This window comes from Nicotiana tabacum, chromosome 24 (assembly GCF_000715075.1).
Source record: "Nicotiana tabacum cultivar K326 chromosome 24, ASM71507v2, whole genome shotgun sequence".
NCBI lineage: Eukaryota > Viridiplantae > Streptophyta > Magnoliopsida > Solanales > Solanaceae > Nicotiana > Nicotiana tabacum.
Genome location: NC_134103.1, coordinates 50334531 through 50478709, shown reverse-complemented (window position 1 = coordinate 50478709; position 144179 = coordinate 50334531). Strand labels below are relative to the sequence as shown.

At 38.9% G+C, this 144179-nt stretch overlaps 3 protein-coding genes across 10 annotated transcripts; 2 read left to right on the top strand and 1 right to left on the bottom strand.

Moving 5' to 3' along the window:
- The first annotated feature begins 1674 nt into the window (after positions 1-1674).
- On the top strand, positions 1675-3724 carry LOC107823586 (uncharacterized). Its single transcript, XM_075247470.1, has 4 exons — positions 1675-1803; positions 1852-2103; positions 2308-2957; positions 3094-3724. The coding sequence occupies exons 1-4, from the start codon at positions 1675-1677 to the stop codon at positions 3722-3724; spliced, it is 1662 nt and encodes a 553-aa protein (XP_075103571.1).
- A 26260-nt stretch (positions 3725-29984) lies between these two features.
- LOC107817836 (sugar transporter ERD6-like 8) lies at positions 29985-130175 on the top strand. Of its 7 annotated transcripts, XM_075247279.1 has the most exons (18): positions 29992-30332; positions 30470-30532; positions 53777-53866; positions 54714-54773; positions 87301-87366; positions 87529-87594; positions 89696-89771; positions 89855-89919; positions 119476-119568; positions 119673-119753; positions 120141-120225; positions 120322-120365; positions 120711-120773; positions 120944-121003; positions 121096-121149; positions 121570-121629; positions 121768-121882; positions 129744-130175. In XM_075247279.1, the coding sequence occupies exons 1-18, from the start codon at positions 30177-30179 to the stop codon at positions 129857-129859; spliced, it is 1413 nt and encodes a 470-aa protein (XP_075103380.1). In that variant the 5' UTR covers positions 29992-30176; the 3' UTR covers positions 129860-130175. The 7 variants fall into 7 exon arrangements, with proteins under 7 accessions (XP_075103383.1, XP_075103381.1, XP_075103382.1 ...); XM_075247280.1 differs by lacking the exon at positions 87301-87366 and having other exon boundaries at positions 29986-30332; XM_075247281.1 differs by lacking the exon at positions 121768-121882 and having other exon boundaries at positions 29986-30332.
- A 3452-nt stretch (positions 130176-133627) lies between these two features.
- Positions 133628-136211, bottom strand: LOC107817837 (uncharacterized). Of its 2 annotated transcripts, XM_016643727.2 has the most exons (4): positions 135717-136211; positions 135024-135075; positions 134721-134936; positions 133628-134365 (listed from the first exon to the last, which is right to left on the bottom strand). In XM_016643727.2, the coding sequence occupies exons 1-3, from the start codon at positions 135863-135865 to the stop codon at positions 134733-134735; spliced, it is 405 nt and encodes a 134-aa protein (XP_016499213.1). In that variant the 5' UTR covers positions 135866-136211; the 3' UTR covers positions 133628-134365; positions 134721-134732. The 2 variants fall into 2 exon arrangements, with proteins under 2 accessions (XP_016499213.1, XP_016499212.1); XM_016643726.2 differs by having other exon boundaries at positions 133628-134936.
- Positions 136212-144179: the final 7968 nt, after the last annotated feature.

Here is a 144179-nt window from a genome sequence, read left to right as displayed (position 1 = left end):
TGAGTTGGTATTGTAGACCATGATTAGGTTTTTGTCTAATTAATGAAAATATGTATTATCTTCATTCGTGGATGAGTTTGAGTAGAAGAAAATCTAACAGGTTTGCTCGGTCGGGTTCACTCGGTTGAGCGCCGGTCACGCTCATCGGTTTTGGGGCGTGACACGTTTAATCAAAAGAGGAATATTAACTTCATGTGAAATCTGATTCTCGGTTGAATTCGTGAGAATCATTCGTGTTATAGAGTGAATTAACTCAAGAATTGGATTCCGAGTCAGTTATCTTTCACATATCTAGTCAAATGCCCTTATCCCTCTCATTGATATCTCTTTGTTGCTCATCTGCTGTCTTTTGTGATCACTTGTTATTTGCTTAATTTTTAGTAGTTCACCGTAGTAACAGTTATCAAATCAAGTGTTAATTTTCTTGGAGAGTAATCAATTGGAGATTATTCGAACACTGTTTAAATTCAATCCCTGTGGAGACGATAATAAATCTATACTATCTTTGACTAGCAAGCAATAATTTTATGTTATGTTTTGCGCTCGTCAAATTTTGGCACCGTTGCTGGGGATTGGAAATCAATAGTGTTTGAAATAGTTTTTGAGGCTAATTCAGGAATTAGGTTTTAGTTTTTTTTTTCTTATCTTTTCTTTTCTTTTTCCTTTTCCATTTTATTTTCTTTGTTAGTTAACTTCTTTTCAAGATTTGTTTTATAGTACCTAACAAGTTGGAGAAGATACTGTAGATTTTGAACCCTAAATGCTGTGAAGATGGAGTACAACCAGCCTAAGAAAACAATTAATGAGTTAGAAGCTGAACATTATCAGCGGTCTGCTATGTGTTTTAAACGCGGTGGATTTCGTCGATGGATTTCGTCGACTGGCTTCTTGAGGGATTTGAAGTCGAACGAGAAAAAGTCAAATTTTGGCGCCGTTGTCGGGGATTGGTAATTAGTAGTGTTTCAAAATATTTTTGGCACTAATTCATGAACTAAATTTTACTTTAGTGTATTCACGTTTCTCACTTGTATGCAGGATACAGATTTGATTTCTCTGGTGTGTGACTCGATCCTCTTCAAAGGAAGTGATACCCTACAAACCAGAGTTGGAGAAACACCTGCGACAACTGAGAAAAGAAAGAGACTTAACAGAAAAATTCTTCGGTCAAACTTTGACTCAAGATACCATGGCAAACGAAGAGAATGGTGGAGTAGACTTAGCAGCAAGAGACGCAGCACAACTAGAAGCTGCACAGAGAATTGCTGATGAGACCGTCAACGATGATGGGGGTCGAAGATTCAATCTAAACCGACCCTTGATTGAAGACCAGTTCGAGAATGCAGTACCTAGGCCTAGAAGATCATTGGGTGACTATGCTAGGCCAGTCTATAATCAAGGACTATCAAGTGTCAGACCTCCACCCATAACAGCAAACAACTTCGAATTGAAGCAAGGCTTGCTTCAAACTATGCAAAACAACTGCATTTTTAGAGGGAAGGTGAACGAAGATCCTAATACTTACTTGATGGATTTTGAAGAAATCATGAACACCTTCCAATACAATGGAGTATCAAAGGATGCAGTCTACTTAAGGGCATTCCCTTTTTATTGAAAGATGATGTGAAGCAATGGCTTCATAGCTTACCCACATGTTCGATCAGGACATGGGAATATATGACCAAGAAATTTCTTGACAAGTACTTCTTAGCAGCAAAAACAAGGAAGTTTAGAAGGGAAATCCACAATTTCTGTCAGAATGAGATAGAAACGATTTTCAAAGCTTGGGAGAGATTCAAGGAGCTAGTCAAAAAGTGTTAGCGTAATGGAATTGATTTGTGGATGCAACTCTAGGATTTCTGGGATGGGCTGACATCGTCTTCACGACGAACTCTGAATACTGCATGTGGAGGACCACTAATGAAGAAATTGCCAGAGGAGGTTGTCTTAATCCTTGATGAATTATCTGAGGATGCTAATCAGTGGCCGGCTAAAAGTAATGACAGGAGAAAATCAGTTGAGGTTCACCAGGTAGACTCTAACACATCCATGCAAGCCCAGCTAGACAATATGGCCAAGGAGATAAGAAAGCTGACATTGGCCAAGGTATAGAGTGAACCACAAGCATCATGTGACTTTTGTGGATTGGGACACCCTACACATGAGTGTCAAGCATCAACTGAGGAAGTCAACGCAGTGGGGAACTTTAATAGAGGAAACTACAAAGGCGTGAACAACTATAATGCTATGGGTCAAAGACATCCAAGTTTTTCGTGGTGTTTACCTAGTGGGAGTCTGAACTCATGGTAGCAAAATAATCCTAGACCCCAATGTCAAGGACCACCAGGTTTTCAGAACCAGCAGAGGCAGCAATACCAGCAACAACAGCCAAATCAGTCTTGTATGGAAGATCTCATGAAGGCATTCATCAACAAAACAGATGAAAAATTCGAGACTCGGAGCACGACTATTCAAAATTTAGAAAGACAAATGGGACAAATTGCAAATCTTTTATCTGATAGGGCTCCTGGGACTCTTCCCTATGACACTAAAAAGAACCCAAAGGAAACAATCAAAGATGTATCTTTGAGAAGAGGCAAAACATTGGTTGACCCAGTGGTGAAAGCTAGAACCAAGGTGGTGAACAAGAAGACTGAGACACCAGCAAAGAAAAAGAGTAAAGAGCAAAAAGACCAGAGTAGTGGGGTACAAAAAGAGATTGAAGAAAGTAGACATATGCCAGCTCTACCATTCCCTCAAAAGATGAAGCGAGAGAAACTTGACAAATGTTTTGGGCGATTCTTGGAGATGCTCAAGCAACTTTATGTGAACATTCCCTTCATGGAGGTACTCACTCAGATGCCTGCTTATGCAAAGTTCTTGAAGGAAATCCTGTCTAGCAAGAGAAAATTAGAGGAAAAAATAGTGGTCAAGCTAAATGCCCACTGCAGTACCATATTGTAAAATAAAATTCCCCAAAAGTGTGGGGACCCAGGAAGCTTCACCATACCATGCTCGTTGGGGAGTGAAAAATTCGACAAGGCCCTCTGTGATACTGGTGCGTCTATCAAATCTAATACATTTGTCTGTATTTAGGAAACTGGAAGGTGAGATCGAAGTGATCAAATCAATACCAATGTCCCTACAACTGGCTGACCAAACCACTATTCTACCTGAGGGAATCATTGAGGATATTCTAGTGCGGGTGAACAAGTTTGTGTTCCCCGTAGACTTTATTGTGGTGGATATGGAGGTGAATAAGGAGGTGCCTCTAATTCTAGGGAGTCCATTCTTATGTACAGGTAGAGCTATCCTTGATATCTATGAAGGTCTACTTATGCTCAGAGTGGGCAACAAAAAAGTGGTGTTCCAGATGAAGATGATGATGAAATACCCCACTGATGAGGTATCCACCTACTCATGCTTCAAGCTGGATGTTGTTGGAGAATTGGCTGAAAAATACAAGTTTGACAAGCTTGTGGGGGATACTCTAGAGAGGTGTATTACTCAGTCTAGCACAATGGAGGATGAAGATCCTAAAATAAAGAAAGAGGTTGAAGCTCTTGAAACTGAGGATCAAGTGGTTGATGAGGAGGAACTAAAAGAGGAGGCCTCTAAGCCTAACGTGGAATTGAAAGTCCTCCCCACTCACTTAAAATATACTTTTCTTGAAACTAATAATTTTTCTGTGATTATTTCTGCTGACTTGACAGGTACACAAGAGTGAAAGCTGGTGGAGCTGCTGAAGAAGAACAAGAAGGCCATTAGCTGGAGTATAGCGGATATTCAAGGAATCAGTACGGCCATTTGCATGCCCAAAATTCCGTTGGAAGAAAATATCAAGCCAATGGTGCAGCCCCAACGCAAGCTGAACAAAACTTTGGAGGGGGTAGTGCACAAGGAGATCATCAAATTACTAGATGCGGGAGTGATTTTTCCCATCTCTGATTGCCAGTGGATTAGTCCAGTATAAGTTGTACCTAAGAAGGGGGGCATGGCAGTGGTGAAAAATGAAGATAATGAATTGATCCCCACAAGAACAGTCATTGGGTGGAGAATGTCCATTGATTATAGAAGGCTAAATGATGTAACAATGAAGGACCGCTTCCCACTCCCCTTTATTGATCAAATGCTCGAGAAAGTGGCTGAACATGGATGCTACTGCTTCTTGTATGGGTACTCAGGCTACAATCAGATACCCATTGCCCCAGAAGATGTTGATAAGACCACATTCACTTGCTCGTCAGGTATTTTTGCTTATAAGAGAATGTTGTTTGGATTGTGTAATGCACCAGCCACTTTTCAGAGGTGCATGATGTCTATATTCTCTAATTTAAATGGGAAGTGTCTACAAGTATTCACGGATGATTTCACCCTCTTTGGTGATAACTTTGAGGACTGCTTGAAGAATTTGGAGCTCGTGCTTGAACCTTGTGAAGCCACGCACTTGGTTCTTAATTGGGAGAAGTGTCACTTCATGGTGAAAGAGGGAATTGTCTTGGGCCACAAAGTAACTGCACATGGAATTGAAGTTGACAGAGCCAAGGTGGATGTACATTCTAGGCTCCCTCCACCAACTTCTGTGAAGAGCATGAGGAGTTTCTTGGGACATGCTGGGTTCTATAGGAGGTTCATCAAAAACTTTTCCACCATTACCAAACCATTGACTGCATTGCTGCACTGTAAATGCTCCTATTATGGTGACACCTGATTGGAGCCAACCATTTGAGATAATGTGTGATGCCAGTGATGTAGCTGTGGGGGCAGTTCTGGGGCAAAGAAAAGATAAAATATGTAGACCCATTTACTATGCAAGCAGGATGTTGAATGATGCTCAAGTCAACTATGCCACTACTGAGAAAGAGTTCTTTGTTGTGGTCTTTTCTTTTGACAAGTTAAGATCATACCTGGTGGGGAGCAAAGTGATTGTACACACGGATCACTCAGCCTTGAAATATCTGTTGAGTAAGAAGGAGTCCAAGCCGCGTCTAATGCGGTAGGTGTTGTTGCTCCAAGAGTTTGACTTGGAATTTAAAGATAGGAAGGGCACAAAAAATCAAGTCACCGGTCATCTATCTCGACTTGAGAGACCTCCGGTTGAAACAATTGATGTAAGGGAAGAGTTCCCTCATGAGCAGATTTTCTCCATTGTTGCGGTCTCTGAAAGGCCGCCTTGGTATGTTGATATAGCAAACGTTTTTGGCTAGTGGATGGTTGCCTCGTGACCTCTCTTGTGATCAAAGAAAGAAGCTTCAAGGTGAGGTAAAAGGTTATTTTTGGAATGACCTTTTCTTGTTTAAACTGTGTGCAGAAGGTGCGATTCAAATGTGTGTGCTTGAAGGAGAGTTGGAAAGCATTCTTTCTCACTGCCATGATGGAGCAGCTGGAGGACACTATGGTGGAAATCACACTGCAGCAAAGGTCATGGAAGCCGATTTCTATTGGCTTACTTTGTACAAAGACGCACGGGCATATGTTGCTGCATGTGACAAGTGTCAAAGGGCAGGTATTATTAGCAAGCGGGATGAAATGCCTCTCAACTCCATTCTGATATGTGAAATCTTTGATATTTGGGGCATTGATTTCATGGGACCGTTCCCATCATCTTATTCATATGAGTATATCCTAGTAGCCGTTGACTATGTCTCTAAATGGGTCAAAGTAATCTCTACTAGGACCAATGATGCTCGGGTCGTGTGTGCGTTCTTACGGTAGAACATTTTTACCTGCTTTAGGACACCTCGAGTGATTATCAGTGACAATAGGTCGTACTTTATGAACAAGAAGTTCGCTGCATTATTGTCTAAGTATGGGGTCACATACAAAACAGGAACCTCGTACCATGCCCAAACTAGTGGGCAAGTTGAAGTGTCTAACCGTGAACTTAAATGAATACTTGAAAAGACAGTTAGTGCTTCTCGTAAGGATTGGTCTGTAAAATTGGATGAAGCTCTATGGGCGTACAGAACTACATTCAAAACAACCATAGGAAAATTAAGATGCTTAATCTTGATCTAAGTCTTGCAGGTGAACACAGGTTGGCGCAGATGAACAAATTAGAGGAGTTTAGACTGGATACGTATGAAAATGCACAAATCTTTAAGGAGAAGATAAAAAGATGGAATGATTGTCTGATTAAGCCAAAGGAGTTTGATGAAGGGGACAGAGTCTTACTATACAATACTAGACTTAGGTTGTTCCCCGAAAAATTCAAATCAAGATGGACAAACCCGTATGTGGTGAAACACGTCTCACCTTATGGAGTCATTGAAATACAGGATGAAGAACGGAATGAAAGTTTTAAGGTGAATGGGCACATGTTGAAACAATACCTTGTTGGAGAATTTGACAAGCATTCCTCCAGCATTGTGATCAAATGAGCCTAAGTGACAGAATCAAGCTAACGACTATAACTCAGAACTACTTCTAATCCTCTCTATTAGATAATGGTAGTTTAGGATTATTAGAGTTCTGGAGTTTTGATAATTGTTTGAACATGTATGAGCATGAATCAAACACAAAATGAGTACAAAATAGAGTCAGGGTGCAACCCGTATGCTAAAAAGTGAAAACAAATCGGGACTCTGAGAAAAGTGGCCTACTGCGCCGCATGAGGCGCTGCTTGGGCGCCGCGCTAGGCCAAATAGGCAAAATCTATCAGAAAATGACTCTTTGGAAAACCCCACTACTGCACCGCACCCAGCGACGCGGCAGTGCAAAAATCGCGGCTGGTATTTGATTAAAATAAATCTGAAAAGCTAAAACAACAGACCCGTTTTCCCTTCCCCTTCTCCCATATATCTCACTCTCTCTATCAAACCTTTCCTCTCTAACTCACCCCCAAATCTCCCATTTTTCTTCTTGCTTCAAATTTCTTCCACTCCAACTCTTCGCCTTCACCCCTCATCAAGGTAAGTTCTTCTTTTCCTTATTTAGTATTTAATTGTAGATTTTAGTTAACTTTACTTTAAGTTTTCTAACCCTATGTATTTTTTTTTGCTAATCTTTTGGCTATTTTTCTTCTATTTAGGCCAAAATTCTTGCATAAACTTGTGGGGTTTTCATTGTTCTTATGATTATAAGTGATTTTTGGTATGTTTTGATGGTGTTGGAATTGATTTGTGTTGAAGTTTGGTGGGGGTGCCCAAGTGGCCTGAAATTAGTGAAGTTTGTGTAAAATTTGTGCACTTGGTGCTATTGTGAAGATGTGGTGATGTTGTGGTTGTGGTGAGTGATATTTTTGATGTGGTTGTATGATGATTCTAACCCACTTTGAATTGAAATAAGAAGGTGAAAGATATGTCCACAATGTGTTTGTTGAAATGCCTTAGTGATATAAAATTGTGTAGTGTTGCTAATTTTGAAAGGAAGTGCTTTGTGGGATGTGATGCTAGATGATAAGTGTGGGGTGGGAGGTCATGTTCGTATGTTGTGTAACTTTAATTTGAAAGCCCCGAGTGCTAATTAGTTGACCATCACATACCAATGTGTTGCTAGGTGCTAAATGGGGTGCCTGATTCATGCTAAGTACTTGTGTAGTGTTGTATTATATCTCTTAATTTTGTTAGTAGTGGATTAGACTAACTTCTTATGCTTCTTTTCTTAATTACTAGTTTAGCTTCTTAATTTTGTATTTTACACTAGTGTAGTCCGTAGTTATGTTGTTGTAATGTTATGTTGGTAGTAGGGTGGGTTATTGATTACTTGTGGTGTGCTTTCAATGGTAGTGTGGGGTGGTTACCCCGTTTGGTATTGTTTTTTGTTTTAAGTGTTGTCGCTAATGTTGTTCATCTTGTGCAGGTACAATGTGTTGCCATCCTAACAAACGTTCTAACACAGCTACCGCAGAGGTTGCCTCTAGTAGCCGTCGAGGAGGTAAGCAGGCACCTCCCCCCACCCCAATGGAGGAGGAAGAGGAGCACATTGATCTTGATGTGGATGTAGTACCATGATACAAGTATGGCATTCGGATTGTGCCAACTCATGCTAGGATGTGGTACCGGACTTTTGTTCTGGCAGTGAGTCCCGACCCGGAAGTTGGCATTGATGATGGTAAGCTAGCCAGGAAATACTTGGGGATTTATAACAATATCAATGGGGTTTGAAAACTTGTTCTGTACTGGTGAGTCGGTGAACGTGAACATGGTTAAGGAATTTTATACTAACTGGCAACCTGAGGCCAGTTTAGATGCAGTGTATGAAGCGGAGGTGTGAGGCAAGATGATTCCATTTTCTTCCTGGGTAATAAATCAGATCATGGGACTCATAGAGCATTCACATAAGTTGTTCTTGAGGTTGCCGCGTCGGCCCCCCTATCTTGATATTAGATTCCAGCTGTGTGGCACAGGGTCACATAAGTTGTGTGGACGCGAGATACTAATGAGTTTGACAAGGACATGAAGAAGTGCCATTTCCAGCATCCCGATAGAGTCATTCTCCGTTTGATTAATGCAAAGATCATGCTTACCCAGAATGACACTGATGTATCCCGGTTAAAGGTGTGTCTCATTTATGCTATTTTGATTCGGATGAAGTTTGATCTGGGTAAAATTATGCTTGAGCACATATCTCGAGTACGACCACTTGGGACCAGCCACCTATATTTCTCGAGTATGATCACTCAGCTTCTGAGGACCCACCATGTGGAGGAGGAGTTCCATTATGATCGGGAGATTCCGATTTTGCGGCCTCTTAAGCCTTTTGATGTCACAGTTGTGACAGACCCTCCCTCCCCCTCCCCCCCTTTTGTTGTTGGTCCTATGGATTAGAGATTACTTCGTGTCAAGGAGACATTGCAGCTACTATTTGCTGATATGCGCCTTCGCGCTGCTCGGGGGGAGACTGATTTGACAAGGCTGTAGGAGGACTATCCCCTCTCCGTGGTCACACATCAGTGGTTGGGCTTAGCCGCTGGAGTACAGATGCCACCACATGAGGACGCAAACTCTATTCCCTCTGATGATGAAGAGTACCTGCGCACCTTTGAGGGTGTTGATGAGGAGTAGGCCACGAGCCTCAGGGAGTTATCTTTTCACTCTTGTTTTACTGTTTTGCATTGGGGACAATGCAATTTCTTAAGTGTGGGTGCTTCTATTTGATTGTATTTGTACTTGTTTTCAATTTGCCAGTTGGTTTTGTTTGATTTGTTTCTTGCTTTCTTAGACAATATGGTTTGTAATTATAACTATGATTTCTATCGGCCTGTAATAGTTAGTAATTAATTGTTTAGTTCGACTCGTCCCGACGATGGATTTCGTCGACTGGCTTCTTGAGGGATTTGAAGTCGAACGAGAAAAATACAAAAAGAAATTAAACAATTTTGAAAATCAAAAAATATGTCTTTTGTTTTATTTTATTTTATTTTTATTTTACTTTCTGAGGTAGTGTAGTAATTCTCCCTTGGTTTTTCTTTGTTTTACGGTTCTTTTTCAAGGGTTTTACTTGAACCGAGTGTAGTTAATTTTTTGTTTTATAGGAATAAAGAATCTTGAGTCATAGTGCTAATTTGAAGCAATGTCCCTTGACTTCATATGCCTTGAGAGTGGTGAGTGACTTAGTTATGACACCTAGGCTCAGTTCTTGACTCTTAGATAAGTGCCTTAAATTGCTTGATTGTAACTCTGCTTAATTGCTTGACTAGAGAGTCGGGAAAGATCCGATCCTAAGTGAGTTATGTGCCAATGTGTGAGTGAGGTTTTGTTGATATTCTGTGCATTTTAGTGATGTCTAGAACTTGCCCCGTGTGTTTGCAAAGCGAAATAGTAGTCTTGTTCATTCTAGGAAGTGATATAGGCATTTCTTTGTTGAGCCAATTATATGTCTGTGACCCGCCTAATTGTTGTGCATCTTAGTTAGTCCTTTTGAGCCTGTAATCCTTTTTCTTTGGCAACCACACTACAAGCCTGACCCCTTTGTTTGAATTGACTATCTGTTTGAACCGTTGACCTCTCTTGAGCACTTGAACTTGGTATGAGCTTGTAAAGGCTAGGTGGAGCTTTGGTTGGATGTTTGAGTGGAACTATAGAAAAGGAGAAAGGTGCACTGTTGGAAAAAATAATATGAGAGCCACTTGTAGGGAATTGAAAAAAAAAAGAGAAAATCAGAAGCTAGAAAAAGAAAAAAAATGTTGGTGTTTGTATATATTATAAAGTAAATTATTCCTTGCTAGTGGTAAATCTTGTTGTGTCTGGACTTAAGGAAATTGGGAGCTCGGTGTTAATATGATGTGAAGGTTGGGGTTTGGTTCAACATAAGTGTGGGGTTTAATTTGTGTAATTGTAAGTATTAAAGTGCTCAACAAGGTGTAGCGAATATATCCATATGTACCATACCCGTCCCGCAGCCTACATTACAACCAAATAAAGTCCTACTTGATCCTTGACTGAATGAGCTCAATTAGTAGAGTATTACACTACGGGCAAGCTTATGGTACATTCTCTGTGGCACGTAAATTTTATTTCTGAGAGTGAGTAAATTCTGTCTATCTTAAGTTCCTATTTGTTCTTGAATTTTATTGTGTGTAGAACTACTCTCTATTGTTTGGGAGGGCACATGACTTGTGAAGGTAAGGTAAAGTCTTTGACCCCTGTGTTAGAGTAAGTAAACAGGTTGTGAAAAATGCGTGGTGCTTTTGAGTTGGGTCTTGAGGTTAGGATGTGATGATAGGGTGCTTAGTCGATTTTAAATATTCTTGGCATGATGTTTTAGGGGTGTTGTTTAATGAAAAGGTTGTCCCTAGGTGAAGTGCAGTTTAATTGCTCAAGGACGAGCAATGGTCTAAGTGTGGGGTGTTGATGGTAGGTTAGAAACCCATGTTTTAGCCATAGTATTGCACTCTAATTATTGCATTTTACGTGTGTTTGAGCTTAAATGATAGTGAATTATACTTATTACGTGTATTATGCCTTGTAATAAATGATTCTAAACTATTTAGGTAATTTGGAGCGAAATCGAACAAGTTGGAGCTTTGAAGTTTGAGTAGGAGCCCAAGAAATTAAGCCGGGATAACGTTTGGGGGTCAAGGACCAAGTCCGAATATCAAAAAGTGAACAAACGAATTTACTCTGAGAAAAATCCACAATCGCGCCGCAAGGAAAGTGCAAGCTCTCTGGATTTCCTCACTTGCACGCCTCATGGGGCGGGGCGGCGTGCGGCGCGGCTATGCAAAATCGTTAGAGTGATTTCCAAATTTGGCTAGGAAAAGGTAGTTTCATCCGGGCTTATTTCTACACAGTATAAATACACAAAAAAACAAGATTTTGAAGGGACTTTTGACCTACGGGAGATTGGAGAACTAACTAGGGCAAGAAGACTCAAGAATTCATCAACATTACGACCTGCAATCGGTGCAATATGGAAGTTTGTATCGAATCATTAGATTGATGTTTTCTTTGTTCTTAAACTTATTTGAGATGTATTACTCAATTGTTATGTAGTAATTTCCATTAGGGTGTTGACATATACGATGTTTCGATAACTTGATTAGGGATTTGATTCTTGATAATTGTTAGAATTAATTGATGGAGCTTTAATTTGTATTGTGAGTTATTTACTGTTTTGCTTAATCGAAAGAGGAGTTCGATATTGAATTTCTTCACATCTTATGCTCTAGTTTAAATTCGTGATTCAAATAGGTAATCAAAAGAGCCTCTTGAATTGTTAATCGGACTAGAAAATAGGGAAATATTCATGAGAAGTTACACTTTAGATCATAACCATCATTTGATTGTTGAAATTGTTTACCGTGCTTCAATTGGATTAATTACTCAATTAACGTTTAATCAAAAGAGGAACATTAAATTCAAGTGCAATCTAATTCTCGGTTGAATTCGTGAGAATCAATCGTATTATAGAGTGAATTCACTCAAGAATTGGATCCCGAGTCAGTTATCTTTCACCTATCTAGTCAAATGCCCTTATCCCTCTCATTGATATTTCTTTATTGCTCATTTGTTGTCTTTTGCGATCACTTGTTATTTGCTTAATTTTTAGTAGTTCATCGTAGTAACAGTTATCAAATCAAGTTTTAATTTTCCTGGATAGTAATTAACTAGAGATTATTTGAACACTGTTTAAATCCAATCCCTGTGAAAACGATAATAAATCTATACTATCTTTGACTAGCGAGCAATAATTATGTGTTGTATTTTGCACTAGTCAATGAGCATCTATGCAAATACATAGTCAGATACACTGTCTAAGAAGGTAGAACTAAATAAGTACAACTGAGGGATAGGGGAGTAGAGTCAAGGTCTGCGGACGCCAAGGCAGCTACCTCGATGATCTCCGAACAGCTGAAAATTCTGAGATCAAAAACCGCTGTGCCCAGAACACCTGGATCTGCACACGAAGTGCAGGGTGTAGCGTAAGTACAACCAATTCAATAAGTAACAAGTCTAACCTTTGGACTGAAAACAGTGAGAAGTCTGAACAATACGGTCCAAATACATAATTAAACAGTGCAGAAATTTACAAAACATATGACAGTATTATCTCAGAGAAACTCATAATTTGCAGGTACCAGTATAAGAATGTAGACATGCTTCCAGGTTTAGCAATTGAACTCAGAACAGATAAAATATGTCAAGTCTGAATGATATGAGGAATATGACATCTCTATATCTACAAGCCAATGAAAGCCATCTCTATATGTGATGCAATATAATGAAAGCCTCACGTACTCACACTCTCGGAGTACTCAACCTAATTGTCTCAATTCTCACTCATCACACTCAATCACTTAACACTGTATAGGGCAGATCCAGCCCAGGGAAGATCCAGCCTGAATCAAATATCATGAATCAATAGCAATTGCGCTCACCGTGGGTGTGCAAACTCCGGAGGGGCAGATCTAGCCCTAGCACTATAATAAGCCAATCATGGCATGAATCAACAAAGCATGTTGCGGCGTGCAGCCCAATCCCATAAATATGACTCACAAATAGGCCCTCGGCCTCACTCAGTCATCAATCTCTCCAGTCTCTCGGGCTCGCAACACTCATGCTAAGCAGCCCGAATCAATGATATGTGATGTGACAATGTATGATAACAAAGACTGTGATATGATATGCAATGATGAATGTGACTGAGTACATAACTGCAATTAAGAAAATAACGCAACAGCAAAGAACGACCACAGTGTGTCCCAATAGTACCAGCACATAGCCTAAACATGATTTCTAGTATAAATCATAGCTCAAGTGCTCTAACACATAAAGTACAATAATAATATTCAGATAAGATAGCTACACAGTTCCGTGGAATCGACTAAATTACAATTTCTACGTTGCACGCCCACACGCCTCGTCACCTCAACAACAACCACATAGCACAAAATTTCAGGGATTCATACCCTCAAAGCCAAGTTTAAAAGTGTTACTTACCTCAAACTATGCAAATCTCTACTCCATCAAGCCCTTGCCTCATGAATCGGTCTCTGAATGCCTCGAATCTAGCCACAAACAATTCGATACGATCAACTCAAACTATAGGAATCAATTCCATATGAAAATGCTAAGTTCTTAATCAAAAGTCAACTCCAAAGTCAACCCTCGAGCTCGCGTCTCAAAATCCAATAAAAGTTACGAAATCCGAAAGCTCATTCAACCACGAGTCTAACCATATAAAATTTATCAAATTCCGACACCAAATCATCACTCAAATCCCCAAATTAAACTCTCCAATCCCTAGCCTAAAACTCCCAAAATTCCACCCAACAGAACAAACAAAATAAGTGGAAAATTCAATGGGGAAACAATATTATTGAATAAAATTATCACAAGTGACTTACCTCAAGAAACCCCTCGAAATCCTCTCACAAATCGCCTTAGTATGAGTTTGCAAAGTCCAAAATGATTAAAATCATGAAACCCTGGAATTTTAAACACTGCTCAGGCATTTCCGCACCTGCAGAGCCTGGGCTCACACCTGCGCTCCCACTTTTGCGGAGAAAAACTCGCATCTGTGAAACTCACTTAACAGCCGACCATGCGTACCTCCCCTCGCTTCTACGACCCAACGCTGCCTGCCCAAGTGACTTTACTCCCTTTTGCGACCCCAAGTGACTTTACTCCTTTTTGCAGCTGCGCAAGCTTTGCCACTTCTGTGGGTGCGATGTCACCAGATCTGCAGCACCTCAACATAACACTTAAGCCAAATTCGATCCGTTAACCATCCGAAACCAACCTAAGCTCTCAGGACCTCAACCAAATATACCAAAAAGTCCTAAAATATCTTACAAACTTAGTCGAGGCCTCAAATCACATCAAACAACATCAAAAACACAAATCGCACCTCAATTCAAGCCTTACAAAAACTAAGAAATTCCAACTTCTACAATCGATGCCGAAACCTATCAAATAACACCCGAGTGACCTCAAATTTTGCACACAAGTCATAAATGACACAATGGACCTACTCCAACACCCGTAACAAAAATCCGAGCTCGATAACCACAAATTCAACTCTCGGTCAAACTTCTCAATTTCCAAAACTTCTAATTTTTTAACTTTTGTCATTTCAAGCCTAAATCAACTACGGACCTCCAAATTCTATTTCGGATTCATTTACACATAAGTCAATATCTGGCCAACCTTTTTAACTTAAGCTTCCAACCTTGAGACTAAGTATCTCAACTTATTCCAGAATATCTCCAGAACCGAACCAACTATCCCGACAAGTCACATAACGATAATTAAGTATAAAATAAGCAGTAAATGAGAAAATGCAGCTAAAACACTCAAAATGACGAGCCGGGTCATTACAATATTAGACTTCGGAGGGGCGAATCCTACCCAAGTGCTAATCATAATCACTTAGCCTAAGTGGTGGGGCCTGGTGCCTTCGTAGCCTCAAACCAGTATGGCTTAGCCCAATATAAGGCCTAGCATACACGTACCCTCAATATCAATATAACTGTTGCAGTGTACAACCCGATCCAAACCTTCTACTCACAGCCTAGAGTAGGTCACTACTATGTTTTACTCTCCCAACGTTCCAGCTATTCTACCAATTAGGGTAGTTTAGCTTATTATTGTATTTCGACCAAAGGTTAGGCCTTCTATGTTTATAGAGGAGTAGAAGAGGATGGATTGGTTCCAGATGTTAGATCCTTCATGTTTTGATGGTGATTCCACAACTGATGCTTAGAACTTCTTAGACAAATTCCATGAGATTCTATGCAATTTTGGTTTGGTGAAGTATAATGGAGTTGAATTTATTACTTTTTGGTTGAGAGGTACAACGAAGAGGTAGTGGCAGACTTATGAGCAAGGTAGGTCAGCAAGGTCACTTCCTCTCACTTGGACTTAGTTTTGGACTCTCTTCTTGGAGAAGTTCATTCTCTTCACTATGAGAGATGAGTTGCATAGCCAGTTTGAGGACCTGAAGTTGGATGGTATGACAGTTACGCAATATGAGATGAGGTCATAGAACTTTCTCATTATGTAGCTTTCCTTATTCCCACTGAGACAAAGAAGGTGGGGAGGTTCATTGAAGGGTTTCATTTTATAATTAAACTCAGTATGGCAAGAGAGACAAGGATAGAGACTATTTTGAGTCAGGCACTGGAGATAGCATAGATAATTGAGCACATCCATGATCAGGGGAGAGAGGTGATTAAGGATAAGAGGCCTCATAATTTTAATGACCCGGTCAGTCATTTTGAGAATTTATATTTTGTTTGGCTATTTATAATCTTGAATAGCTCCATATGATGTATTATAACTTGTATAAATTATCAGTCTTGGTTTTCAAGTAATTCAAGATTGATTTGGAAGAATGATTTTCAACTAGGAAGCTTTAAGTTGGAAGAGTTGACTAAGTTTGAATTTTGTTTATTTGACCTCGGATCAGAGTTTTGATGATTCTGTTAGGTATGGATGGTGATTTTGGACTTGGTCACATGTCCGAATTTGTATTTGGATATTTCTAGAAGGTTTTGGCACTATTTGGCGAAAGTTGGCAATTTGAAGATTTAGGAATGTTCATAAGTTTGACGGGGAGTTGACCTTGATGATATCGGGTTTGGATTGTGCTTTCAAAAATTGAAATAGGTTACTTATGTCATTTGGTACTTATGTGCAAAATTTGAAGTCATTCAATGTTGATTTGATATGGTTCGGCACGAGTTTTGGAAGTTGAAAGTTCATTAAGTTCGATTTGAGATGTGATTCGTAATTTTGGTGTTGTTATGTGTGATTTAAGGTCTCGCGTAAGTACGTGTTATGTTATGGAACTTATTGGTATGTTCGGACGGGGTCCCGAGAGGCTCGGGCGAGTTTCGTACATGGTTCGGATCATTTTAGATGGTTGTTGTATTGCTGATTTCTCACACCCCAAACCTGGGGAGGCGTGGCTGGCACCCGGTACCGTGCTGGCCCGAGCGAACCACTATGTAACTCAGGATCGTTCGACCAAAACTAGAACATACATAGGTCGAGTTAGCTGAACTCATTCATTTTGTAACTATCTTGGGCCCACATGGCCACAATTTATAATATACAACTGTAAGTAGGAAAACATTGTATCAATGAACCATCTTTTTTAAAACATGAATACATATGGATCGTCAAAACCTCTGACATACTGTACAAAATAAACCTCTGTCTATAAAGCCTCTAAAATTATTTGACATCAAATGGGACAAGGTACTGGCCTACCCATAAATCTGTAACAAAACTCTGACACGATGACTTATAGACTCGGCTGCACTCCGAATGAAGTGGAGTCTTACTGATCCTTCGCTGAATGCTAACCTCGTCTACTATGAGGGCTCATCCAATTGATTATCTATACCTGCAGGCATGAATGTAGTGTCCCCAACAAAAGGGCGTCAGTACGAATAATGTACTGAGTATGTAAGGTAGAACTGAAACATAACAATAAGTCAACATTAATTAAAGACATATAAGAATCAACCTGAATCTCTGAAGTACCACCATATATGCATACTTATACTTATATATATAATACTTCTCTTTGAATCTATTATCCATATCGTATGATGCATGACTGCCCAACTGATCAGTGATAACTGCCCGACCGGCCATAGCGCGGTGGTAAATGCATGACTGCCCGACCGGCCGTAGCTCGGTGGTAAATATGTAACTGCCCAACCGGTTGTAGCTCGGTGGTAAATGCATGACTGCCCGACCGACCGTAGCTCGGTGGTAAATGAATATGCATGTCTGCCCAACCGGTGGTAAATAATGATACATAACTACCCAACCGGTGGTAACTGCCCGACCGGCCGTAGCACGGTGGTAAATGAATATGCATGAAGATGCGTGTATCACTATATTATAAACATTAATATCTTTATCAAATATCTCAATAGAGATTTAGGAATATGCTGAGACATTCTTGAATATCACTTTATAGGAATGAATAACATAGATATCCTTAACTACTAAGAGTACAACCACTTATGGAATAGCATTACATTTACGTATCGTTACTTGGATCATGCCAAAAGAAAGAAGGATTAGTTTTAATATACTTGGAGTAGGAAAAATTCGTATAATATTCTTGAGACAAAATCTACACAGGCAAAGAGCGATCAGTTGGTCTTGCACATATTGTAGTTTCCGTGGTGCTTAATCAATTAGAGTATGAAGCCAGGTCCAAATCCCAGCAATATAAGCAACGGCAACTTGAGCATTCATCATTAGATATATGAATCTTCGTTCCTTGTTTTTCCTTTTTGTATATAATCTTTGCCAATAGATGAATTGGATATCTTTTGAAGATAAGTAGAGATGATTACGATAATGTCATTTCTTTACGTGTAATTGTCTTAGAATTGTTGTCCAAGTGCCCACTAATTAGTTTGTCTAAGGCAAGCAAGAATCATTTAAGTGTTACTCTTATTTACTGCCACGTGGGGGGATTTTATCTTATCCTATAACCAATTAATTAATTAGGTAATATCCCGCTACCCGATAATTAACCAATTACCCACATAATTAAGAATTATCTCAAACTACTTAAAATACTACTTACTTTTAACATACTTTATATAACTTACTATAATGGTCATGTGGTACCATATAAAATAAATACATACACTATTATTTCATTAAAATATCCATGTAAAAATACATATATTTTCTCAACTTATAATTATCCTAGTCTCTTATAAAGAGTAAAAAGTCTCGTACGCTTAATTCTTAAAATGGTAGAAAGATAACCTTCTTTTCTTGTGAGAAAATTATTTCTATATTTATAATAAATAAAATCTCATAAACTTTCTTATATTATGTGTATAATTTAAAGCATATTCGAAAGTCGTAATTTCAATAACTATATAAAATCATATTTTTTCAAACCTTTTTTTTTTTACAAAAAATGTTCCACTCAAAATACCATATCCAGTATATATAACGGTATACACGTTGTTAAACTTATGGGGTCTTATAATAACATAGTCACAAATCCTCTATAATCTCATGAATAGTCTCAATCGCTTCAAGCATATATGGAATACTACGACTTATCCTAATATTAAAGTACGGGATGTAACATGATTACTGGTGTATCTGCAGAGCATCGCGATCGCGGAGCCAAACTCGCGATTGTGTAGGGGAATTCTGGAGCTGAGTAATTTTCTTCTTCGCGTTCATGTCACCAGGAACGCGTTCGCATAGGATTTTGTTGGTTATTGTTCGCGTTCGCATATGAGGCATCGTGCTCACATAGAGCTGAGTTGAGAGCTGGGAGCTGGTGATTTCTCTTTTGCGTTCGCATGGTATTGTCTGCGTTCGCGGAGAGTTGTCATATGTGGGCATCGCGTTCACATGAGTAGGCTCGCAAATGCGTAGAGTATTTCAAGGCAGAGTGATTTTTCTTATTCGCGATCGCGATGGTATTTCCGCAATCGCGATTCATATATCTGTCCAGTGATTATCTGTACCCTATTTTCGAAGGTTTCAGACATTTTAGCATATTTTGATCTTTGGAGCTCGGATTGGGGTGATTTTAGAGGTAATTTTAACCACATGGAATGGGGTAAGTATTTTCTACTCGGTTTTGATTATATTTTGTGATTCCATCTTCGTTTTTGGTATTTAATTGATGATTTCAAAAGAGAAATTGGGGATTTTTGTCTAAACTTTTCTAAAGTGAATTTTTGAGTTTTGAACATCGATTCAGAGTCAGATTTGAGTGAAATTAGTTTGGTTGGACTTGTAATTGAATGGGTTGTCGGATTTTATGAATTTTTTCGGGTCCGAGGTGTGGACCCGGTTTTGACTTTGAGTAAATGTGTAAAGACTTGAGCTTTTTTATTTGGAATTATTTTCTTAGGCATTATTTGATATTTTTGAGTTGCTTTAGGCTAGTTTCGAGCTGTTCGGAGGTTGATACGCGCGGGATGACATTTTTAGAGTATTGTTTGGCTTGTTCAGTATCGGATTTGGCTTGTTCGAGGTAAGTAACATATTTAAACTTAGATTTGAGGGTATTTAACCTTGGGAACTATGTTATATGAGATGTATTGGGGTGACGCACATGCTAAATGATGGGCGTGCATCGAGGTAATAATGATTCAAGTTGACAATTAGACCATGACCGGATTTGTTTTGCAACTATATCTTGTTAGATTCATGTTCTCCCTACTTGTTTGATTATCTGAGTTGTGACACATGTTAGAAGACATGTTTAGGCTATGTGGCTATTTGGTTGAGACCTAATGAGACTATTTCTGTTGCTTTGAGTTATCCAATTTAACTGCAATTATACACTTAGTCATTATTCATAATTTGTATATCATATTGCAGTCTCTATTCATCATTCATTGTTACATCGCATGTTATCATTTAGTTTCCATATGTGGAGTTGTTGGGCTGAGTGGTACGAGATTTTGAGCCCTTCATACTTGAGAGATTGATGACTGGGGTGGGCCTAAGAGCCTTGTTGTGAGTGTTATTGTGGATCGGGCTGCAAGCCGCAGCAGGCTATACTGGCTTTATTATTATCTATTATTATTATGGTTTGAGTTGCACGTCGCAACAGGCCTTATTAGCTTTTCTACTATTGTGGATCGGGTTGCACGCTGCAGCAAGCTTTATAAGCTTTATATTAGTGCTTGGGCAGGATCCGCCCCTCCGGAGTCTGACATACCAGTTTTATATATATATATATATATATATATATATATATATATATATATATATATATATATATATATATACATACATACGTGCTTTGGTGAGGGGCTTATGAGCTAGGCACTCGTATAGTGCTGAGGATTGTGTATGATGTAGTGGGCATTTGAGACAGAAAGCTTGAGAATTTTTTAGGGTGAGCGTACCTAGGAATATCACCGTGAAATCATTCACTTGACATACATACTTGTCATGTAGGCATAAAGATGTATTTTTCTTATGATATACGGTGTTATGACATTCATGATTTGATATGTACATTTGACATGTAGGCATTGAGATGTATATTCCCCATGCTAGACGGTATGTGATAATTGATGACTTGAGATGCATATTGATATATAAGCATAGAGATGTACTTTCCTCATGTTATCTGATAATGAAATATCTTATCTGTTGTTGAAAGTTTGGGAATAATCACAGTTTTCTGATATACCCTCATATTTTGGTGATTTCGGTGAATGATTTGGGTTTTACTGTTATACATGAAAAGCATGTCTATTTTTTCATAATTGTGAACGAGCTGAGCATAATATCTTTTGAGTTATTACTTGTACTTCTTTCGTTATATTGTTACGAGTTGTTCTTGGCTATTGGTGTTGGACTCTGACCATTCTCCGAGCTCATCATTGCATTCAATCTAAGGTTAGGTTTGTTACTTATTGAGTACATGGGGTCGGTTGTACTCATACTACACTTCTGCACCTTGCGTGCAGATTTTTGAGCTGATGTTGATGTGTATGGCAGGAGGTGGCACTGAAGATGTACCTGCATTCCGGTTATTGCTGCCTCTTGTTCTTGGTGGCTTTAGATTTATAAATCTATTTATGTACATTTCGAACAGATGATGTATTTATTTCATACTAGCTTTGTAAACTCTAAGTCTTAAAAGCTCATGATTTGTACTATCAGTCCTTGGGTTGTTGTATAAAAGTTCAGCTATTTCATCATTTATTTTCTCAGTAAATTTCATTTGAATTGGATTATTTTAATTGGCTTACCTAGAGGGTTGGGTTAGGTACCATCACGACTAGTGGATTTTGGGTCATGACAAGTTGGTATCATAGATATAGGCTCATAGGTTCTACGAGTCATGAGTAAGTATCCAGTAGAGTGTTGCGGATCGGTATGATGACGTCCATACATATCTTAGATAGGCTACAGAGCATTTAGGATAAACTTCTCATCTTTCTCTCCTTATCGTGCGACATTGAATCAACTTGAAGCGTATCTCTTTGAATTCCTTCCACTCACTCGTATGCGTATGTAAGCATTAGGTATTAGTTGTGCATCGACGGCTTGCGATTCCATGGATGAGGTGCAAGATGTGTTCTTTATGTTTTGGTGATAGGCCAGTCTAGAGGACTTGAGGCCGGGTTTGACCGCAGCTTGGGCACAGTTGTTTCGATTGTGCGAGCATGTGCTTTCGGACTTATATGTTCGGTAGTGTCCCTATGAGTGAAATTTATGGCTCGATGAGTGGTTGGATGGCTATATAATGAGTATGATGTGACTTCGGGATGTGTTCAGATGGTTTGAATATGACGAGAAGAGTTTGCTTGAGATGTGAAAAAGGCTATTAGGTGTTTGATTCCTATCTTGATGTGTTGTATAGTCTCGAGTTGTGAGTGTGTTGAGGGATATTTCATGTTGTACAATTATGGGATGAAGTAGATTCCTATGTCTTGTTGACGAGTTTAGACTCGGGAAGATTAAGTAAATGCATGATGGTTGTGGCTATGGTAGGGCATAGTGAAATGCCAGTTTGGGATTAAGCAGGTGGGTTATCTCCTGCGGGGTGGTCTATGGATGTGCGGTCCTTATGATGTTGTATAGAGAATTTCTTTCTACCAGTGGGTTATATGTTTTGCAATTTGAGTCTCGATCGGTTGAGAAAGTTGACTTGACAGTCACGAGGATGAATGCGAGCTTCACAGATGATTTGAGGTATTTTATGGTTTGAGTTGCATGAGGTTGTGAAGAATTTAGTTGAATCTCACTATGGGATTATGGCAGTAATAGAGTATGGGTATTGTGAGTTATCAAATATTTTGTTCTATGGCTGTGATCCAAGTGGGGGAGTCTGCTATTGATGATTTGATTGCAAGGTTATTTGTTGTATTGGTTTCGGTCTGAGGCATACTTGTGGATCGGTTATAACTTGTAGAGATTAGTTTTGAGGATGACTTAAGCAAGGGAATTTCTAGATGCATGATTTATTACACCTTATGAATATATAGAGGTCTTGGAATGGTTTAGGTTTGCTATTCGTGATTGATGTAATGAACTTAAAAAATGGATTCAATCGGTTACTTAGAGATATGGATTACTTCTTTGTGTGTTGGTGTGCTAATGGAGCACATGTCGTTCGGCTCGTTTGGGTGGCGCATTTAAGATTTGGATAGGGTGGAGGACCCTCGAGGAGGTTCCAATGGGTTCAAGATTCATATGTGTCATTTGAGGAATTTCGGATTTGTAAATGGCTAAGATCTGAGATTTACATTAAGTGGTGTCGAGACTCACGTTATTTCTACATCATTATGGATTCTACATTTTAATATCGGAAAGGCAAATAAAGCAGTTTCATATTCACATAAGGTCTCTTCAGAGTGGGTATCTCGGATGCGGTATTTTTTGGTACTCAAGAGAGAATACAATGGCTCATGGGCTTTAGGACGACCTGGTTTTATGCTAGAATCTCTTGTGGTGAGCTTTGGGTAAGGATCCTGGTGTTCTGGCAAAGAGAAGTGTCAACTTTAGGGTCATTTGGAAGGAACTCAGAGAAATAGGACAGGTTGGTAGTAGTTGGATCAGCACGGTAATAGATATGATTGGTTCTTTGGGTATTTATAATGTGGTGAGTCTCTACAGGTGTTTTGTGGTAGTATTCTTGGGATTGGTGACATGTGTGGCTTGGTTGAGTTAGAGAGATTCAGTTCTAATGGCTTGGTTATGTACAAATGGGGTTCGAAGTGTTCTCCATGATTTCTTCCACAATTTGAGATGGATATTATCTACAGGTATGAGAGGTATGTTGCGTGTTGTAATTTTCTCCTGTATGGGATCAAGTGAAAGGTTTCTGACTGATCGGGTGTGTATTCTGCTTGTGACTTAGAGTTGATAATGATATTCTAGTGCTTTTCGCATGATGGCATGATAGATGCGCTGCGTCCTATGGAATTGAGATTTGCATGTACAAGGTGGCAGTTCAGTTTTGGAGAGAAGGTCATGAATTTTGGAAAGCATAGATGATTTCAGATGTTTAGATGAACGATATTACTGCTTGGTATTGCCTGAGAAGGGTGCTATTTCAGAAGGCGCATTGTGTCCTGACTTTGGATGCTTCATTGGTATTGCGGTACTCGCCTGGTGGATCGACATCTGATATTCAGATTTTACCATATGGCGCGGGGGAATTAACGAAGCATTTTTCGTGGGATGATGGTGTATGAGAGATGTGCTAGTCATTCGAGTGGTGGAGTTAGGATCGGCTACAGTGATTCATGTGTTCTATGGAATTGGAGACTGGGAGTTCTCATAAGCAGATTGTTTTGGGGTTGTAGACTATGAAGATAAGTTAGCCAGATGGTGGTATATGTTATGGTTAGATCTTTGTGGACTTTTGGAGGGCTATTTATCCATTTGGGGATGATCGGAGTTGATTTGGGGCCCATTGGTAGGCCCAATAAGGATATGTATTTTACACCGGGTCGGATTTGTTGACTCAGAACTATTAGTGTTAAGGGGTGTGTCATTCGGTTAGAGTTGAGCTTGTTTTTGTTCTAATATATTCTATGTGTTACTCTTCTATGCTACAAGGGGTTGCGATTTATTGGTTATATGCACACATGATGCGGTTCTGTTTGGGCCTTGTAAAGGAATTCGAGCGAGATGGTTATTGGGGTGTTGAATGGTTGATTGCGCCTTGGTTATGGTCTTTCCTGGCTGTGATATATTGTGTTATTTGCTTCTCCATAGTTATGGCCATTCACTTCGTGTATTTGACGTTGAATTACGTGTGGTTATTGATTTTGAGCATTGTGGCTTGAGGTATTTCATATGGACCGGTATTTGGATGGGGTCACGCATTGCAACTGGGTTATGTTGGGATATGATCTTTTGTGATAGATTTATGTGTCTTGGTTCTACTATGTGTGATGGGTTCATAGCATTGTGTTTGTGGTGGTACTTGTTGTGCTTGCGGGACGGTTCTCTCATCTGAGTCATTCTCCATGTTTGAATATATTTGAATTATTGCTTATTGGTGCACAGATTGCACAGTTTGTTGCTTTAGGTTGTATTGGTATGGTATGTCAGTAGAATAGTTGTGTTTGATGAGATGAGGTGATTGGACCTGGAATAGGTGCTGTCGGATCTGATTACGGTATGTTTGGAAGAATAATGTCACTAATCGGCTTAGAATTGCATTGTGGTTCTTGTCGGATGAGAGACACTCCATGTCTTATTGATCTGATGAGTGATTATGAGTATCTGCGTGTTTCATTCGCCGTCGGTAGTGTACGAAGATTTTGAACAAAGTTTTATTTGATATGAGGTTCATTACCGGTACCGGGTTTATTTTTGAGCAACTACTGTGATCGAAAATTATTGATGCGAGTATGCGAGTAGTGTAGTGTATCATCTGATTACATCTTGGGTTATGGTTATGGCTTGATACAGCTTGTTCAGATTTATGCAGCGTGTAGATGTGAGATTCAAGCCTTGTAAGAAATTTCAGAGGTTGGAAATTGGGTTCCAAGGTTCATAGGCTAAGGGTGAAGGAAGAATCTCCGATTATGTTGAGTTGACGGACTTGTGTGGATTGGGGTGACGTGGGATATCCCCTTGGTTTATGCATAGTGAGTTTACACAGCGATTTGATGGTTTTGTAATGACTCTTGGCACGTTCAAGGACGAACGAATGTTAAAGTGGGGGAGAATGTAATGACCCGACCGGTCATTTTGAGCATTTGCATTCTGTTCAGCTGTTTAAAGTCTTGAGTAGCTTCATATGATGTATTATGACTTGTGTAAATCGTCGATCTTGGTTTTCATGTAATTCGGGATTGATTTGGAAAAATAATTTTCAATTAGGAAACTTTAAGTTGGAAGAGTTGACCAAGTTTGACTTTTGTGTATTTGACCTCGGATCGGAGTTTTGATGGTTTCGTTAAGTCCGGATGGTGATTTTAGACTTGTGTGTATGCCCGAATTTGCATTTGGATATTTCTAGAATATTTTGACAATTTGAAGGTTTTGAATGTTCATAAGCTTGACGGGGAGTTGACCTTCATGATATCGGGTTCGGATTGTGGTTCCGAGAATATGAATAGCTTCGTTATATTATTTGGAACTTATGTGAAAAATTTTATATCATTCCTAGTTGATTTGATATAGTTCGGCATGAGTTTTGGAAGTTGAAAGTTCAAAAGATCATTAAGTTCGATTTGAGGTGCGATTCGTGATTTTGATGTTGTTAAGTGTGATTTGAGGCCTCGAGTAAGTTTGAGTTATTTTATGGGACTTGTTGGTATGTTCGGACGGGGTCCCGAAGGGCTCGAGTAAATTTCGGACGTGATTCAGATCATTTCGGATGGTTGTTGTATTGTTGATTGTTGGTGTATCTGCAAAGCATCGCGATTGCGGAGCCAGACTCGCAATTGCGAAGGGGTATTCTGGAGCTGAGTAATTTTCTTCTTCGTGTTCGCGTCACCAGGAACGCGTTCGGGTAGGTTTGTGATAGTTACTGTTCACATTCGCATATGAGGCATCGCGTTCGCATAGAGCTGAGCTGAGAGCTGGGAGCTGGTGATTTCTCTTTTGCGTTCTCGTGGTATTGTCCGCGTTCGCGGAGAGTTTGCATCTGTGGGCATCGCGTTCGCATAAGTAAGCTCGCGAACGCGTAGAGTGTTTCAAGGCAGTGTGATTTTTCTTATTCGTGATCGCAATGGTATTTCGGCGATCGCGATTCATATATTTGTCCAGTGATTATAAGTACTCTATTTTCGAAGGTATTGGACATTTTAGCATATTTTCAGCTATGGAACTCGGATTAGGACGATTTTGAAGGTGATTTTCACCACATGGAATGGGGTAAGTATTTTCTACTCGGTTTTGATTATATTCCGTGATTCCATCTTTATTTTTGGCATTTAATTGATGATTTCAAAAGGGAGTTTTTGTCTAAACTTTCCTAAAGTGAATTTTTGAGTTTTGAACATCGATTCAGAGTTGGGTTTGAGTGAAATTAGTATGGTTGGACTCGTAATTGAATGAGTTGTCAGATTTTTTAAGTTTTGTCGGGTTCCAAGTGTAGGCTCGTGTTTGACATTTTGGCTGACTTTGAGTAAATATGTAAAGACTCAACCTTTATCATTTGGAATTATTTTCTTAGGTATTATTTGATATTTTTGAGTTGCTTTGGGCTAGTTTCGAGTCGTTCAGAGGTTGATACGTTCGGGATGGCATTTTTAGAGTATTGTTTGGCTTGCTCGGTATTAGATTTGGCTTGTTTGAGGAAAGTAACATATCTAAACTTGGATTTGAGGGTATTTAACCCTGGGAACTATGTTATATGAGTTGTATTGGGGTGACGCACATGCTAGTGACGGGCGTGTGGGCGTGCACCGGGGTAATAATGATTCAAGTTGACTATTAGACCATGATCGGACTTGTTTTGCGATTATATCTTGTTGCATCCATGTTCTCCCTACTTGTTTGATTATCTAAGATGTGAATCATGTTAGAAGACATGTTTAGGCTATGTGGCTATTTGGTTGAGACCTAATGAGACTATTTCTGTTGCTTTGAGTTATCTGATTTAAATGTAATTGTACACTCAGTCATGATTCATCATTTGCTTATCATATCTCAGTCTCTGTTCATCATTCATTTTTACATCGCATGTTATCATTTATTTTTCATATGTGGAGTTGTTGGGCTGAGTGGTACGAGATTTTTAGCCATTGAGACTTGAGAGATTGCTGACTAAGGTGGGCTTGAGAGCTGTTGTGAGTGTTATTGTGGATCGAGTTGTACGCCGCAGCAGGCCATACTGGCTTTATTATTATCTATTATTATTATTATGGATCGGGCTGCACATCGCAGCAGGCCTTATTGGATTTATTACTATTGTGGATCAGTTGCACGCCGCAGCAGGCCTTATAGGCTTTATATTAGCGTTTGGGCAGGATCCGCCTCTCCAGAGTCTCACATACCAGCAATGGGCGCAAGCATGATGATATATATATACACGTGTTTTGGTGAAGGGCTTATGAGCCAGGCACCCGTACAGTGCTGAGTGATTAAGCGTACGTGTGATGAAGTGGGCATTTGAGACAGACAGCTTGAGTATGTTTGAGGGTGAGAGTACCTGAGAATATCACCGTGAAATTATTCTTTTGACATGCATACTTTGCATGTAGGCATAGAGATGCATTTTCCTCATGCTATACGGTGTTGTGACATTTATGATTTGACATGTAAATTCGATATATGGCATTGAGATATACATTCCTCATGCTAGACGATATGTGATAATTGATGACTTGACATGCATATTGATATGTAAGCATAGAGATGTACTTTCCTCATGTTATCTGATAATGAAATATCTTATCTGTTGTTGAAAGTTTGGGAAAAATTAAAGTTTTCTGATTTACCCTCATATTTTGGTGATTTTGGTGAAGATCTGGTTTTGAATATCTATCCATATAGAATAGGAGAAGGAAAATCACTATATTAAGACAAGCGGCATAAAAGCCAAGTGGCATTGTTAAGTCAAAATAAACTACCTTTCTAACTAAAAAGCTTTTTGAATTTTAAACTTTGAATTAATTAGTTACTCTAATTGAATTAATAAATATAGATATCTTATAATTATCTATTAAAATAAGAATATAAAAAAAAATACACTACTCATTCAAATTGGAGAGTAGTTTTAAGTTGGAATAAATTATTTTAAAATTAAAAAAAATAACAAAAAAATAAAAATAAAAAAACTACCAATTCAAATTGGGGAGTAATTTCTTCCTAATATAGTAGAGAGAGAGAGAGAGAGAGAGAGAGAGAGAGAGAGAAGTAAATAATTCTATGATGTCAAGTGGCATAACCATAAGACGACACGTGTAGATTTTTAGAACAAAGCTCCAACAAAGTTGGAGTTTTAAATATAAGACTTATAATTAGAATTATTATGAGAAAATTCGTACATATACACATAACTAAAATCATAATAAAACAATAGTCGTAAAGGAAGAATACTAAAAAACATCAAACGATAGTATAAAAATATATATATAGTAATTAAAGTTCTCATGTAGGAAATTTCAATTAATAAATAAAACTCATAATTTCATAATAAAAAATATAAAAATATAAAGAAACTATTAGGATATTATACATAAGATAATATATTATATGTAAAACAAAAATTATTAATTATTAAAAATATTAGTAGTTTTTTTTATAAAAATAATAAAAGGCTTATCTCTTTATACTTTTGATGAATTCAAAATTATAATTTAGTAAAAAAATTATATTATTTAAATTTTCAATAAAATACAAAATGAGAAAACTAATCAAATATTACAGTAGAAAAGAATGTACCAAAAAATGGAGATAATGATAATTTTATAATATTTATATTTTGAATTAATTAATTAATTAATATAAGATAAATAAATAACACTCAAGAAAATTATTGAAAAATTTAGACAATTGAAGAATTTTGAACAGTATAACATAAGTATAAAAAACAATTCCAGAATAAGAAAAATCTATACTTATGTTCAATTAAAAGAGAAGTAGTATCAAGATATTAAGCCAATTGACAAGTTACAGCTTGTTTGGATTGTTGTTACATGTCGTTTCATCATGTATTGTATTTATTATATTGTATTATATTGTATTGTATTGCATTGTATTGTATTATTTGATGAATACAACGCTTGGATAGATTGTATCGTTTGCTAGCGTTTTATGATATCACACACTAACAATATGAAGAATAAACTTGCAACATTACTAAGAAAAAATAGGATGCGGAGGAGAATTATTATATAAAAAAGTAGGGTAAATGATAAAATATGATTATTTAATAATAAGGAATGGCAAGATGAGAGAACAAAGCAAGGAAACAACACCACCATACCAAATCCGTCGTTCCATAAAGTGGCGCTTTTCGTCGTTACATCACGATGGATTTAACGATACGATACAATAAAATTTAAGTAACAATCAAAACAAACATTGTATAAAGTAACAATACGATACGATATAATAGGTAACAACCATCCAAACAAGTTGTTAGTAAAAAGTCACATTAGTAAATGTATAGTACTAAGAACTTGCTAATTTAATAAAGAATAAACAAGGAATAAACAATTTATTTGATTATTATATGATGTGTATCCTTTGATTTTGTATAGATTTTGTTATATTTCTGTACACTACATTAAATAATAAAATAATAACTACTAACATTTATTCAAATAATATGATATATTAGATCATAATTTTATAAGATTAATATTCTGTCAAATTTTTCGCGCATCGCGCGGGTTGTAACACTAGTTGGATAGCAATAAAATGTTATCGAAATTCTTGGAATCATTAGTTTGCAAATTGAATGAGTCTTTGGGTAAATAGAAAATCTATTGGCTATAAATTGATGCAGCTAAATCGGATTTGAGAGGACGAGCTGAGAATTTGCTGGTGACTCGGCATTGTTAAATTGGAACTCTATAGACCTCTATTTAATTTTATTTTCATCTAACCCTCTCTCAATATATAGATTTTGAGTTTCTTCATTAAAGAAAAGAAAAGAGATTTGGATTCCTGACCATGTGCTGCATCATGCTTTAACATCATCATTTTTCTATTCTTCTTCATGATATTTGTGAAAATTGTATGGCACATTCTTGGGCGTAGAAAAAGTAGCAAAAATTAGAGAAATTATTTTATAAGCTGGTCGATTAAACCCCAAAAACAAAAAGGGAAAAGTTGAGCAAATACAAAATGGCTTCTAAATATCAGGAAAATGGCAATGGAGATACAGAGAAGCCTCTCATAGTGAAACATGATGCTGATCAAACAGCTCATAAAGAGGAGTTAGTTATGGTTTATTTGAGCACTGCTGTGGCTGTTTGTGGCTCCTATGCATTTGGAACGTGTGTAAGTTCAGATACAATTTTAAATCATATAGTATACTCTTTTTATTTGTTTCCCTGCGGTGGTACTCTTTTTTATTTATTATCTCCTTAAGTTTTCTGTTGTATAATTTTTTCTTTGTGATGTTGGCCTTATTGCAGGTTGGATATTCATCGCCAACACAGTTTTCTATAATGGATGAACTTAACCTCTCGTATTCTCAGGTTTCCCATCTCCCTAGCTAGCTAATGGATTTCTCGCTTATCTATATTATATTAAATTCACAAAGGCCCTTGACGAAATATCATTCGCCTTTTTAACCCTTGAAAAGTATATTTCATATTGGATAAACCAGTAAATTAGTTATTTTCCTAATTTTTAGAACTTTAAAATTAACTAAAATTTTGATTATTTGATCATTCCTTATTTAAAATGATACCAAAATGCACTAAATCTCCTTTTATAAATAAACTACGGAGTAATATTTAGGAGTTTGAGATCATTTATAAATTTGCCACTTTTATTCCCAAAAAAGAAAGTTCAACGTCTATATGAATGGAAAAAATCTTAAAGCCTACGACACCCAAGTATGCTTCCAATAATCCTACCAAATCGGGTGGCAATTCACCTAAATACAAAATTCACCAACAAAGTTTTACCTTTCTCCATTTATTCCAACGAATGACTAAATGTAGTTTTTATTATATTAAGTTATTTGTGTTAGTTGATAAATCTGGAGAAATTGTGATAAAAGCATATGAAGTAACAAATATCCATAATTTTAGGATTTAATATTAGGCCATATAACTAATAATATTTTTTAAAATATATATTGAAAGAATCTATTCAAATTCACGCGAAATTGATTGATCAAACCCTTATATAAAATTGAACGACCTTTTAACCTTAAAAAGAAGCACTCATTCCATAACATTTATGTACAAAAAAAAATAAACATATTCTAATAAATTTTTTCCATTACCCGCTATTATAAGTCTCTTAATTCAATATCAAATCCTAGAAATAATTCATTAATAAAAACACACTTAACTATTGCACATCAAGTTCAAACGATATAGTATCCAACATTAGAGGAGACAATGATATTATTATTACATCCTTATTATTTAATTTATGTAAATCAAGTATATTCTATTAATTAATTCCAAAATAAATAAGAAAATATAACTCCAATAACGTAGATACTAAAAATGAAAGTCCAAAATCGTCACCATTTAATTTTGAACTTCATTAGAATAATAAATGGAACTATAAATAGCACGCGAATCAGTAATTGTATACTCGATATCATCATTTTCCCAAAATCATCATTTAATTTTTTTCTAATATTTTAAAGTTTTTAATTAATTAAATTTTGTGTATTAAATCCTTACTTATTTGAACTATATATAAATTTTTAATATTAAATATATCGTATAAATTCTTTTCTTATTTGAATTATGTAAAATTTTATTTTATAACTCAAATATAATTTTAATATAACATTTATATAAATATTTTAAACATACTATTGAGATGAGGTACACACGCAAAGCGCGTACCCTAAAACTAGTAAATAAACAAATGATAAGCGGGTCGGGTTGTTCCCATCTATAAGTTAACTTGGAAATGTTTACTCATGTCATGGCTTTACATTCAGACGGACTACCGGTTAATTGGAGTTACAAACATCTAAGGATATATGCATTACATTTAGGGCTTGTTTATTATTCTAAGGTGCAACAGGAAATAAATCGAAGAATAAAACTTACTTTGCATTATTATATATTTGACGTATATTCCAGATATAACCTGTTATTGGTTTGCTCATATGCATCTTAAAGTTTACCTTTGCAAACTAAGCCTCCATCTTGCAAATCTTTTACATTCAATGTTTTCTTTCACTCACATCTAGCAACTCTCTTTTTGCTTGGTCTCACAACTCAAATGATCTCCTCTATAAAAGGGTATTTGCTACTCTCTTCTTGAATATTGCTACCAAATTTTTCTACAATATTACTCTAGAATTCTCATTCTGGAGTTATTCTTTGACTTCTCTAGAATTATTTGAACAATAAGTAAAGTTGGTGATGATTTAGTTTAACACTCCCCTCATCACCAACTCTATTCATGCTCACAACCAATCCAAGAGATTATATTCTCGTAATATGATAAATTTCATGTTGTCTTTGTAAGTATGATCGTTACTTGCTCGTCCATTTTAATTGGCTTCACCAATAAAGAACTTTTCTCGAAAAAAGTAATCCCGATGGGAAAGACATGATTTTTGGCCAACATATATATGTAGCCACAATATCCTCCATTGGTCGATGCAAGTCCCTCGTGAGTTCTTCTGCTGCCATTGTTCGTGTTTTTTTATCATTTAAAGTGAAACAATTGAATCTATTTTGTTGTACCCTGATATATTAATATCATGTGGTGATGTTCGAATATCATAGTTACCAACATAATTCACAATATTCAATTATTTTCATTTACAATAAACAATTCCCTAGTCAATGGTTCCTTTCACATACCTTAATTAGTACTCTTAACGTCTTTGATTTCTGCATAAACCTACTAATGCGTACTTCAGATGTGAAAGGCAATATCTTGTTCGGTCAATGTTAAGTATATGAGACTACCAACAAGTTAATATGTAATTGTCCAATCCTCCCAGTCTTTGCCTTCTTCCGATCGAACATATGTCAGGACCCAATTTATCCAAGCCATGATGGCTAAAAGTAAGAAAGTACAACTACCTCAAATACACAAAACTCTCTAACATAAACAAAATAAATAGGATAGTGTGAATGAAAGCAAGAAGCACACCACTGGAAATTACCAAAGCTCGCTCCCTAGTAGCACTAGCACTCTCTGGTCTTTATATACAAACAGTGCAGAAGTATAGCCTGAGTACGGGTCAGTACTCAATAAGTATCATAGACTGTGCTCAATAAGGTGATTGTATCGAAAATACTTACTTTCATAAACTTGTGTAGTTAATATTAACATTACTAACAGTCTAAATGCATAAACAACACATATGTAAAATATGCACAAGTATAGCATTAGTAGAAATGCATGAAACATTATAAAGAATCATTGAACAGTATAAAAATTCAACCGTGACATAAAAAACAACGGTATTACGTATCAAACTTGGGCATACAGTACCCGTGGTAATCGGGTAACAGTGACTCGTGAGGGATAGGTCTAGATCAATACGCAACGGGAATGTTAGTCCACAAGCCCTAACTGATACATAAATCAAATATGAATCCACATACCCCCAATGGCTAACCAGATATGATCTCACATATCCTTAACAACCCAGATATGTGTTCACATATCTCTAATATCATCTCATACAAGCAATGAGAATTACAGTGTATGATTAAAATAGTTCAATTGTGGAAATCGGTATCCATGGAGGCAGGGGCGGAGCTACAATAGTGAATGTGGGTTCGGGCGAACCCAGTGTCTTTTTCTCGAACCCTGTATTTGCATTGAAAAATTTATTGAAAGGATATAAATATACAACAACGAACCAAGTAACAAAAAGGCTTTGGATTCAGGGGTAAGAGTTCTGCGTTCGGAGGCAACTCATACGGACCACGTTTTTTTTTCGATACTGCCGAGTAGCAGAGCAATTTTAACTCATTTTAACTACGTTTCCTCTTCTTTTTTTTTTTTTGAAAAAACCCACAAACTTATTACTAAGGTAAAAAAGAAAAAGACAAAAGCTCCAAAAACAACCCGTCTTTCACTTCTTTGATAGAGTTATTCCCCAATCAAAATCAAAAGAAAAGCGAGGGAAAGAGTTAAGGTTTTTAAAGTTTTTATCATTACTTAAAATCAAAATCAAAAGTACCAACTAGTCATATTTTTTTTCAAAGTCCATACATGCTATTCCATCTTCTTTTATTTGTTTGCCTTTCTTTTATCTTTTGATTTTTTAAGTAAATGTTACTTGATTTTAAAATTTTTGATTCCAAAGGCTGAATTTTTCATTTCGACTTTTTATATTTGTATTTGTCAGCATCCCCTAAAATCTTAGACCGATCTCTTAATTTTTCTCAGTTTTGCCACGTGAATATGATTTGTGTATTAATTGGAGGGTGGACCATATATTTTGTTCATTTCCATTTCTTATAAATTTTTATAATATTTATATATGGCTTCAAAAGTTTTATTAACAAACACTAAGCGATTTAAATTCTTCACCTCTTTTATTTTTATTTATTTTATTGTGCAAAATCAAATTAAAGTGAGATATTCAATTTGTAATGGTTGACTACAAAATAATTTTTTAAAAATAAAAAAAATTATTTTTCATATCAATATTTGTTCAGGCTAGAAAAGGATTTGGGCATTAAGCTGGTGAGGAAACTTTGCATCATATGATAATCTTCATATATTAGCAAAAAGAAAAAAAGGAAAGTAGAAAAGCTTTTCTATGCATCTAGTATTCATTATTCAATGAACTTTTAGAACAAATATTCACGAGATATGGAGACTTGTTTATTTGCTTAAATTTGATATTTTCTTTGGCTACTGCAATGGTAAAAAGAACTTTTGCTTTTATGAAGTTTTGCATTGATGACAATATTTTGAATGATTGTTTATTTTTTTTATACAAAGAAGAAAATGTTGAAACTTAAAGACCTACCTAATGATGTATCATTTTTTATTTTTCAAAACATGACAAGTCGTCAAGTGCAATTATAACGATAATATTTATAGTCATATATTGTGTTAACTGGTCGTTACTTTTTAAATATATATTAAATATTAGTACTCGTTTCTTAGTGTTATAATTGTGTATATTAACTTGAGGTCACGGTCATGTCTTAAAATTCTGAACCCATACACTTAAAATTCTGGCTCTGCCTCTGTATGGAGGCTATAATGTTAAACTAGAATGTGAAGAATGTTTATTATACTAACAAGAATAAGATGCTCAACTAGTCATATAACAAGTTTAACAGATAATGCATACAAGATATAATATGATATCCCTAACATATAACTTCGGTATCCGTATATATACTTGTCGTCTTATATATGGTACCCCATATACATAGTATATGTGAAAAAAATATCAATTAAAATGAATTATAGAGGTCAAAGCCTTAACTTACCTCGACCAAGTAAGCTCTAGCCTTCAAGAATGCCCTTTCCTTGCCCAAATCCACCAAATGATTCTAATCTACTCAAAAGATTACTCAACATGATTAAACTAAATTTCATAATTTGAAAAATCGGCCAAGGTCAAAGTCAACTCTAAGCTCACATAGTTAAACCCCGAAATAAATGTCAAATTCGGATTATCCAGAACCTCACGAGTTTAAATCTATGCTTAGATTTCTGCTAGGCCTATTTAAATGTTTAAATCTCAATTTAGGTGGTTCTAGGTCATAGTCCAAAAATTCCCTAAGTCCACTTTCAAATTTCATATTTTAGTTAAAAAATGATTGGAGAATTAGAATATAAACTCAAATCGATTTTTAGAACAATTACAACTAATGTGTAGGTGAAAACCTTGCTATAAATTGTTCAAAGCTGAGCTCAAAATGTCCCAAAATGGCAGTGGAACAAAATAAATCCTGAAACTCAACATTTTATACGCCAAGTGGGCCTTCTATGTAATGACGGAACTAGCCTCAAGATTGTGATTTAGCCGCTCCTAGAATTGCGTAATCATGGCGTATAAGTCCTTCACATTCGTGGAGATTAAATGACCTATACCTCTGACCTCTCTTTAACCCTACTCGATCGTGAGCCCACCTCCATGAGTGCGGAGAAGCCTTGACCAACACCCATTTGTGATCGCGATCCTAGATTTGCAATCGCGGTGTACAAATAAATTAGAAAAATATTCAACTGCCAACATAATTTTGAATTTACCGAAATGCCCCAGAGTCCCTCAATTGCCAAACCAAACCTACCAATAATTCCAAAATATTATATGAACCTATGAGAAGTCTCAAAACATGAAATAGGACACTAAAGCTCAAAATAAGAGGAGAGTTATTATATTCTCCCCCTCTTAAAAATATTTATCCTTGAACGAGTTTAGAAATATACATGGATTGTCAAACAAGTGCAGTTATCTATCACGCATGTCACTCTTAATCTTCCAAGTAGCCACCTAGTCCCATTATTTTTCTAAAGCACTTTTACCGAGGCGATCTTTTTTTATTTTAGCTCTCAAATCTGCCTATCAATAATAGCCAATAGCTTCTCCCCTCAAGTCAAGTTTTTGTTTAACTATACCGTGTGAGACTTAAAGATGTATGACTTGTCCTAATTACATCAAGAAAGCATGGATAAATAAAATAGCGGATGTACCCCCAATGACAAAGCAAGTCTATAACCTACATCCATGATTTGGTGCAAAATGTCGAACGACCAATGAATTCCAGACTTAATTTGACCTTCTTGCCAAAATGCATCACACCGGAAAACCTTCAGAAGTACTTTTTCACCCTCTATGTACTCTAAGTCATGAACCTTTCCATCCGCATAACTCTTTTGGCAACTATGAGCTGTGTGAAGCCACTCCTATATCACCTTGACCATTTCCAAGGCTTGATGTACCAAATTTATACCCAAAAGTTTGGCCTCATCGAGCTCAAACTATACAATGGGAGAACGATACCACCTACCATATAAAGACCCATATGGCGTCATCTAAATACTGAGACTAGTAAGTATTATTTTAGGCAAACTCTGCTCCAGAAAAAACTCATCCCAATGACCTCCAAAGTCAATGTCATATACTCTCAATATGTCCTCAAAGAACTGAATAGTGTGCTCTAACTGACAATTAGTCTGTGGATGAAAAGTAGTGCAAGCATAACCTATGCACCTAAATCTCACTACATAGACAACTAAAAACAAGTTGTGAACTGTGTCTCTCAATCAGAAATGATAAAAATAGGCACCATGTACAGCTTTACTATCTTTTGGATGTAAATATGTACAAGCTTCATAAAAGAGTAGGTAGTCTAAATCGGTAGGAAGTGCGCGAACTTAGTCAACATATCAATAATGACCCAGACTGAGTTAAACTTTCTCAAGGTATGTGGCAATCATACCACATAGTCCATAGTAATACGCTTCGACTTCTACTCGGGGATATTCATATTCTGAGTCAAACCTCTAGATTTTTTATGCTCATACTTGGCAATTCAAACATTGTGAAAACATAGCCAACAATTTCCTTCTATATCCTACGTCACTAGTAAGCACACAAATTTTCCTTTGAGTCGTATTACCCCGTCTTCACCAATGGTAATAGTAGTAGCACCGCCTCATTGCACCGTGTCTCTAAGTGAAAGAAAATGAGTGTTCTTGTATTGATAAGCTTTAATGTGATCTACTAAATACAATTGGCAAATAATACAAGCAAGAACTTTGTTAGGCTCGGAAACATTCTCAAAAATTTGTTAGCTATGGCCTAACCATCCATGGCTAGAGACCGCTCCTCAGCTGAAAGATAAGACTAGTGTCACGACCCAAATTCCACCAAGTCATTATGACACCTAACTCAGTTCTCTAGACGAATCAACCTGCTCAGACATAACCAGAATAGAAGATATCATATAAATGATAAAGGAAAAATGCAAAAATTAAATACACACTAAGAGTAGATATCACAAGTTATGAGAAACTAAGAGTAGATTTACAATATTGATATAAAAAAAATTCATGATCTATCTGAACATATATAAACAGAAATATAAGATTCTAGACTACCATGAACAAATGACAGCTACTAACTAGAATATTGATATATCTTCAATGTCCGCTCTCGAACTCCATAACAACTCAGCTTCAATATCTTCACACAGGGTGTAAAAGTGTAGTATGAGTAAACCGATCCCAATATTTTAAGTATCTCTAACTTTTCTCCCAATGAAGTAGTGGCGAGGGTTTATCAAAAATGTACTCATTTTAATAAATATGTGCAATTCATATACATCACAACAAAAGAGGGAGTGTATAGAAGAAGCATAACAAGATAATCACAATCAAAATGTATAATGATATGGACAAATAGAGGATATGAAGTGATGCATCCTATCTCAATTAAGCAATTCCCATGCATATCAATGCATTCAAATAGCATATATAAAGATATGCATCAAGTAGAATTTATATGAAATGCATCACCAAGAGCCTAGTATCTGAGATGTATGATAATGACCCAACCTTTAAATCAAACTGATACTTCTCAAGCTAGTCCTATGGATGTCTAAGAATGCATCAAAAGCATATATATACGATATTCATGAATAAAACATGTAAAAATGCATGAATATTCATAAAGGATCATTTAGCACAGATTTAAAGGTTCTACCTTTATGCTCAAAATCATTAACTGCTAACAAGGTACATATAAGAATTAGTATATGACTAAGCAATTCTATCATGTAAAACAGGTACATAAAATCCATAAATTAAACTAGTATATGAATGATGCTCATAATATTATACTAGTATGAATAAGATGCTCATGTAGTCATACAATAACTAGTCATGATATTAATATCCTATCATGTTAAACTAACATAGGAAAGATGCATATAACATGATACAAGTATGTACAGATGCACAAATAGTCATACCACAAGTAAAGCATATGAAGATTATACTTCTACCCAAGTGTCACGATCAAAAACTCAATATGTCGTGATGGCGCCTATCATAGTACTAGGTAAGCCGACAACCACAAATAACCACATATTTTTAAATTGAAAATAAGATAAAACAGGTTTAACAGTAATAACTCTCATAAATAGTCGATAAGAAATACTGCGACTCAAATACAATATTTCCAAAATTCGGGTGTCATTGAGTACATGAGCATCTAAATGACAATACAGTCTAACTGCTAAAACAACTGTCTAGAAAGATAGAACAGTGCTAATGAACTGAAAAGAAGGAGAATCGAGGTCTACGGACGCCAAGGCAGCTACCTCAATAGTCTCCAAACGGATGAAGCTCCAAATCTAGCAATCGTCGTGCCCAAAGGTACCTGGATTTGTACACGAAGTGCAGAGTGTAATATGAGTATAACTGACCCAATGTACTCAATAAGTAACAAGACTAACCTTGGGTTGAAAGCAGTGACGAGCTCAGAAAGGTACAATCCAAATCCAGATAATAAAAACTCAGATATGACAGGAAAATAACAATAATAACCCAGTGAAAAACCTCAGAATCAGTTTGTAGACAGTTCAGAAATGTAGACATGCTTTCAAGTATTTAACAGTTCGAACTCAACACGGATAAAATATGTCAAGTATGACTAATATGAGGTATGCCACATCTCGATATCTACATGTCAATATATGCATGTCAATTGTAATGCAACACAGTGATAAAGTCATATACATACTCTCAGAGTATTCAACCTCACATCACGCTCAATCACTCAGTACTCCCAATCACTTAGCACTCTTAGTCACTCAGTACTCCCAATCACTCGTCACTCACACTCGGTAGGTATATGTGCTCACTGCTGGTATGTCAGACTCTGGAGAGACGGATCCTGCCCAAACGCTCATATAAGCCAATCATGGCACAAATTAATAAAGCATGTTGCAGCATGCAGCCCGATCCCATAAATATCACTCACAAATCAGGCACTCGGCTTAACTCAATCATCAATCTCTCTAGTCTCTTGGGCTCACAAATCTCATGACAATCAGCCCAACAATGATAATATGATATAACAATAAATGACAATGAAGACTGAGATATGATATGCAAATGGTAGATGTGACCGAGTACATAATTGCAAATTAAGTAAATAGTTCAACAACAAAACGACCTTTGTGGGTCTCAAGAGTACCAACATATTGCCTAAACATGATTGCTACCATAAATCACGGCTCAATTTTTCTAACATATTGAGAATACATAAATAACAACAAGATTAGATGACTACACAGTTCCACGAAATCAACCGAGTTACAATTACTCAGAATCCAAGAAAATTTATAAAATCCGAACACCCATTCAATAACGAGTCCAACCATACCAAAATTACCCAATTCTGACATCAAATCATCACTCAGATCCCCAAATCTTACTATGCAATCCCTAGTCCAAAATTCCCCAAATTCCACCTTAAAAACACATAATCGAGGTGGAAAATTCAATATTAATAGATAAAAACGACCAAAAGTTGGTTAGAGCTCTTGAATTCTAGCGGAACCTCTCTCAAACATTGCCTCCAACCGAGCTCGCAAAGTCCAAAAATGAGAAAATAACTCAAACCGTCGACCTTATGAATTTTCCAGGCATCTCGCACATGCGGTTCACTTAACCGCTTCTACGAAGTCGCACCTGTGACCTGGGCTGCGCTTCTGCGGAAACTCCTCCCCCTCGCCACTTCGCACATGCGCTCCACATCCCGCGGATGCGATCTCGCAAATGCAGCTAAGACCTCACACCTGCGCATCCCCTCAGCCCAACAAAAATCCGCACCTGTGATGCCAAACACGCTTCTGCGATCGCGCACCTGCGACCAAATCCTTCGCAGGTGCGATCGCCCCAGACCTGAAACTCTTCAGCAATCTTTTAAGTTTAAATTGTTATACCCCATATATTCGTACGTGAAAGTACGCTATAAGTAAATTGATAAAAGCTCGGGAATGAGATGTTATATCCCGCATTTTTGTACGTTAAAGTTTCGTCGTAAGGTAATCGACGTAAGTTCGGGAATGAGATTATTTTGGGATTATAAGTATTATGCTACTTCAAACCAGTGATAAGTAAATCCGTAAAGGTGAGAAGGTAATCGAGTGAAAGAAAATGAGTTTCGTCAAGTTTGACATGTTAAGGTAAAATTCGGCCGGAGCTAAAATACTCGGTATTTATGGACTAGTACCATACAAGGTACCACATGGATATGATAATAAGGTGTATAAGATATGTTAAAAGTGAGTAGTATTTTAAGTAAGTTGAGATAATTCTTAATTATGTGGGTAATTGATTAATTATTGGGTAATGGAATATTACCTAATTAATTGGGGATATATTGGATAAGCATTAAAGAGAATAAGGTGGCAGCCCCCATGCAAACCAAGTGACTCACAACTTAAAATGGAAGGTGGCTATCTTAAATATCATACACAGGACACTTACATGGGTATATTAAAAGTTTGGCATCTTGGGCTTCATTAGCCTTTAAATAATCAAGGTAAGTTTATAGATTTCTTCATAAGCTCAATCATTTGCAAGAATGAAAGTTAATCTCACTCCAACAAGAACGGACATTAATCTTGAAACAAAACAATTCCAACGAGATTTCTTAAGCACCGTAGCAACGTAAAATTTTGCGATTCTAAAAGAGTACGGTGCAACCCTTTCTAAGAATATCATACGGATTTTTCCCTACTCCAGTTATGTTAAGGCTATCTCTTCTTTCCTTTTGGCATGATCTATACGACACGAAAGAAATGAGCAAATGCACAATTTCCATAATTGACTCTATTCATAGAAATATTAGGGGTGTCTATATTCTTGATTCCCCATGTGAATTATTATTATATCTTCTGTTCATGGGTCTCAGAAAAATACGTATTTGATAAACTTTATCCGACATGCATATTATTTTTATGACATTCCGAGAAAATCTTATTAACGTATTTCTTAAGGCATATTATTTTTATGACATTCCGAGAAAATATTATTAACGTATTTCTTATGCATTTCATGCATTTATACATATACATTGGCCCATGACCAGATGGCGTTATATACGCGTATATATGTAAATTATATGTATATGGAATATGGGAAAAGGTTATGGCGTTATACATGCACCACCACCTGATCAGTTGGTATACATTGATGATTTGCCTACAATGGCTGAAATGATATGATGGGATACCCTCAAAGGCTTGATGAAGCTATGAACGCATATACCTATGCATGGTATGATATTTATATGCATATGCATGACATTATAAAAATGAAATGAGTCACAGAGCTATACACACGTACATGTCGAGTCTTTTACTCTATTTTTCTCTCATGTCTATTATTTACTGACTTTCATTCCTTACATACTCGGTACATTATTTGTATTGACGTCGCTTTTGCCTGGGGACGCTGCATTTCATGCCCACAGGTCTCGATAGACAGGTCGAGAGTCCTCCAAGTAGGCGATCAGCTCAGCAGAAGATATTAGTGCACTCCATTTGCTCCGGAGTTGCTTGTTTTGTCAGTATGATTAAGATGTGTATGGTTTGGTATGGCGGGGCTCTGTCCCAACCTTTATGAAAATTATGTACTCTTAGAGGCTTGTAGAAATATGTCGTGTACGTGAAAGATTGTACGGCCTTGTCGGCCTATGTTTTGAGTTTATAAATGATGATGTTGGCCTATTAGGCCCGTATGTCACGTATATATGATGATGTAATAAGAAAGATACGTTACGTTAGTACTCGGTTGAGTAAGGTACCGAGTGCCCGTCGCGGCCCATGGGTTTGGGTCGTGACAAAAGTGGTATCAGAGCAGTTCTATCCTAGGGAGTCTACAAGCCGTGAGTCTTGTTTATGGGTGTGTTGTGCACCACACTTATAAGCAGGAGGCTACAAGGCATTTAGGACTGTCACTCTTTCTTCTTACTCTAGATCGTGTCATAGAGCTCAATTGTAAGAACTCAATTTCCTAACTCTATCTTATTCATAATACGACGATGCCTATGATGGTAAGAGATATAGCTGTGGAAGAGTTGAGTCAGAGGAACTCGATTTTTGCATCATGCTTATGATGGATAAATATGAGGTATTCAGCAAATCATGTGTATACTAAGATGTGTAAGCTTCTTGATAAGGATCCTTAAGGCAAGAATGCCAATCCGCTCTCACGGTAAAAAGGAATAAGGAAGGAGACACAAGTTTCAGCAAGTAAAAGAAGTAAGATGAAGAAGGGTACGAGGCACCCAGTTAAGGAAGATTATCAATATTACAGTTCCGGCAGAAAAATATAAGCATTGTGAGTTACCCTCAACAGTAACAGAGGTATGTGTAATTGGCCACACCCATCTTAGTTATACCTTATTGGGGGCTAACATGTGTAGATTAAGAAAAGGACGGGATATCAGAATCCGGCTGGGATTAGAGTAACCCAAAATGGTGAATTGATTGTTTGCGTTAGTTGACATTTCTGAAGGATATTGCAAATGTGCTAACAGGTCTCCTTGTGAGATACCCAGATGGTGCACTCTAGGATAGTATAGCTAGATATGAATACTAGAATGTCCAAGGACAGGCACTGAAATCCTGGAAGGAATAAATATTATCTTAGTATGGCTCCCGTCCCTAGTATAGAGATAATGCTAGGCAACCCGAAGGGCTAGTGGAGGGAGCAAAGGGGAGCTAACAGCAAAAGAATATCTTGTTGAAGTTTTCAGAATAAAGTGATAGACAGAAATGTTAGCAGGAAATAAGAAGAGAGCTAATGAAGCATTAAGAGTAAGATATGATACATGGATGACAACGGTAGATCAAAAGATGACAGTATTACAGAATCTATAGTCAAGTGAAGGAAGAGACGAGAGGTGACAGGCCTTAAGACAACAAAAGAGTTTAGCCATAAAGTCATATCCTCACTTCGAGATATAAGTTCGTGACTCCAACGCAACTACCAGAAGGAAAAGTTAGACCCGAGAATAATAGGAATCAGTATGGGCTCGTGAACAAGATAGACTAAACATGAATTAGGGACTGAGTGATTGGATAATAGTCGGCATCATGAGAGTTTCAGATTTCGTTCCTGCGATAATAGAATGGACAACAAAAGAAGATTCATGAGAAATTCAGAGAATGGTTGTTCAGGAAGACGCTTCCCTAAAGCAAGCAATGTGAGCAAAGTTAAGCTTAAGGGACTGTATGTGCCAGTTATACTAGGTGCCTCCCTCGTGAGCAAGGAATTTTGTTATCCTTGGTACAGAAGGATTACCGCAATGCAAGTAAGGGTCATCGATGATGTGAAAAAATGCCAAAGAGGAAAAGGTAAAACATCTATAAGTAGATCGTCATGGCTTCAACTCTTAGTGCTCCCCTAAAGGGGGGAATATGGAGTGATGTGGCATTAAGTCAGAATTAAGTGGTTCTAGTAATTATGGAATGGTAAAGGAAGAATGCGATAAAAATGAAAAAGGAGTGAACTTGCACTTACCCAATGCTACAAATATGCTACGATTCTAGAATATTATGCAAGCACGACGTCAAGGAGAGGAAGTAAGGGTTTCTTCCCGAGATGTTATTGATAAATAAGGAGCCAGTGCGAGACGTATGTTAATGCAACAGAAATAACCCAAGAAAGATTACGCGGAATATTGATATGAGAATGGGCCAACGATTAGTTAGTAGTTGATTCAGGAAGAGCCTAGTTATGGCTAGATAATAGGATACAGACAAATCAATAGATCGTGCAAGATAAACAGATTAAACCCCAACATGGGGAATTCAGTCTCGCAGATATGACATCGTGACCTTGAGAAATATTCAGATAAGATTTGGGGTAGTTAAAGATACCGTATGAGTGTTATGGAAATAAAAGAGAGTCCCACTAGGAAAACAATCAAAACTTCAGTTCAGAAGATACCGTACGAGCACATGAGCGTGGAGGAAAGTAACTAAGGATAATTATATGTGAGTACGAACATCAAATATTCTATCAGGTATACGATGTAATAAGCTCACAGCTTTACAAGAGTCAGAGGGTACTCCTAAATACTACAATGAAAGACTAGTTGAGGAAGTAAGGAAGAAGACTTCAACCTAAGCTCAGTGACCTAAGGAGGGAATGGTCTTATAACAACAGTCTCACAACAACATTGTATGCACTCCATAAGAAAATGGCACCTACCGTGGCTAATGAACGGGAAGTAAAATCAAAAGTGATATCCAAGATCATATCAGTTGTATGGAATTCCAATATGCGTGGGCACTAAGATAAGCTAAGTATGCACACGAAAGGGGGAAGAAAGACCAGGAAATGTAAAAGCCTACGTTTAAAGAAAGTTGAGAAGGAACGAAAGGAATTATTCAATCAATGATCCGAAGTTAGTTACGTTATGGACGCACTTAAGAGTTGGAGTTTTATACATGCAGCACATACAGCCGTGGAAGATTCCGGTATAAGTTAAAAGAAAGAATTGAGCCCAGGTCATAAATCGAATTGTTAAAGGATTATATCATGAATATTTCACAACGCCCATGAGCATCTAAATTACAATACAGTCTAACTGCTAAAACAGTTGTTTAGAAAGATATAACAATGCTAATGAACTGAAAAGAAGGAGAGTCGAGGTCTGCGGACGCCAAGGCAGCTACCTCAATAGTCTCCAAATTGATGAAGCTCCAAATCTAGCGATTGTGGTGCCCAAAAGTACCTGGATCTGCACACGAAGTGCACAATGTAGTATGAGTACAATTAACCCTATGTACTTAATAAGTAACAAGACTAACATAGGGATGAAAGAAGTGACGAGCTCAGAAAGGTACATTCCAAATCTAGATAGTAACAACGTAGATATGACAGGAAAATGACAATAATAACCCAGAGAAAAGCCTCATTATCAGTTTGTAGACAGTTAAAAAATGTAGACATGCTTTCAAGTATTTAATAGTTTGAACTCAACACGGATAAAATATGCCAAGTATTACTAATATGAGGAATGTCTCATCTCAATATCTACATGTCAAGTATGCATGTCAACTGTAATGCAACACAGTTTCATCACACACATACACACACACAAAATCACTCAGCACTGTGTGGGTGCCTCGCTCATAAGTCCCTCACCTAAGCATGTGTATATATTTATATGTCATCGTGTCTGCGCTCACTATTGGTATGTCAGACTCCGGAGGGGCAGATCCTGCCCAAGCGCTAATATAAGTCAATCTGGCCTGATGTGGCGTGCAGACCGATGTGTGCAGCCCGTTCTATAATATCAATCAAAATTAGGCCCTCGACCTCACTCAGTCATCAATCTCTCAAGTCTCTCGGGCTCACAAATCTCATGACAATCAGCCCAACAATGATAATATGATATAACAATAAATGGTAATAGAGACTGAGATATGATATGCAAATGATAGATGTGACTGAGTACATAATTGTAAATTAAGCAAATAGTTCAACAACAAAACGACCTATGTGGGTCCCAACAGTACCAGCATATAGCCTAAACATGATTGCTAACATGAATCACATCTCAATTTCTCTAACACATTGTGAATACATGAATAATAACAAGATTAGATGACTACACAGTTCTACGGAATCAACCGAGTCATAATTACTATGGTGCACGCCCACACGCCCGTCACCTAGCATGTGCGTCACCTCAATACTAATCACATAACACATATTTTAGGGATTCATACCCTCAGAACCAAGTTTAGAAGTGTTACTTACCTCAAACCGCACAAATCTCTACTCCAACAAGCCCTTGCCTCGCGAATCGCCCTCCGAACGACCCGAATCTTGCTATAAGCAACTTAATACAATCAACACAAGCTATAGGAATCAAGTCCATATGATAAAGCTAGGTTCTTTAACAAAAGTCAAAAAGTCAACCCAAAAGTCAACTACAAACCTACGTCTCGAAATTCAACAAAATTAATAAAATCCAAATACCCATTCAATAACGAGCCAAACCATACCAAAATTACCCAATTCCAACATCAAATCGTCACTCAGATCCCCAAATCTTACTCTCTAGTCCCTAGTAAAAAATTCACCAAATTCCACCTTAAAAACACATAATCTAGGTGGAAAATTAAATGGATATTCAATATTAATAAATAAAAATGACCAAAAGTTGCTTACCTCTTGAATTCTAGTGGAACCCCTCTCAAAACACGCCTCCAACCGAGCTTGCAAAGTCCAAAAATGAGAAAATAACTCAAACCCTCGATCTTATAAATCTGCCAGGCATCTCGCACCTGCGGTTCACTTAACCTCTTCTGCGGCTCCGCAGGTGCGGCCAAGACTCTGCTTATGCGGTTTCCATGAAGGCCCATGCCTTTGCTTTGGAGGACCGGGCTCCACTTCTGCGGAGTCGCACCTGCGACCTGGGCTCCGCTTCTGCGAAAACTCCTGCCACTCACCACTTCGCACATGCGCTCCACATCCCGCGTCTGCGATCGGCCAAGAACTCGCGCCTGCTCATCCCCTCAGCCCAACAAAAATCCGCACCTGCGATGCCAAACACGCTTCTGCGATCGCGCACCTACGACCAAATACTTCGTAAGTGTGATCGCACCAGACCTGAAACTCTTCAGCAATCTTCTAAGTCCAAATTCCAACCCGTTAACCATCTGAAATTCACCCGAGGCCCCTGGGACCTCAATCAAATATACCACCAAGTTCTAAAATATGATACAAACTTAGTCAAAGCCTCAAATCATATCAAACAATAACAAAAACATGAATCGCACCCAATTCAAGCCTAATGAAACTAATGAATTTTAAACTTCTACAATCGATATTGAAACCTATCAACCCAATTCTGATTGACCTCAAATTTTGCACATAATTCATACTCGACACAACGGACCTATTCCAACTACCGGAAGCAAAATCTAAGTTCGGTAACAACAAAGTCAACTCTCGGTCAAACTTCTCAACTCTCCAAATTTCAACTTTCACCAAATCAAGCCATAATCACCTACGGACCTCCAACTCAACATCTGGACACACTCCTAAGTCCAAAATCACCATACGAAGCTATTGAAACCCTCAAAACTCTACTCCAGATTCATTTACATATAAATTAATATCCTGTCAACTCTTCCAACTTAGACTTCCAACCTTGGGACTAAGTGTTCCAACTCATTCTAAAACATCCCCAGAACCAAATCAACCACCCCGGCAAGTCACAGAATAAGCAATAAATGGGGGAACGGGACCGGATCATTACACCAAGCATGGAATCACATGACATCCACACGGACTCTCGTCGCCTTGTATATATGTTACCCCCAAATCATAGCAAAATGTAACCAAGATAAGTTGGAAAAAATTTCCTCATTGAAGTCAGAGTTTCAACTTACCTCGTCTGTAGACTAGCTTTATTTTTTAAAATTTGACTTTTCTTGCTCCAAATCGATCAAAAGAGCCTGTAACTAAAAGAATTCTCCATGAAGTCAATCCGAGTCATAGGACTCAATTCTGTTGCAAAGGATAGCCGTATGACAAAAGTCAACCCACCCCCCACATGGTCAAATCTTGAAACAAGAGTCAAATCTCGTTGACCCACAATCTCACAAGACTAAACAAGTAATTAGATTCTCAATCTGTGTCAAAATTAATATTCAAATTATCAAAAGTAATATTTTTCTTCAAGTCAAAAACCCTCTTTTACACCTTTTGTTTCCATGATTCTAAGGCAAATTCGAAGATATATTCATATTATTATTATCATCATAGATATGAGTGGGTATCACTTACCCTATATTCTTCGGTGAAAATCGCTTTAAAAATTACCTCAATCCAAACTCGCTAACTCTCAAAATGATAAAATAAAATTAAGGTATGAAATGGGATTATTTATAGAAAGTGCAAAATTATAGGTTTGAAGGCGAATGTATTGCATGCTCGATGTGAGCACCATTGATCAGCACATCTGGTGCAAGTTTTTTGTTAGTTTTCATGCAAGAACCTCTCTCAAATTACAAACTTATCCAAAGGCTCAAAACATGAAGTGAAGTGGTACAATCCAAAATGACAACTCAAGTCAAACTTAAGAATCCTTAAAGTTTCAACTTCCATATAATATTGCTAAAATACTCTCGAGCCCCTTGAATCCTAATCCAAACATACGTAGAAGTCTAAAAATATCATATAGACTTGCTTGAAGTTTCAAACCATGAATTCAAGCGCATATATTAAACTTAAGGGTAAGGTTGCTAATTTAATCTTTAACCATAATCAAACAGTAAGGTAGTATTCCAAATCCTTCCCGAAACCTTTGGAATTCAAATCATCCATACTCGCAAGTCATAAAATATCTTATAAACCTACTTCAAGGTCTCAAATCACAGAATATGATACTAGAACTCAAAACAATTGGTTGAGTCATTATATCAAGCTGCATGTACTCTCAAACTTCCCACTTAAAGCATCCGCTATAGTATTAGCCTTTCCCGAATGATAAATTTTAGTGATGTCATAATATTTGAGCAGCTCAAACAATATGTAATGTCTCAAGGCCTCTAAATCTTAAGTGCAAATACAATCGTCGATCCACTCCTTATCGCACGTAGGATAATTCTTCTTGTAATTTTTCAACTTTCATGAAGCATACACAATCTCCCTACTATCATGCATCAACAGACACCGAAGCCCAATACGAGTAGCTTTTAAATACACTGTGTTACTCTAGAACCCGTTGGTAGAGTCAAAATTGGTGTGACAATCAATGCAGTCTTGAGCTTCTGAAAGCTTTCCTTTCACTCATTAGACCATCTAGACTGTACATCCTTATGAGTTAACTTAGTCAATGGGCATAGACAATGCATAAATAAAATATGCATAAGTACATCATTAATAGGAATACATGAAACATATATCAAGAATCAATAAATATAGTAAAGATTCAATATTTACTCATAAATTGATGGTATCATATATCAAACCTACACACAGGCTGCCTCCGGTAATTAGGTAATAATGACTTATGATGGACAGATCTATATCCATACGTGACAAGACATGAGTCTACATGCCTTAATTGATACCTCAAATCGGATATGAATCCACATACTTGCAACAGACAACCAAATATGAATTAACATACCCTCAATAGTCCAGAGACAAATCAATGTATCTCCAATACCATTTTATACGGGCAATGAGAAATACATATGCAAATTAGTGTGCATAATCACAGTGTATGACTAAAGTAGTTCAACCATTAAAACAATATTTATGAGGCTATAATGTTAAACTAGTATGTAAAGTATGCTTATAATATTAAACTAACAAGAATAAGATTCTCAAGTGGTCATACAACGGATTAACGAATAATGCATGACCTCCGCTAAATTTGTCCCACTATTATACCGTATAGAATCTAAATTTGATCCATTAGGAAATGAGGCTAGTTAAATTATAACTATTGAAAGTACTCTTAAGCGTCAAACCATAGAAAGCAAGAATCACAATCACAATTTTTGCTATATTAACCTAAAATCAAAATAGAGCAAAGGTTGATTGTTATTATTGGAGACTAATTACTAAGTAGCGACTTGCAATAATTAAAGGATAATCTAGATCATGAATCCTGTTAATTATGGCTGGCTAATATATGTTATCACGAATTCTCTAAAGTTATTATTAGTCATCAAGACCTAACAACTTCTCGTTTGTTGTCAAGTTCTATCTTATTCTCCCTCTCGTTTAGATGTTAATGTGTTATCTGATAGCCTGCTACTCTCTCTTGGAAAATGAGTTATAACATATATTTATAGGTTAGAATTAGAAGTTGACTTTGTGAATTCTCTCCTTTGTGAATTCGGCCTACCTCGAGGGTCCCCAAAGCTTGGGCTTCCCGAATCGCCCCTTCGAAAAAAGCGGGGAGAGTAGGCGAATCTCTGATTACTGTTGCCCCAAGCGAGTCGCTTGGGGAGTTCTCTTCGGTTCAGAGATATTCAGGGCCAGACCTTTCAGATATACCCACCATTTGTTGACTTAGGTGAGAGGCATCCTCTACCCCTAACGATTCGGGGACTCTTCCAGAATCTTTCTCCGATATTCCCCCAGTTCGAGGCGGAGCTTCATAAACCACCATCGATCCAGCTGCCTTTGGGGCATCGATGGTTTTCTTCGCTCGGGCTACCAGAATAGAGCCGTCATTTTCTTCTTCTTCTCCATCCCTTAGACACCGAACTGACTCTTCGGTCAAAAGGATGGTATTCTTCCTCGGCTTACGATCCGCCCTTGTCTTAGGTTGTGGATCCTCGGAAGTAGAGGCCCTTTTCCTCTTATGGTCCTTCGACGGTTTTGGGACCAGGTCCGGCGTCTCTTCCTCACCAGACGGGGGCCTCAAAACCGCATCTTTTCCCAGGCCTACACATAACACAATTTGGCATCATATGAAAAACATTTCGGTCGGACTATCAAAGACTTGAGAAAAAAGCTTACCATGATTTTTGGCCTCCCATCGACCCTTTGATAAATCACGCCACGAGCGCTGCATCACATGATTTTGTACCCAGCTCTTAAGGTTAGGAATTGCACCAGGCATCCAAGGAACCGCTGCATCATAAAAGGGGATATCGGTGAGAAAGAAATGAAGGGGCAAAACAACAGGAGATAACAGAAGAAGTATACTTACGCTTCATGTACTATTCCTCGGGAAATGGCATCTTCTCGGCCGGAATTAGGTCTGAAGTCTTCACTCAAACAAACCAGCCCATCCAGTCTCGATCCTTGTCCTCATCGATGCTCGAGAATAGCACCTTGGTAGCCCGGCGCTGGAGTTCTATTATCCCACCTCGAAAGAGGCGGTTAGCTGTACAATCTAATAAGATGGTCGAGGGTGAAAGGCATCCCCTCGATTTTGTTCACAAAGAAGCGGATCAGAATAATAATCTGCCAAAAAGAAGGATGGATTTGGCCTAGGTTATTCGGTATTGACGGCAAAAATTGTCGACAATAGGGTCGAAGGGGCATAACGTGAAAGGGTAGGTATACACACTTAAAAACCCTTTCACATGGGTAGTAATATCTTCCTCGGGAGCCGGGATTACCACTTCTTTGTTCTCCCAGTCATAATCTCTTCTTATCTGTTCGAGATGCCCCTCGGTTATCGAGCACATATACCTCGATACTGGCTCGCATCGACCGGGAACCGACGAGCCTTTGTCAATCTTAAAATCGGAGGTATGAACACACGCCCCGGGAACACACTCCTCAGGCCATGGCTCCACCGGTGTTTTGTCGACGGCAGACTGTGAAGAAGCAGCTTTTTCTTTTTGAGGAACGATTTTAGTTGTTTTCGCCATTTTTGATTTAGAGATGGAAAATAGAAGGAGATGACAAAGATGTGGTGTTTTGAAGAAAGATTTTGCAGTGAAAATCACAGAAGAAAGGTATTTGCAGAAAAATCACAGACTTAAAGATGAACCCAGAACATACGAGAAAGAGCTTAGAAAATTTTGGAAGTTGGAGACGTAAAAGTGGTAAATGGTAAAAAAAAAAAGGCGCTATTTATAGATTGAGCAACGACGGTTCAATATCAGCAGTGGCCGACCACCGCCTGACACGCATTTAATGCCTTGGTAAACTAAACCGACAGGACAGCTATCACGTACGTCATGGTCGGGCTCGATGCAAACGTCAGTGTATATCAAATCGATCCGTTGAGAAATCATATCGTTTCTCGCCACATCCTTCCCGAGAAACGAGGGGACTATCTGTATATGGTCAAAACCGTTTTCGACCTTCGTACGATTGGTGAAGACGGATCGAAGAGCGTCTTCATAATATCGAGGTGAGATTTGAAGAAGGCACGAACGAGCTTCGAATTTCGGGGTCCGATTAAATACCGAGCTCGACATCATTATCGAGCTCGAGTCCAAATCGAGCTATGATGAGAAGCGATGGTATCAAGCTTAAGAGCTAGAGATCAACCAACACCGAGCCCGAACCAATACCGGGCCCCAAGTCGGATCGAGCTCAAGCCCACATCGAGCTCTAAGCCTGGAAACCGACCAATAACGAGTCCAATTAAGATCGAGCCAAAAGACAAGAGCCGTTAAACCCGCACTAAGAGAGAGAATCTGCGGAAATTAGGGAAAAGCTGATTTATCATATGTTTTTTACTATGTATTTTTTATGATATTTAAAGTAGGATCCCTCCACTATAAGAGGGATGTCTATTATTTCTGTAAAGACCATGTTATGAATACACTGCAACTCAAATATTATTGAGACATTCTCATATTGAGAGATTATCCTTTTTTAACTTCATACATAATTTCATTTTGCTTGTTCATAAATTATCTTTCTTTCAACTCGGTTTGTATCTTTTCTTATAGTCAATATTCAATTTTTCCACTTTCTTTACGATTTGTGTCAAGTTATATACAAATTCAACTATATGCATTTTTTGGGTAAATACAATTTCATGTCATTCTTGGTGCTATTATTGAAGCATGAGTGTATTCGGAAACTTACTCGGCTGTTGGGTTCGTATTGTTTAGTCGATTCCTTGGGACCTGCTAGTACTTTGTTTGAATAGATCCGCCTTCTGCAGCTGCTTCATTTCATCAGACCGACTTTCTTTTTGAGATTGCTATGTGCAGTAGGGAAAGTGTGTTTCTGTCTCTAGTTTCTTAGAAGCTTTAAAATAAATTAAGACAAGTGGTGAATTTGCATATAATAAATGTTATCTTTCTTCATCTAAAGTTTTGTCAATGCAGTATTCAGTATTTGGGTCAATATTAACAATTGGTGCAATGCTTGGTGCAATCACTGCGGGACGGATTGCAGATCTTCTAGGCCGCAAAGGAGTAAGTGCTTTAAGAATTTGTATTGCAATAGTACTAATATATGTACTGAAGGGGTTCATAGACTCCATATTGAACTTCCCTCTTGTTAGGGTGTTAGATGATTAACTACAATATTAATTGTTGATTGTATAGCTTTGCTTTAACCTAAATGTTCCTCTCTATTCCAATTTATGTGATGTCCTTTTTAGTCTGTCACAAAAAGAATATCATATATTTACATTTACAAGTAATTTAACTATAAACTTCTTATTTTATCCTTAATGAAATAATTTATAGTCAAACAAATATCTATAACTTATTTTAGGCCACAAGCTTTAAAAGTTTCTTTTCCCTTATATTTCATGTCCAATGAAACACCACAACGTAATTTGGGATGGAGAAACTAATACTCCCTCTATCCCAATTAGTTTGATAAAGTTTGAACTTCTAGAGTCAAGCGAGTTTTTCTTTTTTCTAAATATGTAAATTTTATTTCACAAAACTTAAAGATTGTACGTCCGAATGCACGATCAAAATTGAAAAGCTTGATTCTCGAAATTCGAATTGTACCAAACAAATTGGGACGAAGGAATTAACTAATTATACTTGAGTTAGGTTGTTATTTAATTTGAAATAAATCTAGACCGTCAAGACTTTTGTTGTACATGTGCCAACCATCTGGATCTACTGTATTAGAGGAAAGTTCACCAGAAAAAAACTCAACACGATTAGAGGTGTTCTATTAGATTCTGTGTTATTATTATTAAAATAATTAATGTTTATACTTTATTCGAACGAGATAAAAGTAATCTGGGTATTATCACTATCCTGCCTTATCTTGAATTGTTTTACTTTGAATCTTGATCAGGCCATGAGGCTATCATCTGTAATATGCTCTGCTGGATGGCTAGCAATCTACCTTGCTAAGGTTTGTATCCTCTATACATATATCTTACTTATGTCTTTTGTTCCCCTTGATCTTCTCTAACAATTCGTGAGAGAAGCATGCAATATAATTAATTACCTCATTAATAGTGTTCACTTCGTTTGCAATAAAGAAAATAAGAAGCTCATAAATAAATACAGATTGTATGAACTGTGAAATTTATCTACTGTAATTAGGGATTTAGATCAATTTGTGGAGAGAACAGAAGGATGAGACGGAAGAAACTATGTTAGCTCAAATAGAAATGATTACATGTACATGTTTATATAGCTGGTAGCTCTTCTCTCTCACATGCTTCTCACGTGACTTTAACTAACTCTGTTAACTGACTATTAACAGCTAATTGACAGCTCATTAACAGCTAACTACTTCTAACTACCGGCTAATAATTATACAACTGCTTTCATATTCCAATACTCCTTCTCAAGCTCGAGGGTGGAAGATATCGAGCACCCCTAGCTTGGAAAGAAGAAGATGATGTTGGCTTACACCCAACCCTTTGGTTAACAGGTCTGCAGTCTGAGACTAGGTAGCAAGATAAGTGGTTTGAATCATTCCTTCCTTCACTTTCTCACGTACAAAATGACAATCAATGTCAATATGCTTTGTCCTTTCATGAAATGTGGGATTTGCAGCAATTTGGATGGCAACTTTACTATTATAATGAAGTGAAACCGGTCTAGAAATGGACACTCCTAGGGCTTGTGACTGAACAATCAGTCATACAATTTCTGCTACACAAGCTGCCATGCTTCGATTCTCAACTTCTGCTTGGCTTCTACTGACAGTATATTATTTCTTCGACTTCCAGGATATCAAGGAGTCATCTAATTTGATGGCATATCCTGTGATTGAGTGCCTAGTGTTAGGGCATGCAGCCCAGTCAGCATCACAAAATGCAGTCAAGTTAGTTGTGGAGTTCTTAGATAAGAATATCCCTAAACCAGGACATCATTTAATATACTTGATCACTCTTAATGCAGCATCCTAGTGAGACCTCTTTGGTTGTTGCATGTTTTGGCCAAGAACATGGACTGTGAAGCAGATATCTGGCCTTGTGATATTTTCCCACCAATTTTTTATAGCTGCTTATGTATTCCAATTGAGGGTCATCTGTATATCCTATCAGCTTGTCATATTCTGCAGTGGTCAGTTTGATGTTGGTTTCAAGTGGTGTGGAGACCGTCTTTGCACCACTTAATCCTACATCTGACACTAACTCTAAGGCATACTTCCTCTGATTGAGTAGTACCCCTTTCTGTGATTTAAGCACTTCAATTCCCAAGAAATATTTGAGCTCATGTAAATCCTTTACTTTGAAATTATTGTATAGAGTCTTCTTTGCCTCATCAATAAGTCCTTGGTACTCCCAATGATGAGGATATCATCCACATAGATCATGATGATCACAATACAGTCTCCCTTCTACTTGGTGAATAGAGAATGGTCATGTGGACTTTGACAGTATCCAGCTTCCAATAGAACAGTAGTTAGTTTGATGTTACATTGCCTTGATGCCTGCTTGAGCTCATATAGGGACTTCAGCAATTTACAGACCCTATACTCCCCATGTCTATGGAAGCCTTGTGGTAAGTCTATATAGACATCTTCATATAAATCTCTTTGAAGAAAAGCATTATTGACACCCAGTTGGTACAAGAACCAATTCCTTGAAGCTGCTATACTGATTACTGTTTGGATAGTAACCATACCCAAGTCTCGTTGCCTTCCAATGCATCCACCTCTTATTACATTGCTTGAATCCATTTAGGATCTGTGAAGGCCTCCTTAAAGGATCTAGGTTATGTTGGCACCAAAAAAGAACCCAAATAATCTTGATAACTGGAACTGAGATGAGAATAGGCAACATATTGTGAAATGAAATATGAGCTATGTGCTCTTGGCTTGATAGAAGTAACATAGTCACTGAGCCAAATTGGTGGTCTGGCTACTCTACTTGGTGTTGCCTGTGTGCTCTTCTGTACATGATTATGTAATGTATTATCTTGGTCTTCTTCTACTGCCTGTTCATATTGTTGAATTTCTCTATGATCAAGTTGTTGAACTGCATTCTGATCAAATGATGCAGTTGGAGGAGCTTCATCTGATTGCATTAGATCTTCTTGTTCTCCTGTGTCTGGTGTTGTATCACAAAGTTCTTGTGAATCAACAATTGAGTCACTTGTGTCTAACATTGTGGTTAGGGGTGTAAGAGGTGTAACTTTTGTATGTGTCATCTCTTGTGTAATATGATTTTCAGCATGAGGACATTCTGCATATGTTGAATCTATTCATGTATTCACTGGTTCTCTGAATAGGAAAATATCTGGTGCTTCCTCTTGTGCTTCAGTTCTGAAAGGAAATATTGACTCCCTGAATTGTACATCCCCGCTAACAAAAAATTAATGATCATCAAGGTCATAAATTTTTATCCCTTCTGTGTTTTAGAGTATCCCACAAACACTGTCTTCCTGGCTCTTGCTGCAAATTTGTCACCTTTAGGTGGCCTACTTGCATAACAGAGACAACCAAATACTCTAAGATGATCCAATTTAGGTGGTCTCCCATATAACAATTCAAATGGTGTTTTGCCTTGCAACACTATTGTCACGACCCAATTTCCCCTCCGTTGTGTATCGTGATGGAACCTAGTCTTAGGGACTAGGTAAGCCTGACATTAATTGAAACAACAACATTATTTAAATAACATATAACAATTTGAAATAGAAATCTCTTAAAATTTAAAATTCCCAAAATCGGTAGTACAAGTCATAAGCTCTACAGAGTGTTTGCTAGAACACTTCCCAATATAATTGTCCAGAAATAAGAATAAACAGTGCAAAACGAAAACTTGAAGGTGACTCTGAAGCTTGCGAACGCAGCATCAGGTTTACCTTGAGTCTCCACGGCAACAGTCCACACAGCTAGTTAACGAACAAATACCTGGATTTGCACAAAAATATGCAGAAGTATAGAATGAGCACACCACAGCGGTGCCCAGTAAGTATCAAGACTAACCTCAGTGGAGTAGTGACGAGAAAAAGTCAAGACACCCACTGGTCTAATAAACTGAAAAAGTATAAGTATATGAACAGCAGAAATATGATATCTACAGAAAGACTATGCAATATGGCTCTCAATACAGTAATGGCAATAAGAAAGAAAACAACAAGTATCAGTGGAATACCATAAAAATGACACAGAAAATTGAATGGAACACAACCTAAATCCGGAATCACAAATACAGTAAGGACAAGTAATAACTCAGCAACTACAACCGCTTTTACATCAGGTTTTAGTCAACAAACTCCACGAGGTACCAAACCTCGGACAAAATCACAACTCACGGGTTACAATACCAGAACCCTAACACTTGGCATCCTGTGCCCTCATAACACCTCATAACCGCACTGACGACTCACGTGCCAATAGAGCCATTCTCACATAGAAGGCAAGTAAACAAGGGTGAGCATATATGTTCAACAATATCAAGAACACCTCTTATCCGATAAGAGTGCTTAACTACGTGTATGCTTGTGCAAGTGTCCTAACATAGTCCATACTAGCAAATAAGCATAAGGAAAAAGAACGGACAACACATAGAATATTTTTCTCACAACTTTCACAAGATAAAACTCACACAGGTAAGTGTACCGCTACACAAATATCAACAACAAGAATGCCCCTAGGCCATTACAAATCATCACAAATCAATCCCTGACACAACCCACCTTGTCTCGTCACGTGTGCAATAATAAAGTAAGTGTCCGCCTTTTCTCGCTACAAGTGCATAACAATGTTCCCACCTTATCTCGCCACATGCGCAACCCCTCCCCCATATATATCTCGCCACATGCGCAACTCACACACATATATATATATCCCACCTTGTCACGCCGCATGTGCAAATATCAATAGTAACAATAGCACGGCAGAAACCTCGTGCAACCCCATGACAACAACCGCACGGCAGAAACCTTGTGCATCACCACAACAATGGCAATAATACAAAGTACGACAAGTAAATCAACTCAAGAACTTTAAATCACAAGAAACGGTAGAACCAATTCACAAGGAATAACCACAGTAAAGAATGCTAGGTGTAAAGAGAATAGCTCAGCAAGGGAAAACTAATATGTAGCAATGATCCCATAATATACATTTCAACAACAGGGAAGCTAACACGAGTCAAATAATTCCAAACAAAACAAGTCGGCTAAGATATAGGATATCTAAACTTCTTTTAAGGTTAAGAAATTACGAAGGATAATCAACAATTCAATTAAGGATAAACAGCGTAAAGATAATTATAACCTCAATTAAGACTGAACAATTATAGGATAAGATAATAATAATTTCAAATAAAGATAAGCAGTTATGAAAAGATAGCATGACAATAGAAGAGGTAAAATCTTCAGTTAAGCCAAATAAGAGTCAAATAGGCAATAAGAGTGAATTCTGAAGCAATTAATTCAAATTAAAGCATGTAGAGGTGAAATTAGTAAATAGGAACTTAATCATATCAAGAACAACATCATACTCAGTGAATATAAGGACCTAAGACCCTAAAAGGCCAATTTTCCACAAATAAGTCCGAGCACGCACTCGTCATTTCGCGTACATGGACTACAATCAACATAGAAGACTCAAATCCTAAAGGGAAATCCCCCACACAAGGTTAGGCAAGATACTTATCTCAAAGAAGACAGACCGATACTCAAAAATGAACTTCTCGGGAGCAATGACATCCGGGCGGCTCAAATCTAACAAATCTAACATAAATAACTTCAAAGCATAAATAAAACTCATAAGAAATTATTCCGGACCATAAAGCCTCAATCTTTATCAAAATCTAAAAATTGGTCCAAAAGTCGACCCCCGGGCCCGCACCTCGGAACCCGACAAATTTCACAAAACCCGAATACCCGTTCCGATACGAGTTCAACCATACTAAAACTATCAAATTCGATACCAATTCGTCCCTTAAAACATGATTTTTCATTTTGAAACTTTCTTCAAAAACCTCCATTTTCCTCAACTCAAAACACAAATTAAATGAAAAAATAAAGATAAAATCATGGAATATAATAAAATCTAGGTGAAGAATACTTACCCAATGGATTTGCTTGAAAAACCCACAAAGAATCGCTCAAAACCGAGCTCTACAAGTCAAAATATTATGAAAATGGCCTAACCCTCGATTTGGAAAATTTATATTCTGCCCAGGTCTGAAAGCATCGCGAACACGGAGAAAGGCTCGCGTTCGCGAAGAAGAAAAATGGAAGCTGCCCAGTTGTACTTCGCGAACGCGAAGACAAGCTCGCGAACGCGGAGAAGAAAATAATTACTGCCCGAATTAGTGCTACGCGATCATGAACAAACATATGCGATCGCGAATAAGGAAATTGATGGCCCAGAAACTGAGCTACGCGAACGCAAAGAGACGGGTGCAAACGCGAAGAAGGGAAAAGCAGACTTTCGCGATCGCGAATGGAATTACGCGAACACAAAGAAGGAAATTGAGGCGGTCAGCAGAGACACTTCACGAACGTGAAAGGAGCTTCGTAGTCGCGAAGAAGGACAACAGACACCAGAACCAGCAGTTCAAAAATAGGGGAAAATGACCCGTAACCCATCCGGAATACACCCGAGGCCCCCGGGACCCCGTCTAAACACACACATAAGTTCCATAACCTAAAACGGACTCGCTCGAGGTCTCAAATAACATCAAACAATGTCAAAACTACGAATCGCACCATGAATCGAACTTATGAACTTCCAAAAGTTCCAACTTCGAACACTCGTGTCGAAACCTATCAAACCAACCCGGAATGACATCAAATTTTGCAGGCAAGTCCCAAATAACATAACAGAGTTGTTCCAACCCTTGGAATCACATTTCGACCCCGATATCAAAAAGTCCACTTCCGGTCAAAATCTCCAAAAATTCGACTTTCGCCATTTCAAGCCTAAATGAGTTACAAACCTCCAAACCACAATCTGGACACGCCCCTAAGTCCAAAATCACCCAACGGAGCTAGCAGAACTGACGAAACTCCATTTCGGAGTCGTCTTCACTTAGTTCTGACTATGGTCAAAATCCTAAGACTTAATCTTCCGTTTTAGGTACCAAGAGTCCCAAATCACTCTGAATTATCCGATAACTGAATTCAACCACGCACGCAAGTCAATACACATAATACGAAGCTGTTCAGGGCCTTATGTCGTCGAACGGGACTTGAATTCTCAAAATGACCGGCCGGTTCGTTACATCATTCCCCTCTTAAACAAACGTTCGTCCTCGAACGTGCTAAGAATCGCCTCGAAGTCATTAAATCACTGCAAGTACATACCCAACATACACTCGTGGGTGACCCCACGTCACCCCAATCCACATAATCCTGACGACACCATCTCAACTGTAATTTATCTTTTCTACCAATATCGATAAGCCTTATAGTCAAAATTCTCACCTTCCATTTATCTTCAAAAGACCCGATTCTAAATCCATAACCGGTATCAGTCTCAACCAGCTGTAACAACTCATGCCTACACCTACAAGGAACGACCACACAACAAGACACACCACACATAGGGCCATAATAACATTTCTGATCACAATAGCTGCCCGTAATCAAAACCAACACCGACAATTAGTCTCAATCCGTTAGAACCCTGTTTCAAACCTCCACAACACTGAAAACGATGCATGAAACATGAAGACCTCTTAACTATACACCTGAATCAACAAGTCACAACTAACACCACCGGGCACACACCCCGCAAGCTAAAACTCAAGAAGCACAGAACGAAAAATGACTGGATATGTAAAGAGAACACATAAGAGAAATATCAAACAATGCCTAACAAGCACAACTCTCTATGAGTACCATCCTACAAATCAATTTAAATGGAAAATTAAAGTATATGAACAAATCACAAGGATCTCATCCTGATATAACTTCCACCGCGGCATGCAGCCCGGCTCAAACATATCAAATCACATGGAATCGCGAGGGTCTCACCCTCAACTCTGAATCACAAGTCGAATACTCATCATACCAATGGAAATCTTCCACTAACTCAAATCTACCAATAAAATCACAACACTTACTAAACTCTCACCCCGATAGAGTATCAAATCACAAATGGTAACCAAATTACTCAGGAATCACATCAAACCTGCCATAATGGACAATATGAATTCACTTCTAGTCTCGTAACTTTCAAAAATGAATTAAAACAACGATAGACACGGCTATCACTCATAGAATCTCCCAACAGGAGCAAACACATATACAGAATACTAAGTCATGAACTCACCCATAGGTGGAACAACAAATAGGGGAACTCGCCCCGATAAGCAGAACCGAATTAAAATACGAATGGTTCCCCTCGGTAACAATTCAAAAGCATACATGTATGACATCATCTGGCGTAGTGGCCTCAAGCCTACTATATAAAACACATTGACGGGCCGGGCCTTCGCCTCTTGGGCGCCCTCTACTCGCCTGAATACTCCGATGTGACACATCCATCCGGAGTCTAGGATAATCTCTCACCCTGTGACTGGTATCTCCACACTCAAAACAACCTTTCTGCTGATGTGGCTGTAGGAACTGTGCGGTATGGGTACTCTGAGACCCATGAGCACCTGAAATACTATGCATAGCCTGAAGTGCAAAATGAACTGGCTGGCCCACAAAACCTCTACCATGTCGTACCCTGCCTCCAAAATAAGGACCAGTAGATCTCTTCAGTCTACGAGGCCTCCTCGCCTCCCTGTTCTCTCTCTCCTGATCTCGCATGTACTCTCCCTCATGGCCCCGTTTGTCCTCTCTCTTGATCCCACATGTCCTCTACACGGCGAGCGATCCCTACCACCTGCTGAAACGAAACATCTGACTCTAACTCCCCAGCCATGCTGAACCGAATATCATGCCTGAGCCCCTTAATGAATCTACGGGCACGCTCTCTAACTGTGGTGACCAAAACAGGTGCATGCCTGGCCAAATCACTGAATCCCACGGCATACTCTGATACTGACATATTGCCCTGGCGCAGCTGCTCAAACTCCGCGTGTCATGCATCTAGAAGGGACTGAGGTACAAACTCTCTCAGGAGCATCTCTGAAAACTGAACCAATGTAAGTGAAGCTAACTCGGCCGGGCTACCCAACTCATACGCCCGCCACCACTGATAAGTCGCACCCTTAAGTTGGAACATAATAAAAGAAACCCCACTCGTCTCAACAATACCCATAGTGCGGAGAATGCGATGTCACTCCCCCAAGAAACCTTGTGCTCTCTGAAGCCAAACCATTGAATGTACGAGGGTCATATTTCTTGAACCTTGCAAGTCTAAGCTGATCTTCCTCAGATGTTGTTACCCTGACCACGGGCTGAACTGGAACCACAGGCTGTGTTTCCATGACACCTGGAACCTGACCGACGAGGACTCGTTGTTCTGGAGTGTGGGTGGCGGGAGTTTGGGTCCCTCCCCCGGTCTGTGAAGTAGCTGGTGAAACCGGAATCAACCACGTCTAAGCCAATGTACCAAACATACTCAGGAACTGTGCTAAGATCTCCTAAAGTCCAGGGGTAACAGCAGGCGCGTCCGGTACCTACCCCCAACTGGAACTACTGGCGGCTCCTCAATTGCTGCTCTAGTAGGTGCCCTAGCTACGGCATGTGCTCCTTGTCGGCCTATGCCTCTGCCTCTAGTGACATCTGCTCTGGGTGTAACGTCATTAGTAACTGCATCTCCTGTCCTTACCATCTGTGAGAGAATAGAATGATAAAAGTTCAAATTTCAAGCTGAATAAATGACTCACGATAAGGAATGAAAGAAGTAAAATTTTCTAATAGTTCTGTAGCCTCTCGAAGATAAGTATAGACGTCTCCATACCGATCCGCAAGACTCTACTAAACTCGTTCGTGACTCGTAGAACCTATTGAAGGCAACTCCACCCGCTGTCACGACCCAAAATCCCCTCCGTTTGGGTATCGTGATGGCACTTAGTCTTAAGGACTAGGTAAGCCTAACATTAATTGAAACAACAATATTATTTAAACAACATCTAACAATTTGAAATAGAAATCTCTTAAACTTTTACAATTCCCAAAACCCGGCAGTACAAGTCATAAGCTCTACAGAGTGTTTGCTAGAAAATTTCCCAATACAACTATCCAGAAATAAGAATAAAAAGTGCAAAACAAAAACTTGAAGATGACTCTAAAGCCTGCGAACGCAGCAGCAGGTTTACCTTGAGTCTCCACAGTAACAGTCCACACAGCTAGCTAACGAACAAATACCTGGATCTGCAAAAAAAATATGCAGAAGTGTAGAATGAGCACTTCACAGCGGTGTCCAGTAAGTATCAAGACTAACCTCGGTGGAGTACTGACGAGGAACAGTCAAGACACCCACTGGTCTAATAAACTAAACAAGTATAAGTATATGAACAGCAGAAATATGATATCTACATAAAGACTATGCAATATGGCTCTCAATACAGTAATGGCAATAAGAAAGGAAACAACAAGTATCAGTGAAATACCATAAAAATGACACAGAAAATTGAATGGAACACAACCTAAATCCGGAATCACAAATACAGCAAGGACAAATAATAACTCAGCAACTACAACCGCTTTTACATCAGGTTTTAGTCAACAAACTCCACGAGGTACCGAACCTCGGACAAAATCACAACTCACGGGTTACAATACCAGAACCCTAACACTTGGCATCCTGTGCCCTCATAACACCTCATAACCGCACTGACGACTCACGTGCCAATAGAGCCATTCTCACATAGAAGGCAAGTAAACAAGGGTGAGCATATATGTTCAACAATATCAAGAACACCTCTTATCCGATAAGAGTGCTTAACTACGTGTATGCTTGTGCAAGTGTCCTAATATAGTCCATACCAGCAAATAAGCATAAGGAAAAAGAATGGACAACACGTAGAATATTTTTCTCACAACTTTTACAAGATAAAGCTCACACAGGTAAGTGTACCACTATAAAAATATCAACAACAAGAATGCCCCCAAGCCATCACAACTCATCACAAACCAATCCCTGACACATCCCACCTTGTCTCGCCACGTGTGCAATAATAAAGTAAGTGCCCGCCTTGTCTCGCCACACGTGCATAACAATGTTTTCACCTTGTCTCGCCACATGCGCAACCCCCCACACACACACACACACATATATATATATATATATATATATATATATATATATATATATATATATATCCCGCCTTGTCACGCCGCAAGTGCAAACATCAATATTAACAATAGCACAGCAGAAACCTCGTGCAACCCCATGACAACAACCGCACGTCAGAAACCTCGTGCATCACAATAATCACAACCGCACGACAAAAACCTTGTGCATCACAATAATAATAACCGCACGGCAGAAACCTCGTGCATCACCACAACAAGTACAACAGCAACAATGGCAATAATACAAAGTATGACAAGTAAATTAACTCAAGAACATTAAATCACAAGAAACGGAAGAACCAATTCACAAGGAATAACCACAGTAAAGAATGCTAGGCGTAAAGAGAACAGCTCAGCAAGGGAAAACTAATATGTAGCAATGATCCCACAATATACATTTCAACATCAGGGAAGCTAACACGAGTCAAATAATTCCAAATAAACAAGTCGACTAAGATATAGGATATCTAAACTTCTTTTAAGGTTGAGAAATTACGAAGGATATTCAACAATTCAATTAAGGATAAACAACGTAAAGATAATCATAACCTCAATTAAGACTGAACAATTATAGGATGAGATAATAATAATTCCAAATAAAGATAAGCAGTTATGAAAAGATAGCATGACAATAGAAGAGGTAAAATCTTCAATTAAGCCAAATAAGAGTCAAATAGGCAATAAGAGTGAATCCTGAAGAAATTAATTCAAATTAAAGCATGTAGAGGTGAAACTAGTAAATAGGAACTTAATCATATCAAGAACAACTTCATACTCAGTGAATATAAGGACCTAAGAACCCTAAAAGGCCAACTTTCCACAAATAAGTCCGAGCACGCACTCGTCACCTTGCGTACATGGACTACAATCAATATAGAAGACTCAAATCCTAAGGGGAACCCCCCCCCCCCACCCACCATAAGGTTAGGCAAGATACTTACCTCAAAGAAGACAGACCGATACTCAAAAATAAACTTCTCCGGCGAAATGACCTCCGGACGGCTCAAATCTAACCAAAATAACTTCAAAGCAAAAATAAAACTCATAAGGAATTATTCCGGACCATAAAGCCTCAATCTTTATCAAAATCTAAAAATTGGTCCAAAAGTCGACCCCCGGGCCCGCACCTCGGAACCCAACAAATTTTACAAAACCCGAACAACCATTCCAATATGAGTTCAACCATACCAAAACTATCAAATTCCGATACCAATTCGCCCCTTAAAACATGATTTTTTATTTTGAAATTTTCTTCAAAAATCTCTATTTTCCTCAACTCAAAACACAAATTAAATAATAAAAATAAAGATAAAATCATGGAATATAATAAATTCTAGGTGAAGAACACTTACCCAATCGATTTGCTTGAAAACCCCACAAAGAATCACTCAAAATCGAGCTCTACAAGTCAAAATATGATGCAAATGGCCTAACCCTCGATTAGGAAAACTTATATTCTGCCCAGGTCTGAAAGCATCGCGAACGCGGAGAAAGGCTCGTGTTCGCGAAGAGGAAAAATGGAAGCTGCCCAGTTGTACTTCGCGAACGCGAAGATAAGCTCGCGAACGCGAAGATAAGCTCGCGAACGCGAAGATAAGCTCGCGAACGCGGAGAAGAAAATAATTACTGCCCGAATTAGTGCTTCGTGATCGCGAACAAACATATGCGATCGTGAATAAGGAAATTGATGGCCCAGGAACTGAGCTACGCGAACGCAAAGAGACGGGTGTGAATGCGAAGAAGGGAAAAGCAGACCTTCGCGATTGCGAATGGAATCACGCGAACGCGAAGAAGGAAATTGAGGCGGTCAGTAGAGACACTTTGCGAACGCGAAAGGAGCTTCGCGATCGCGAAGAAGGACAACACACACTAGAACCAGCAGTTCAAAAATAGGGAAAAATGACCCGTAACCCATCCGGAACACACCCGAGGGCCCCGGGACCCCGTCTAAACACACAAACAAGTTCCATAACCTAACACAGACTCGCTCGAGATCTCCAATTACATCAAACAACGTCGAAACTATGAATCGCACCATGAATTGAACTTATGAACTTCCAAAACTTCTAACTTTGAAAACTCGTGCCGAAACCTATCAAACCAACCCGGAATGACGTCAAATTTTGTAGGTAAGTCCCAAATAACGTAACGGAGTTTTTACAACCGACCCCGATATCAAAAAGTTCACTTCCTGTCAAAATCTCCAAAAATTTGACTTTCGCCATTTCAAGCCTAAATGAGCTACAGACCTCCAAACCACAATCCAGACACACCCCTAAGTCCAAAATCACCCAATGGAGGTAACGGAACCGACAAAACTCCATTCCGGAGTCGTCTTCACACAGTTCCGACTACAGTCAAAATCCTAAGACCTAAGCTTCCGTTTTAAGGACCAAGTGTCCCAAATCATTCTGAATCATCCGGTAACTGAATTCAACCAAGACGCAAGTCAATACACATAATACAAAGATGCTCAAGGCCTTATGCCGCCGAACGGGACTTGAATTCTTAAAATGACCGGCCGGGTCGTTACAACTGTAGATGGTAGTTTGTTGATCAAATAGACAGCAATTCTGACATAGTCTCCCCAAAATTTGGCTGGCATTGAACTCTGAAAACTTAATGATCTAGCTACTTCTAATATGTGTGTATATTTTTTTTCCACAACTCCATTTTGTTGTGGAGTGTATGAGCAGCTACTTTGATGTATAATACCACAGCAAGCTAATAATTCATTGCATTTGGCATTAAGAAACTCTCTGGCATTATCAGATCTCAGAACCTTAATTTTCCTGTCAAACTGATATTTTATTAAGGCAAGAAAGTTCTTCAATACTACAAACACCACACATTTAGATTGAATCAAACAAATCCATGTAAACCTACTGTGATCATCGACTATGGTAACAAAGTAGTACTTCTTATCATATGTAGCTTTCCTATATGGACCCCATACATCTAGGTGTACCAATTGAAAAGGACTATTTGATCCACTATGTCAAGGCCCCAAATTCCCTCTGTAGGATGTCATAATGGCACCTAGTCTCTAAGACTAGGTAAGCCTAACAATTTACGGAATAACTAAATATAAATCTGAAATCCAATCCTTAACAGCTGAAGTAAATAAGTACTACAAATTAAACAAATTACAACTCCCAAACCCGGTAGGAATAAGTCACAAGCTTCTAAGAATTTATCCTCAATGTCTCTATACATCAGAGTCTAAAGAAAATAAGGAAGACAACATGATAAGATAGAAGGGGACTCTGGAGTCTGTGGACGCTGGCAGATATACCTCGAAGTCTCTGCGTACAGCTAATTCACTAATGCCTGGTCTAATAGGAAGTACCTGGATCTGCACAAAAAGATGTGTAGAAGTGTAGTATGAGTACACCACAACAGTACCCAGTAAGTGTCAAGCCTAACATCGGTAGAGTAGTGACGAGGTCAGGTTAGGCCCTACTAGAATAATAAAAGATAGGGTGTAAAGTTTAACAATATAATAATGATAATGACAATGGAGATGAATCTAGAAAGTAGTATGTCACAATTTAACCACACAGGATAAGGGCAAATAACACCTCGCGAAATGACAACAGAAATTTACAATTTAAGGAAAACACCAAAATAACCAAAGGCAATGCAGCCATAAAGAAATATCAACAAGAGCACTCCCGAGGTACCGCCTCGTAGTCCCAAATCATAAATAAATTCACAATATCTCATTTCCTTATATCACCGCGGGAGCCTTCACATTTAATTTTAAAGAAAATATTTTTCCCGAGCATCCCGCGTTTTAGCCACCTTTATCACACTGCATGGCTTCTAGTAGTTCCCCTACTAGTCACGTGTATCAAGCCACCCTTATCTCACCGCATGCGTTGGAATACCCAGACCTTATACCACCGCATGCGTATCAATATCACAATATATCACAATTTGTACCTTAAGTGCCCAAATAATTCAACTTGCCAAAATAAATCAACAACAAGAATTTTTTCACAATAAAGAGCTCACGGCCCAATCACAATGAGTACAAAATCTCACAAAATATTTAGGAATGAATAACTCAGCAAAAATAATATTTCACAAATTAAACACCTTGCCTTAATATCAAAATTTTAAATGTAAAATACTTCATTTTAATAATATTTAAATTAAGAAATCCAACCTTCAAATAATGCACAGAACAAAATAAACAGAGTTTCAACTAAATAGGTAAAAACACTTAGTAGGAATAGGTCAGGCAAATTTAAAATACGAAAATATATTAATGATGATGAATATAACAGAATAAAATAATTTAGTTAATATGCAATAATGATCCACACAATTAAAAGACATAATCTTCCATATTTAGCCCGTGTACACACTCGTCATCTTATGTATACGATTTTTAACACATCAAAATTTTTATATCAATACGAGACCTAAGGGGAATTTCCCCCACACAAGGTTAGACAAGTCACTTACCTCGAACCAGGTAATTCTTTACTCTACTATGCCTTTGTCTCATGAATTGGCCTCCGAAAGCCTCGTATCTAGTCACAATTAATTCGATTCAATCAATACAAATTATTGGAATTTAATCCATATGAAAATATAAATTTTCCAACAAAATTCGAAATTTAACTCAAAAATTGCCTGTGGGGTCCACATCTCGGAACCCGATAAAAGTTATAAAATATGAATTTTCATTCAACCACGAGTCCAACCATACCAAAATTACTAAATTCCGACCTCAACTTGACCCTCAAATCTTCAATCTAAACTAAGAGGGTTTTCACAATTTTCCAACTCAAATCACCAATTAAATGTTAAAAATAACTATGGATTCGGGTAATTTGACCAATATTGAGTTAAGAACACTAACCCCGATATTTTTCTTGAAAGATCGCCTCGCCCGAGCTCTTAAAATCCAAAAATGAGTCAAATGGCCAACCCCTGAATTATATGTTCTATCCAGGTATTTTCGCATTTGTGGGCCAATTGTCTCTTCTGCGGAGTCGCATTTGCGACCACATTTCCGCTTTTGCGAAACAGCACTGGACAGCTTCCTTTGCACCTGCGGACAATGGTCCGCTTTTGCGCAACCACAGGTGCGACCTCGTTGTCAGAGCCCCAAACTCGGGGAGCGCGACCGGCGCTCAACCGAGTGAACCTGGCCGAGCAAGCCTGTTAGATTTCCTTCTATCCAAACTCATCCATGAATAAAGAGGAGATGCACTCCATTAATCAAACACTGAAAAGATTTCAGTAACAACTCCCATTTCATTTCCATTAGCAGCTTCATTCTTAATTTCCAAAATATTACAAGTTTATAGATATAATAAAAAACATGTTTGCCAAATACCAATATTTCTGGTTCAATTCCCAAGATTAGACTACCACCCACAACCTGTCTACGGAGCCTCTAAGTACAACACAAGAGTAGTATAGAAGTGCCGACAACAAGGCCCCGGCTATACCTCAAAACACAATGTACAACTCGAATGACATCAGGTCCGGAATAGAGTAGGGCTCACCAAAACCTGCTGAGTAGAGAGCGACTACTAACGAGGACCAAAGCTGCCCGCTGATGAACCACCTGCATCCATTAAAGATGCAGCGCCCCTAGCAAAAGGGACGTTAGTACATATGGAATAGTACTAGTATGTAAATCTAACTGTCCTCTTTCAAAATAGAATGCCAATGTAAGAAAGAGAAAATCATGGAAATAACAATCAACAATCAATGGTATTCAAATGCCAAGTTAAAACATAATAATTTCCAAAATATGAAGATAACACTGTGAAGTGATAATCAAAATATGATGATAATATTATTTTTGGTTGGAAGATCTTTAGCACCAATATACCACTATTCACAATACCATTGTTCACAATACTAATGCTACCGTACTTTTAGCATGGAGTCCGATCACGATCCGATCGGCTAGGCCATCTCATTAGAGACATCAACCACAATCACTCTCAATACCAATACCACCGTACTTTTAGTACGGAGTCTGATCATGACCCGATCGTCTAGGCCATCTCATTAGAGACATCAACCACAATCACAATTTCAATTACAATTTCCAGCACAATCACCACCATGTGTGCGGCATGACATCCAATCACGACCCGATCGGCTAGGCCGTCTCACCACAATGCCGTGTGGATCGACATCATCCTTTTCTATTAATCAATCTCATCCCAATTAAGGGAAATAATTTTATCACATCAATCTCATCCCAAATTAGGAGAATGATCACAATCCACTCCTACACCGGCACGTGTAGTTTCGGGGTTAGGTTATTTCAACCTACCCTTCCTCGGTGACTATCGATACTCCCAAAAATATTATTTTTATTTTTGCACACAAAGGTAACATAGGTACAAATGTATTTACCTCATCATCTTTCACGTTGTATGAATCTCCACTAGTATTTTCAACCAATAACAATAATAATATTCCCTTGGCTCTTTTGGCCATTTGCAATATTCTTTATTCAAGGCACGGTGGCCGTATTTGATATTCCACACTTTCATTTCTTCTTTCTCATGTATCATCATCATAAATATCAATATATATAATATTCCTGAAATCACAATTTTAAGTTCATTAGAAATGAACAATTTAAGCACAATAGATTTCTTTCCAAGAAATGGAGTAAAATAATTGGCAATTGATGCGCAAGTTAAAATCATCAACAAGTAACACACCATTTATTCTTGAAATACTTTTCCCCAAAACGGACAATACACAATTTCCACTCACGAATATGTAAGAACGCAAAACACATTGAAAATACTCACAAAGCATAGCATTTGTTGAAACAGCCACAAATGGACATTGACTTGAGTACAAAAGCTTTTAGGCAATTCTATTTTCGAAGTCAATTTGGAATAGTTGAATCAAGGCTCATTTCATAACCTTTCTCACATCATTTCATTTCATTGGCACCATTGGCCGCAAGTATAATTTTCACTCTTGGCACGTTGGCCACACTTTATATCCCCAATTCACTTATTTCACTTCCAACCATCTTTATAGATTATAAACAATAAGACATTTCCAATCAAGACTTTAGGTGCACATATGAGCAATTAAGAGTCTTAAGCATATTGAGATTTTCTCACACAATTTGGCATCATAAACTTCATTTGAAACACGACTCAAAGACATAGCATTTTAATACACATATCATTCTTGAATACATTCCCAAAGGATAACATAACGTGATAGGAACATTCAGAACACGTTTTGAATACATAATTCTCGACACTTTGTTTATTCGGGACAATCGAATTTATTGGGAATATCTCGGAACATAGAATAAGCAACTTGAGACAACCATACTTGAAACTTACGGGGACATCATGGAATTCATTTCTAAGAGAGTAGTTTAGCCAACATACCTAGAATTCATCCCTTAATGATACTACAACGATCCACTACACTAAGCAACTTCAATCCACAATAACAACATCCAATGGGACCAATATTAGTAACAAATTCCATGATTTAGGCCATATAGACACTTTATCAAACACCTAGTAGGCATGAATCTCTACATGTCTTAACCATAGATTTAGTTCATCCAACTATTACCATTTACCAACAATTTATCCCACCATCATTCTTAAACAATTCTTAACTGCCAACATCGTATACATGACCATCCATCCACACCCAACCAACAAAATTCCATCAAATAATCACCTTTAAATCTCTACAATGGTTATGTATTTAAATTGGGAACTTATAGCTTCCAATCACTATACCATAATTTATAACACATATTTCATACATAAATAATCACCATAGATTAATTGGAGATGGTAGACATACCTCTTGTAGTGAGACCCTTGAAAATCCCAACTTGTAGGGTTCTTGACCAATTTGGGAATTTGAATGGAATTCTATGAATCTTCAAAATTAATCCTAGTTAATATAGGTGTTTAGGAGTAGTAATCAACTCAAAATACTCCAAAAACATTACCTTAGTCCATGGGAGGGAAGTGTTTGACGGATTTCCCTTGATATGCAAGCCCTAGCTCAAAGAAATGACTTAACCCCTCTCTCTACCCGGACTTGGGGATATTTAATAGGCTCCTACGTGCGCGGCAGCGCACCTGGGCAAGTGGCCGTGCATCTGGCCGCGCACACAAGGCAGAAACTCTCAAATATGCGCGACCGTGCATCTGGGCGCGCATATGATACAGGTCCAATAAAATAGCCATAACGTTTTGTATACATATCCAAATGACGAATGGTTTGACGCGTTGGAAACTAGACTCAGAGGGCTTTAATTTGATAGGTAGATCACCTCGTAAGTCTTTATAGTTTGGTAGAAGCATACGTTTGAAGTAGGATATTGTGCGAATTGGGACATCCTTTCCACTTAATGTATCCAACTTGTTCCACACAAGTTCTTGCCATTCACAAAACTCCTTAGTATGTTCCAACACACCTTAAACATATATTTTCATTTCAAAATGATGTGGTTCTATCCCATGGGTCTCCTTTAATACTCGAACACGTTATTCCCAAATACTATTGGGGCACCATAAAATCTTAAATCATTAGGAAATTTTAACGGGGCTTTACACTCGCCTCCCGCTTCTGCGCAACCTTCGCTTCTGCGGTTTGTTCCATCGCAGAAGCGGCTTCACTTCTGCGGAGCTCTTTTCGCTTCTGCGACTCCAACTGGGCATCCCTTTGTCCGCTTCTGCGAGCCACAACTCGCTTGTGCGAGTCTGCACCAGCAGTCAGTTCCTCCGCTGGTGCGATGACACCAGAAGCTGCAAATTGCAGAATTTGCCCAAGTCCAAAAATTGATCTGATTTCGACCCGGATCTCGGGGTACTCGGGACCCCGTCCGAATATACCAACAAGTCCAGTAACATAACACGGACCTATTCGAGGTTTCAAATAACATCAAACAATATCGAAATTGTGAATTGCAGTTCGAATCGCGCTTATGAGTTTTCAAGTTTCAAATTTACAAAACTCGTGCCGAAACGTATTAAATCAAGTCCGATTGACCTCAAATTTTGCACATAAGTCATAAATGACATAACGGATCTATTCAAATTTCCAGAATCGAATTTCAACCCCGATATCAAAAAGTCAACTCCCTGGTCAAACTTCTAAACTTAAATTTCTATTTTAGCCATTTCAAACCAAATTTAACTACGGACCTCCAAATTTAACTACGGACCTCCTCGATCGGATGATCCCTCCACTGTACTTTTACAGAAGCAATGCTCTTCGATCTCAACTTACTAACCTGTCTGTCCAAAATCACCATACAGAGCTATTGGAATCATCAAAAATCTATTCAGGGGCCGTTTTCACATAAGTCAATATGTAGTCAACCTTTTCAACTTAAGCTTTTAACCTTGAGACTAAGTGTCTTAATTCATTCCGAAATATCTCCAGACCAGAACTGACTACCCCGGCAAATCACATAACAGTTATAAAGTAGAGAATGAGCAGTAAATAAGGGAACGGGGCTACAACTTTTAGAACGACTGGCCTGGTCGTTACATCCTCCCCCTCTTAAACAAACGTTCATCCTCGAACGGGTTTAGAATTATACCTGGAGTGGTGAAAAGATGAGGATAACAGCTGCGCATATCATGCTCGGTCTCCCAAGTCGCCTCCTCGACCGGATGACCCCTCCACTGTACTTTTACAGAAGCAATGCTCTTCGATCTCAACTTCCTAACCTGTCTGTCCAAAATGGCCACTGGTTCCTCAACATAAGATAAATTCTTGTCCAACTGAACTGAGTTGAAGTCTAACACATGAGACGGATCGCCGTGATACTTTCGGAGCATGGAAACATGGAACACTGGATGGACTGCAGAGAGACTAGGTGGTAGTGCAATTTTGTAAGCCACCTCTCCAACTCTCTCAAGAATCTCAAAAGGTCTGATATACCTAGGGCACAACTTGCCCTTCTTTCCGAACCTCATAACACCCTTCATAGGCGAAACCCGGAGCAAGACCCGCTCACCAACCATGAATGCAACATCACGAACCTTCCGATTCGCATAACTCTCCTGTCTAGATTGGGCTGTACGAAGTCGATCCTGAATCAACTTAACCTTTTCCAAAGCATCCTGAACCAGGTCAGTACCCAATAGTCTAGCCTCACCCGGTTCAAACCAACCCACTGGAGACCGACACCGCCTATCATATAAGGCCTCATACGGAGCTATCTGAATGCTCGACTGGTAGCTGTTGTTGTAAGAAAACTCCGTAAGTGGCAAGAACCGATCCCAAGCACCCCCAAATTCCATCACACACGCACGAAGCATATCCTCCAATATCTGAATAGCGCACTCGGACTGTCCGTCCGTCTTAGGGTGAAATGTTGTACTCAATTCCACACGAGTACCCAACTTTCGTTGTACGGCTCTCCAGAACCGTGATGTAAATTGCGTACCCCAGTCAGAGATGATAGATACCGGTACGCCATGAAGCCTGACAATCTCGCGAATGTAAACCTGAGCCAGTTGCTCCGAAGAGTAAGTAGTAACCACGGGAATGAAATGAGCTGACTTAGTCAATCTATCCACAATCACCCAAACTGCATCGAACTTCCTCTGAGTCTGTGGGAGCCCAACAACAAAATCCATAGTGATCCGCTCCCATTTCCATTCTGGAATCTCTAACTTCTGAAGCAATCCACCCGGTCGCTTATGCTCATACTTCACCTGCTAACAATTTAGGCACCAGGAGACATACTCTACAATGTCTTTCTTCATCCGCCTCCACCAATAGTGTTGCCTCAAATCCTGATACATCTTTGCGGCGCCTGGATGAATGGAATACTGCGAACTGTGAGCCTCCTGGAGAATCAACTCACGCAAACCATCTGCATTAGGCATACATAGCCAGCCCTACATCCGTAATACACTGTCATCTTCAATAGTGACTTCTTTGGCATCAACGTGCTGAACTGTGTCCTTAAGGACAAGCAGATGGGGGTCATCATACTGACGCTCCCTGATACAATCATAAAGAGAAGACTGAGAAACCACACAAGCCAAAACTCGGCTCGGAAATATCCAATCTAACAAATTGTTTGGCCAAAGCCTGAACATCCAAGGCTAAAGGCCTCTCTGCTACCGGTAAATATGTTAAGCTGCCCAAACTCTCCGCCTTACGACTCAAGGCCTCAGCCACTACATTGGCCTTCCCGGGGTGATAGAGAATGGTGATATCATAATCCTTAAGCAACTCCAACCACCTCCGCTACCGCAAGTTAAGATCCTTCTGCTTAAACGGATGTTGTAGACTCCGATGATCGGTATAAACCTCACAATGGACACCGTACAAATAATGCCACCAAATCGTGAAAGGCATGAATAATAGCTGCTAACTCAAGGTCGTGGACCGGATAATTCTTCTCATGTACCTTTAACTGTCTGGACGCATATGCAATCACCTACCGTCTTGCATCAGCACTGCCCGAGACCAATACGCGACGCATCACAATACAGAGTATAATACCCTGAACCTGTGGGCAACACCAATACTGGGGTTGTAGTCAAAGCTGTCTTGAGCTTTTGAAAGATCTCTTCACATTCCTCGGTCCACCTGAACGGAGCACCCTTCTGAGTCAATTTGGTCATAGGTGCAGCAATAGAAGAGAAACCCTCTACAAATCGGCGATAATACCCTCTCAAACCAAGGAACTCCGGATATCCGTAGCTGAGGACGGTCTGGACCAACTCTACACTGCCTTAATCTTCTTCGAATCTACCTTGATCCCTTCGCACGAAACTATATGACCCAAAAATCCCACTGAATCAAGCCAGAATTCACACTTTGAAAATTTTGCATACAACTCCTTTCCTCTCAAAGTTGAAGCACAGTCCTCAGGTGTTTCTCATCATCCTCCCGACTCCTGGAATACACCAGAATGTCGTCAATAAACACAATGATGAAAGAATCAAGATAGGGCTGAAATACACTATTCATTAAGTGTATAAATGTTGTTGGGGCGTTGGTTAGCCCAAATGACATTACAAGGAACTTGTAATGACCATACCGAGTTCTGAAGGCAGTCTTTGGACTATCTAGTTCCCGAATCTTCTACTGATGATATCCTGACCGCAAATTAATTTTTGAGAACACTCTAGCACCCTGAAGTTGATCAAATAGGTCATCAATACGTGGCAATGGATACCTATTCTTCACTGTAACCTTGTTCAATTGGCGGTAATCAATACATATCCGCATAGAACCATCATTCTTCTTCACAAATAAGATAGGAGCACCCCAAGGCGATACACTAGTCCGAACAAAACCCTTATCAAGCAGCTCTTGTAACTGCTCTTTTAATTCTTTCAATTCTGCTGGGGCCATACGATATGGTGGAATAGAAATGGGCTGAGTGCCCGCTAACAAATCAATGCCAAAATCAATGTCCCTGCCGGGTGGCATACCCGGAAGATCTGCTGGAAATACATTAGGAAAATCCCTTACTATAGGAACTGACTCCACGGTAGGAGTATCAACACTAACACCACTCACATAGGCCAGATACGCATCACACCCCTTCTCAACCATTCGTTGAGCCTTAAGAAATGAAATAACCCTGCTAGGAACATGATCCAAGTTACCTCTCCACTCTAGCCGTGGTAGACCTGGCATAGCCAACGTCACCGTCTTGGCGTGACAATCAAGGATAGCGTGATAGGGAAACAACCAGTCCATGCCCAAAATAATATCGAAATCCACCATACTGAGCAATAATAAATCAGTTCTGGTCTCAAAACCACTGATAATAATCAAACACGACCGATACACATGGTCAACAATAATAGATTCACCCACGTGTGTAGATACATAAACATAAGAACTCAAAGAATCACGGGATACGCCCAAATACGGGGCAAAATAAGATGACACATAAGAATAAGTGGAGCCTGAATCAAATAAGACTGATGCATCTTTATGATAGACCGGAACAATACCTGTGATAACAGAATCAGATGCAACTGCCTCTGTCCTAGCAGGAAGGGCATAATATTTGGTCTGGCCTCCCCCTCTAGGGCGACCCCTACCTGTCCGACCTCCGCCTCTAGCTGGCTGTGCAGGTGGAGTGGCATCTGGTGCAGTAACCATGGCCTGAGAAGCCTGAGGGCCCTATGGAATAGGTGGGGCCTGAGAAATCTGTGGAGGTGCACCCCTCTTAAGTCTGGGGCAATCCTTCATGATATGACCAGTGTCACCACACTCAAAACAAGCCCTCGGAGGACGTGGCTACTGGGACTGGCTCGGGCCTGATCGACTGGACTGCCCGCTGAAAGCACCCCGTACAGGAGGTACAGTAGATACTGGTGGTGCATAATATGGAACCTGGGGTATGGGAGTAGCCGGAATACCGCTGGAATCTGGAAGTGCTGAATGAATAGGACGGCTCACGTAGCCTCTACCATGACGGGCTGCAGCTGGGGCACGAGAACTGTTATATGTGCCAGAATCCTAAGGTCTCTTAGCTGACTCTTCTCTCTCCCGAGTCTGCATACCATCTAATCTACTAGCAATTGATACCACTTGTTGGTATGTGATGTCCATCTCCAGTTCTCGGGCCATACTGAATCCCATACTAGGGTGGAGCCCCTCAATAAATCGACAAACCCGCTCTCGAACAGTAGCAACCAAGGCTGGTGCATGCCTAGCCAAATCACTGAATCGGACTGCAAACTCTGACACGGTCATAGAACCCTGGTGCAACTGCTCAAACTCTGCGCGCCATGCATCTCTAAGACTCTGAGGAACATACTCCCTCAAGAACATATCCTAAAATTGAGTCCAAGTGAGTGAAGCTGCCTCATCTGGACTATCCAACTCGTATGCCCGCCACCACTGGTAGGCCACTCCTCTAAGCTGGAATGCCATGAAAGAAACTCCGCTAGAATCCACAATACCCATAGTACGGAGAATATGGTGACATTCCTCAAGAAAACCCTGAGCATCCTCTGAAGCCAAACCGCTGAAAGTGGGAGGGTGATACTTCTTGAACCTCTCGAGCCTGAGTTGTTCCTCCTCCGAAACTGTTGCCCTAGCCTCGGGCCGAACTGGGACAACTGGCTGCACTGGTATAACCTCTGGGGAATGCTCAACCTGGGCTCGTGGCTCTGGGGTACGGGCGGCGGGGGTCTGTGCTCCTCCCCCGACCTGAGGTGTGGCAGGAGCAAGTGGAATCAACCCTGCCTCAGCTAGAGTGCCAAATATGCTCAAACACTGGACAAGAGTCTCTTGAAGTGCAGGGGTAGTAACAGGCGTCTCAGGTGCCTGCTCTCCAACTGGAACTACTGGTGGTTCCTCTGCAGCAGCTCGTGCAGGTACCCTGGTTGCACCACGTGGTCTTTCTTGGCCTCTGGCTCGGCCTCTATCCCGGCCCCGACCTCTTGCGGCTCCAACATGGGGCGTGGGTGTCTGATCATCGGATCCAGTTTGTGCGTGTCCTCACCATTTGTGAGAGAATAGAAAGACAAGAATTTATAATTTCGAAGTCAACAATTGCGCACGATAAGGAATCAAAAAAGTGAACATTTTCCTAACAGTTCCATAGCCTCCCGAAGATAAGTACAGACGTCTCCGTACCGATCCGCGAGACTCTACTAAACCTGCTTGTGACTCATAACACCTATGAACCTAGAACTCTGATACCAACTTGTCACGACCCCAAATTTCCTCCGTAGGATGTCGTGATGACACCTAGTCTCTAAGACTATGTAAGCCTAACAATTTGCGGAATAACTAAATATAAATCTGAAATCCAATCCTTAGAAGCTGAGTAAATAAGTACTGCAAATTAAATAATTTACAACTACCAAAACCCAGTAGGAATAAGTCACAAGCTTCTAAGAATTTATCCTCAATGTCTGTATACATCAGAGATTAAAGAAAATAAGAAAGACAACATGATAAGATAGAAGGGGACTCCGGAGTCTGCGGACATTGGCAGATATACCTCGAAGTCATGCGTCGGGCTAATTCACTGATGCTTGGTCTGAGAGAAAGTACCTGGATCTGCACAAAAAGATGTGCAGAAGCGTAGTATGCTACACCACAGCGGTACCCAGTAAGTGCCAAGCCTAACCTCGATAGAGTAGTGACGAGGTCAGGTCAGACCCTACTGGAATAATAAAAGATAGGGTGTAAAGTTTAACAATATAATAATGCTAATGACAATGGAGATGAATCTAGTAAGTAGTATGTCACAATTTAACTACACAGGATAAGGGCAAATAACACCTCGCGGAAGGACAACAGAAATTTACACTTTAAGGAAAACACCAAAATGACCAAAGGCAATGTAGCCATAAAGAAATATCAACAAGGGCACTCCCGAGGTACCGCCTCGTAGTCCCAAATCATAAATAAATTCACAATATTTCATTTCCTTATATCACCGCAGGAGCCTTCTCATTTAATTTTAAAGAAAATATTTTTTCCGAAATAGCATCCAGTATTTTAGTCACCCTTATCACACTTCATGGCTTCTAGTTGTTCCCCTACTAGCCACGTGTATCAAGCCACCCTTGTCTCACCGCATGCGTTTTAATACCCAGACCTTATACCACCGCATGCGTAAATATGTCACAATATGCACCTCAAGTGCCCAAATAATTTAATTTGCCAAAATAAATCAACAACAAGAATATTTTCCACAATAAGGAGCTCACGGCTCAATCACAATGAGTACAAAATCTCACAAAATATTTAGGAATGAATAACTCAGCAAAAATAATATTTCACAAATTAAACACCTTGCCTTAATATCAAAATTTTGAATGTAAAATACTTCATTTTAATAATATTTAAATTAAGAAATCCAACCTTCAAATAATGCACAGAACAAAAGAAACAGAGTTTCAACTAAACAGGTAAAAACACTTAGTAGGAACAGGTCAGGCAAATTTAAAATACAAAAATATATTAATGATAATGAATATAACAGAATTAAATAATTTAGTTAATATGCAACAATGATCCACATAATTTAAATACATAATCTTCCATATTTAGCCCGTGTATACACTCGTCACCTCGTGTATACGACATTCAACACATCAAAATTTTCATATCAATATCAGTCCTAAGGGAAATTTTTTTCCCACACAAGGTTAGACAAGTCACTTACCTTGAACCGGGTAATTCTTTACTCTGCTATGACTTTGCCTCGTGAATTGGCCTCCTAAAGCCTCGTATCTAGTCACAATTAATTTGATTCAATCAATACAAATTATTGGAATTTATTCCATATGAAAATATAAATTTTCCAACAAAATCCGAAATTTAACTCAAATATCGCCCGCGGGGCCCACGTCTCGGAACTCGATAAAAGTTACAAAATATGAACGTCCATTCAACCACGAATCCAACCATACCAAAATTATAAAATTTTGACCTCAACTCGACCCTCAAATCTTCAATCTAAACTAAGAGGGTTTTCACAATTTTCCAACTCAAATCACCAATTAAATGTTTAAAACAATCATGGATTCAGGTAATTTGACCAATATTGAGTTAAGAACATTTACCCCAATATTTATCTTAAAAAATCGCCTCACCCGAGCTCTTAAAATCCAAAAATGGGTAAAAATGGCCAACCCCCGAATTATATGTTCTGTCCAGGTGTTTTCGCATTTGCGGACCAATTGTCGCTTCTGCGGAGTCGTATTTGCGACCACATTTCTGCTTCTGCGAAGCAGCACTAGACAGCTTCCTTCACACCTGCGGACAATGGTCCGCTTCTGCGCAACCGCAGGTGCGACCTTGCCTCCCGTTTCTGCGCAACCTTAGCTTCTGCGGTTCGTTCCATCGCAGAAGCGGCTTCGCTTCTGCGACTCCAACTGGGCATCCCTTTGTCCGCTTTTGCGAGCCATAACTCGCTTGTGCGAGCCATAACTCGCTTGTGCGAGTCCGCACCTGCGGCCAGTTCCTCCGCAGGTGCGATGACACCAGAAGCTGCAAATTTCAGAATTTGCCCAAGTCCAAAAATTGATTCGATTTCGATCCGGATCGCATTCGGGGTACTCGGGACCCCGTCTGAATATACCAACAAGTCCAGTAACATAACACGGATCTACTCGAAATTTCAAATTACATTAAACAACATCGAAATTACGAATTGCACTTCGAATCGCACTTATGAGTTTTCAAGTTTCAAATTTACAAAACTCGTGCCGAAACGTATTAAATCAAGTCCGATTGGCCTCAAATTTTGCACACAAGTCATAAATGACATAACGGACCTATTCAAATTTTCAGAATCAGATTTTGACCCCGATATCAAAAAGTCAACTCCCCGGTCAAACTTCCAAACTTAAATTTCTATTTTAGCAATTTCAAGCCAAATTTAACTATGAAGCTCCAAATAATTTTTCGGACACGCTCCTAAGTCCAAAATCACAATACAGAGCTATTGGAATCATGAAAATTCTATTCTGGGGTCATTTTCACATAAGTCAACATCCAGTCAACCTTTTCAACTTAAGCTTTCAACCTTGACACTAAGTGTCTCAATTCATTTCGAAATCTCTCCGGACCCGAACCGACTACCCCGGCAAGTCACATAAAAGTTATAAAGTACAGAATGAGCTGTAAATAGGAGAACAGGGCTATAACTTTTAAAACGACTGGCCGGGTTATTACACACTACTAGTACTAGGAAATTTTAGTCTACTTTGCTTTGCCAAAGGGCATAACTCACCACACTCAAGAGTGCTGATATAAACTTTATTCTTGAAGTTTGCAATACGTTGCATTGCTCCAATTGCAGGGTGTCCTAGTCCTGGATGCCATAGCCTTCTACTACTGTCCTCTTTATGAACTGATGCTCCTACTGCAGGCTTCATTACTTCCTGTACTATGTACAAGCCTTTCCTCTCCTTACCAATCCTTAGACTTTTCCTATTGAAGAGTCCTTGAAATACATAGAAATCAGGGAAAAACAAAGCTACACAAGAAAGTTGCTTGGTTATCTTTGATACTAAGAGAAGGTTGAACTTGAAGTCTGGAACATGTAAAACATTTTCAAGTTTATAGTTTTTTAGGATCACTGCATCCCCTACACTTGTAATCTCTGCTTTACCACCAGTTGGTACTTGCACCTTGATGCTATTTTGATCTCTTAGTGTTCTAAAAAGTAGTCAATTGTTCTCTACATGATGTGATATGGTGTGATGCCCGAGTCAATTATCCATTCAGAGGTAAAGGTGTAGGATAGCAGTGAGATCATATCTGCCATGTTACCTGTCATATTGCCTACACATTCACTTGATGCAGGCTTTTCCAGCATGCTTAGAATTTGTTTGTACTGCTGCTCTGTGAAGAAATGACCTTGTCATTGACCTTCACATATATTTCCACCATCTCCTGCTACTGTGGAATTAGCAAAGGTCCTAAATCCACCAGTTTGTGGACTCTTCTTCTTGCTTTTAAAATTCTGTTGGTAGCCAACTATTTTGTAGCAATTTTCTTTCAAATGTCCCTTATATCCACAATGCTCACAATTATTCTAGGTTTTTTAGGTTTAAAACCTTGGTATGTCTTTCGTGCTAACATTGTTATGGGATCTCTATTCACATCAACTACACTAAGGCATATCTGACTTTCCTCTTGAGTCACAATAGCATAGGCTTCATTAACGGACACTACAGGTCTCCTTGCCAACAGATTACTTTGTTAAGTCCCATAAGGAATTATAGTAAACATTGTGATCTCAAATGCGCAACATAGGGTAGAGATTCTTCACAGTCACATGAGGGAAAAGGAGCTAAAACATCAAATTCATCCCAAAAAACTTTCATCTTAGAATAGTAAGTAGTAACTGAATCAGTACCTTGCCTCAAAGTAGCAATCTCAGTCCAGAGATGATATATTCTCGCCAGATTTGATCTATCAAATCTCTCCCGAAAATTACTCCAGACCTTCTTAGTGTTAGAAGCATAGATGATGCTTGGTATTAATTCACTTGAAACTATACTCCTTATCCACGATAGAACAATCGCGTTGCATTTCTCCCACTGCTCGGCTAATTCTCCCATGTACATGCTTTTGACGCATGTTCCATCCACAAATCCAAGCTTGCTTTTGCCTCTGAGTGCCAATTTCATCGCTCTACTCCGCAATGTATAATTTTATGGCCCTGTGAGTTTTAGAGGGATTAAAACTAGTCGAGGTGCATCTCCAACTTGAAGATATAGTGGATGGTTGTGATCCAACGATGTGACTTCATTTCATGTCATTGTCGTGAATACGAAGCTTCACATTCTTCAGTAGCTGCCGGAATCTCGCCGGAAATCAGTCTCCCTTAAGACACCCGCTCTGATACCGTGTGAAATTTATCTACTACAATTAGGGATTCAGTTCAATTTGTGGAGAGAACAGAGGGATGAGACGGAAAAACTATGTTAGCTCAAATAGAAATGAGTATATATACATGTTTATATAGCTGGTAGCTCTTCTCTATCATGTGCTTCTCACGTGACTTTAATTAACTCCGTTAACTAACTATTAACAGCTAATTGACACCTTATTAACGGCTAACTACTTCTAACTATCGGCTAACAATTGTACAACTGCTTCCATATTCCAATACAATGATCATACTATATTATAAGTGTGAAGACTTTTAGGTGAAGTTATTTTATCAAAATATCCTTCAAAAGCTAATTGACCAAATTACCCTTTACCTAAAGTCTTTCTCCTTAGCTATCATTATTTATTCTTTAAATCACTTAATTTGTATATATAGTTAAATACGCACCAAAATATAATTAACAAATTAGTTATGTAATCTGAATGTGACTACGTGAGGAAAAAATGAAGAGACTAATTAATTGCATTAATAGTTGTTCAATTAGTATTATTTTAATGGGGATGTATGTAAAGCGTATACGTTACTGATTATTTAACTTCTCATTTCCTAAAACTTGACTGTTTAATTCTTAGATTACTCTAGATGTGATTCTTGGCCTATAAATACATTTTTTTGAGAGATAAATGACTTGGTAACTTGAAAAGTTCTGCCGTCAGTGGTCGGAGATAGGGGTGTACAAAAGAAATCGATAAACCGCATAAAACCGATAATACGAGTCAAACCGGAAAAAAACCTGATTGTGATTTGGTTTGGCATTGGAAAAAAAACCCGACCATAATTGGTTTGGTTGGTTTTAAATAAAAAAAGTCAAATCGAAACCAAACCAACCCGATAGTATATTTATATAATTTTTAAAAATATTTTATACATATAAATATTTATTGTAATATAATTTATAAATATTTCTTAAACTTTTTTACAGTTTTGTCTTTTAACGTATTATTTGAAGTTTGGACTTAACATTCTTGAATGTTAAATAAATTTATAGCCTATAAATGTAGTAACTCAAACAAACTTCAAATCAATACTAATGCTAACAAAGAAATTCAATTCTAACACTAGGAATGATGATAGTATTGGATATCTATTTTTTAGTTTTACATTGGTTTATAATGAAAAAGCATGACTTAGTTTATCTTTTTCTTTAGTGCTTAGTTGTATAATTAATAGTACTTATTAACTATACTTATTTTATCATGACCTATATAGTATTTTTAGATTATGTTAATTTTCATTATTGCTTATTAATTAGCAATATTTGCTTTATGCAATTTTTTTATCTTTGTTATTGAATATTTTAGTATAATGCTGTGACTTATCTCATATTATTGTGTTATTTCCTTGAAAAATATATTATATAGTTGTATCTTACTAAGACTAAAGAAATATATGTAGCACAAGTCATGTATTTTTTGCTATGAAGACTTTATCGGGAAAAAAACCCGAAAACCTGAAAAAAATTGAAAAATCGAGATTGAAAAACCCGAATTTGTTGGTTTGGTTTGGTTTATAGATTAAAACCCGACATCATTGGTCTGGTTTGGTAATTAAAAAATCTGAACCAACCCGACCTATATGCACCCCTGGTCGGAGATGTGCACAGAGACGATAAGTGGCCATAGAGTTCTCCTCAAATATATTTATAGATCAATCTACCTTTATCTAGCTAATATCGTAAATGGATTGGCATCTCTAGTATAGCAGATTTGTAGGGTATAAAACTTTTTATTTTTGTCTTTCCTTCAGATTAACAACTTGCAGGCTTAAGTTTGGCAGCTTGCATTCAAACTGCTCAATGTTGTTTTTCTCCGTTTTTGCAATTGTTGTCATTTCAATTTTGAAATGTTCTCATGGTCTATTTTATTGTTGAAGCCTTATGCAACTATTTCCTTGTGTAAGGTTTTAAAGGATCTTTTTCACATGTATTCATGATTTTGAACGTGTGTGAATTTTCAGAATGCACCAGCAATTGTTTTGCTTTTTTGTTGCAACTTGTTTATGTTACAAACTGAAATTCATTTATTTTATCATCTCCATTTTCTTATCATTACAAGAATTTCTAAAATTTTGAAGAAATTCTAGCATTATACACAAGGTTATATTTCAAGAATAACATGCTCTAGCAGTTGGAGTCTAAGTTGCAATTGCAATGTGGATTCATTATTAGTTGTGGGTATTTGGGGACCCATCACTCATCTCTACCATCTTCCTTTATATATTTAGTTAAATAGGATCCATATTAATAGTACTTATAATTTTCCCTTAAATTTTTATTTTATGACTTAAATATATATTTTAATAATATTTATGCATTATTTTTAAAATTTTATACTAATTGATATGGATACACCGCCAACGCGCGTGCATAAAACAAATGTTATAAAAAGCGAAATTAGGATTGCTCTCGAGGTGAGGCATCCACAAAATGGTACAAGATTCATGTGGTGGAACGGTGAAGTCCTATAAAGCTTAGGTGAATAATTTACCTTTGTGTCAGCTTTATATCTTGAACTATTCATTTTGTATGCCTTAAAATTATCGTGTTGGCACTTTACTCTGAATTCTTCGTTCTTTACGTTTAAAATATTTTATTTTTAGATTTTCTTTTAAATATTTGATTATAATTTATTTAAATATGTTGTTCTATAATTGAGAATTTGTTGAATTACGATCTTATTTATTTGCATATTTTACAATGCCTAAATAGTAGTAGATAATTTTACTTTTTCTTGATTTTGTAAATTTAATGTAAATCTATTTTTAAATGTCAGTTTTATTTTAAAGATATTACTTTTATTCCCTTTTATGAACTGAACAGAAGAATTGAGATCTAACTGTAGTAACGCTAATTTCATAATTGAAGGAACCGATGGTGCTATATTTGGGGAGAGTTTTGTCAGGTTATAGCATTGGCATTATTTCTTACGTGGTATGCTTTAAATTCTTCGTTGTATGTTTCCTTCTTGGATATTCCTAGTCACACATAATTAACAAAGAAATAGGCATTGCACCCAAATTACAAAGAAAATATCAATTTGTACTACGTATGAATTTAAATTACCTCCTTTATTGCACGTGAACCTTCATGTAGGTTCCTATGTTTGTTGGAGAGATATCGCCAAATAAATTGCGAGGGGCACTATCCTCTACTAATCAGGTATAAAGAAATTTTCCGATTCTGTTTCTTTTATTTATAGCAAATTTCCTTTTTGGCTATCGGGGAAAGATTAAAAATAAAAAATGGATAGAAGTGAACAGTTGGATTTATAGTTATTTATTTAAGTACATTCTAAATCCACTCCTTCCAATTTAAGTATTGACCCAAAAATTTTATTGGGCTCTAATACCTAAGAATGGATAGAAGTGAACAGTTGGATTTATATTTGGGTATTTTTTCGTTCCTATATAATATTTTCAAACTTATTTACCAAGATAATTCTAAATTTGTATCTTAAATTAGGGAATTCAGTTATAATTTTTTTCTTTTTTTCTCTCCTCTCTTCTTTCCCTATTCTCTGCCGCCTCTCTCCATCCAAAACTCCCTTAATTAGTGTCACCTAATTAAGAAGATGTAGTCTTTAACACTTTTGATGATGATTTGAGTTGATTTCCCTTGAGTTTGGGATCTTGGGATATGTTAGAGGGGATTTTGGAGAGCTTTTGGACGAATTTTGGGTGAGAAATGACCCGAAATGAGGCTGAAACCTCTTTTAAAAGAAGTAAGGTCGGTGGGCCGTCTCAAGTGGGTCCCAACAAGAGCTGCTTGCACAGTCTCGCGAAAACACGAATATCTCTCTACTCCGACGTTGTATCGACGGACGGTTTAATGCGTTGGAAACTAGACTCGTGGATCTTTAATTTGGTGGTTAGATCACCCCGTAATTCCAAGAATATTGAGAGAAAAACTTAATAACATTAGACCTAAATTTTTAGTAAAATAATGAACGTAACTTGCGACAGCTTTTTTCGACTTTTGTTTCATAACTCGCTTAGCTTCAAAACTTAACACACGACTATCATACGACTAATACCTCATAACATTACCTTCTTGTCATCTCAAGCACCCTAGTCTCACCCCACAAGTACAGGTTAAAACATTCCCAACTTCCCGACTTTCGACGAAACTTATTTTCTTCGATTCGATTAGCTTTTTAACCTTCCAACCCTCTCGATACTCCTTAAAATTTGTTTTAACCCATCATTATCTTTGTAAAGGTCCTTCAATTCTCTGACTCATTTTGATTCACTTAAGATGAATTTTAACTTGAAAGTACGGGATGTAACAGTTCCATCACGAAGCAAACCTATAAGGTTAATGTTATTACTTTAAAGATAAAAAAAGAAATGAAACATTAAAAAAAATACCAAAACTTAAGGTTTCTTAAATAAATATAGCAACTTTTAAGTTAGAGTTTCGCATCCCGCTAAACATTATCAGATAGATGTTATAAACTTTTATGAAATTAATTAAATATTATGCGACCATATAATATATTCTAAATTCTCGTTATCGAACAAAAGTTGTTCAGGAGGTATAATCCATCTAAACATCATAGATTATAAGTATGAAATTTTTTAGTTGAAGTTATTCTACTAAAATATCCTTTAAAAACTGAAGCACCAAATTACCCTCTATGTAAAAGTAAATTTGTCTCCCATTTAATAAATAAGTAAAAAAAAAATCTCTTTTTAAATAAGTTATTTGGACTACTTATTTCTCTATCTGTTTCACTTATCAATGCACCCAAAATAAATTGGCTATTTAATTGGGACTCTATTAATTGCAGGTTAAATAAAACTGGTATCAAAATAGGAATTTGCTAATAATTGAGATTTTTTAATTTATAATCAATGGCCGGGTAAGGATATTTGTTTAATTTATAATCTTGGTCTCATATTTTTTGACTCAAACTCATGCAAAAATACTAAATTAATGAATACATAACACGTGCCTGACATTTTACATATACTATTATTACTTAAACATGATTTATTAATATTTTTTTATTTACATACTTTTTAACCATGACAAACTAATGCTTTTGGTGAAAATATCGATTGTGGGTAAGTAGATTCCCTCATCCAAAAATAGGAACGAAATCCACAATGAACGTAATAAACTTTAACCAACACGCCCACTCTTTTGTTTATTATGAAAAAAGCAAATTGTGAGAAAACATAGAAATGCATTTATGACATTTTCTACTAGTAATAACTAAATTAAAGTTTCTTCTTCTTTTCTTTTCCTCAATCGGCAGCTATCAATTGTAATTGGTTTATCCGCCGTCTACGTGATCGGTGCCTTCGTCGGGTGGAGGATTCTAGCTTTACTAGGTAATGTTATCATCCTCCATAATCTGCAATTCTCTTTGCACCAACTTTTTTTTTTAAACTTAAATTTCTTAATAATTTTTCAGGAGTTGTACCATGTGGCCTGCTGTTTTTGGGTCTCTTCTTCATCCCCGAGTCTCCAAGATGGCTGGTAATATTTTTTCTGTGCCTGTTTATATTTAAACGCTCTGTTTTAAAGGTAGAATTGGGACTCGCCCGGGCTCGCCCCAGGGCGGATCACTCGTAAAACGTCCATGGGCTTATGTGTGAGGCTTAGTTTTGTGAGACTTATCTCGGCCGTCGGGGCTTACGCCCCGGACATGCCCAACGTCCAGCGTACTGCGCTCGCCTAATAGAACCTTATGCAATTGTGTGTAACTAATCTTGTAAATCCTCAAATTTTCTTAATAAATCGTTGACTACAAAATTACTTTTTTCTTAATCATAAAGCATTAAGTTGAGAGTATTTTATGTCATAATTAAAATAAATATTATTGCACGTTATCCACTAAGACTACTATGATAGTAAATTTTAAATAAATCTTTCTTAAAAAGTATTTATTTATTAACTTTTGTTATGTCTTTATTATATAATAGTCCATAATTCTTTTATAATTATTTTCCTAAATATTATTTTTTCACGTTTACGAGATACAATACTTTTTAATTTAATAGCTCAATATTAGCTATTAACTATTTACAAATAATTAGTTATCATGGTATTGTATGGTGAATTATGTATCACTTTATTAACTTGTTGAAACTTAAACATAAATGATGCTAGAGAATTATATTTAAATTGTAAATTATGTTTTTATATAAATTATCTTTCAAATAGAAAGCATATTAAATAAAAGGAGTATTTTAAAAGAAATATCAAATTATAATATCGAAATTCTTTCAAGATTTATTACTCCTTAAGAGATACATATAAGATTTCGTATCGAATACATTACTTTTGATGTTTGAGTTGTAACGACGTTGCAGCTAATTTGCATATTATGATATATGTCATACTTTTCGTATTATTCATTGTTGAATTATAATTTATAAATATTTTAAATAGATTATTTGTTATAATTTTGTGATTTAAATGTAATTTTTATAATTATTTTTTATTTTATACTATCTTAAAATTCTTGAAATTAGTAAAACTTAAAGATCTGTGGTACTTACGCCCCATGTCTCAAAGCTTACGCCTCGCCTCGTCAGAGGTAAAATGCCGTGCCTCACGCCCCCACCTTCTAAAACATTGTTTAAACGTTCTACATTGTTATTTCTTTTTAATGGAGAAAGAATTGAATCTTTTTTCTTTAATGTTAATAGTTAAATCTACTAGTTGAGAATATATTTTAGACTTGTTAGAGACTTCTATTATTATTATTATTATTGAATATACCAGTAGGCAGGGTGATCACGTCAAACTATGCCTATAAAAAAGGCTAAGCGATCGTTGCAAATATAATTGAACTTAGAGTCCGGAGTCGAAATCTTCAGGAAACTAACCTATCTATTACAACCTTCACTATTGCCAAGAGTTAAGTGAATCAATTTTCCGGATTATCAAATAATGATCTGAGGTTTAAATGAGTACTTTCAGCTAATAGAATACAGGAAATTAGCAACTAATTAGGCGAAGAGTTGTTTTCAAGATTAAGGAGGTCTAGGGTCGAGACTTCCCCAATTGTCGAATTCTTTTTGGCTATGTTAGCTATAATTTCGCTAATTATTCTCTATGGATCGTGAACACTCAACTTAAAACAGTCATCTGTCGATCAATCACGATACTATATTAGACGTATTCTCTCGAATTGAACTACTCTAGTAAGCTATTTTAACAACTCACACTAACCACGTCAAAGTTTTGTAATTTTTAAACCTGCTTTTAAACCCAAAGCATTAATCTCTCAAATACCTAGGAGTGACGTCATTCAACAACAACCTAAATATGCATTCTTTCTCATGCAATAGACACCAAATAGGCACCATTAATTGAGGGCCCTTCAATTAACTAAGATAAGCACTTAGTTGAACAAGTAAAGAATTATAAAGGATCAATTATAATAACATGCAGTCAAGAATTCATCCCACAAATGGTTCCATCAAATCCTAGAGTAGAAAATTGGCTACTCATAATAGTATGTGAATATACACTACTAAAATTCAAAACCAACACTGAAATATAGGAAGAAAAAGTAAAAAAAGCTCGTCGCTAAATCCTTCGTCTTGCTCCTAGCATATTTCTACCTCCGAAATATTATGCTTCCTTAAAAAACAATTTAAATATATAATTGTATGGAGTAGGACTTTTATGGGGAAGAACTACTCAATCCCAACTAGGAAAGAAGAGTTGGGACGTCGCGTCACACGAGCTCCCAGCACTTATAATTTTTTTCTCGCGAAGCGATCTACGCCATCATCTTAATTCAATATATTTCTTGAGGGCCATCTCCTCAGGTTCTTCAGCCCTCGTGCGACGCACGAACATAGATGAGCTTCCAACTCTTTTCTCTTCTTGCTTCTTCACCTTTCGTTTCGCGTCAAATCATCTTCTTTTGCTCCACTTCATTCAAACTTGTTGCTACACATAAGAAACACGTAATGAGCATAATTCACTTTAAAAATTATGTAATCTCCCACAAATCACATAAAAAAGAGATGAAAACATATTCATAAATATGCACTTATTGTCATTTATCACCACCACACACTTAAACTATTGCCCGTCCTCGAGCAACACTAAAATTAGGCACACCGGCAAGGAACACATTCAAAAGCAAACTTAAACATCGCAGTAATGATAATGGTTTATATCAACGCTTAGAACTCAACATATATACTATTGACACTCTTCCTCAAGTTTTAAACCCATGCCAAGTCTCTTAAAAAATCTTATGTGACTATTTCTAACATTCTAAACTCAAAAATTGACTCCAATACATTCCATACTATGACACACTTTATGTGCCAACTCAAGATCTAAGGACTTTACAAGTCCTTTACAAATCATGTGCTTTCACCATAAACCAAAGAGAGAAATTAGTCTATACACTCAAATATAATTTAAGGACTCACATATCAAAAAACTTCGCTCACTCTCACAAATAAACTCTTATGCCACCCAAGTCCGTACCATAGGATTTCTCGTATGGTAAGACTCGAATAATCTAAGATAGTACATTCTAGGATCAATTAGGACTGTAGGCTAAAGGGCGAGTAGGATATATCTAGAGAAATAGTGATTAACCTTCTTAAGTAGTTTTAGTACACTATACTTTATTTTCATGCACCTTCTTATCATAACCAACTCAAATACGTTGCCATAACACTATACACAATTAGTCTCATCTTCTTTAAGGACATCAACACATAGATACTCACTAGACGGGATCAAGGTATGGGAGGTGTCATCTTTTTCTTTTCCCCTTTGTGTTTTTTCCTACAAACTCTGTATTTTGATATCTCTGGCTAATAATTCTCTTATACACAGGTGCACCTTTTTTTACCTTTTTATGGTTTCACTCAAAAGCTACTCAATCTCTTTTTTACTCTTCTTGCGACTTAATTGCTTTTAAAATGGTTAACAAGATTTGATCAAGAACAAAAAAAGTATTTGGCTTTTAATTTCTTCGGCACCAAAGAAAGGTCTATAGGCTTAAAGTAGCTGACTACGGGTAATATTAGCACTGGTAGATACAATAACTCAATAGTCAATCAAAGAAATACCTATGCCATCTCCTAGACTTCACTGACTTAGTCATTTTTCTTTGGCTCACACAGGGGGCAAGTTCTAGACTAGCAAGGTTTGACATAAAGTACAATCAAAACCTTACATCTTAAAATGCACATAACTCACTCAGACTCTAAAATTGAAGCACTTAGGTACAATCATCATATAGTTCAAACATATATGAAGTCATAATAGGAGTCAAGAGATGAGCCCAAGTATCAAAATAAAGTCATTTATATTTTCAAGGCATGTAGTTACAAAATTCCTTAAGGAAGTAATCATCTCACAAGCTTCGAACTTAAGTACTAAATAGAACTCATCAAATAGCACATATATTCAAGTTTGTCCAATTTCACTTGTTAGTTATAAAAGAAAAGAAATTTTGTATTTTTTTTTTACTTTAATCCATCAAAAAAACTGTCTAGGAACTCCATTGTCAGGAAAAGTCGAAGATTTTTTGAAAAGTTTGAAAAAATCCACCTAAAATTATCCGGTTCAATAAAATTAGCATCCTCGGGAAAGAATAGTGGTTGAAAGAAAATTCAGGATTAAGCCAATAAAAATCTAGCTACAAATATACAATTACAATGACATCAAGTGTGATCATATAATAGCAAGTAACATGTATCACAAGATCAATTAGCAATTAAGTATAGGCTAACAAAATCCAAAACTGATACCCCCACCCCACACTTAAGAATGTGTATTATTCTTAGTTGCACAATATTACAAAAATAAAAGATCAAAAATAGAGTGGATATCAGAAACTCCCTTAGGTGGACTTTAGTTGCGGGGAGAATCGGTCTCAAACCTCGGTCCTCGATGATGTTGGGTCTGCCAATTCAATGCCACATGCGTTGACTACTTCTATTAACTCACCCTCCCCAGCAGGAGGGTCTCCAACCGCATCTACATCAGCCTCAGTAACAACCGTGGCTGGCTCAGCAGTAGTAGTGCCCTCAGTAGCACTTACATCGATCATCTTTTCAACCATTAGCTCCTTAAAATTGGTTAGGACCCCAATATGCCTTACCTGTTTCAACCCACAAACTGTCTCGAGCATCACAGAAAACTACTTTCGCATCCCCTGATCTCTCGTCTTCTGAGAAGCTAAAATGCACGGTCTTGTGCCTTCATACTACTTTCAACTGTTGAAGTGCACCTTCCATATCAGTGATGTGCTCACCATATCCCTTCTTCTGTATGCTCCCTACTGTCGGGTCCTGAATAGCGAAGATATCATGGAGTCCTTTCTCATTAACCCCATGCATCTTATCACCCTTCTTAGTTGACTTGTATTTCTCTAGTAGTGCAATCAATGTTTATACAAAATAGAGTGTCCACCGCATGTTCTTAAGTATCATTGTCATTTGATTCCCCAAGATTGCCCCGACGTTCATAATAATACTTGTTATCAGAGCATCCGCTCCTAAATTACAATAGACTTGTGCATTGTTGGCATCCACTTGTTGTAGATCCTATTCAATCAAGCTTTGGCTTTTCTATTCATGTATGACTTTGTCAAACCTCGATTCTTACTCCACTTTGCCTTCCCGATCTCCAACACAATACCTCAAGTATATGGGTGTATACGGTCAAAATCGAGCTTGCCCGATTTTGTATGGTTAATCGAGACCGAGGTGGCAGACCGAGGTTCAATCCCAAGTTACATTGGATCGTTACATGAATAAATATTGCCTAGCTCGTGATTCAGGGATCGATCGAGATTGAGACCAGCTAAGGTCGAGACCGAAAAGGATAGAGATCTAGCGAGATCGAATGAAGCCTGCTAAGTCGAATAACAGAAAGTCGAGAAATCCGTGATCGGGCGAGGATTGTGGCGGAGATCTCGGCATGTATCAAGTCAAGACCGGTTGATTAGCCAATCAGGAGATTTCCTTCTGTATTTAGAATTGTACCATATGTAGAACTCCTCTACTATATAAAGGGGGGTTCCAATCATTTTGTAAGGACATATTCACGCATAACAAAGCAATATATTACATTTTCTCTCTTAAGCTCTCTTATTCAGTAGTTCAGTTCTTACTCTTCAATAATACACTTAGTTGGTGCGAGGGCAACCTAGCTCAAGGGCCAAAGCTGTATGATATATCGGTTTACTTTATTTTACAGTTAATTTCTAACTTCAATTTTCATATTTCTCAGTTTATGCCAAGTGAAATCACATATCCTTAAAACCACTTATAAATTTAATTGTTATCTGATTTTAAGGGTAAACAGTTTGGCGCCCATCGTGGGGCTAATGATAATAGTGATTGCCTGGTGTTAATTTTCATAACACACACTGCTTTACATTTGTTCTTGTAAGCGTTTTTGATTCCAGGATTAGCATGTCGAACTCTTAAGCAGTGCCCACACACATCGACAATGGCATTGGTTTTCATGGCGAAAACGACAACGTAGCCGCCCCAGGAAACGAAGTGCCTCTAGTTGACCTCGAGGGAGTACCAGTTGTAGACCCCATCGACGTTAGTTCCCATGTTGCCCTAAATGCACATCTGGGCGTTGACCCCGAAAATAGCATCCGCAGAGACGTTCGATCAGCCGGTCAGAACGCACATGGCGGCGAAGAAGGCGGAATCAGCATTCGAATAATATTCAAAATGTTGCAGGCTCAACAAGTTGCAATAGCACAACTTCAAAATCAGAACCACGCACCGAGGAGGGTCGAACCCGAGCCATCACATGAAGTTGTTCACAGGGCCAAACCAGTGCCGGCGATGTCAAATGTGAATGAGTCAGGGACCGACCCCGCTATCTTGAAAATGTTCGAGGAGCTGATAAAGCGAATTGAATCGGGGGAGAAGAAGATTGAAGCGAATGACAAAAAAGTGAAAATATATAACTCCGAGTTGATCAAATTCCGGGGGCACCACCGATTTTGAAGGGTTTGGATTCAAAGAAGTTCGTACAAAAGCCCTTCCCCCTGAGCGCGCCTCCTAAGCCCATTTCGAAGAAATTCCGCATGCCAGAAATTCCCAAGTATAGTGGAACTACCGACCCCAACGAACATGTCACTTCTTACACATGCGCAATAAAGGGGAACGATCTAGAGGACGATGAGATTGAGTCCGTACTGTTGAAGAAATTCGGAGAAACTTTATCAAAGGGGACGATGATATGGTACCATAATTTGCCACCTAACTCTATTGATTCTTTTGCCATGCTCGCAGATTCCTTTGTCAAAGCACACGCCGGAGCGATAAAGGTCGAGACTAGAAAGTCGGACCTCTTCAAAGTAAAACAGGAAGACAACGAGATGCTTAGAGAGTTCGTATCTCGGTTCCGAATGGAGCGTATGGATCTGCCATCGGTCGCCGACGATTGGGCCGTTCAGGCTTTCACTCAAGGCCTAAACATACGAAGTTCGGTAGCCTCACAACAGTTAAAGCAGAACTTGATCGAATATCCACATGTAACCTGGGCCGATGTGCATAATCGGTACCAGTCAAAGATTAGGGTCGAGGATGACCAGTTGGGGGCTCCTTCCGGGTCCGTTTATACAAACAGGACCATCGACAGAGTTAAAAGGGATATTGACTGGGAACCACGGTCAAACAGAGATCGATATCAGCCATACGGTGGAGATCGGAGAAACAACGGGCGTGGACGCAACCCTGTTCGAATTGATAGAAGAAATGATCGAGGACAAAGCTCTCGAGGGCTCATGAGTAAGAGCGGTTTCGACATAAATGTCGAACCCAAAGAAGCACCACGACTATCAGAATACAACTTCAACATTGATGCATCAGCTATTGTATCGGCCATTGGAAGCATCAAAGACACCAGGTGGCCCCAACCTCTGCAGGCTGATCCGGCCCAGAGAAATCATAATCAAATGTGCAAATATCATGGCACCCATGGTCATAGAATAGAAGATTGCAGACAACTGAGGGAGGAGGTAGCCCGTTTGTACAACGAAGGGAATCTTCGAGAATTCTTAAGCGATCGGGCTAAAAACCACTTCAAGAACAGAGATTCAAACAGACAGAATGAGCAAGAAGAGCCGCAGCACGTGATCCACATGATTGTTGAAGGGGTCGATATTCCTCAGGGGCCCGTATTCAAACGCACCAAAGTGTCGATCACGAAGGAAAAGCGGACTCGAGACTACGTACCGGAAGAGACCTTGTTTTTCAGTGACGAGGATGCAGAGGGGATCTTACAACCCCACAATGATGCACTCGTAATATCTGTCCTTATGAATAAAATTCAAGTTAAACGTGTTGATTAATCCAGGTAGCTCGGCTAACATTATTCGATCGAGGGTCGTAGAACAGCTCGGCCTACAGGATCAAATTGTGCCCGCAGCCCGAGTACTTAACGACTTCAACATGGCAAGCGAAACCACCAAAGGTGAAATTATTTTGCCAGTGAACGTGGCCGGGACCATCCAAGAAACAAAGTTCCATGTGATCGAGGGTGACATGAGGTACAACGCCCTGCTTAGAAGGTCGTGGATCCATAACATGAAGGCAGTATCCTCGACCCTTCACCAAGTTCTGAAGTTCCCGACATCGGAGGGAGTCAAAACAGTGTACGGGGAGCAATCCGCCGCCAAGGAGATGTTTGCAGTCGATGAAGTGATACCGGTATCAGCACTCTCATCAACAAAGGGATCAGATTCGAAGGGAAAGCAGGAGGCCAAATAGCAACCACAGACACCGGCCTCGACCCAATTGCAGGAGCATGGGATCGACGTAGATGACGACTACTGGATCCCTCGATCCTTCATAATTCCCGATGACTCCGACGCCACCAAGTCAACGGTCGAAGAGCTGGAACAAGTCATACTGGCCAAGCATCAGCCCGAACGAAAGGTATACCTGGGCACAGGGCTAACCCCCGAGCTCAGGAAAAAAACTTATTCATTTCCTTAACGCTAACACAGATTGCTTTGCTTGGTCCCACCTCGATATGACAGGGATCCCACTAGAAATTACCACTCACAAACTGAGCTTGGACCCTAAATTTTGCCCGATGAAGCAAAAAAGAAGGCCCCAGTCCGAGGTCAAACATGCCTTCATCAAGGACGAGGTAACCAAACTTCTCAAAATAGGATCCATTCGGGAAGTTAAATACCCCGAATGGTTAGCAAACATAGTGGTAGTATCTAAGAAGGGAAACAAACTTAGAATGTGTGTAGATTATAAAGACCTGAATAAAGCATGTCCCAAGGATTCTTTTCCTTTGCCTAATATCGATCGTATGATCGATGCCAGGGCCGGCCACGAGACTCTCAGTTTTCTTGATGCCTACTCCGGGTACAGCCAAATACAGATGAACCTAGAGGATCAGGAAAAGACCTCGTTTATCACTAAGTATGGTACCTATTATTATAATGTAATGCCATTCAGTCTAAAAAATACTGGTGCAACTTATCAACGCCTAGTAAACTGAATGTTCGAAGAACAAATAGGAAAATCAATGGAATTTTATATTGATGACATGTTAGTTAAGTCCCTGCGAGCAGAAGACTATTTAAAGCATTTCCAGGAGACTTTCGATATATTGAGGAAGTACAATATGAAGCTCAACCCCAAAAAGTGTGCATTCGGGGTTGGCTCGGGCAAGTTTCTTGGTTTCATGGTGTCCGATCGGGGAATCGAGATCAACCCCGATAAAATCAATGCTATCGAGGATATCACGATAGTGGATAATGTAAAGGTCGTGCAGAGGTTGATGGGGCGGATAGCCGCCCTAAGACGATTCATTTCGAGGTCCTCAGATAGGAGCCACCGATTCTTCTCGCTGCTTAAGAAGAAGATCAATTTTGCAAGGACTCCGGAATGCCAACAAGCCTTGGAGGAACTAAAGCGGTATTTATCGAGCCCACCGCTGCTTCACACCCTGAAAGTGGATGAACAACTTTACCTATACTTGGCAGTCTCGGAGATAGCGGTAAGTGGAGTCCTGGTCCGAGAAGAACAAGGTACGCAATTCCTTGTCTATTATGTTAGTCAGACATTAGGTGAGGCCGAAACTAGATATCCAAACTTAGAAAAATTAGCGCTTGCTAAAAATAAGCGCCTCTAGGAAACTAAAACCATATTTTCAATGTCATCCAATATGTGTTGTAACAACTTATCCTCTTCGAAATATTTTGCACAAACCCGAGCTTTCGGGTCGATTGGCCAAATGGGCCGTAGAAATCAGTGGGTACGATATTGAGTATCGACCCCGAACCGCCTTCAAGTCTCAAATCTTGGCGGACTTTGTGGCTGACTTTACGCCGACTCTCGTACCCGAGGTTGAAAAAGAACTACTGATAAAATCGGGTACATCTTCGGGAGTCTGGATCCTCTTTACGGAGGGTGCTTCAAACGCGAAGGGGTCCGGACTAGGCATCGTACTAAAATCACCAACATATAATGTAGTTAGACAGTTTATTAGAACTACAAAATTGACTAACAATGAGGCCGAGTATGAGGCCATGATTGCAGGTCTCGATCTAGCTAGAAGCTTGGGAGCGGAGGTCATAGAGGCTAAGTGTGATTCCCTCCTCGTGGTAAACCAAGTTAACGAGACTTTTGAAGTCCGAGAAGTCCGAACGCAGAGGTACTTGGATAAACTATAGGTGACTCTACATCGATTTAATGAATGGAACTTGCAACATGTACCTTGAGAATAGAACGGGGCCGACGCTCTTGCAAACTTAAGTTCATCGGTCGAAGACGACGAACTCAACACAGGGACTGTCGTACAACTCGTGAGATCGGTAATCGAAGAAGGTCACGCCGAGATAAACTCCACAAGTTTAACCTGGGATTGAAAAAACAAATACATAGAGTACTTAAAGAACGAGAATCTTCCATCAGATCCAAAGGAGTCGAGAACTCTGCGCACAAAGGCAGCATGGCTCACTTTGTCCGAAGACGGAATACTGTTTAGAAGGACGTTCGATGGACCGTTGGCAATATGTTTAGGACCGGGAGATACCGACTACGTCCTACGGGAAATTCACGAGGGCACTTGTGGAAATCATTCCGGTGCCGATTCGCTGGTCCACAAAGTAATCAGAGCAGGGTACTAGTGGACCGATATGGGGAAGGATGCATGGGAGTTCATTCGAAAATGTGATAAATGCCAAAGGCATGCGCTTATGATTCATCAACCCAGGGAACTATTCCACTCGGTCCTGTCCCAATGGCCCTTCATGAAATGGGGAATGGACATCGTTGGCCCTCTCCCGTCGGCCCCAGGTAAGGTTCAGTTTATTTTGTTTATGATTGATTATTTCTCTAAATGGGTTGAAGCACAGGCTTTCGAGAAAGTCAAAGAAAAGGAAGTCATAGACTTCATTTGGGACCACATCATATGTCAATTCGGGATGCCCTCCGAGATTGTATGTGATAATGAAAAACAATTCATCGGCAGCAAAGTAACTAAATTTTTCGAGGATCACAAGATCAAAAGGGTCATATCAACACCTTATCATCCCAGCGGGAACGGACAAGCCGAATCGACCAACAAAACCATCATCCAAAATATTAAGAAGAGATTGACCGACGCCATAGGAAAATAGAGAGAAATACTACCCGAGGTTTTATGGGCATACCGCACAACATCGAAATCCAGTACCGGAGCAACACCGTTCTCGTTAGTTTATGGCGCCGAAGCTCTGATCCTGGTCAAGGTCGGAGAACCTAGCATCAGGTTTCAATATGCAATAGAGGAGTCGAATAACGAGACCGTGAATACGAGCCTGAAATTATTGGACGAAAGAAGCGAAGCCGCTCTCGTCCGATTGGCCGCCCAAAAATAGCAGATCGAAAGGTACTACAATCGAAGAGCCAATCTTTGATATTTTAACATCGGGGACTTGGTGCTAAGAAAAGTCACCCTCAACACCCGAAATCCGAATGAAAGGAAACTGGGTCCGAACTGGGAAGGACCGTACCGGGTTTTCGAAATCATCGAAAAAGGATCCTACAAGCTCGGCACGATGAACGGCGAACAACTGCCAAGCAATTGGAACGTATCACACCTAAAACGATACTACTGCTAAGGTACGACCCCTCCCATTTTTATTTATATTTTAAACTAACCCTTGTAAGTGTTCGACCAGAAACAACGATGGATTCTTCGACACGAAGCCTTTAGGTCTGAAAGCACGCGTTGCACTCTTTTTCCCTTAGATCGGTTTTGTCCCAAATGGTTTTCCGGCGAGGTTTTTAATGAGGCAACCATTGATCGTGCTAACTTAGGATAATTCAACAGTATCCGAGGCTTCTTTACAATCAACCTCGAATACTGGGGGGCATTGCCCTCGAATGTCAACTTTGATGCGAGGAAGTTACCTCATGATAACAGGGTCTCGATAGGAAAAATTTGTATGGGCCAAACGGTCAAACGAACCGTGCCCGCGTAGTTTGCTCGAACCCTGGCACAAAACATGTACGCATGTATAATCATTTATAAAGAGAAGTATTTTTCTTTACCGATATCTCATGCCTTAGAAAATTTTTTCTACTTTACAATTTCATACTCTCGATCTATTATATAAACAGGATTAAGGGCCGACCATAACCAGAGTTCGGATAATTACCCCCACGCTCGGGGACTACCGTCCGAAAAATAAATGAGACCGAATTCTAAAAACTTCGAGATCATAAGACCTTTTTAAGCAACCCTCGATTTTTATAGGCCACGACCACCCCACTCAGGGACTACCACTTCGGGAAAGCTCGAAGTAAAATGAGAAAATAAGCCCAAGGGGAAAATCCCGAACTAAAGAGGCTACGGCCGAATTAACACGGGTCGGAGACGTCCGAATTCCATAACAAAACAGGCCTTCGAATTCTTTCATAAACCGGTTAAAAAGGCTACCCCCGGTAAAATCATAAAAGGCTTCGATAATATTAAGCCTCGAAAACTCTAGTGAGTACAAAATTGTTCGAACTCTCCAACAATTCCTTATTTCATGCTAAGGCATTACAAGTTTTGCAAATACAAATGATAAAAAACTTTTTCAAGCCGAAAAGTGGAGAAAGCCATAAACAATCTTTTTACAAAAGCCTAAGGGCTATTTTTTGCTTTGAGTTCAAGAGACCATCCTCGCTCAAATAAAAAACCTAAGGGTTACCTTACTTCGAGTTCGAGTAAGCACTCACTCGATCGTGAAGCCTAAGGGCTATACTAGTTCGGTTTCAATCAAATTGTCTAAACCTCGGACCTTAGAATACAACTTCATAATTTTATGAGGCAGAAAGGAAGAAAGTTTATATATATATATATATATATATATATATATATCAAAAATCATTTACAAGGGCAGCATGGCCTGATCAAATTTCTCTACGAAAGACCAAAACGGTCTTAAAAGAAACACAAAAAAATACTAATCCTAAAGGACTTAGTCTTCTTCGGGAGAAGCATCTTCGCCCTCGAGGCCTTCTTCGCTTTCAGATCTGCTCATACTCCTAGAATCATCATCATCAGGAAAGGCCAACACTCTGGCTTTAGCTTCAAGCTCCTTAGCATTCTTGATCTCGGTTGTAAGATCGAAGCCACGAGCATTGATCTCCTCGAGATTCTCCCTTCGAGACTGGCATTTAGCATGCTCGGTAGCCCAGTTTGCTCGAGCCTGAGCAGCTTCGGCAACCTCCTTTGCTCGAACTTGAGCAGCTTTAGCGTCGGACCACTAGACGGCCACCATTGCATCAGCATTAGCCCTGGCCATTTTGACCTCCGATTTGGCCGCTGCAAGTTCTGTGGCCACCCTCTCTCAAATGGAAGTTGCTGAACCCAACCGAGACTGGAACTCCTCAATTTTTTTGGCTTACACCAAGGCCTTCTCTTTCAAGCTTCGGAGTTGGGTCTCAACCGAGGCCAGTTGAGCTCGGGCAGCCTCCTTTTCTGAGGCAAGGTGATCCGTGTTCTTTTTCCACGCCTCGACCTCCGCTTTCACTGCGTCCACTTCCTCACGAAGCTGCCCGGTAACATCGAGCTTTCGCTGAACCTATGGGACCGAACTGTTAGCCACTATGCCTGAGTCAGTGTCAATAACTTCAAAGATTCTTTTTACCTGCTTGGCCAGATCATCTTGTTCTTTCTAAGCTGCTTCTAGCTCATCCCGAAGTCCTTTTCCTTCTTCTTCTCTCTGCTCACTAAGAAGCTTGAAGGCATCTCTCTCCTCAGTAAGCCCTTGGATTTCAGCTTCGTACCAGCTCAGCTCCCCTCGGGATCGTAAGAAAGCCTCGTGATGAAGCACAAAAGCCTACAAAAATAGAAAGAAGGAATTATACAATGGGAGAAAAGTAGAAGTATGAAAATTGACAAAGAAAATATGAATTTACCTGGTTCAGGGCCTGTTGGGCTTCGTTGAAAAGACAAGGCGCTCCCACCTCGTCCATCTCGGCTTGGTCTTCTTCCGTGACCAAACATCGGAGGTAGCTAGCCACCCCTATGGGGGCAGCAAGAACCCAGGCATCCTCCGGGACCTTGATAACGATTGTTCGCTTGCACCCGGGATCGACACTAGGGGTTGGAAACTGATTGGTCAGTTTAAAACTTGAGGAAGCCTCTCCCAAACTCTTCTTCGGAACCTCCAATTCACTCAGATCGGTGAAACCTTCTACCCCAACAAAATATCCACTGAAAGGATCTTCCTCTCCATGGGCTCCTTCCCCGTAACAAGTCTCCACGGCCTGAGCGTCGCGTATCATCGACTCGAAAAATAAAGGAAACGAGGGGGAATCCCCAATCTTTATTGCCCCACGTGGGTCTTTTGGGGCGCCGCCTCCATCTTGGGGAGCCTCGAGCCCGATTTCTGCACCAGCATCCACCACCTCTTCAAAGGTTTCTTTGCCCCGAGATAAAGCATCTTCGGATCCTCTCGGTTCGGGGAATTGGGCCGAAGTCTCCTCCTTGACCTCATTGAGCCTAGATAGAGTAGCATCAACTCCCACCGGTTCCGGAGTTCTCCGAATCTCGGTGCTAGCTCGCGCACGGGCCACCAGCCCAGAATCATATTCTTTCTCTTCTTCTTCTTATTCTTCCCTTAGCCTTTGGACTGACTCCATAGACAGTGGGATTGTGTTCTCCTTGGGTTTACGGGCTGTTCTCTTCTTGGGTTTTTTACCCTCGGAGTTCGAGGCCTTTTTCCTCTTATTCTCTTTCGCCGGTTTCGAGAGGTCTCATAGTCGTGTTCTTTCCGAGACCTACAAAAGGAGAAAGTAAGTAAACTCATGTTTGAAAAGATGTTTGAACGATAAACAAATCGGTAAGTCAGGAAAAAGGCTTACCATGAGTACGAGCCTCCCACCGACCCTTTGACAAATCGCGCCATGCGCGCTCGGCGTGTGTTGACGTCGAAACCTGTCTCCTAACCCAGTTCTCGAGGTGGGGAACCGCACCCGGCATCCAAGCAACGGCTGCATCGAGAGAAACACTGATAAGAAAGGATGAAGAAGTAAAAACAACAAACAGAAATTAAAGACGGAATCATACTTACGTTTCATATTCCATTTCTCAGGAAATGGCATGCTCTCAGCCGGGATTAGGTCCGTGGTCTTCACCCGAACGAACCGGCCCATCCAGCCCCGATCTTTATCTTCATCTATACTCGAGCTAAGAGCCGTGGTGGCCCGATGTTAAAGCTTTATCATCCCACCTCGATAGAGTCGAGGGCTATATAATCTTATGAGGTGGCCAAGGGTAAAGGGAAGCCCATCGATTTTGCTCACGAAGAAATGGAGCAGTATCACGATCCTCCAGAAAGAGGGGTGAATTTGGCTGAGGGTCACCTAATATTTCTTGCAGAAGTCTACGTTGATCGGATAGAGGGGACCCAATGTGAAAGGATAAGTGTAAACACTCAGGAACCCTTCCACGTGGGTGGTGATCGATTCTTTTGGTGCCGGTATCACAACCTCTTTATTTCCCCAATTGCAATCTTTCTTCACCTAGTTGAGGAGGCTGTTGGGTATCGAGCATATATATCTCGATATCGGCTCGCATCGACCAGGAACTGATGAGGGTTTCTCGACCTTAAAGTCGGAATCTATGACACACACCCCAGGAATAAGTTCTTCAGGGCGTGGCTCTACCACTGGTTTCTCGCTGGCCGGCCGAGATGAGGAAGCAGCCTCTTTCTGCGGAACAGTTTGAGATGTTTTGTCCATTTAGTTTTTGTGGGCAAAGAAGAATGGAGACCGAAGTATTTGGTGTTTTCGAAAGAACAAGTAAAGAAAGTCAAAGATCCGAAGAAAGGAAGCTTTGAAGAAGGAAAAGAACTATAAAGATTGGAAAAAAAAGAATTGAAAGTAAAGTTTGAAATAATGAAGAAGGGGCTATTTATCAGTTTCACAACGACGATTCAAAATTGGTAGTGGCGGACCATCGACTGACGTGCATTAAATACCTGGGAAACTATACCGACGAGACGTTTCAGTCACTTCTGCTTCTTATGTCACGACGATTACGCCATGATCGAAGGCTCAAATCGTTTCTTGTCATTACTCTCCAAAAAACGAGGGGACTATCTGTATACGGTCTTGCCCGATTTTGTATTCTTAATCGAGACCGGGGTGACAGACCGAGGTTCAATCCCAAGTTATATTAGATCGTAAAATGAATAAATATTGCCTAGCTCATGATTCAGGGATCGATCGAGATCGAGACCAGCTAAGGTCGAGACCGAGAAGGATAGAGATCTAGCGAGATCGTAGGAAGCCTGCTAAGTCGAATAACAAAAAGCCGAGGAATCCGTGACCGGGCGAGGATTATGGCGGAGATCTCGGCATGTATCAAGTCAAGACCGATTGATTATCTAATCAGGAGATTTCTTTCTGTATTTAGAATTGTACCATATGTAGAACTCCTCTACTATATAAAGGGGGTTCCAATCATTTTGTAAGGAAAGATTCACGCATAACAAAGTAATATATTACGTTTTCTCTCTTAAGTTCTCTTATTCAGTAGTTCAGTTCTTACTCTTCAATAATACACTTAGTTGGTGCGAGGGCAACCTAGCTCAAGGGCCAAAGCTGTATGATATATCTGTTTGCTTTTATTTTACAGTTAATTTCTAACTTCAATTTTCATATTTTTCAGTTTGTGCCAAGTAAAATCATATATCCTTAAAATCACTTATAAATTTAATTGTTATCCGATTTTAAGAGTAAACAATGGGGTAAGTCTGGCCTCTGCTATCTTCTTAAATACTCTGACTGAAGGGGAATGTGGTAGTATATATTTATCGCAATGGCGGAGATGTCAGCATTCTTCCCTCGAACCGACACAATGTCATTGCCTTTGTGAGGATCCCAGTTTGAGTATAACTCCCACACGAGGGTCAAGTTTGACTCGCCTTTTCGAACCTTGAGTGAAACGTGCCCAACCTTTCTTCTTTATATCTGTCAGAATGTTCGAGCAGCTCATCTTGGTGGCCTCAAAGTTCAGTGGCCTCTCAAACAAAAGTGGATTGATTTGGTTCTGCTTAACACTACCCCACAATCGCCATGCTTTTTCACTTGCAAGTTCTCCTACACAGACTTGTCAACCGGAGCACTCGGTTCTCTTTTGATATATGTCTCACCATTGTAGTAATGTCTGTGTTTACCCGAAAAATCGAATAACGTTAAATTTATGTATGGTTCTAAGGATACGTAATACCCTTTGATACAAATCATATAGAGAGATAGCAATACGAATATTCTTGACTACGAAAATGGGAATAATGAATCAGAAAGAATGAAGTAAAATGAAGTAAAACAAGCACAAGGAGATATCTTTTGTTCCAGTGTATTCAGTATGTCCATAGCTTACAAGGATCCCCTTTTATAGTAGAGGGTCATTACTTTATTTATAACAAAAAATAATAAAATAAAGCATATAGTGGAGGACCCATGATGATTTGTCTCTTCCTCGATTCCCGCCAAGATTCTCTCTCTTGGTGCGGTTGCAACGGCTCTTTTCTGTGAGCTCGATACTGGCTCGAACTCGTTACTAGGTCGAGCCCTTCGGTCTTGGCTCAAGTTCGACCTTCGGGATGGGCGTCGCGTATTTCCGAGCTCGAAGCAATGCCTTGCGGATCGATTTGGTCACGGGCTCGATAAGGTTATCGAGCTGACTCCTCGAGCAGCCTTCGGACTCGAGGCTCGTTAGTACTGTCTTCGGAGCTCACTCCTAAAATCCCACTCCGATTTCCTACCACTTGAACTCGATCGAACGTAAGAAGGTCGAAATCTATTTCGACCATATACAGATAGTCCCCTCATTTCTCACGAAGGATGCGGTGAGAATCGATATGATTTTCGACGGTTCGATCGGGTTATAAGCTGACATTGTAACAGGGATCGATTATGACGTATGTGATAGCTGTCCCATCGATTTAGTCTTTCAAGGTATTTAATGCTTGTCAGATAGCGGTCGACCACTTTTGATATTGAACCGTCATGATGCGAGCCTATAAATAACCCTTCCATCTAACATTTACCACTTTTACGCATTCACTCTTCCAAATTTTCTTATCATTTCTCTCTATTCGCTTGCAGAGCCATCTACACCAGAGTTTTGGTGTCGTCAATTTTTCACTTTCCTTTGCCTTTCTTCCTCTCATATCAATGGCCAAAACTTCGAAAACTGTACCTCAGAAGGAGAAAGCTTCTTCTTCACGGCCATCCGGCGACAAGGCGCCGGTGGAGCCGTCCACCTATGACTATGTTCCCGGCCCGTGTACTCTGAAGATCGATTTTAAGGTTGAGAATCCTTCATCTGTTCCGGGTCGATGCGAGCACGTGTCGATGTACATGTGCTCTATAACGGAGGGTCATCTCGAGGCCGTTAGGAAAGACTGCAACTGGGGTTCCGAGGTTATGTTGTAAATTTCATCTCCCGAAGAGAGCGTCATCACCCATGTGGAGGGGTTTTTAAGTGTTTACACTTATCCCTTTACATTGGGTCCCGTCGACCCGGTGATCATTGATTTTTGTAAAAGATATCAGGTCACCCTCGGTCAAATTCATCCCTCTCTATGGCGTATAGTAATCCTACTTCGCTTCTTCTCCATCAAAGCCGGGGGGCTGGATTTTTCCCTGAATCACCTCATACGATTGTATCGGCCTCAAATCTTTCGAGGACTAATCAGACTTCATCGTCGGGCATCGAAAGCTTTGATGTCGATCATCAACGAAGACAAGGATCGGGGTTGGATGGGCCGTTATATTCGGGTGAGGACCCGTGACCTTATTCCGGAAGAGAAGATGTCGTTCCCCGAGGAATGGAATTTCGACCGTAAGTGGTTCTCATAAGACGTTGCTTTTCGTATCTTTTCCCAATTTTTTCTGATGTCTTTCTCCGATATACAGCTGCCCCTTGGATGCCACAAGCGGTGCCCGACCTCGACGATTGGGTTCGGAAGTTAGCTTCGACTTCCTCTTATGCCGAACGCGCTTGGCGTGATTTGGAAAAAGGTAGATAGGAGGCCAAGAATCATGGTAAGGTTTTACTTCTCGTTTCCTTCGAAGTGTTCTCTGTGCTCCATTCGTTACCGATTTCCTTTCAAGCAAGTGTAACCAAGGATGCCGCTTTGAGGCCTTCGAGCGGTGAAGAAGGAACCAAGTCCCCGGTCCCGAAACTGGGGAAAGATAAGAAGCGAAAAGCTTCTTCTCGGTCAGAGGACCCCAAGCGCAAAACTCGAAGGGTGAGGAGGAAGGCAATTGCTCTTCCGATTGACTCGGTCCAACGACTGAGAGAAGAAGAAGAAGAAGAAGAAGAAGAAGAAGGCGGTGCCTCGGCTTTGGTGATCCGACCTATGAGAGCTATCGAGGTCACCAAAGCTCCTGAGCCGATGGTGGCTGTACCGGTCGGGGTTGGCCCCGGGATCTCGAGTCTTGATGGGAGCGCCCTGAGTGATTCGCTTGGGGCTATGACAGTGGGTCATTCACCTTCCCTTCCAACCTTTTCTGAGGAGGCGTTAAAGGAAGCTCGAGAATTGAAGACCCCCGATATGGGCGGAGGCTCTAGTGTTGGGGATCCCTTTCGGGATTGCTTTACTGGAGTCGATGATGCTTCCGATATTGGTGACGCTTCTCTTCTACTAGAAGAGGCCCAACATTTCATTACTCGGGTAATGATTTTACTATACTTGGTTTCTTTGTTCTTTTCCAAACTTGACTTGTGTTCTTTCCCTACTATGCAGGCCATTAGTAGGTTTCGAGTCGACCTTAGCCAGTGTGAGGTCCAGCTTCAGAAGGTCTCGGGAGAGAGATGCCCCGCGGCTTCTTTGCTGCCAAAAGGATGAGGCTATAAAGGACCTCCAAGCGGATTTGGCTAAGGCTCGTGAAGAAGAGGCCGAACTCGATAAGCAGGTGAGCCTCGTTATGTTAAAGTATGGGTTTGACTCAACTGTGGAAGTTAACCCTTCTTTGTCTCAGCTATAGTAAAAGGTTGAAAAGATCGGGTCACTTCGGGAAGAAGTTGATCAAATCAAAGCTGAATGTAATCGGTGGAAGGAGACTATCGACCGCCTGGCTGCGGAAAAAGAGACCATTTTGACCAACTTATTATCGGCCGATGTTCAGCTTCGAAACGTCAAGCAAAAGGGTTCGGCTCAAGCTAAGAGGATCGAGGAGCTTGAAGCTCGGCTTGCTGAGGCCAAGGCGGAGGTTGAGTCGTCGAAAATCTTGGTGGATAATTCCATTGTCGTGTATCGGGCTGATGTCGAGGCTGCTCAGATGGAGGCACGAGAGGCGGCAGATACAGCCGACACTCGAGTACATTGGGTTGCCGAACTTGCTAAATGTAGGTCTCGGAGGGAGACCATCGAGGAGATACATGCTCGAGGTTTCGACCTTACTTAAGAAATAAAAAAGGCTAAAGAGCTCGAAGTTGAATCTGAAGCCTTGGCTTCTGATGGCGATGATGATGATGATGACGGTAGCAAGAGCGGATCCGAGGACGGGGAAGAGCCTGACAGAGAAGCAAATGCCCCTGAGGATGTTCAGGAAGCTTAGTTCTTAATTTTTTAAGTTTGTAATCAATCATGTAGTAATTTTTGTATATAGACAACTTGGCCGACTTGTGAAGACTTTATACGTGCCTTACAAATGTTTTCACAAGGATCTTAACAATTTATTCAAATTTGGACTTCGTAGTCTCTATGATTGATTGTTTTTTCAGACTCGAAGTGACGTAGCCCTTAGGCTTACTAGTTGAGTCAATGTTTCGAACTCGAAGAAATATAACCCGTAGGCGTAATAGTCGAGTGAGTGCTCGTTTGAACTCGAAATGAAAGTAGCCCGTAGGCTTTAGTCGTCGAGTGAGTGATTCGAACTCGGAGTAATGTAGCTCGTGGGCGTAATGGTCGAGTGAGTGCTTGCTCGAACTCGAAATAGAAGTAGCCCGTAGGCTTAGTCGTTGAGTGAATGATTCAAACTCGAAGTAATGTAGCCCGTGGGCGTAATGGTCGAGTGAGTGCTTGCTCGAACTCGAAATAGAAGTAGCCTGTAGGCTTAGTCGTCGAGTGAATGATTCGAACTCGAAATAACGTAGCCCGTGGGCGTAATGGTCGAGTGAGTGCTTGCTCGAATTCGAACTCGAAATAAAAGTAGCCCGTAGGCTTTAGTCATCGAGTGAATGATTCGAACTCGAAGTAATGTAGCCCGTGGGCATAATGGTCGAGTGAGTGCTTGCTCGAACTCGAAATAAAAGTAGCCCGTAGGCTTTAGTCATCGAGTGAATGATTCGAACTCGAAGTAATGTAGCCCGTGGGTGTAATGGTCGAGTGAGTGCTTGCTCGAACTCGAAATAAAAGTAGCCCTTAGGCTTTAGTCGTCGAGTGAATGATTCGAACTCGAAGTAATGTAGCCTGTGGACGTAATGGCCGAGTGAGTGCTTGCTCGAACTCGAAATGAAAGTAGCCCGTAGGCTTTAGTCGTCGAGTGAACGATTCGAACTCGAAGTAATGTAGCCCGTGGGGGTCGAGTGAGTGCTTGCTCGAACTCGAAATAAAAGTAGCCCGTAGGCGTAATGGTCGAGTTTATCTTATTTCTGATTGCATAATAAATCTTCAAATAGAGGAATTTTTCTTGGATATAAGATATCGGTAAAGAGGAGGACTTTTTTTGCAAGTCATTATACATGTGTTTATGTTTCGCGTCTGGGTTCGGGCCAACTACATGAGCATGGTTCGTTTTGACCATTTTGGCTCTTACAACTTTTCCTACTAGAACCCCGTTGTTGCGAAATAAATTTCTTGTATCAGAACTTGATATATTTGAGGGCTAATGCCCCCCCAATATTTGAGGTCGATTGTACAGAGGCATCAGATACTTGTTGTAAGTGCAGCACGATCATTGGTTGCCTCATTAAAAATCTTGCCGAAAAACCCATTTGGGATAAAACCGGTCTAAGAAAAAAAGAGTGCAATGCATGCTTTCAAGCGAGGGGTCCATCTTAGCTCTTGTTCGGACTTCTGCAGGGGTCAGTTTTGAAATGTAAATGAATATGGAAGGGTCGTACCTTAGAAGTAGTATCGTTTTAGATGTGACACATTCCAACTGCTTGATAGCTGTTTGCCGTTTATAATGCCGAACATGTACGATCCCTTTCCGAAGTTCTTGAGAACCTGATATGGTCCTTCCCAATTTGGTCCTAGTTTTCCTTCGTTCGGATTTCGGGTATTGATGGTGACTTTTCTTAACACTAAGTCCTCGGGCTTGAAATGGCGGAGCTTGGTTCTTCGATTATAATATCTTTCGATTCGCTGCTTTTGGGCGGCCAATCGGACGAGAGCAGCTTCTCGTCTTTCGTCCGATAATTCGAAGCTGGTATTCATAGCCTCATTATTTGATTCTTCCATCGTGAATCGAAATCCGGTATTGGGTTCACCGACTTCGACTGGTATCAATGCTTCAGACCCATATACTAAGGAGAATGGGGTCGCCCCCGTACTGGATTTTGACGTTGTTCGATATGCCCTAAGGACTTCGGGCAGGATTTCTCTCCATTTTCCTTTAGCGTCGTTCAACCTTTTCTTTAAGTTTTGAATGATAGTTTTATTCGTTGATTCGGCCTGTCCGTTCCCACTGGGGTGGTATGGTATTGATAGTATCTTTCTTATTTTGTGATCTTCGAGGAATTTTGTTACTTTGCTGCCAACGAATTGTTTCCCATTGTCACATACTATTTCGGAGGGTATCCCGAATCGGCATACGATATGATCCCAAATAAAGTCTATAACTTCTTTCTCTCTTATTTTCTCGAACGCCTGCGCTTCAACCCATTTAGAAAAATAGTCAGTCATAAATAAAATAAATTTGGCTTTACCTGGGGTCGATGGCAGAGGGCCGACGATATCCATTCCCCATTTCATGAACGACCATGGGGATATGACTGAGTGAAGTTGCTCTCCGGGTTGATGGATCATTGGCGCAAACCTTTGAAATTTGTCACATTCACGAACAAATTCCTTCGCATCTTTGCCCATATCGGTCCAATAATACCTTGCTCTAATTATTTTTTGAACTAATGTATCGGCACCGGAGAGATTCCCACAAGTGCCCTCGTGCACTTCCCGTAGGATGTAATCGGTACCTCCCGGACCCAAGCATACTGCCAGCGGTCCATCGAATGTCCTTCGATATAGCATTCCATCTGAAGTCAACGTGAATCGAGCAGCTTTAGTCCGTAGGGCCCTAGAGTCTTTAGTGTCCGATGGGAGCTTTCCGCTCTTTAAGTATTCAATATACTTATTTCTCCAATCCCAGGTTAAGCTTGTAGAATTTATCTCGGTGTGACCTCCTTCGATTACCGATCTCGAGAGTTGGACGACAGTCCCCGAGTTCAAGTCATCTTCCTCGACCGACGATCCCAAATTCGCAAGTGCATCAGCTTCATTGTTTTGTTCTCGTGGATCATGCCGTAAAGTTCGTTGTTTGAAATGGTGCAAAGTGAAAAGTAGTTTGTCTAAATACCTTTGCATTCTACCTTCTCGAAATTCGAAGGTTTTGTTCACTTGACTCACCACCAGCAAAGAATCACATTTGGCTTCAATGACTTCTGCTCCCAAGTTTTTAGCTAGCTCGAGACCTGCAATCATGGCTTCATACTCGGCCTCATTGTTAGTTAACCTGGTAGTTTTAATAGATTGCCTAATAGTGTTACCCGTGGGTGGTTTCAAAACTATGCCCAACCCGGACCCCTTCACGTTCGAAGCCCCGTCCGTAAAAAGGATCCATACTCCCGATGATGTACCCGATTTCAACAGGAGTTCTTTTTCGACTTCAGGTACGAGGATTGACGTGAAATCGGCCACGAAGTCTGCTAAAATTTGAGACTTGATGGCCGTACGGGGTTGATATTCGATATCGTACCCACTGAGTTTGACTGCCCATTTGGCCAATCGGCCTGATAGTTCGGGCTTGTGCAAAATATTACGAAGCGGGTAAGTGGTTAATACGCATATGGGGTGACACTGAAAGTACGGTCTTAACTTTCTAGAGGCGCTTATCAGTGCAAGTGCCAATTTTTCTAGGTGCGGATATCTAGTTTCTGCTTCTCCTAAGGTCCGACTTATATAATAAACGGGAAATTGCGTACCTTGCTCTTCTCGAATTAGGACACTGCTTACAGTGATTTCCGATACTGCCAAGTACAACAAAGTTTTTCATCCTTTTTTGGAGTGTGAAGTAGTGGTGGGCTCGATAGATATCATTTTAGTTCCTCCAATGCTTGTTAGCATTCCGGGGTCCAAGCGAAATCGTTCGTTTTTTTGAGTAGAGAGAATAATTTGTGACTTCGATCTGATGATCTCGAAATGAATCGGCCTAAGGCTGCAATCCGTCCCGTTAGTCTTTGTACAGCTTTCACGCTATCCACGATGGTGATGTCTTCGATGGCCTTGATTTTATCGGGGTTAATCTCGATTCTCCGATTTGACACCATGAAGCCGAGGAACTTACCCCAACTGACCCCGAAAGCACATTTTTCGGGGTTGAGCTTCATGTTGTATTTCCTCAAAATCTCGAACGTTTCCTGCAAATGGGTCAAATGGTCCTCTGCGCGCAGGGACTTAATTAGCATGTCGTCAATATAAACTTCCATTGATTTACCTATTTGTTCTTCGAACATTTTATTTACTAGGTGTTGGTAAGTAACCCTTGCATTTTTAGCCCGAAGGGCATCACATTATAACAATATTTTTCATATTTGGTGACAAATGAAGTTTTTTCTTGGTCCTCCAAGTTCATCTGGATTTGATTATACCCGGAATAGGCATCGAGAAAAGTGAGGATCTCGTGGCCGGCCGTGGCATCGATCATGCGATCGATGTTGGGCAGAGGAAAGGAATCTTTGGGGCATGCTTTGTTCAAATCCTTATAGTCCACACACATTCTAAGTTTATTCCCTTTTTTAGGCACTACAACTACGTTGGCTAACCATTCGGGATATTTCACCTCCCGAATGGACCCTATTTTGAGAAGTTTGGTTACCTCGTCCTTTATGAATGCGTGCTTTTCCTCGGACTGGGGTCTTCTCTTTTGCTTCACCAGTCTGAACCTAGGGTCCAAGCTTAGCCGATGCGTCGTTATGTCCGGTGGGATCCCTGTTATATCTAAGTGGGACCAGGCAAAACAATCAATGTTATCGATAAGAAATTGAACAAGTTTCTTCCTGAGTTTGGGGCTCAACCCCGTTCCCAAGTATACCTTTCGCTCGGGCCAGTGCTCGATTAGTGTGATTTGCTCTAGTTCTTCAATCGTTGATTTGGTGGCGTCGGAGTCATCGGGAATCGTGAAAGATCGAGGGACCCTTTGACCATCATCTTCTTTGATCTTCTGGTTATCTGGTTGGGTCGAAGCCGACATCTGTGATTGCTATTTGGTGTCCCGTTGTCCTTCTGAGCCCAATCCCTTTATCGGCGAAGGCGAGGATATTGATTTCGCTTCCTCGACGACGAACATTTATTTTGCGGCGGTTGTTCTCCGTACACTGTTTTGACACCTCTTGATGTTGGAAATTTGAGGACCTGGTGTAGGGTCGAAGGTACAACTCTCATGTTGTGGATCCATGGCCTTCCGAAAAGGGCGTTTTACCTCATGTCGCCTTCGATCACGTGAAACTTCGTTTCGTGGATGGTTCCGGCCACGTTTATTGGTAGGATTATCTCGCCTTTGGTGGTTTCACATGCCATATTGAATCCGTTTAGAACTAGAGTTGCGGGTATGATCTGGTCCTGCAGACCGAGCTGTTCTACGGCCTTCAATCTAATGATGTTGGCCGAGCTACCTGGATCGATTAACACACGCTTAATTTTAGTTTTATTCATGAGTACTGATATTACTAGTGCATCGTTATGAGGTTGGATGACTCCTGCATCTTCATCATCGAAGGACAAAGTCCCTATGGGTGCGTAATCTTGAGTCCGAGATCGCTCTTCCCTCACAATTTATGTTTTAGTGCGTTTAAGCATTGGTCCCTGAGGGGTATCGGCGCCACCGATGATCATGTGAATGACGTGCTGCGGTTCTTCTTGCTCGTTTTGCTTTCCGAAATCCCTGTTGTTAAAATGGTTCTTCGCCCTATCACTCAGAAATTCCCGAAGGTGCCCTTTGTTAAATAAGCGGGCTACTTCCTCTCTTAGTTACCTGCAATCTTCCGTTCTGTGACCATGGGTGCCATGATATTCCTACATTTGATTGGGATTCCTTTGGGCAGGATCGGTCTGCATGGGTCGAGGCCACTTGGTGTCTTTGATGCGTCCGATAGCCGACACGATGGCGGATGCACCAACGCTGAAGTTATACTCTGATAACCAAGGTGCTTCTATAGGATCGACATATTTATCAAAGCCGCTCTTGCTCATAAATCCCCGAGAATTTTTCCCTCGATCAATCCTTCGATTGTTCCGAACTGTATGGCGTGTTGAACCGCTGTTCATCCGATCTGCGACGTACGCTTGATATCGGTCTCTGTTCGACCTTTGTTCTATGTCGATCTCCCTTTGGTTTTTTGTAGCTGTCCTGTTCTGATGCATGGGTCCATACGGAGCTCCCAACTGGTCATCTTCGACCCTAATTTTCGATTGATATCGGTTGTGTATATCTGCCCAAGTTATTGCTGGATACTCGATCAAATTTTGCTTCAGCCGACATGATGCTGTCAAACTTAGCTCGTTCAACCCTTGGGTGAAAGCTTGTACGGCCCAATCGTTTGTGACCGGTGGCAATTTCATGCATTCCATTTGAAATCGGGATACGAATTCCCTCAGCATTTCATTACCCCTTTGCTTTACTTTGAAGAGGTCTGATTTCCTTGTTGCAACCTTTATGGCACCAACATGTGCCTTTACGAACGAATCTGCTAACATGGCAAAAGAATCGATGGAATTTGGCGGTAAATTGTGATACCGGATCATTGCTCCCTTCGAGAGGGTCTCCCCGAACTTTTTCAACAACACAGATTCGATCTCATCTTCCTCCAAATCGTTACCTTTGATGGTACATGTGTAAGAGGTGACGTGTTCGTTAGGATCGGTCGTAATGTTATATTTGGGAATTTCGGGCATACGAAATTTTTTGGGGATTGGTTTTGGGGTCGTACTCGAGGGAAAAGGCTTTTGTATGAATTTTTTCGAATCAAGCCCTTTTATCATTGGTGGAGCCCCCGGGATTTGATCGACCCAGGCATTGTACGTTTCCACTCTCTTGTCGTTGGCTACGATTCGTTTTGTGAGTTCCTCGAGCAATTTAGTAATTTCGGGAGTGGTCCCCGATTCTTGCTCGTTTGATTTCACTATGGCGGGCTCCGTTCTGGGGGTGATTTCTCGAAGCGGATTGGGATTCGTCCTGCTTTGTATATGAGTTTGGCTCTGTAACTGGGCTATCACTACTTGTTGGGCTTGTAGCATCTCGAAGATCATACGTAAGCTGGCTCTGATTTCCCCCGCGTTATGGGTATCTCGGGCTACGGATCGAGTACCGCCCTGAATATTTTTTTCCGGTTCGGAACGCTAATTCGCCTCCAGAGCTATTCGTGAATTGACATCCAATGGTACTTCGGCTCGAATTTTGGGTACTTCGATTCGAGCCTCAGTGCCATCGTCAAGTGGCCTTCCGCCCCCCCGGGTGCCAAGTTGTTGGTTTCATCTTGAAGGCCGGCTTCGTGGTTGATAGGTAAAGCCATTGCTGATTTGAAGTTGTAAATTGGTGTGTACTACAGATTTATGTCAAACAATCATTGTTATCCTTAGCCCCACGGTGGACGCCAAACTGTTTACCCGAAAAATCGGATAACGTTAAATTTGTGTATGGTTCTAAGGATTACGTGATACCCTTTGATACAAATCGTATAGAGACATATCAATACGAATATTCTTGACTACAAAAATGGAATAATGAATCAGAAAGAATGAATAAAATGAAGTAAAACAAGCACAAGGAGATATCTTTTGTTCTAGTGTATTTAGTATGTCCATAACTTACAAGGATCCCCCTTTTATAGTAGAGGGTCATTACTTTATTTATAACAAAAAATAATAAAATAAAACATATAGTGGAGGACCCATGATGATTTGTCTCTTCCTCGATTCCCGCCAAGATTCTCTCTCTTGGTGCGGTTGCAACAGCTCGTGTGTGAGCTCGATACTGGCACGAACTCGTTACTGGGTCGAGCCCTTCGGTCTTGGCTCGAGTTTGACCTTCGGGATGGGCGTCGCGCATTTCCGACCTCGAAGCAATGCCTTGTGGATCGATTTGGTCACGGGCTCGATAAGGTTATCGAGCCGACTCCTCGAGCAGCCTTCGAACTCGAGGCTCGTTAGTACTGTCTTCGGAGCTCACTCCCAAAATCCCACTCCGATTTCTTACCACTTGAACTCGATCGAACGTAGGAAGGCCAAAATCTATTTCGACCATATACAATCTGAATAATCTACCAACAAGATTGATAGAATAACCCTGTAAAATCATCAAGACCACTAGAGCTCTCACTACTGAATCCAAACACTGCTATTTTAATGCTCATTGACTTATAGTGATCAAAGTAGAGATACGTTGTAGAAGATCAAAATTATCTCGAATCCTCTTTTTTGAAAATTGTACCTGAAAAATAATCTGTCTACCTCATTAATCATATCAGTGTTAGATGTTACCCAACCACCTTCTACATTTTGTAGTCGGCTAGGCTAAGTTTCCTTCTTCTTACCTTGACATAGGCATGAAAGAAATTTGTATTTCTTTACCCCCTCCTGAAACCACTGCATTCCTGCTTTTTGCTTCCAATATTTTTCTTCCAAATGCAGGTATCTACTTGATCAGCTTGTATCTTACGTAATTTTTTTTTATTTTATCGGTTATTATTATTTTTATTATTGTATATATATATATATATATATATTTTTTTTAATTTTATTTTAATTTTTAACTTATTTGGTATGATAATGATTTGAATTAAACTTGAAGATATAATGATTCATATTGCCGATGATAACTTGTTTTTGACGAAAACAGAGTTATTTTAATTGTTGTTGTTGGGAATAGTGAAATATTATTTAACTATTGAAACTCGCGTGAAGATAGCGATAGGCCCTAGCTATTTCATTACATTTCATCACATTTAAGTGTAAGGTTCAACTTCTACTAAACTCTCTCTTCTCTGCCTCTTTTCCACACCTATTGATCAACCAAGAAAAGAGAAGAAACAAGCGAAATCGTTGTATACCTATCGAACGTTGTAGAACAACAAGTTATAGAGTTTGATTAGAAAAAAAAATTGCTATATTCTATCTCCCTTATTATTCCTCAATCTCTGTAGCTCTATTCAACTAGTTGTCTTCTAAAAGGTGAAAAAAAACTAGTGGTTTCTAATCAAGTCATTTACACATGAAAAATTGTCATCACTCGTATCTATTATGATTGTGAATCATAGATATGCCTCTATCTACTTCCCTGCATTAGTTCGTATCTTAACAAGTAAAAGGAGAAATGAAGAGAAAGTAGTGTGTTGGAGCAGGCTATGAATGGAGAAGAAGAAGAATTTGAAGCAGCTCTAAGAAAGCTAAGAGGGAAACATGCTGACATTTCATATGAAAGGTCCACTATACAAGTACGTATATATGTGTCTCTAGCTAGCTAGCTTGCTCCATCTTTCCATTTTTCTACTACAAGACGAATGATGAATGATGAATGCGCTGAGATTCAATCCTACAGGAGTATTTGACCATTCTTCAAACGCTCCCCAAAGTCACCTTTGTAAACTTGTTCGACAGATCCAATTATCGAGCTGTGATTGTAAGCATCCCAATCATTCCACTCCTTTTTTTTTGGGATTACTTACACAAAAGGTCATCCAACTTATGATCAAACTGCACAAAATTATCTAACTAATTATTCTAACAAAAAAATCATTAAACTTTACTACTCCATATATAAAGATAAATGCGGATCTAGTATTTAAATTTAATGAGTTCTTTGAGTTAATTTTGACTGAGATTTTAGTAGATTTTTATACATGCCCGTTCAAAAGTTCTAGGTTCATCATATGAACTGTATCAAGAATATCATTTTGCCTAAAATCTGGTCAACCCTAATATCATTGATGACCTTTTGTATAATTAATCCCTTATTTTTTGTTTTGTTAAGCTAACATTACTTATTTTTGCTCCTTTCTGCCTTTAGATATCTGTTGGGTTGATGGCGTTCCAGCAGTTTGTGGGAATTAACGGAATTGTTTTCTATTCTACTGAAATTTTCAAATCAGCAGGTATGTTGTAGTTTTAACTATATTATTGTTGTTATTGTTGTTTGTTGTGGCGTCACTGTTGCCATCTTCCACTAATTATACGTGATTTGATGTCAGGTTTTAATCCTAGTCTGGGAACGATACTTTTTGGCATTTTACAGGTTTCTGTTTTCTCATTTCTAAAAATAATTACTCTCCCCGTTTTAATTTAGATGATACATTTCGCTTCACGAGAATAAAACTATGTGAAGTTTGACCAACTTTTTAAAATGTATATTTTTATCATATTGCCATGAAAAAAAGTGTAACTTATACTTTTCATATAGTTTTTGAATATCTAAATTTTAATTAAAAATACCGAGTTAAATTAATCTAATTTAATTTCAAAGTTTAGTCAAATTGATTCTTGATAAGCGAAATATATCATCTAAATTGAAATAACGGGAGTATGAAAAATCTTTGATAATTTTCTAGAAAATGTAAATGTACGTATATTTTTCTTTCAGGTGGGAGTCACTGCAGGGGGTGCACTTTTGATAGATAGAACTGGTAGAAGACCCCTTCTAATGGTAATAATTTACAGACAAAAAGGCTGTTGAAAATATTCATACTCCCCTTGAGTTCAATTTAAGAATCCAAAACTCCCCACAAGGACAAACCCCTTGAGTTCAATTCCACAAGGACAAAAAGAAAGAGAAGGTCACATATCCAAAACTAATAGTATTTCTTTATTTTTCAGATGTCTGCGTCTGGCTTGCTGTTGGGGAATCTACTAATTGCATTTTCATTCTTTTTCAAGGTTAATTAATGTTATGGTTGGTGTGAGTTTTTTTCCCCCCTCTGAACTTATTCATTTTTATAAGTATATACTATTGTTTTATTTTCTAACAGGCTCATTCTGTGGCACTAACTCTGGTCCCCAACCTTGCTATTCTTGGCGTTTTGGTAAGACTTTGATATAAAAATTTTATTGTAGTCTTAAAGTAATTTCATTTTGTGTGGTAAGTTCTTTCATTCCATCCAGTGATGAGAGTCATTTTTCTTTAAAAGACGGTACAAGAGAAGAAAAATAATGAAAAACAGTGTACACATTTATCTTTAAGCATTTTTAATTTTATACATTTTATATACTTTATTCTGAAAAAACTATTCTATCAATGCCATATCAAACAAAAATTTAGATTGGCTCTTCCTATCCTTGGAACAGTGTAGTGTAAAATGGGAGGAAAAGGATATATATTTAAAAGGCATGTAATTTCTCATGGAAGCTTAACTGTATCTTTTTATTGTTTAGTTCTATATATAAGCTCTTCTCATTAACTCTTTGAACATCTCGGTTTATTTTTAAATTTGTATCGGGTACAGGTCTACATAGCCTTCTTTTCAATAGGAATGGGGGCAGGTCCTTGGCTCATTATGAGTGAGGTAACATTGAAATCAACGTTTATGTTATTTTATATTTTATCTTATATACTGTCATAATTAAAATCAGCAAGCTATCCTTTTTATACAAAAAAGAAAGAAAGATGGTCTTAATTAACAACCTTTCTATTATATGTGAAGGTATTTCCATTACATGTAAAGGGATTAGGCGGAGGTTTAGTGACATTGATGAATTGGTTTGGTTCTTGGGTTATTTCTTACACCTTCAACTTTCTCATGTTGTGGAGTTCACATGGTAATCCCATTGAACACTACCTTCTGTTATTTCTTAGTCTGAGTTTCTTTTCCAAAACAAAAAAAAGATACTTATATTTCAGGAGTTAATGATTCTCTTATTTGATTAAAATTTCTTTGAGAGTAATAAACTGTCAAAAAAAAACCATATATCTCAACCAACAAAAGAATTTCTAGCTGCTTAATTTCATTGAATATACTAGTGTCACGACCCGGAATCCCAACCTCAAGGTCATTGAATACATGTCCAAAGCATACTGACCAAATAAGTAACTCCGGAGCAAGTGGAGTGTACCAACACCTTCCACTGAGCTGATAGCCTACTAGGAGGACTCTCAACTTGTCTATCGGGACCTGCGGGCATGAAACACAGTGTCCCTAGGCAAAAGGGACGTTAGTACAAATAAAGTACCGAGTATGTAAGACATGAAAAATAGTATATAATAGACATGAAAGAAACATGGAGTAAAAAATTCAACCTGTAAGTCTGAATAGCTCTGTGAATCATGTGACATCTATAATGTCATACATATATGTATAAATGTCATACCATGCATAGGTATATGTGTACATAACATTATCAATCCTCTGAGGGCATCCCATCATATCATCTCGGCCACTATGAGCGAAATCATCAACGTATACCAGCTGATCAGGTGGTGGTGCGTATATAACGTCGTAACCTTTTCCCATATCTCATATACATATAATATATGCGTATATAATGTCATCTGGTCATGGGTCAATGTACATTTATAAATGAATGCAATCCATAAGAAGTAAGTCTATAAATCCAAAGGCCAGGGCACTGGTCATGGGTCAATGTACATTTATACTCTCCTTGCCATCTAGGCAACTGTTTTGTGAATAAATCCAAAGGCCAGGGCATTCCCCCCTTTAGGCCTCTTTCTCACACCATAACTTATGGTTGGAATTCTTCCAATCTCGTAACGTTGCTACCTTCTATCATGCAGTATGTACGACTTTGTCCTTGTATGTGCGCCTATGTGACTCTTCTCTCATTTTTCATCTAGCTTTTAGCTAATCTCTAGGCCTCACTTTGTGAACATATACAAAATTATGACAAGTTGTACCTCTGGGCGTCTATGGCCTTACTACATCTAAATAGGTCATACTATACCATAACTCTCACTTCAGTTTATTGTTACTGAGGTTTGCTACCAAACTCTAGGTTACTCTCGTTGCTTATCCCATATGTAGTCCTTTAATGCTTCCTCATTACTGCAATGACGGCCTAGTCTCATCTCATGCTTTGTAACTTTTATCCATCCATTGTTGATTCACCTCAATGTTGATCTACAATTTACCACTGATAACTTGAAACTTCTTACGTAATCATTAGGGCTCATGTTGCATCGATGAACATTTGAAGTGATTTTCCCGATCCACCTGGGGGCGATACCATACTTCCATAACCATATTTCATGGCATCCTTACGTGGTTCATCTTATGGTGGTATTTTAATTCTGTACAATTCATGAAATCCCCCCTTTTCTTTTCAAATCATTACTCAATCGAAGGCCCAAACGTCATCCTATTACTATCACAATTACACCCTCATTATACTACCAGGGCAACATTCCATCTCTTCTAAATGCTATTAGTCTTAGACTCCTGTAAGTTCATTCAGGCTATACTGAGCTTTCTATAACTTAGAGAAACCATTAGCTCTCTTGTTTTCATGGGATTAATCCTGAGGACTTATCCATTCTCGTCACCTTCTCACTCGCCCTTTCTTATCCTTACTCCTGTCTTCCTAAAACCCTGTCGCTTTACCATACTTTATCTTGTGACCTACACATATTTATTTATATTATTCGCAACCTTCCTTCAACTTGTTTGCACCATATATTTCCTTATGTTATTCTGGAACATCAAGCAAGACATCACATCGTCTCTAACTCTTCTTTACTCTCTTAATTAGACTTCTCGATACCTAGAAGTCATAGGCTGGAAGACATGCCACTGAGGATGCCGCTATCATTCCTGGATACTGAATCCCCATGCTTCTAGCCTTCTATCCGAAGTATAGATTGTTCACAACCTTCTGCACCTGAGTATCTCGTACGTTGTTCACCTTTACCTTACTTACCTTAAAATCTCGCATCACATCTTCTATCTATTTCATGATCTCCCTTCCACATAGGTATAATTCATATCCATAACTTGAAGCTCTATTATAATACTTGCACCCCTGGTGCATACACAATCCGATGGGAGTTTCATACTGACTTATTATGAGGCTGGTACTCTTCTAACTGGCTTTCTCGTAGAGCCGTTATAGAATATGGTTATAGTACTATCTCTCTTGTACCTATGATATTAAGAGTGATTCTGCAATGTTCTTAATCATGATTTCTAATTTTCTGGGTCCAATAATTAGACTCCTGATTTACTTAGTTGATGTAACTCTTTAGTTTCCTCTTCCTTCTGATCAGCCGATATGTAGGCTTAAGCTATCTTCCGATCTTCACCTGGTCCATTCTCATATGTATCTTTCACGTAATCTCTCTTGGGATATATCCTTTGTCTTAACATACCTCTTGCTCTGGTTCCTAATGTATCAAGCGTCCATTCACACTTATTTATCAATAACATCCTGGCCGGGAACTCTTAGCGCCTGTCCTCGGCGTCGTGCTTGCATAATGTTCTGGAGTCGTGATATATCTGTAGGGTCTGAATAAATACAACCTCATCCCTTTCGCCTTTTTACCACATTCTTCCTTTACCATTCCATAGTTATTTGAACCACTTAACTCCGACTTAATACCACATCACACTATATTCCCCCCTTTAGGGGAGTACTAAGATTTAGCGCTACGACGATTTACCTATAGATATTTTGCCTCTTCATCCTTGACATCTTTTCACATCATCAGTGACCCTTACTTGCCTTACGGTAACCCTTCTGTATCAGGGATAACTGAATTCCTTACGTACTAGGTGTCGATTTACCTATAGGTATTTTACCTCTTCATCTTTGGCGTCTTTTCACATCATCAATGACCCTTACTTGCCTTACGGTAACCCTTCTGTATCAGGGATAACTGAATTCCTTATGCACAAGGGTGACACCTAGTGTAACTGGAACACTTAGTCGTTTAAGCTTAACTATGCTCACAGTGCTTGCTTTAGGGAAGCGTCTTCCTGAATGAATTTTAAAGGCCATTCTTCTGTTGTCTATTCTATTATTGCTGGAACGCGATCTCTGAAATTCTCACGATGCCGATTATTATCAAACCCTTTGGTCCCTAATTCATGTTCAACTTATCTTGTTCATTAGCCCATGCTGATTTCTATTACTCAGGGGGTCAAACTTTTCCTTTCGATAATCACATTCGAGTCACCAACTCATTTCTTGAAGTGAGGGTATGACTTATACAATTTTATTGTCTCAAGGCCTGCCACCTCTTGTCTTTTTCTTCACTTGACTATAGACTCTGTCATGTCATATTTTGATTTACCGTTATCACTCATTTATCACCTCTTACTCATAATGCTTCATTTACTCTCTTCTTATTCTCCGACTAATATTTCTGTCTATCACTTTATTTTGAAAACTTCAACAAAACGTTCTTTCACATTTAGCTCCCCTTGCTTTATCTCACTGGCTCTTCTGGACGCCTAACATTCTCGTTTGTTTTTTAGGGGCTGGAGTCATACTAAGGTAAATATTTATCCCTTCTAGAATCCCACTGCCTATCTTCTGAAACTTCTGAATATTCTAGTATTCATATATGACTGTACTATTCTTGAGTTCACCATCTGGGTGTCTCACAAGGAGATCTATTACCACATTTGTACTATCTTCGGAAATGTTAGCTAATGATAACAATCCATCAACAATTTTGGGTTACTCTAACCGCAGCTGGATCCTGATATCCCTTCCTTCTCTTAAACTATATTCTGTTAGCTCCCATAGGGCATAACTGAGATGGGTGTGGCCAATTGTATATATCTCCGTTACTGTTGAAAGTAACTCAGAATGCTTATATTTCTCTGCCTGAATGATAAATACTGATAATCTTCACTAACTGGGTACCTCGTACCCTTCTTCACCTTATTTTTTTTTACTTATTGCAACTTGTATCTTCCTTCTGATACTCTTATTGCTTTTTACCATATGGGCGGATAGATATTCATGCCTTAGGGCTCCTTATCAAGAAGCTTACACGTTTTAGTACACACATGATTTGCTGAAAACCTCACATTTACTCATCATAAGCATGATGCAAAATCGAGTTCCTCTGACTAAACTCTTCCACAACTACATTCAATCTCTTACCACAACCACATTCAATCACTTTGGGGGTGAAATTATACTCAACTCAACCCGTGTGCCTAACTCATGTTGTACGGCCCTCTAGAAGTGCGATGTGAACTGCGAACCCCGATCAGAAATGATGGACACCGGCACATCGTGAAGATGAATGATCTCACGAATATAGATCTCAACCAACCGCTCTGAAGAATAGGTAACTGCTACTAGAATGAAATGTGCCGACTTGGTCAACCTGTACACAATGACCCATACCGCGTCGAATTTCTTCAAAGTCCGTGGGAGCCCAACAATAAAATCCATGGTAATATGCTCTCACTTCCACTCAGGAATCTCAAGCTTCTGAAGGAAACACTATGCGAAGCCTGAAGTGCAAACTGAACTGGCTGACCCATAAAACCTCTACCATCTTGTACCCTGCCTCCAAAATAATGACCAGTAGATCTCTCCGGTCTACGAGGCCTCCTTGCCTCCCTGTCTCCTGATCTCGCATGTACTCTCTCTCATGGCCCCACCTGTCCTCTCTCTCCTGATCCCACATGCCCTCTACATGGCGAGCGATCCCTACCACCTACTGAAACGAAACATCTGACTCTAACTCCCGCGCCATGCTGAACCGAATGTCATGCCTGAGTCCCTCAATGAATCTACGGACACACTCTCTAACTGTGGCGATCAAAGCAGGTGCATGCCTGGCCAAATCACTGAATCTCACGGCATACTCTAACACTGACATAGTGCCCTGGCGCAGCTGCTCAAACTCCGCGCGCCATGCATCTCGAAGGAACTGAGGTACAAACTCTCTCAGGAACATCTCTGAAAACTGAACCCATGTAAGTGAAGCTAACTCGGCTGGGCTACCCAACGCATATGCCCACCACCACTGGTAAGCCGCTCCCCTGAGTTGGAACGTAGTAAAAGCAACCCCGCTCTTCTCCACAATACCCATAGTATGGAGAACGCGGTGACACTCCTCCAAAAAACCATGTGCACTCTCTGAAGCCAAATCACTAAATGTAGGAGGGTCATATTTCTTGAACCTTGCAAGTTTAAACTGCTATTCCTTAGATGCTGCTGCCCTGACCACGGGCTAAACTGGAACCACAGACTGTGTCGCCATGATACCTGGAACCTGACCAATATGAACTCGCTGCTCTAGGGTGTGGGCGGAGGGAGTCTGGGCTCCTCCCCCAGTCTGTGAAATAGCTGGTGCAACCGGAGTCAACCCCGCCTGAGCCAATGTACCAAACATGCTCAGGAACTGTGCTAAAGTCTCCTGAAGTCCGAGGATAACAGCAGGCGCCTCCGGTACTTGTCCCCCAACTGGAGCTACTGGCGGCTCCTCAACTGCTGCCCTGGTAGGTGCCCTAGCTGCGACATGTTCTCCTCGTCGGACTCTGCCTCTTCCCCTAGCGACATCTGCTCCGAGGGTAATGTCATCAGTAATTGTAGCTCGTGTCCTCACCATCTGTGAGAGAATGGAATGATAAAAGTTCAAACTTTGAGATCAATGACTTCGCACGATAGGAATGAAGGAAGTAAAACTGTCCTAATAGTTCTGTAGCCTCTCGAAGATAAGTACAGACGTCTCCGTACCGATCCGCAAGACTACTAAACTCGCTTATGACTCGTAGCACCTATGAACCTAGATCTCTGATACCAACTTGTCACAACCCAATTCCCCCCTCCGTTGGGTATTGTGATGGCACCTAGTCTTAGGGACTAGGTAAGCCTAACATTAATTGAAACAACATTATTTAAATAACATCTAACAATTTGAAATAGAAATCACTTAAAATTTAAAATTTTCAAAACGGGTAGTACAAGTCATGAGCTCTACAGAGTGTTTGTTAGAAAATTTCCAAATACAACTGTCCAGAAATAAGAATAAACAGTGTAAAATGAAAACTTGAAGGTGACTCCGAAGCCTGCGAATGCAACATCAGGTTTACCTTGAGTCTCCACAGCAACAGTCCATACATCTAGCTAACGAATAAATAACTAGATCTGCACAAAAAGGTGCAGAAGTGTAGAATGAGCACACCACAGCGGTGCCCAGGAAGTATCAAGACTAACCTCGGTGGAGTAGTGACGAGGAACAGTCAAGATACCCACTGGTCTAATAAACTGTACAAGTATAAGTATATGACCAACAAAAATATGATATCTACATAAAGACTATGCAATATGGCTCTCAATACAGTAATGGCAATAAGAAAGGAAACAACAAGTATCAGTGGAATACCATAAAAATGACACAGAAAAGTGAATGGAACACAACCTAAATCCGGAATCACAAATACAACAAAGGACAAGTAATAACTCAGCAACTACAACCGCTTTTACATCAGGTTTTAGTCAACAAACTCCACGAGATACCGAACCTTGGATAAAATCACAACTCACGGGTTCCAATACCAGAACCTTGGGGTATCAAATTACATCCAACACGTCGAAAATACAAATCGCACCACGAATCGAACTTATGAACTTTCAAAACTTCCAACTTCGAAAACTCGTGCCGAAACCAATCAAACCAACCCGGAATGATGTCAAATTTTGTATGCAAGTCCCAAAAAACATAACGGAGTTGTTCCAACTATCGGAATCGCATTTCGATCCCGATATCAAAAAGTCCACTTCCGGTTAAAATCTCCAAAAATTTGACTTTCGCCATTTCAAGCCTAAATCAGCTACAGACCTCAAATTCACAGTCCGGACACGCTCCTAAGTTCAAAATCACCCAATGGAGCTAACCGAACCGACGGAACTCCATTCCGGAGTTGTCTTCATACAATTCTGACTACGGTCAAAATCCTACGAATTAAGCATCTGTTTTAGGGACCAAGTGTTTTGAATTATCCGGTAACTGAATTCAACCACGCACGCAAGTCAATACACATAATACGAAGCTGCTCAGAGCCTTATGCTGCCGAACAGGACTTAAATTCTCAAAACGACCGGCCGGATCGTTATAGTATACAATATTATACTAAGTGTATAATATTGCAAAAAAAATGAAAAGGGCTAACTTAATAATATGACCATATAGATGAGATGTAGTGTGTTGGATTGTACTTTTCTGAAATTCTCTCTTAGTTAAATTGATTAAAATATAATAACTTGGTACAAGTTGTGTAAAATAACATTACAAGCAGAGTGAATCCAGAATTTAAAGTTTATGGGTTCCTACAACGACCTCAAGTTATATATACAATATTTAGTGGGTTCATAGTCAAATATTTATAGATATTAAATGGCTTTCTTAATATATATACAGATTTTGAGAAAAAACTATTAGGTTTATGGGGACCCACAAGCTTAAGGCTGGATCCGGCCGTGCAATATTAAATTTTTTGAAACGGTCAAAATAGAAAGAGTGTCATGCAAATTGAGATAGTACTAAGGTGTAGAGAAGGCTTAATTGACTAGGTGTTGCTTTCAGCTCATCAGATATTAGATAATTATATAAACTCATAATTGTATGAGAAAATACGTTTGTTTTTTTAAAATACAAGGCGATGGATAATGTCATTTTCTCTTCTTGTTTCTTAATATGCAGGAACGTTTTTCCTATATGCATTTGTTTGCCTACTTGCTACGATCTTTATCTACAAAATGATCCCTGAAACAAAAGGCAGAAGGCTCGAAGAAATTCACGCTTCACTCAATTCATGAGCTGAAAGTAATCAAGGAGGAAAAAGGAATTTGATTTGTATTAAAAATGCGACGCTTACATTTGGCCTCGTAATATTTGGTCGAGTGATAATTTTTGAAGAAATTGGAAGGAATTGAAAGGATGTTGCACGTCAACTAAGTCGTGTATACTAGCATTAAAGAATCAATACCACAAAAAAGGGAAAAAGAATAGAAGAATTAAAGATATCTTCTTCGATTCACTAAAATTAATTAGAATAAATCAAAGTAAAGTTGTAATACCCTTGTCAATTATAAAATTGATAGTGCTAATTAATTATGAAAGAGGTGTTTTACATGTGGTTGTCTGTTAACTTCTGATTTTGAGTGTGTTTGATCATATTGGATGTTGTCCAGAAAAGATTAAATTATATATGTGTCACGACCCGGAATCCCACCCTTGGAACTGTGATGCTGCCTAAAATTTTACTTGCTAGGCAAGCCAACATTAGCTAGATTTCTTAACTAATTTTAACAATCCAAAATAAAACATTAATAAACAATAAACCGAAAAAGTCTAAAATGAATATAGAGTACTAATGACGATATCTAAACATATCCTAGAATCCGGAGTCACGAATACATGAGAAACTAGAGTACTGCACATATGGTCTGAAGCAAATACAGCTGTTTGAGACTAGATAAATAATAGAATAGATAAAGAAGGGGACTTTAGGGCTGCATACGTTATGCAGCTATATCTCAAGTCTCCAAATGTAGCTGAATCCGAGCAGAACACCACTAGACGTCGCTGGAATCAATGCCAGCATCTGCACAAGAAATGCAAAAGTATAGCATGAGTACAACCGACCCAATATACTCCGTAAGTGTCGAGCCTAACCTTGACGAGGTAGTGAAGAGGTTATGACAAGATACCTACGTAAAATCCTATATATATATATATATATATATATATATATATATATATATATATATATATATATATATATATATAAAGCAACAAAATAACAAGTAGAACAGTTAAAATATTAACTAGGAGGGGACATACGAAAGGAAATATTATAAGAACGACAAGTTTGAAATCACCAAATAATATCTTTCCGAAATGAGCAACATTGTAACCAAGTAAATCACCAATACGGGAATTAAATAAGGCAATGTAATAAAGATGGCACGGCATCACTAGTCGTGCTTTTACTCTCGTCCTCACCATGTCATATCATAAATAAAATGGCACGGCAGCACCCTTCGTGCTTTTATTCTCAACCTCACATGATATGATAATGATGATAAGCAATCAAATTCACGGCATCACCCTTCGTGCTTTAATCCTCACAACCTCTCAATAGATGGTAATATATGCAAATAAGGCACGACAACACCCTTCGTGCTTTTCACTCTTCCTCATTAAGCAACAATATAAATTTGAATTAACAATGCAAGGCGAGAAGCAATTTCACTTCAATTGTAATGCCATGATAGCAAATTCAACTTTCAAGATTTCCAACATCTTTGAAATAAACAATAAATTCGAGACGAATAATTAAAGAAGTAATAATCTAACCTAAGCATGGAAAACTTAGTCAATGAAACAATCAAACACAAAGAAGCAATTTCCACCCGCATGCTTTAACCCAATGGCAACGCATATATTCTCGTCTCTTCACATATACGTTGTCCCAACTCATAATACACGTAGAAAATAGATCAACAAGTCCTAATCCCTCAAGTCAAGGTTACCCACGACACTTACCTCGCTCTGCAACCAAATCAAGGCACAACCACATCTTTTCTTTTATAATTAGCCTCCAACCAAATCAAATCTAACCAAATATAGTTCAAATAATTCAAATTAGGCTTTAGAAACTACCCACGAGTGAAAAAGATTCAATATTTAATGAATTTGAAAAAATTCAGCAAAAGTCAACACCGGGACCGCTTGGTCAAAATCCGATATTCGGACCAAAACCCGATTACCCATTCACCTCCGAGCCAGGTTATGTGATTTGTTTCGAAATTCAAACTCAATTTGAGGTCTAAGTCTCAATTTAATAAAATTCCCAATTTCTACTCAAATTCCTAATTTCTACCATGAAAATCCTAGATTTGATGTTGAAAACACATCAAAAGTAATGGGTAATTGAAAAGAAATGGATTAAAGTTACTTACTAATGATTTTGGGAAGAAACATCTCTTGAAAAATTACCTCGAGAGTGTTTAAGGTTGAGAAATGGTGTAAAATGAGCTAAGTCCCGACTTTTTCATCTTTTACCCAGCTGCAGGTGTCGCATTTGCGATAATATTAGTAATTGCGATAACATGTTCGAATCCTGACTCAGAAGCCCAGTAGTCGCAATTGCGATAACATGTTCGCAAGTGCGAACAGCCCCCCTCGCAAATGCGAAGCTCACACCTCAGAACACTGACTCAGAAGCCCAGTAGTCGCAATTGCGATAACATGTTCGCAAGTGCGAACAGCCCCCCTCGCAAATGCGATAAATTACCACACCTCAGAACACTGAATCACAAATGCGACCTCAGATAGTTCGCAAATGCGAACTCATTCCTCGCAATTGCGAGATCACCCAGCCCAGGCCGCTGCATGCAAATGCGATGTCTTGATCGCAAAAGCAAGGATCGCATTTCCCAGCCAGACTTCGCAAATGCGAGATCTGGAGACCAACACCAGAAATAGGAATGCACCAGCTATAGCATTTCATCCAAAACTCATCCGCACCCGAGCCCCTCGGGCTCCACAGTGGCCAAATATGCACACAAGTATAATAACCTCATACGATCTCACTCGCAAGGTCAAAACACCAAAATAACATCTAGAACTACGGATTGGACATCAAAATGCATGAAATTTCAAAGAAAACTCAAGAAACTCTAAAATCACAATCAAGCGTCAGAATCCAATCAAACCAACTCCGATTTGTACCAAATTTTGCAGACAAGTTTCAACTAGCAAAACGGACCTACACCAAGTCTCAAAATCAAAATCTGAACCCGTTAACCACAAAGTCAAGCTACAGCCAAACCTAGTAAATTTTCAAACATTTAAATTGTTAACTTTCGGCAAAACAAGTCAAATCAACCTAGGGACCTCCGAATTCGATTCTGTCCATATGACCAAGTCCAAATCATGATACGAATCCAACGGTATCGTCAGAATATCGATTTGAGATTGTTTACCAAGAATTTTGATCGTAGTCAACCCTACCTTATTTTTAATCAAAATTTTCATTTTAATCAAAATTTCATATAAATATTTTTCGAAAAGTGACACGGACTATGCATGCAAACCAAGAAACATCAAGTAAATCTACGGGAAGTCTAGGAACGTAGAAATAAGGGTTAGTACTCAAAACGACCTATCGGTCGTCGTAATATGTGGGAATTATTATGGTTTTATTTGAAATTCATTGAAACAAGAAAGAGAAATATGCCCTCTATCAAGCTCTACAGTTCTGAAACGGATGCTATAATGCTAGTTAGAATCTTAGTTGTAGGGGGAACTATCAACTTCGATAATTCCAGTACTATAGTACTGGTTTTGACACCATAGGCACAGGTTATCCCTCCTTTATGCTAGATGCTACGTCGTCATATCGGATGTCACTGCACTTGTATCTCAAGATAAAATAGCCTGAAACACAAGAGGGAAGGGGTGGATCGTGCCAAATTTAAAAATCAGTTGACCAACTATGATATTAATCGACTCTTTTTCCTGCAGAAACTAGGTTAGAGCATAATAACAATGAAGAGAATTAAAAAAAGATAGAATAAGTGAGACACAGAGTTTTATATTAGTTTGTGTACCGGTGTGATAGCTACATCCAATTCCCTTGGGTCACAAGGGTTCTCTTAGATCTTCAAGAATGATTTGTTACAATGGTAGTGGTTTTCCTTCGTTCATCGCCAACGATATACAGACGAATGTTTGTCCAACTTTTGACATAACCTCTTGATTGTTTTATTTTTTCTTTCTATCTTTTGTGACACTAATAAACTCAAGAATACAATATTTGACTAAGAACAAGAAAGATGTAAAAAGCTTGTATGTGAAGTTGTGCACAGTTTTCTCCCTCTTTGAGTTCTTCATATAGGCAGTGGTTGATGTCTCGAGTTATTTTCAGTGAACAAGATCTTCATTGATAGTGGGCAAGATTGATATATTTCTTTGATTGAGGCAAGACTTTTTCTAAGAGATGCCTCTGAATCCAGTCAATAGATGATGACTGAATTCATATAACAGAATACGGTCTCCTTCCTTGTGCTTGCCATATCCTTCGGAGGGATTATTGGACAATTATGTTGATTGAGAGTTGATGTCTCTATCATTTCTTTTAGGTGACATATCTTACCGTAAGCTGAGTTGTCCGATTGACGCTCTTTTGATTTTCCTGTGATCTCGGATATTTGAATCTCAATTAGCTCTTCCTTGATCACTTGATTTTAGACATATCACTTGCATTCCTTTCCTTTTGCAGTTATCGTCTCTTTCTCTTCCATTGATCTATTTTCCTGTACAGATTAAAATGAAATTAGTATTACCATTAATAAATGTGTCATTATTAAAACTTAAGGTTGAACAATCTCCTCCTTTTTGATGATGATAATAAAAAAGAGTAATAATGTGAATGATATTTTTTCTGTATGTTTGCGTGCTTCCCCTGTGTTGTTGAAGTGGTTCTCCTGGTGACTCATTGCCTCTTCCTCTCTACTTTTCCCCTTTTGACATCAATAAAAAAGGATAGAACAATGCAAGACAAATAGGGTAATAACAGTAGTAGCAAATAATTTCATATAGTCCAAAAAATCTAATAATAAAAATACTAGTTATGGCAAAAGATTATTTTTGGCGAAGCACATAATCAACCTTAGTTTCTCCCTAGAAAGTACTTAGGGTGCTGATAACATTAGTGCAGAAGGAACCATATGAGGTCTCAACATCTTTGAAAAGCTTGTCCATCATGTCTGCCATGTTCTGGAAAGCCTTGATCCCTTGATTCTTGGTAGCTCCAATGCCCGTCCTTAGCTTAGCTGCATCTGTTCCTATCTCCTTTGTCACTTCTCCTTCCTTGTCAACTTGTTCCTGCATGGTTATGAGCATGCTTGTCAGGCCTTCCAACCCTTACTGAATCTGATGTAGGTTGCTAGAAGCAGTCATCTGTATCTTAACTGGATCAGAAGGTGGTTCAGCATTTGCTGGTGCCTCTGGTGCTTTCACTCGCCTTCATAGTAAAATCAGTCTTATCATAAGTGATAGAGATAAGCTTAGGTGAAAAAGGTGGAAGGTCTACTTTCATCACTTCAAAAATATGTGAGATAAGTATACCATATGTTGAATATGAGGCAGAGGATGAGACTTCTCTAATACTATCTAGCATGTACTGATGGATCCATATAAATCATTCAAGCCTTTTGTTTTGCACAAGACAGTAAAGTACAAAGATGTCTCTGGTAATCAAAGAGCTAAAAGAACCAGTTCTTGGTAAAAGAGTAGTTGCAATCATGTCATGTTCCAATTTCAAGCTTTTAGGGCCAATATTTGGGGAATTTTCAGATAGCATAACTTTTGCCTCATCTAGAGAAACTTCGAAATCCTTTGGCCAAGAGTTTAGAACAAACACATCATAAACATGAAATTTTGAAGAAAAGATTTTCTAAAACTAATAAGCATCAAGCATAATATGAGTACCCAAAATCATAGATTTCAACTAGTCTTTATCATTGACAAACAAGTTTGCATAGAACATTCGCACATGTTCTTCATACACAATGTTCCCAACAGTAGCAAACATGGGTAATAATCGTTAAAAGTCAAGATTGAGACAACATCACAATGTGTATCCTTCATGAGAGAGAGACTTACAGTGCAACCATATACCATGAATATTGATTTGTAAGATTTAAACTTTGATTTCTCCGGGGTCCGTAGAAAAGCATCTTGCCCTCATGCCCAAAATCAATATTTTCAACTTTTCCCTTCTTGCAAGCAAACCTTTTTGGGGTCTGGTCCATAGGTCTCCTACCGACCCTTTTCTGGCTTATTACTTGGTCTTCAGAAGAGTTACTACTTTCATCATCAGTTTTGAGAGGGTCAGAATCAAGGGATGATTCTAGATCAACAGTTTTTCTGGGGTTTGGGCTTTCTGAAAATAGTGGCTATGCCGTGTGGCATTGGAAAAGGAGAAGGTTTTAGGTTTAGCCATAACAGACGAGTGTCTGAGAAGTAGTAATGAAGTGATAGAAGAGTGAAGGGGGATGGTTTAAAAGGACTTAAGGAAAGTGTGAGGGGTTATCTCGATTGAAGAGAAAATGTGGGAAAAGGTGATGAAGTGGCTATTTTGAATAGTTTCTTCGGTGGTTCATATAGCAGGTAATAATGAAAATCAGTCATGCAATTAACGGATGCCATCAAAAGACTATACATTGCACAAGGCAATAAAATATTTTTGAAAATATAGTAGGATTCTATTAAGTAAAAATCTTTAAGGAGCAGGCATAATACCAATTTGATTTCGTATCGAGCAAAATCTTTCTTTCAAGAGAGGTTTTTTAAAAACATCAACAAGTTAAAACTCGATATTAATAAATTATAACATTATATCACCTTTGAAAACATGATCATGAATAAAATCATGCTTAATGCTTGGCCCTAGAGTAATGTACAAATTTTTTTGATAGACAAATAGCATTGGTATTATCACATAGAATATGAGTGGAGATTAGATGAAGGTCGTAGTCTAAAAGTTAATGAATAATCCATAATATTTGAGTACAACAACTTCCAACTACGAGATATTCAACCTCTGTAGTTGATAGCGCAATACAATTTTGTTTCTTGCTATGCCATTATATTAGAGCATTTTCCAATTATTGACACGACCACTTGTACTTTTTCACCATTTCCGTCACCTACAAAGTCCACATCTGAGAATCCTTTGAGATTAAAATTGTTAGAGCAAGGATACCATAAATCAAATTCAGTTATACTGATAAGATATCTAATGATACATTTTACCGCTGTGAGATGGGATTCCTTGGGAGTCTGGTGAAGTCCAATCCTACACCTCTAAATAAAGCGTAGCACAGTCATTAGCAATAAAAACCCAACATGGTTGGGGTCAAATCCCACAGGGAACAATATATAGGTGATTAGGCAAGTAAGAGAATTATCGCTTATTATGCTAAGCCAACAACTATTACGTGTTTTTGAGTAAATATTATAACTAATACGAAAATGTAAACTAACCTAGAAAGAAAGTAAAATGATCAATGACTACAAGCATGGATACACGGGGAATTACACTCAAGTAATGATTCAATGTATTTTATAATTTTACACATATGAGCGAGTTTATGTTAATTAGCCTTGGATTATAATTCTATATTAGCTTCTTCTGAAAACTAACAAGACTTCCTAATTGAATTATACCTAAAATAATTAGGAGAATAAAGTACACCCGAATGTAGCTACAAATAGTTCAATCATATCCCTAGGTAGAATCTATAAAATGAGGATTAACGCCTCAAGTTATTGTTAATTAATTTTTTCCAACCCCGATTTTGTCTTTTTCAAGATTAAACCGAAGTTAATGGCGAGTCCTAGGGTTAGCTAATCCCTTTTAAAAATATTAAAAAATAAGAATAATTAAAGAAAAAATTAATTCACTTCATAATTAATAAATCATTCAATACTAAGCATAACAAGAGATTTAATCCAAACTTTCACAATGAATATTTCCATAAACAAGTTTCAAGTATTGGGTAAGAAAATCTCATCCAAAGTCTTCAAATCTTCAACTCCCAAGTGTGAGTGCAAGAACCCTAACTCCAAGCTTGTATTTTCAGTTTAAAAGGCCAAAGATTTGCCAAATGTTTTTTCCAAAATGAGCTAGGTCGAGTATTTGTGTGATTTGGGACAAAAAAATTGAAATTCCATAACTGCCCAGTTCAAAAGCCCGTTCGTCGCATTTGCGAATAAAGGTTCGCATTTGCGAACTTGGATGTTACACCCCATATTTTCATACGTAAAAGTACGTCGTAAATCAATTGATGTAAGCTCGAAAATGAGATCATCTTTGGAAGTACATAAAGTAAGTTATTCATTTTACCTTGGATATTACAAATATTTAAGATCATCATTAACAAGTACCAAGATGTCAGAAGGCTTAGAAACTAAACGAATTGAAGAAAATAAATTTCGTCGAAAGTCGACAAGTTGGGAATGTTATAACATGTACTTTTGGGGTGAGACTAGGGTGCTTAATATTATAAGTAGATTATGTCATGAGTTATTTTAGTGGTATGATAGTCGTTTGTTAGGTTTTGAAGTCAAGCTAGTTTTGGAACAAAAGTTGGCAAAGGTGATCACAAGTTACATTCATAAATGTGCTGAAAATTAGGTCAAATATAGTTGAGCTTTTCTCCCAATATACTTAGAATTACGGTATGATCCACCTAAAAAATTGAAGATCTACAAGTCTATTTTCTAACTTATTTAGCCGTCCGTTGATACAATGTTGGAGTTGAATGATATTCATATTTGTGCGAGACTGCGCAAGCAGCTCCCAATGGGACCCACTTATTCGGTTGAGATATCTTGATATATATGTGACGCCTACAACCCGTTTTTACTCAATCGTTTTCAATCTATTCAGATCCCAGACACCTAAAACCTTCTCTCAAAGTTCTCTCATGATTCAAGACCCAAACAAAGGACAAACAACACAAATCAAGTGTTGGGAATCCTGTGGCGCTAAAGAGTTCTTGTTCTTCTTGTGGTTGCAGATTTTGTTGTGGTTCTATCTAATGTGTCCGGGGGGTGGGGGGTTTAAGTTGTTTAAGTTATGTAAAATACTCCTCCAAGGTTTTTATATCAACCCTAGGTGATTTCATGTCTTCCAAAGGGATTCTAGTGCCGAGAAACTCGAAGTGCCTGCTAGTTTTGCTTCCTTGTTCTTGTGGCTATGTTAGAAGGATACTTTGTGGTGAAGTAATCTCAAATTCGAGTTGGTCTATCTGTTTAAAGTTAAGGAAACTCTGACTATACATATATTTAAGCTTATCCAAGTTGCGGCTAAGTCGTGGAAGCTAGAACTTGTGAGATATCTATCGAAAAGCTTGTTAGTAAGGTTATTGAATGATAGACTATTTGGGAGGCTTAATATGAGTATTATAGATGTTGTTTAAGTTGTTGTTGGCTGTTGTGATGTGTGGGAATTCATATAAACATGGGATGTGCTGTCAGTTTTCTTATAGAATAATTGTGTCATTCAAATGCGATAAGTTATGACATTCGTATTGTGACGATAGTATTGTTCATTGCTTGTAGACACAGGAGATGCAGGTTAAGTTAGCTTGAGGATTGGATAGGATATTATGAGGTACGTAAGGTCTTCCTTCCTTTTCTTTGGCATGATTCTGTAAGTTACGTTGCCCTTATAAGGAATTCAAGGGGGCGTGTCTTTCTATACATACTATTCTGACGATTATGGTCCGTTCACGAGTGTAGTCATACGAATATTGAAATGGATTGTGTTGGTCGTAGTTTCATATATTCTTAAGGAGTAAATAGAGCTTCCGAAAGGTGCTTGTCTTCTATATGTAACAAGACATATCTATATGTCAATTAAGGATTACATGTGAATGGTCTAATGAATCAGAAGCAATATAATGTCCGTATAATGAGGGAAAGTTATACACAAATAGTTCAACAAGGTAGAATAATATATAGTTTGCAGAATGATAAGAATTATTCAACCTAAATAATGCCTTGACTTCCAATACTTACCACGTTTGTGTTCACAAAACTGATAAAGACCCATGAAGAAAAGTCACGTTGCTCTCAAGTTAAATAAGGTTGATTATATATGAGGGTGATGTTAAGAGATGATATACGTTACCTATTGAGTCATAAATTATAGAATATGATAAGTTTAGCAATAAGAATATAAGTTGATAGAGCGTTAATCCTGCAACTCTTGTTACGTATTGATGAATGGATATATATATGTATGACGAGTAGCCTCACAAGCTAAGAATATTACATACCTATAAGTAGAAAAAATCATGTAATCCTCATAAACTAGTCGTGATGTGATATAAGGATAAAAGTGCGATTCTGAAATAGTTACAATGTTCTTTACGACTAAATAATATAGAATTCGAACGATAATATAGAAAGCGACTAAGGAATAAGGATTGGTTATTGTAACGAGTTACTCACGAACATATTTGTTTATGAATACGAGTTTATCTATTGATGATTGAATGATGTCTGCACGAGTTATATAAAATGAATATGTATAAGACATGATTCCTACGGATGGTCTATGAACACGTAGGTGTACTTTGAAGACCTATGGACGGTCTATGAACGCATAGGTGCATAATGAGGGTTGGTTTTGGACAGTCTCAGTTGCACGCATAACCAGACCTGTATTATGATGCGTACGAATGGTCTACTATGTTACGTGTACGAGCCCCTAGCTATTCATGATTGTTGTGAGCCGTAGGGATGGACTATGTTGCACGTACGAGCCACTGGTTATTCATGTTGAGTGAGCCTTACGGACGGTCTCCATTGAAATGCGTAAGTGCCACTTTTATGTTTTAGTGTAGCCCTAGAGATGTTTGATCTGTCTGAGGTAACTATTCAGATATAAGATGAAGTTCCATAATATGATGGTTTCCAGTACATATAGCATATGGGAACAAGTTCAGGTATATCATAATGCAAATTAAATGTATATACGAAAGTCGCGACATTAGATGTTCTCGGCCAACGGAGCCTTCCCTTTTCAATCTAAATCCTTTGTAAGGTAAGTTGGATAATTCAATAATTTAGATATGTTACGAGTCCGAATAAGGTAAGTATGATTCTCGAATTTCATTGACCCTCCAGATTACTTTCAGTATATAATTTATACATGTCAGTTCAGTTTTAATTAAGTTATTCATATGTTATCTGCCTTACATACTTATTACATTTCTTTGTACTAATATCCCATCGTCGGGGCACTGCATTCATGCCTGCAGGTTCATGTATCCAGTTTGACGGGCTTTTATCATGGATGGAGTTGATATCCAACTGAGGATTGGTGAAGCTCCATTTCATATGTAGTATAGCCGAGTCAAGAGGTTATCAGACTGTCCTATGTATATATATATACTTATGGATAGTTCAGGCCCCTGTCGTGACCATGTTTTCATGTCAAATACTCTTAGAGGCTTTGTAGACACAGGTTCATCGTGTACAGTATGTCAGAAGACTTGACAACCCGTGTGTATTCATAATTTGAGTATAATGGCTCGCTAATACAGAGTTTACCCACTTATAGTTATGCATTACGAGTTGTTGCCATCTCGTCCCATGACAATTATAGAAAAAATGAGTTAGAGAGTGGTTCGCTCGGGCCAGTACGATATCGGGTGCCAGCCATGCCTCCCCAGGTTAGGGCATGACAAAGTGGTATCAGAGCAGGTCGTGTCCTAGGGAGTCTACAAAGCCGTGTCTAGTAGAGTCTCACTTATGGGTGTGTTGCGCGCCACACTTATAATTGAGAGGCTAAAGGGAATTTAGGAAATGTTACCCTTCTTTCGCTTTCATATTTTTCCATATAAGTTGAGTCATAAGAAGTTAGTATGAAACTTCTGCTAGATTGTATATGCACCAGAGGTGCAAGTATTATAGTAGAGCTTTACGGTGTGGATGTAAATTCCACCTATGTGGAAGGGAAGTTATGGAATCGATAGAAGATACAATGCAAGATTTAAAGGTAAGTAAGGTATAGGTGAAGAAGATACGAGATACTCTTGTATAGAAGGTTGTGAATAGTCCAAACCTCAGATAGAGGGCTAGAAGCGTCGTGATTCAGTATCCAAAAATGATGGTGGTATCATTAGTAGCATATCTTACAGCCTATGGTTTCCAGGTACCGAGAGGTCTATTTACGAGAGTAATGAATGTTTAGAGGTGACGTGATGTCTCGCTTGAGGTTCTAGAATAAAATAAACAAAAATGTATGGTGCTAGAAAGTTAAATGAAGGTTGCGAGTAGTATAAATAGATATGTGTAGGTCACAAGCTAAAGTATGATCGAGAGACAAGGTTTTAGGTGGATATGAGTAAGGTGAGTGAGAAGGTGACGAGAATAGGTAAGACCTAGGTATTAAGCCCATCAAAACAAGAGAGCTGATGGTTTTCGTAAGTTATAGAAAGCTCAGTATAGCCTGAATGAACTCAAAGGAGTTTAAGACTAGGAGTATTTAGAAGAGACGGAATCCTGCCCTGGTAGTAGAATAAGAGTGTAGTTGTGATAAATGATAAGAGGATCATTCTTAGAATATAGCTTTCGATTGAAGTAATGATTCAACGAGAAGGGATTTTATGAATTGCATGGGGTTAGAATACCTCCCATAAGATGAATCACATTGAGATGCTATGAAATACGGTTATTGAAGTATAGTATCGTCCCTAGGTGGATCAGGCTAATAACTTTAGATGTTAGCCGACGAAACGTGAGCCCTAGTGTAAATGTATTATGTAAGAAGTTTGCAGTTATCACTAGTGGATTATAAATCAACATTAAGGTGAATCAACAATAGATGAATAAAAGTACCAAAGTAGAAAATGAGATTAGGTTGTCATTCTTAAGATGAACAGTTATGAGGAAGCACTAAATGACTTAGATTAATACTGCCACAACCCAAATCGATGGGCCATGACGATGCCCGAGTCCTACCCGTCCAACACCCCTAAGCATGCGTCTAAGATATAAACATGAATTAAGGGTAGGTCATGAATAATATCTATCAATAAACTGTTGAATTATGTGAATGACATACGTGAGGGAAACATGTCCAAAAGACATATACACACACACACACACAGATATATATATATATATATATATATATATATATGTGTGTGTGTGTGTGTGTGTGTGTGTGTGTGTGTGTGTGTGTGTGTGTATTGTCACGCCCCAAAACCGAGAAGCGCGACTGGCGCTCAACCGAGTGAACCCGACCGAGCAAGCCTGTTAGATTTCATTCTACCCAAACACATCCACGAATGGAGATAATGCATATTTTCCTTAATTGGACAAAAGGTGTCCACGTCTACAATACCAATTCATTTCCAATAGTTTCATCATTTTTAAAGTCTCAATTGGTCAAGTAATACAAACACAACATAATATATATGCTTTGACTTTCCCAGCACCAATACACAACCCACACTATGTCTACGGAGCCTCTATAGATAAAGAAGAGTACAATGATAATGCCGGCAATAAGGCCCCGGCTATACCTCAAACAGAATACATAAAGTACAAAAGATTCATGACCTCAGAATGAAGTGGGGCTCACCAAGTCAGCTGGGAGGAAGGTGCACTGCTATCACTAATCAATATCTTCTGCTGTGGAACCACCTGCATCTATTTAAAGATGCAGCGCCCCCGGCAAAAGGGACGTCAATACCGTTGAATAGTACTAGTATGTATAACTAAACACCCTCTCAATAGAATGACAAATACAAGATTATCGTAATATCAATAAAAGCCTTAATCAACACCAAACCTCAATTTAGGATCAAGACAGTTTTCAAATTAATTTCCATATCTCACATTGGGAGATTTTTAGTATCGATATACCATTGTTCACAATACCAATGGCACCGTACTTTTAGCACGGAGTTCAATCACGACCCGATCGGCTAGGTTATCTCATTAGAGAATCAACCACAATTACTATTAATACCAATACCACCGTAAATTTAATATGGAGTCCGATCATGACCCGATCGGCTAGGCTATCTCATTAGAGAATCAACCATAATTACTGTCAATGTCAATACCACCGTAAATTTTGTACGGAGTCCGATCACGACCCTATCGGCTAGGCCATCTCATTAGAGACATCAACCGCAATTACTATCATTACCAATTTCCAGTACAATCAAAACCATGTGTGCGGCATGGTGTCCGATCACGACCCGATCAGCTAGGCCGTCTTATTTGAGACATCAACCTTTTTAGATCAATCATCGCATTTCATAATACTTTCACATCTTTTCATTTCATTGGCACTAGTGGCCATAATTATAAGATCATTCTTGGCACGTTGCCATATTCAGTATTTCATGCTCACATTATCAATTTCAAATATCATCCTCATCATCAACAACAAACACAATTCAAATCAAAGTGTGTAGTACACATGTGAGCAATTTAGAGTCTAATGCATATAGAGATATTTCACAAAATTTGGCATAATAGCCTTCATTTGAACTTGACTTAAAGTCGAAACATTATTAATGCACAGCCCATATT

What these genes read in the sequence shown, in the direction of transcription:
- LOC107817836 (XM_075247279.1), top strand. Translation starts at nt 30,177, where the DNA reads ATGGCTTCTAAATATCAGGAAAATGGCAATGGAGATACAGAGAAGCCT. An exon ending in TTAACCTCTCGTATTCTCAG is followed by an intron (nt 30,533 to 53,776) that starts GTTTCCCATCTC and finishes TTGTCAATGCAG; the next exon opens with TATTCAGTATTTGGGTCAAT. An exon ending in TTGGCATTATTTCTTACGTG is followed by an intron (nt 87,367 to 87,528) that starts GTATGCTTTAAA and finishes ACCTTCATGTAG; the next exon opens with GTTCCTATGTTTGTTGGAGA.
- LOC107823586 (XM_075247470.1), top strand. Translation starts at nt 1,675, where the DNA reads ATGACCAAGAAATTTCTTGACAAGTACTTCTTAGCAGCAAAAACAAGG. An exon ending in GGGAGAGATTCAAGGAGCTA is followed by an intron (nt 1,804 to 1,851) that starts GTCAAAAAGTGT and finishes ATGCAACTCTAG; the next exon opens with GATTTCTGGGATGGGCTGAC. An exon ending in GAAAGCTGACATTGGCCAAG is followed by an intron (nt 2,104 to 2,307) that starts GTATAGAGTGAA and finishes AACTCATGGTAG; the next exon opens with CAAAATAATCCTAGACCCCA.
- LOC107817837 (XM_016643726.2), bottom strand. Translation starts at nt 135,865, where the DNA reads ATGGACCAGACCCCAAAAAGGTTTGCTTGCAAGAAGGGAAAAGTTGAA. An exon ending in TCATGGTATATGGTTGCACT is followed by an intron (nt 135,076 to 135,716) that starts GTAAGTCTCTCT and finishes TTTACTATGAAG; the next exon opens with GCGAGTGAAAGCACCAGAGG. An exon ending in CTGAACCACCTTCTGATCCA is followed by an intron (nt 134,937 to 135,023) that starts GTTAAGATACAG and finishes ATAACCATGCAG; the next exon opens with GAACAAGTTGACAAGGAAGG.